The 103,657-nt window shown below is 50.2% G+C and overlaps 9 protein-coding genes across 37 annotated transcripts; 6 read left to right on the top strand and 3 right to left on the bottom strand.

The window, feature by feature from the left end:
• Nucleotides 1-682: 682 nt before the first annotated feature.
• Nucleotides 683-4,577, top strand: POLE3 (DNA polymerase epsilon 3, accessory subunit). 4 transcript variants are annotated; one of them, XM_054849172.1, is made up of 6 exons: nucleotides 683-742; nucleotides 975-1,050; nucleotides 1,759-1,844; nucleotides 2,568-2,686; nucleotides 3,175-3,350; nucleotides 3,428-4,577. In XM_054849172.1, exons 2-5 carry the CDS (start codon nucleotides 985-987, stop codon nucleotides 3,333-3,335), a joined length of 432 nt encoding a protein of 143 aa, XP_054705147.1. In that variant the 5' UTR covers nucleotides 683-742; nucleotides 975-984; the 3' UTR covers nucleotides 3,336-3,350; nucleotides 3,428-4,577. The 4 variants fall into 4 exon arrangements, with proteins under 4 accessions (XP_054705147.1, XP_054705146.1, XP_054705148.1 ...); XM_054849171.1 differs by having other exon boundaries at nucleotides 3,431-4,577; XM_054849173.1 differs by having other exon boundaries at nucleotides 3,824-4,577.
• A 1,855-nt stretch (nucleotides 4,578-6,432) lies between these two features.
• ALAD (aminolevulinate dehydratase) lies at nucleotides 6,433-15,206 on the top strand. 7 transcript variants are annotated; one of them, XM_054849005.1, is made up of 13 exons: nucleotides 6,433-6,502; nucleotides 6,793-6,867; nucleotides 9,720-9,867; nucleotides 10,033-10,083; nucleotides 10,833-10,929; nucleotides 11,463-11,598; nucleotides 12,070-12,153; nucleotides 12,373-12,461; nucleotides 12,779-12,834; nucleotides 13,547-13,634; nucleotides 14,069-14,155; nucleotides 14,389-14,518; nucleotides 14,615-14,833. In XM_054849005.1, the coding sequence occupies exons 3-13, from the start codon at nucleotides 9,755-9,757 to the stop codon at nucleotides 14,698-14,700; spliced, it is 1,017 nt and encodes a 338-aa protein (XP_054704980.1). In that variant the 5' UTR covers nucleotides 6,433-6,502; nucleotides 6,793-6,867; nucleotides 9,720-9,754; the 3' UTR covers nucleotides 14,701-14,833. The 7 variants fall into 7 exon arrangements, with proteins under 7 accessions (XP_054704980.1, XP_054704976.1, XP_054704981.1 ...); XM_054849001.1 differs by lacking the exon at nucleotides 12,779-12,834 and having other exon boundaries at nucleotides 14,615-15,206; XM_054849006.1 differs by lacking the exon at nucleotides 14,389-14,518 and having other exon boundaries at nucleotides 14,615-14,803.
• A 108-nt stretch (nucleotides 15,207-15,314) lies between these two features.
• Nucleotides 15,315-16,202, top strand: HDHD3 (haloacid dehalogenase like hydrolase domain containing 3). Its single transcript, XM_054849008.1, has one exon. The coding sequence runs from the start codon at nucleotides 15,315-15,317 to the stop codon at nucleotides 16,029-16,031; it is 717 nt and encodes a 238-aa protein (XP_054704983.1). The 3' UTR covers nucleotides 16,032-16,202.
• Nucleotides 16,203-16,796: 594 nt separating this feature from the next.
• Nucleotides 16,797-25,933, bottom strand: BSPRY (B-box and SPRY domain containing). The gene is made up of 6 exons (XM_054848131.1): nucleotides 25,784-25,933; nucleotides 25,156-25,254; nucleotides 24,330-24,560; nucleotides 22,770-22,795; nucleotides 21,555-21,679; nucleotides 16,797-17,475 (listed from the first exon to the last, which is right to left on the bottom strand). The coding sequence occupies exons 1-6, from the start codon at nucleotides 25,832-25,834 to the stop codon at nucleotides 16,949-16,951; spliced, it is 1,059 nt and encodes a 352-aa protein (XP_054704106.1). The 5' UTR covers nucleotides 25,835-25,933; the 3' UTR covers nucleotides 16,797-16,948.
• Nucleotides 25,855-35,637, top strand: WDR31 (WD repeat domain 31). Of its 7 annotated transcripts, none has more exons than XM_054848137.1 (11): nucleotides 25,855-25,956; nucleotides 26,813-28,460; nucleotides 29,225-29,354; nucleotides 29,769-29,843; nucleotides 30,854-30,998; nucleotides 31,082-31,182; nucleotides 31,771-31,838; nucleotides 32,341-32,482; nucleotides 33,149-33,311; nucleotides 34,749-34,861; nucleotides 34,931-35,637. In XM_054848137.1, the coding sequence occupies exons 2-11, from the start codon at nucleotides 28,414-28,416 to the stop codon at nucleotides 34,952-34,954; spliced, it is 1,008 nt and encodes a 335-aa protein (XP_054704112.1). In that variant the 5' UTR covers nucleotides 25,855-25,956; nucleotides 26,813-28,413; the 3' UTR covers nucleotides 34,955-35,637. The 7 variants fall into 7 exon arrangements, with proteins under 7 accessions (XP_054704112.1, XP_054704108.1, XP_054704109.1 ...); XM_054848133.1 differs by having other exon boundaries at nucleotides 26,813-27,167; nucleotides 28,333-28,460; nucleotides 34,749-35,637; XM_054848134.1 differs by having other exon boundaries at nucleotides 26,813-26,912; nucleotides 28,333-28,460; nucleotides 34,749-35,637.
• A 314-nt stretch (nucleotides 35,638-35,951) lies between these two features.
• On the bottom strand, nucleotides 35,952-45,278 carry PRPF4 (pre-mRNA processing factor 4). The gene is made up of 14 exons (XM_054848132.1): nucleotides 45,088-45,278; nucleotides 44,175-44,352; nucleotides 43,758-43,944; nucleotides 43,441-43,528; nucleotides 42,575-42,654; nucleotides 42,213-42,306; nucleotides 41,296-41,390; nucleotides 40,929-40,987; nucleotides 40,178-40,301; nucleotides 38,930-39,019; nucleotides 37,630-37,752; nucleotides 37,430-37,537; nucleotides 37,223-37,341; nucleotides 35,952-37,058 (listed from the first exon to the last, which is right to left on the bottom strand). The coding sequence occupies exons 1-14, from the start codon at nucleotides 45,157-45,159 to the stop codon at nucleotides 36,865-36,867; spliced, it is 1,611 nt and encodes a 536-aa protein (XP_054704107.1). The 5' UTR covers nucleotides 45,160-45,278; the 3' UTR covers nucleotides 35,952-36,864.
• A 45-nt stretch (nucleotides 45,279-45,323) lies between these two features.
• Nucleotides 45,324-46,039, top strand: CDC26 (cell division cycle 26). Its single transcript, XM_054848153.1, has 2 exons — nucleotides 45,324-45,519; nucleotides 45,607-46,039. The coding sequence occupies exons 1-2, from the start codon at nucleotides 45,439-45,441 to the stop codon at nucleotides 45,781-45,783; spliced, it is 258 nt and encodes an 85-aa protein (XP_054704128.1). The 5' UTR covers nucleotides 45,324-45,438; the 3' UTR covers nucleotides 45,784-46,039.
• Nucleotides 46,040-47,671: 1,632 nt separating this feature from the next.
• On the bottom strand, nucleotides 47,672-74,778 carry SLC31A1 (solute carrier family 31 member 1). 12 transcript variants are annotated; one of them, XM_054848149.1, is made up of 7 exons: nucleotides 74,713-74,743; nucleotides 59,216-59,277; nucleotides 55,257-55,423; nucleotides 54,592-54,750; nucleotides 52,215-52,287; nucleotides 51,646-51,814; nucleotides 47,672-50,976 (listed from the first exon to the last, which is right to left on the bottom strand). In XM_054848149.1, the coding sequence occupies exons 4-7, from the start codon at nucleotides 54,703-54,705 to the stop codon at nucleotides 50,775-50,777; spliced, it is 558 nt and encodes a 185-aa protein (XP_054704124.1). In that variant the 5' UTR covers nucleotides 54,706-54,750; nucleotides 55,257-55,423; nucleotides 59,216-59,277; nucleotides 74,713-74,743; the 3' UTR covers nucleotides 47,672-50,774. The 12 variants fall into 12 exon arrangements, with proteins under 12 accessions (XP_054704124.1, XP_054704121.1, XP_054704125.1 ...); XM_054848146.1 differs by lacking the exon at nucleotides 74,713-74,743 and adding an exon at nucleotides 64,878-65,039; XM_054848150.1 differs by lacking the exon at nucleotides 74,713-74,743 and adding an exon at nucleotides 59,501-60,831.
• A 111-nt stretch (nucleotides 74,779-74,889) lies between these two features.
• On the top strand, nucleotides 74,890-102,287 carry FKBP15 (FKBP prolyl isomerase family member 15). 3 transcript variants are annotated; one of them, XM_054848690.1, is made up of 29 exons: nucleotides 74,890-75,015; nucleotides 76,426-76,535; nucleotides 76,837-76,927; nucleotides 77,562-77,631; nucleotides 78,916-78,990; nucleotides 80,114-80,212; nucleotides 80,663-80,812; nucleotides 81,801-81,869; nucleotides 83,208-83,351; nucleotides 83,834-83,979; nucleotides 84,732-84,780; nucleotides 85,450-85,569; nucleotides 85,809-85,908; nucleotides 86,661-86,764; nucleotides 88,279-88,372; nucleotides 89,198-89,307; nucleotides 89,686-89,796; nucleotides 90,470-90,564; nucleotides 91,258-91,360; nucleotides 94,804-94,975; nucleotides 95,461-95,597; nucleotides 95,933-96,088; nucleotides 96,718-96,870; nucleotides 97,254-97,346; nucleotides 97,802-97,912; nucleotides 98,399-98,506; nucleotides 98,719-99,473; nucleotides 99,931-100,021; nucleotides 100,453-102,287. In XM_054848690.1, the coding sequence occupies exons 1-29, from the start codon at nucleotides 74,957-74,959 to the stop codon at nucleotides 100,525-100,527; spliced, it is 3,750 nt and encodes a 1,249-aa protein (XP_054704665.1). In that variant the 5' UTR covers nucleotides 74,890-74,956; the 3' UTR covers nucleotides 100,528-102,287. The 3 variants fall into 3 exon arrangements, with proteins under 3 accessions (XP_054704665.1, XP_054704666.1, XP_054704667.1); XM_054848691.1 differs by having other exon boundaries at nucleotides 74,922-75,015; nucleotides 76,840-76,927; XM_054848692.1 differs by lacking the exon at nucleotides 85,450-85,569 and having other exon boundaries at nucleotides 74,922-75,015.
• Nucleotides 102,288-103,657: the final 1,370 nt, after the last annotated feature.

Below are 103,657 nucleotides of genomic sequence, written 5' to 3' on the forward strand. Positions count from 1 at the left end.
CCAGAGAAGCTGTGGCTGCCCCTGGCTCCCTGGCAGTGTTCAAGGCCAGGTTGGATGGGGCTTTGGGCAACCTGGGCTGGTGGAGGGTGTCCCTGCCCATGGCAGGGGTGGGACTGGGTGGGCTGTGAGGTCCCTTCCAACCCAAACCAGGCTGGGATTCTGTGGTTCTATACTCTACCCCCTCCTGGCACTCTGAGCTTACGTACTTTCATCACCTTGTCAGGTTATCAACAGCGATACAGTCTTGTGAAATTACAGAAGTCTGGCCCAGGCACGGGGCTGGGGCCTGCGGGGCAGCGATGCCCTAGCTGAAGGCACGCACACAGGCTGTGTGCCCTCACCCTCTCAGCACTGTGGGGAGAGGCCAGAGAGCATTAGAGGGGCACAGCCCGTGCCCCCATGGGCACCCACCATCAGCTGGCTCCCCCCAGGCTCTCGCCCTCTGCCCTTGCTCCCGCCCCCAGCCCCTACACCCCCAAGGCCCCCCCTAACTGCCGGTATTCCACCGCCTACCCCTGCCTCCCGCCCCAGGCTCCCACTGCCCGTCCGTGCCCCCCGCCAGCAGCCCCAGGCCCGCCGCCCCTCGCTCCCCGCTCTCCGTGGCGGCCCGGCCGCCCCCGCCGCCTTCCCGTTACCAGGCAACGGCGGGGACGGGCGGGAGGGGCCGCGCTGCACGCCGGGACGGGGCAGAGGTCAGAGGGCAGCGGCGGAGCGCGCGCTTCGTACGGCCGCTCCGGGCGAGGTAGGGCCGGGCCGGGTCCCTCAGCACCCCCGGGCCCCCTCAGCACCCACCCCGGGGCCCTCAGTCCCCCCTCGGGCCCCCTCAGCACCCATCCCCGGGCCCCTCAGCACCCCCGGGCCCCCTCAGCACCCACCCCGGCCCCCTCAGTCGTGGGTGTCCCCCCCCGGGTCCCTCAGCATCCCCGGGCCCCTCAGCACCCCCCGCTCCCGGTGACGCCCCGTTTGCCTTGCAGGAGGCCCAGGATGGCGGAGAGACCGGAGGACCTGAACCTGCCCAACGCCGTCATCACCCGCATCATCAAGGAGGCGGTGGGTGCCGGTCCCGGGAGCGCGGCCACCGGGGCGGGGGGGCTGCGGACGAGCGAGCTCTCCCCGGACAGCGCCCGCTGGGGTCTCGTTGTTCGCGGTTTTGCTGCCCAAGAAGGGCCCGGGAGGATCCTCCCCAGGGGGCGCGGTGCCGGCTGCCCCCGTGCCGGAGGGGTGCTCTCGGGGCGGGCCCCGGCTGCACACCCCCCGGTGATGTTCCATGTAACCATCAGAAGGAAAGTTCAAAGGCAGGGGCCTCTCGCAGCGGGACTAACTGAACCCGCTCCCCCACAAAATCAGAGCGGAAGCAGATCCTTGTCTGTGCGACAGTCTGGAGTAATTCCTGTATTAATTTAATGGTATGCGTGGTCTCGAGCTGCGAGACATTGATGAGTGTGTCTGGCTCTGGCGGGGCGGTTGGTCTGTGTCAGGAACGTGACAGTCATCGGCCGGATTGCCCCCAAGACGGTGGCCAGACCCACGCGGGTCCAGCCGTTACGTGGCCTCCGTGTAGCTTCCCATGTCTCGGAGAGCACAGTCCAGTTGTGGTTGGCTTTCAGCTGGCATCAACGTTTCTGTGATAGCATCCAAGATCCACGACTGGTTTCCAGTTGTGCTGAGCCCTCTGAATACCTTCATGGAACTAATGTGAATTATGCAAGTTTAAGTTATTTATAGCAGCTGCTGATAAAAGTTGAATTTGTTTTTCAGCTTCCCGATGGAGTAAATATTTCCAAAGAAGCTCGGAGCGCCATATCTCGAGCAGCAAGCGTATTTGTGCTTTATGCAACATCATGGTAAGAATTTGCTGCATCAGATAACCAGTGCAGATGATTTATAATTCCCCTCTCTGCTGGCTGTCCTGGCGTATTTGTTGCGGTATTGTCTGTGTATATAAACAAACCAATCTTTAGCCTAGCCCAGTACCAGACTGCAGCGGTTGGGTTTCACACCCGTGGGGAGGGCAGCTTGGCCCTGCACACAGGGGTGCCCCCACCCCAGCAGGGGCGTTTGGACTCCCAAACTGCCGTTACCCTTAGATTATGGCTGCGTGGCCGTTCCTGGCACCGGCGAGAGCCCTTCGCTCGCTCTCCAAGTCACATAGCTGTGTCAGGGCAAGCGTGAGCCGACCTAGTCAGCCTTGGGCCAGTCGCAGAGGACACAGCAACATCTTTGGGGTGGCTGGGAATGTGCTGTGCAGGCTGTCGCTCCTCTGGTGTCACGTGCTCTTTGTGGAATTGTCACCCCACAGCCAAAGTTCAGGCTTTCTCCTTGCCCCTGGTTGTAGAAAAGATCCAGGCAAGCAGAAAGCCAATGCTGTGGGAAAGCAGTGCAACTAGATGAAAGCACAAACAGCCAATGTAAACAAGACAGTATCTTAAACTACTACTAGTAAGTGATCAAAATGCCCCCAAATGTTTACGAGATGGCTTTTTATTTTTGAAGTTGCTTGTGAGTTTAATAAGACAAAATTGACGATAGTACCAATTAACTCTGTTTTCCTTCTTGTATTTGACTAGTGCAAATAACTTTGCCATGAAGGGGAAGAGGAAAACGCTGAACGCTGGTGACGTTCTCTCTGCCATGGAGGAAATGGAGTTTCAGCGATTTGTAGCCCCTTTGAAAGAATCCCTGGAAGGTATCGTCCTCAGTTTGTGTCCAGGGAGTCTAAGCAGCACCGAGTCCTGTTTTCCTCGAACCCTGGACAAGCAACATTTACTTGCCTGTCTTGTTTCTCTTCTCTTTGCCCAGCATCCTACACCGTGGTTTGCCTGGGGAGTAAATAATGTGCACCTTAACAGGACTGGGATAACATTATTTCACAACCAATGAGGATTGAGAAAGTCTCATCTGCTCTCACTCCCCTATTAGGTTTATCTAAGGAAAGTCCTAGGTGCTGCCTGTAAATGTGAACTCCTGCGTCCTTTTCAGCATTTTTCTGCTGAAACTTAACCTGATTTCCTATGGAGCTGGTCAGCACAGCTCAAATAATAGGGTGAGTTGCTGCTGTGAGTTCGCTGCTCCCCTTGTAAGCCTGGAGAGCAAGTGGACGTTGGACATCAGCTACTGTACTGCTTGTGCTGTGGAAACGCTGGCCTGCGATTATTCAGTGTTCTCTCTTTTTAGTTTACAGGCGTGAACAGAAAGGGAAGAAAGAAGCAAGGAAAGATAAAGACAAGAAGGCAGACTCAGAGGAGCAAGATAAGAGCCGAGAGGAAGAGAATGATGACGATGACGAAAGGATGGAGGAAGAAGAGCAAAATGATGAGGAAGAGGTGGACAACTGAGCTTGCTGATGAGACGTGCGTAGGGGTTGGGATTTGTTCGGAGGGATATAAATGCTGTAAATCAACCTTGCTGTGTCCCCTCTTGTTTCCAGTAGAGCTTTGTACCGTTCCTCCGGGGCCCGTCCCTTTTTGGCTTTACCTTGTACATAAAGGACTTCTGCTCAAGCTTTTCTCGTGGAAGGCCTGCTCCTCCCCGGGTTCCTGGGACCGGGCGTGTTGTGTTGGGTTGGCTCTGGAATGGAGGGGGAAAAAAGACGTCGGATGCTCAGTACAGAAGCTGGCTGGGAGAACTTGGGAGACTGTTGGATAAGCTCGTTAAACCAACTCAGGGGCTGAGTCAAATAGGTCATTAACCCTTTGGGGTTTAGAATTTACATGATGTCAGGATGCTTGGAAGCTGAACATATGAGCTTTTTATCCAAGTGAACTTGGGGTTTTTCTTCCTTCATTTTCTTGCATTCTGGCTGTGCCTTCTCTCCCTGCTGCAGCTGTGACGGCGATACTGTGTCTCTGAACCGTACCACTCATGCAGCAATGCAGTGCAACCGTCCAAGGAGCGGTGGTCCGCTCAGCTGACTTTCTCCCCCAAACCAACCTAAATTAAAAAAACTCCACAGCACTTACGATTTCAACTAAATACCAAAAGTGCTTAAAGCCCTGGAAGAGGAATTTTCTTAAAAATCTGAAGCAAAATTAATGGCTAGAAGGTGTCTCGGGGTGATAAAAGGCGGCTGGATCAACTGGTACGTTTGTTGGACATCAGCTGTGGGCACCACTGGATCCGATGGTATCACCTCCTCTGCAGACAGGTTGATGGTTGCAGCAAGTTTAAATGTGGTAGAAGAGAGTGGTGGATTTTGGTGGGGTTTTTATTCCAATTAGAATGGACTAATTACATCAGAGGTCCCTCGTTGGCCTTCAACAGTCGTTCCAGAGGTGCGGGCTGCCTCCCAGCGTGATGGGCTCCAGGGCAGCGAGGACAGGACATTCCTACCCTGGAGAGCCAGCCTCACGCCTGCGGTTTTTAAAATAGCCTTCAAGAAAGATGGGCTGAAACAAGCTGTTTGTGTCCTTAGTACTCATATAGGTTTGTTCTTTCATACTTTAATTCTTAGGTTTGATGCCTTTCCTTTCTCTTCTCTGAGAAAGTTACCTATTGGAATAAGGGGTTTTTTGGGGAAAAAATGCTTTATTATGTGACTTATCTTTTTGAAGACTAATAAACCTAATATTTGAACTTAACTAAGGTCTGGTGAAGGAAACTTGAGGGAAGTTTTAGGTACGCTCAAGTAAAACCCACTAATTCTGCTTATGTGCAGTTTTAAAATAGCATTTGTGAGGAACAGGATGTCCTTTTCACCAAAAAACTGATGCAGAGCTACTCTGCTTTATGCTTTTATGGCACAATGGCTTTTCACACACAGAAGCCCAGCTCCCAAAAAGAACTAAATCAACAAAGATTTTCTGCTGTCAAAGTTTCTACTGGCACAGTCAGTGACAGATGAAATGTTATCTCCAATAACAAAAAAGGCCTTCCTTCTAACTTTCCCTCCTTTTTTTTTTTCTCCTTTTTGTCCTCTTTTAGTACACATCTGGGGTGCATATTCTGGAAGGGAACAATACCCAAATAAAAGCTAATATTTTTTTTTTACAGAAATGGAGTCTCTTGTTTCTGTTGGTAATAAACCGAGCAGGTTGCAGTTGCATAAACCCACATCTGAGCCTGCAGTGAGGCAGAAGCAAACTGGCTGTGAAATCGCTTACGGAGAAGGAGGAGATTCCCAGTTATCGGAGAGGCGAGGGGTGGGTGCTGATGTTTGTATCCCTGGCGGGAGGAGCCTTCGGTTCGGCCCCAGTGAGAGGCACTAGGCTGGGGGGACAGAGGAGAGATGGGGGGGCTGGGGTGATGCGCCACAGTGGGCCAAGGAGACCCCAAGGAGACGATGTTCCCGTGCGGGAGCTGCAGAACACCGTGTGATAAACCTGCCCCCTGCACCCCCTGTGCTCTCAGATGGAGGTTGCACATCCTGCCTGTGCGCCACCGGGCCTGCAGTGTGGCTCCAGCCTCCCCTGGCCTGGCAGGGCCCCCCAGCACCCCAAAACCTGGCTCTGTACCCCTACAGCACCCCCAGCCCTGCTCCTGTTCTAGGTATCTGCAGCACCTCAAAGTCCTGTTGCAGGCCCCCCAGCACCCCAAAACCTGACTCCAGCCCCCCTGCAGCACCCCAAAACCCAGCTGCATGGCCCCCCAGCACCCCAAAGCCCTGTTCTATGCCCCTCAGCACCCCAAAACCTGGCTCCAGATACCCCTGCAGCACCCCAAAAACCAGCTGCATGTCCCCACAGCACACTCAGCCATGCTCCTGCCCCCTTCCAGCACCCCAAAGCCCAGCTCCAGGCCCCTGCAGCACCCCAAAACCTGGCTCTGTGCCCCTACAGCACCCTGGGCCCTGTTCCTGTCCCCTATAGCACCCTAGTGACCTGCTCTAAGCACCTGTAGTGCCCCAAAGCCCTGCTCCGGGCTCCCCTAGCACCCCAAAACCCAGCTGCATAGCCTCACAGCACACTCAGCCGTGCTCCAGGGCCCCCCAGCACCCCAAAACCTAGCTCCAAGCTTCCCCCAGCACCCCAAAGGCCTGGTCTGGGCTCCCCCAGCACCCCAAAACCTGGCTCCAAGTCCCTCTGCAGCACTTGAAACTCAGCTGCACGGCCCCACAGCACACTCAGCTGTGCTCCAGACCCCCCAGCACCCCAAAACCCTGTTCCATGCCCCATTCAGCTGTGCTCCAGACCCCCTAGCACCCCAAAACCCTGTTCCATGCCCCATTCAGCTGTGCTCCAGACCCCCTAGCACCCCAAAACCTGGCTCCAGGTGCCCCCCGCAGCACCCCAAAACCCATCTGCATGGCCGCACATCACCCTAACGCCCTATTCCATCCCCCCCCCCCAGCACCCCAAAACCTTACTCCACGCCCCTCCACCCCCTAAACCCCCACCCCCCCCTCCACGCCGCGCCGCCTCCAGCCCTTTCCCGCGCTCCGCCGCGCGAGACTTCCCGCCATCTTTCCCCGGTGGGTGTGACTATGTAAATAAGGGGGCGGGGTTATGCAAATCGAGAGCTCAGAGGACGGTCACACGGCCGGAGCGGGACGCGGCGGTGGCGGTAGGTGAGTGCGGGGGGTCGGGGTCGGGGACCGGGGGGGGGACCGGAGCCGGTCCCCGACCCCGACCTCTTGTAGGGCTGCTTAGAGGCCGGAGATCGGGACGATTCCGGTTATTGCTCGGTAACCCGTAGATGCCAGGGGGCTGGCCCTCCCCTGCTCATCCTGCGGTGTAATTACAGACCCTCCCTGAGCATCCCCCGTTTCCAGATCCTACCTGGAAAAGGAAATCTTCGATAACGTCTTGACCTTTGTTAGTGACTGTTAATTAACCCGCAGTTCCGTTTTCTCACCAGGGAGCTCCACTTTCCTAGTCTGTCCCTGCTCCCACCTGGGATTTCGGGAGCTTGCGTGTGTCTCCAGGACTTCAGGTAAATAGTTGTGCACCGAAGGATGAAGCTGCATCCATTTCTGTATCCCGAAATGCTGAAAAGCAACTTCCTCATCTCTCGGTAGCTCGGCGGTGCTATCAGGAGCTGGAGCAGACCTTTGCAGCTCACCCTTGGCGTGTGTTGGGTCTGGCTTCAGCCCGTCCGCGAAGTTTGTTTCGTTTGTGCAAACGGGAGGGCAGCGTGTGCATGGTTTTCTCGTTTTGCAGTTGCTTCTCTTGCCTCGAATACAGCAAGGCACCCGGGTCACTGTGCCGGGCCCGGGCTGGGCAGAAGTGCGGGTTCGGGTGCTGCGGCTTTGGGCTGGCCCTCGAGCAGTCCCAGCGTGGAGGAGCAAAGGTGAAATGTGCTCTCTGCTGTGGGGCTGTTCGTAAACCCCTCCTTGCTGAGACTCGGGTGTGCATTAAGCAAATTGCTTTAGAAATCCAGATTTGGGCCTTTAACGTCAGAGGAAGAGGCGCTTGTGCTCTGCTGGGAGCCCTAAGGGGATCTCGGGGGGGGGAACAGCCCCATTTGAGGGTGTAACGTACGTGGTGCATCGTCCCCTTATTGCGGCACCTTGCTCTGCACCGCCGCCATCCCTCCCCGGCTGTCGGACAGTTGCGGGGCAGTTGCGGGGCGTGTGGCAGCTCTGTGGTTGTAACACCCCGGTGCCCACGTCCGACCGGGTGCCCGGTGTGGGAAGGGGAGCCTGCGGCCTGCGCCCGGCAGCTTCTCCCTCATCTGGGGCTTCTCAGGAGGGCCTGGTGGCAGGAGGGTGCTCCACCGGGGCCCACCCGCCGCGGCTGCTATCTCCGCTCTGCAATTCTGCGGGTGCCCATCTCCTCCTCCCCTGGAGAGGGCAGTTCCTGGAGCCGTGGTGTCTATCTGTCCCATACAGAGTCAGGTGCTTCTGGTCCCACCCGCCCCCCTCCCCTTCCTCCCGTGGGATTAACTGTTTAAAGCATTTTTTGGATTTTTTGTTCACCGAGCCCTTTGTTCTCGATCACTCCCTGCCTGCAGCCCTGCCTGAGCAGCCAAGTGGCTGCACTGGGGCTGCCAACTCCAGTTCACCCGAGGGCCGTCCCATTCCCTGTGAGTAAGGACAGCAGCGGCAGCTTTCCAGGGCTAAAAATTCCTCGCCAAATGATGCCGTGACGCTGCCAGCGTGCCCGTCAGCTGGTCTGCATCCCCCGCAAGCACAGTCTGATTTTTTTATACCGTGTTTTTGTACGCCTGTAGGTAACTGAGAGTTGCCTTTTCCCCCGTCCCCAAGCAGAGGTGATTGCCCAGGGTACGAGAGGCTCGGTTCAAGCCCTGCACTGAACGCGATGTCGCTGTATTACAAGCGCCCTGTGCACTGGGGTGGCCTGATGCAGACTGAGAATTTGGCTCAGCACTAGAATATCTGAAGGATCTTGAGTGTAAAATAGGTGAATGCTTCAAATTAAAGGTTTTCCAGCAGAATGGAGCCGTCCCCAGCCCAGCTCCCTTGCTGACTGCCGCTGCGAGTGCTGCTGTAAAACTTTCTCCCCCGGCCTGTGTCCTGGGATGCCAAGGGAGCCCTGTGCTCTCTGGAGAGAGCGGGGTGCAGGCCCCCAGGGGGGTGTCAGGATGGGTTCCCTGGGGAATCCCATCCTCCTGTTCGCTCTGTCTCCCGTGGGAATCCCTGCCCTGCCTGGGGTCCCAGCGGAGGAATCCTGCTGACTTTCAGCAGCCTGACTCCAGCTCTCCCCCCACTCGCCTCCCTTGGGTTGCAGCCCTTAAAACAAAATCTGTGGTAGGGCCTTTGCTGTTTGTTCCCCGGGGCACCCCTGGCTCCTCCGTGCTGGGCATTTGTGGGATGTGGCCCTGCGTGTGCAGCCGGCAGAAGTCCTGGAAGCCGCTCCGTACAGTCTGCTGCTCGGGTTGCGGTTCCCAGGGCCGTAACAGCTGCTCCCTCTGTGCGGCAGCCAAACGCCTCGTCCCAGGGCAGCCGCCTCCCCCCGGCCCCTTCCCTCACGCTCTCACCAACCACGTGTTGGTGACAATTTAACGCTAGTGGAAATTTAAATCTTAGTGGTCTAATCGCAGAATTACCACTAAATCTAACTGTTACAGAAGAAGAAAATATTGCTACAGAAAAAGTTTCAACAATAACATAGCTAACACTTGATTTATGTATATTGAGTAATTGCTCTTTGTTACCCCTGAAGTCTGTTTTGCCCAACTCCCAAGTTTTCTTTACCACCAGAGTTCTGTGACCGCAGGGTTCAGAGCCCTGGTCCCTTCAGGGTGCTCCTGCACCTCTCCCCCTTCCTGTGCCCGTGCTCTTCTGTAACTGCACCTTCACGCTGTGGCCACAAATACCTTGTGCTACACAGAGCAGCTTTCGACTACTCGAAATTGTATCACACAGTTATACGGCATTAAGCAAAAGTAAAACAAATTAAGCAATGACCATCTTGTCACGAGAAAACTGCTGGTACAGTTACGCACACTGGAAGGAGCAGATGGAGCCTGAGGAGGGTGGTAGTCTTGAACCATGTGAACGTGGTTCTGCTGCGGGAGGACACCGGTGGCTGCAAGTTGCTGGTTTCACACACAGAATTGGGAGGTTTTGCAGAGAGGCGTCAGCATCATCTCTGTTTACGGGAAGTGTGTCCTGCAACACCCACCCGGCACAGGGCAGCGCCCAGGGGTGCTGGGATGAAGCTGGCTGGGCAGCAGCTCCTGCTCCCTGTGTGTGCCCGGAGCAGGACAGGGACGGTCCTGCAGTGGCTGCCTGGATCTCAGTCCCCCTCGCACGCACCGCTAGCCATGGCTTACTGGGACACCGCCACTAACCAGCCTGCCGGTTTCTTCTGGTGTTTCAGAGTCTCCTTCCACAGCCCCCTGGTGAAGGCCCAAGATGCAGGCAGGCTCCCTTCTTCACAGCGGCTACTTCCACCCGGTGCTACGCTCCTGGCAGTGTACAGCAACCACCTTCGATGCCTCCAACCTCATCTACCCCATTTTTGTGACGTGAGTGAGCCCTGGCTCTCTGGCTTAGGGACGGACCGTGCTCAGGTTGACTGGCGCAGGTGTTCCATGAGCTACTCCCCAAAATATTCCCTGTGGACAAGCCTGGGAGGGAGGCTTCCTTCTCACACTGAGTCCTCACATCTCTGTCCCATCCACCTCCTGCAGTGACAGCCCTGATGCGGTGGAGCCGATCCCCAGCCTCCCTGGACAAGCCAGGTAAGAACGCAGCCCCTCCGAGCTGCGTGCCAGTCACTGCCGTGCCCGAGCAGCATTGACATATGGCTGAGATGAGCGTGGGTCAGGGTGACACTTCCAACCTCTGTGGTCCCTGCCGTGGGGATCCCCCAGCATCAGGCAGGATGGGAGCATTCTTCCACCATGGAAGTGGAGGGAATCATACTGGGGATGTTGGGAAAGTACCAGTACTGGCAGGAAAAGTGCCACGGTCTCACGATGCCCCACAGTATTCGCATGTTGTGTGGGCTGGGCACGCAGGGAATTTGGAAGTGAATGGGCTTTCCAGCAGCAGCTAGAAAACCTGTGCAAGGACACGGGCTCTGGTCCTGCATTAGATCTTGCTGGACTGGCAGCTCCCATCTTCATCTGCTGCTACATTAGCAGGGCTGTGGTGAGAGAGGCCCGGGGGGGGTGGTCCTGTGGGCACGTGGGATGGATCTGCAACAGGGACACCAAGATAAGGGATCCAAGGGCAGGGCATGCTCATCCTGTCAGAGCAGAGAGTGTCCGTGCCCAGCAGATAACGCTCCTGTAGCCCCAGATAAGGTCCTGGATTGTTCTTCCCAGTGTTAAGGCAACACCTCCCCTGGACCTCCAGCTGCTGCTTGGTGTGGGTGCTCGTGGGTGCTGGATTGCTCACAGACCAGCATCCAACTCACAGACCAGCATCCAAGTCCCACGGGGCAGGGCTGGGTGCCTGGCAGCCCCCTTCACTTTGCTCTTCTCAGGTATGGAGTCAGCAAGCTGGAGGGGATGCTGCGTCCCCTCGTCGAGGACGGTCTGAAGTGTGTGCTCATCTTTGGGGTGCCCAGCAAGGTCCACAAGGTCAGCGTGTGTGGTGGTGGCAGGGGGCTTGGGGTAGCCACAGGGGTGTGGGGGAGAGAGCAGTGTGGGGCCGGGGGGTCTCCTGATCCCACAGGAGCAGTTCAGGGTCTCTGGGCATGCCAGCACCCCACTCGGCCAAGCAGGGCGGGGATGGGAGACTGCAGCGACACCCAAAATGCTCCTCGTGACTCTGGCTGTCCTCTGTCCCTTTGAACAAGTGGTGGGTCACTGCAGGCAGAGGAGAACAGTCAGCCCTGCGCTGCAGGAAGCAGGGCGGATGGCCTGGGTAGGGCATCTCCCGTACGGCTCCCCCTGACCCAGCCTTGCGCTGGGAGCTGTTGTGGGCAGCCCCAAGATCTGCACTTACTGCTCAGAGACACTACTCTGTCACTCTCTTCCATCGCTGGTGGTCACACCGCCCCACGTTACAGGGTCTCGCAGTTCAGAAAATGCTCCTTGGGCAGAACTGCTGCCGGGGAGGATTTGGTGGGACACCCTCAGCGCTGCGTGCTGAGGCATTTCTCTTCCCACAGGATGAGAGAGGCTCCGCCGCTGATGCCGAGGACACACCTGCCATCCAGGCTATCAAGAAGATCCGCTCCACCTTCCCAGAGCTGCTCATTGCCTGCGATGTCTGCTTGTGCCCCTACACCTCCCACGGGCATTGTGGTGAGAGCCTGGGGTCCCGGGCTGCTCTTTGGGCATTTTCCTGGCACTGGGATTCTCCAGGGGTTTCCCATTTTCTGCTGAGGAGCTCAGGATGCTGGTGGGGCCTGGCCAGCTCCTGCCCCAAGACCTGGCTCCCCAGCACTGGGGCAGCTGAGCCTGAGAGACCTGTCCGGGGCTTTGACAGCAGGGTGGGAGGCACAGGTGGTTAAGGCACCCGCTCCCTGGCCTTCTGAGTCCATCTGAGCACCCATCTGTGTCCCCATCTGTCTTCCCTTCCCTGGAGCACCCACGTGTCATGTCCAGTGCCTGGAGTGCTGCGTTATCGGTCTCCTGGTCCCCTCCTTACCCAGCTCCCTTAACACGTTCCCTGCTGTTGCTCAGAGCATCTCCGTAGCTTGTCCCAAGAGCCACACTTCCAACCTAGGGATCGAGGCGGCCGGCCCCTCACCTAACTCCAGGTCTGTCTCCTAGGCATCCTGCGTGAAGATGGCACCATCCAGAACGAGACCAGCTGCCTGCGGCTGGCAGAAGTGGCGCTGGCCTATGCCAGAGCAGGTGAGGAGTCTCCTGGCAGCGGTACCCGAGTTTGGCAAACAGTCTGGCTCCAACCAGGAGTGCGTTCGCTGCGAGCCGGGGGAGGCTCCCCCTGCCCTCCTGGCACCAGCCCCAGCAGAGCCGTGTGCACCCGTGGCCCCTCTGCCCTGGGGCCACCTCCTCCTGCAGGCACCGTCACAGCCTCGGGCACTGCTCGTCATCTCTGCTCTTTCCCTGCAGGCTGCCACATCGTTGCCCCCTCAGATATGATGGATGGGCGCATCGCGGCCGTGAAGAAGGCGCTGATCTCCAATGACTTGGGCAACAAGGTGAGGTCGGGATCTGCGTGTGCCAAAGGCAGGAGTGACATCCGCAGGGAGGCTGCAGCACAACGGGACTGGGCAAGCGGTGGGAGAAGCAAACCCCCACATCACCCAGGATGTGCTGCAGGCATTTCCGCGCCCCGGTGCACACAGGAAGGGAACGTCCTTGGCTGGACACGGGGACAGCAAGGTGCCAGGCCGCTGGCAGGGGAAGCAGGATGTGGGGCAGAGTATAAAACAGCCGTGGGAGGGAATCACTACTGCCCCGGTGCTGGGATGCAGCACCGAGCCTCCGGCCCTCATGGCTCTGCCCTCCTCTGCAGGTCTCAGTGATGAGCTACAGCGCCAAGTTTGCTTCGTGCTTCTATGGTCCCTTCAGGTGGGTCTGTCCCTCAGCCGGCAGCAGCCCTGGCCGGCGCCAGGCTCCCCGGGAGGTGCGTTCCCAGATAGTTACTTGGGAACAGGGCTCGGCCAGAGCCTGGGCTGCAGCTGGGGCCATGCTGGTCACTTCGGAGTGCTGTCCTCCTACTTCCTGGTGCAAAAGGGAGACTAATGTACATTTCCCATGAGAGGCTGGCTGGTGGGAAGATCACCCAGGTGATCTTCTGTCCCACCCCTTTGCCTGCTTGTCCTGGGTGCTGGTGGCAAGGCAGGCAGGGAGGGAGCTGCCTGCAGCTGCCAGGAGCAGCGAGGAGGGGAGTCGCAGGAGCTGGGGTTGCCCCAAAGGGTGGCTTCAGGGACAAGCCTCAGCTCAGTCAGCTGTTAGACCTCATCCCACGAACGGCCTGATGCCAACAGGGCATCCCTGAGGAACCTGCCTTGGAAAAGAGCAAAAGGGAAATGTCTGACATGGTTTTACCCCAGACTATGGGCAGGGGGAGAGCAGCGGGTGTTCAAGCAGCTCCCAGGCCACGGCCTGTCAGACCTCCTAGAGTGCTCCTGGGGCGCTGAGGCTTGGGACAATCTCCTTTTTCCTGCCCCCGATGGCCCAGGTCTTAGCCTGTCCTGACGTTTCTGAAGCTTTGCAGGGCAAGAGGCACAGGTAGCTGTGCTGGTCCTCACACCCTGCCCTCTGCCTTGCCTGTCACCAGGGATGCTGCGCTATCCAAACCTGCCTTCGGAGACAGGAAATGCTACCAGCTGCCCCTGGGTGCCAGGGGCCTGGCGATGCGTGCCGTGGTGAGTGAGCTGGGGTTGGGCTGCCCGGGGCAGCACCAAGGGTCGTGGGTTTGGGCGGAGCAAGCCCAGGGGCGTTGGAGGCAGAAGGCAGGAGGAGGCACACCAGCCAAAATGGCCGAGGGTCTTCCCTCTCAAGTGAGAGAAACACGATGCCCGTCAGCCTGCCAGAGAGCTGGTCCCCAGCGTGCGCCGGAGTTGGCGACCCCGTACCCCACTGTGGCTTGGGGCGTTGGGTCTGGGGACACGCAGCCATGGCTTTCCCCAGGCACTGCCTGTCTGGCGAGGGGAGCGTTGGCTCTTCCCCGTCACAGCCCCTCTGTGGGTTCCAGTGGCTGTTAGGGACTCAAAACTTCTGGGGAAAACCAACTGTGGACTCGGTGGAAAATGTTCTTTTACCTCGAGCTGCCCCATCGTGCGCGTGTTCCCCCCCGCAGGACCGGGACGTGCAGGAGGGAGCGGACATGCTGATGGTAAAGCCGGGGATGCCCTACCTGGACATCGTCAGGGATGTCAAGGCTCGAGTAAGTTCCTTGTGCAGGGCAGCGAGGGCACTGGGTGTCCCTGGAGGAGGAGGGGGAGGGGAGGTGTGTATTTGGGATAGGCGATTTGGACACCCAAACCGGAGGGGATGCAACCGCTGGTTTTACACGTCGGGGTGGGCACTGGGGCACCTCCGGGTCCCTCCATGCTCGCCCTGGGAGCACTGGGGTGCCTGGGCAGGGGCGCCCCCCCCGGCTGACCTCCCTCCCCTCAGCACCCCATGTACCCGCTGGCCGTGTACCACGTCTCGGGGGAGTTCGCCATGCTGTGGCACGGGGCCCAGGCCGGGGCCTTCAGCCTGGAGGCTGCCGTCAGGGAAACGGTAACGGCCTTCAGGCGCGCAGGTGAGGCGGGCGGCCCCGGGGCCTGCAACCCCCTCCCCCCCCGACCCCGTGGCCGTGCCCTCCCCGGGGCGGCTCCAGCGCCTGTTCTCTCGGCAGGGGCCGACGCCATCATCACGTATTTCGCGCCGCAGCTCCTGCGCTGGCTGAGGGAGGAGACGGCGGCGGCGGCGGGACGGAACTGAGCGCGGGGGCGGGACTTCCGGGGGCTGGGGCGGGGCTTCCGGGGCGGGCGGTGCCGCGGCGCAGGTGGGTGCGGGCTGGTTGTCGCCCGTGGGCCCCGGGAGCGCGCGCGTCCCCCGCCGCCCCGCCCCCCCCCCCCCCCCCCCCCCCCGTTCCGGGAGCCCCGGGACACCCCGCACCTCCAGCCCCTGCGTGCCCCGGGTGCGCCCCGGACACCCCCCGGACACCCCGGGTACCGCCCCGCGTGCCCCCCCCCCCCCCGCACACCCCGGGTGCGCCCGGACCCCCAGCCCCGGACACTGCGGGTACAGCCCCGGGTGCACACACCCCCTGGTCTGCACCAGCAGCCCCGGCCTGGGAGACTTTGCACCCTGGGGCTCGGAGCAGGGCCGTCCCTCCCCCGCCCTATCTCGATGCACACCCCAGAGGGGGCCTGAACCCCCCCACGGGGGCCACTGACACCAGTGGGTGTGACGCGGGCCAGGGGCCGGTGCCCTCACCCCTCTGATACACCCGGTGCGAGCCACACTCAGCACCCACATGCTTCCAGCTGAGCACCTGGCACTCAGCCCCCGCTTGTTCCAGGTTTCCCTTAGTCCTGAGCTTTACTAAAGCCATGCTTAGGCTCCGCTTACTAACGTGGGACGTGAAGGACACGCTGCTGCGGCTGCGGCAGCCGGTGGGGGAGAGCTACGCGGCCGAGGCCCGGGCTCACGGGGTCCGGGTGCAGCCGGAGGCTCTCGGTCAGTCTTTCCGGGAGGCGTACGGAGCCCAGAGCCGGCGCTTCCCCAACTACGGCCAGGGCCGGGGGCTGAGCTCCCGGCAGTGGTGGCTCCACGTCGTGGAACAGACCTTCAGGCTCTCGGGCGTGCATGAAGACAGAGTCCTAACGCTGATGGCGGAAAACCTCTACCGTGACTTCTGCAACGCCTGTAACTGGGAGGTGCTGCCGGGAGCCGTAGAGACCCTGAGCCGGTGCCGCCAGCGCGGCTTCCGCATGGGGGTGGTCTCCAACTTCGATAACCGGCTGGAAAACATCCTCTGCCAGTGCAACCTGCGGCACCACTTTGAATTCGTCCTCACCTCCGAGGATGCAGGCTTCGCCAAGCCAGACAGGAGGATCTTTGAGAAAGCCCTGTGCCTCAGCGGGGTCCCCCCGGAGCAGGCGGCTCACGTCGGGGACGACTACACCCGGGATTACAGGGCGGCCCGTGCCGTGGGAATGCACAGCTTCCTGCTCCGGGCAGTGGGGCAGGACAAGGAGCCAGAGGTGCCCCCCAAGCACGTCCTGCCCACGCTCAACCACCTCCTGGCTCTTATTGAGAGGGGGTAGCTGCGTTTCAGAGGAGGACCCGCACCACTGCAGAGTGGTGAACTGGTCCTGGCATGGGATTTCTTGCTGCCCGTTGGGCAGGGACAAGAAGCGAGCACTTCTGAGTGCAGGGAGCAGCGCTGCCCGCAGAGCAGGGGGGGTGTTCATGCAATAAAACGTATCTGAGGCTCAGCGTTGCTGCTGCTTTCATCACTCTAAAACTGCTACGGAAGAGGGTCAGCAGTGGTGTCCCCCCCAGCAGAGTTGGGGACGGGGTGAAGCTGCGCTCCAGAAGGCTCGTTCTGGGGGGAGGGACAGCCAGCATTCCCCTCTTCCCAACGGCGGTGATGGGAGGCAGTCACATCCCTCTGCTGGGGGCAAAACAGTCTGGATTGGGGGAATTTAACTTAAGCTACTGTCAATTAACATCAACTTTGCAGTATTGATTTTAGTAGTGAGAAATAAAGAAGAGAAATTTTAAACAGTTAAAGAAACACCTTTCCTGCTCTTCTCCCTGGCTCCACTTCAGGCCAACACCTCTCCTTCCTCCCTAACACCACCTCCCCGTGTTTCTGCCACGTTACGCTCCCTTTGGCGAGGCGGGGAGCAGCCCAGACAAGGTTTCTTTCTGCTGCCCTTTGCTTCTTACTCCTCTGCTCTGGCATGGGCTCCTCCACGGGCCACAGCCCCTCAGGGGTGCCCTGGCGTGGGTCCCCTGTGGGTGACAGCCTCCCGCAGTGTCCCTGCTCCTCCCAAAAGTGCCATAAAACACATGAAAAACAGAAGTAGTTTGAAGGCAGGTCTTGTCTGAATGCCACTGTACACGAGCCAGTAGCCCTGTCTGGGCTCCCTTCCCCCAAGAAGGTACTGTATAGTGTATATACAGTCACCGTATATACAGTTGTATATTCACCCCTGCAGTGAGCGCAATGCTTCGCTCACCGGACAAGCGAGATGTTCTGGTGTGCCACAGCGAAGACGGGATAGAGGGGCTCCGCGAAGGTCTCCCTGTGGGAGAAGAGGATGGCACAGGAATCGGGGTCGTAAAAGAGCACCTCCCCTCCCGCAAAGTCAACCAGCACCCCGATCTCGGCCGGAGATCTGATCAGCTCCACCACCTGTGGGTGCCCGGCATGCAGGAACTTGAACTCCTTGTCGTAGCGCGAGAAGACCCAGGAAGCGGTGTTGAAGCCCAGGCGGGCTTCGTTGCCAGACCCCTTCCGTGGCAGGGAGCTGTAGCAAACCCCCAGCTTGTAGGCGCAGCTCTTCTCCACACTGATCTTCCACGCGCAGACTCCCGAGCGGAAAGCTGCAGTAGCCAAAGCATTGGGCCAGTGGTCAAACCGCTCGGGGCAGTCCGAGTCCACCTTTGCTTTCTTGGGGCTGAAGGTCAGGGTTTTCTTGTCTTCTGACAGGCTGAGGTGGGGGCTGATGGTTTTCTCATCTATGTGAATCTCCTGTGAGCCTGCAAGAGAAGCCACATGGTGAGCAGCAACTCGGTGGCCCTTGCCTGAAGTCACAGCCATCAGAAACACAATCTGTTCCCTGGGGTGACACGGCGTTGGGGGCTCCAGCTGGGGCTGGGTGCCAGCACAGCAGCTCCCCACTGCTTCCCCTCTCAAGCCAGGGCCAGAACAATGCAGAGACTCATCAAAGCCACCAGTCAAGTTCACCAGACACCTGCAGAGCCAGAGAAGATGCTGCTCATATTGCTTTGACCCTGGCCCGAATCCCCCCAAAACAGAACTCAGCAGGTTCGGTTCATCCCGCTTTTGGGAGAGACCCAAATCTGAGCCCCGTCCCTTCCCACCCCCACTGCGGGTGAGCAGGACCCAACTTCTCCTCCCCCAGCCGCAAGAATGCAGGGCTGTTTGCAGAAAACCTGCACAGCCGGTAATACCGGACTGAGAAGGAACGGCGAGGGCTGGGCAGGGGAAATCCCTTTCCCCCTGTACAGCCCAAGTGAAGCATCGACCCACCCTGAGCCCCTTCGGAGCAGCCGCGGGAGGTGGCACCAGGCATGAGATGAGCACGGCCACGACTGCCTGGGGTTTCGCTGTGAATTAAGGGGCCGTCCGGCTGCCCTTGTGCCACAGCACAAACCCAGCAAGCCGCAGCCCGGGGTGAGAGCCGCTGGGGTTCTGCTCCACTTCAGACCCACGGGCTGACAGCACCCAGCACCACTCACCCTGCCCTGGCTGCACCCCCCCAGGCCCCCCCCCGAGGGTCTGCAGACCGGTGCGAGCGCTGAATAACTGCGCAAGTGTTTCCCTCGCTCCTTAAATTCGCCAAGCAAAGAGACAAGGCTGATGCCCAGCTGACTCAGCTGCTCCCGGGGAGACGGAGTTTCTACCTGCGGGTGCCCCCCCTTGCCCTGCCTTCCCCCACCCTCACTTCATTCATTTTAGGGCTTAAACCCCCACGGAAGCAGGTGAATCATTTGCTCCCCCAGCCCTGCCGCCAACAAGAGCTGCACCGTATTGTGCCCGCTCCGGCCATTTCCTAACCACCCTCAGCACGCGGCAGGATGAGGCCCTTATAGAATCAAACCATTACGCCGCACCCTGAATGGAGCCGGCTCGTCCCAGAGCCTGACCTGCTCCGGCACCTACACGGACCCAGGTCAGCATCCCCCTGACCGGTGAGCGGCACCGAACAGCAGCAGCGCTGGCCGAGGGCTTTCCTAGGGCTGCACCTGCCCTGCTGCTCCCTGGCAGGAGATGAACTGAGGCTGAGTTAGCAGTTTGCACAACGTGGAAGTGCCACGCACACTTGCACGTTAGATGGAAGCTATTGCAGGCAGCAGCGAGCAGAGAGAGGAGCTGAGGAGAGCATCCCATTCCAGCTGAAGCAGAGAACCTCATTCATTTGATGATTTATTTCCCTGAGCTTTGCAGCACGCCTGCCCACCACGCTGTGCTCTCCGTAGGTCTCTGCAGCTGTATTTGCCCACGCTGCCTATTCGTAGGTTGACCTTCCAGGAAGCCAAACGCTGCTATGAATTCATAGAAAACGGAGCAGTACGAGACTTCACCTTCCCCTGACAGAAGAAGGGCACTAAACCTCATGTTGTGCAACACACCTCTCAGCTGGGTGCGGGGTTGCATTCTGGTGTTCCTGAACAGGGATCATCTGCAAGAGGAAATACCACCCCGCTGATGCCCACGTAGCGTTGTGGTGGAATTACGATGACAGGAGCGTCTGAGGGAGGGGAAATGCTCGCAGAGTAGCAGTAGAGTAATTCAGATCAGCAAATTTTCCCACACAGAGAAGTGTTTTGTCATAATTAAACCTGCCCTCCAGACATTCCCATATATTCTGATGAACAATTCCACCAGGAATTCATCTCACCCCAAAATCTATTTTCTCTGTGTACAGTACCCCTTGGAGTGGCCTTGACCTTAGAGAGACGAGGGATGCTGAGTCAGTAAGTTAACATGGTTAACATCTCTGTCAAGTACCTATGTGTTAGCTGCAGCACAGTTTACTACTTTTAAAAATCCAAGTTCCCGTGTCCAAACTCCCACATCTCAAATTAAAATCCTCGTAGCTTGATTTAGGCAGCAAGGTGGAACTCAGACCCAGCCTGGTCTCCAGGGTAGAAGCTCACCACGGAGCAGCCCAACGTCTCAGCCAGCTGGGATGGCTCCAGTCTGTGCCACCCCTGCAGAGGGTCCTCCATCGGGCCGCCAGCCAGCACCGCCACTTACCTGCGCCCCGGCAGGACTAACACGGGTGGCCATGAACCAAGATCCCTCCCAGAACGGTGCCAGGAGGTTTACATCATCTCTTGGTTTAAGGAAGAAGCTGCCAACCCCAAACGTACGCGATACACAAGCCTGGATGCCAAGTGAAGACATCAAAGGAACCGTGTTTATTTTTGAGAGCGAAATGGAGGTTCTTTTCCCTGCTGGTTTCCAAGTTTTTGAGAGGCTACGGGGCAAACCATCAAGGCTAGGAATTCCTGTTTTCATGCAAATAAACAAGACTGCTACCTGTTCAACTGCCTTTGGGAGGAGGGCCCACCAACTGAAACATAACATTACTGTGTCTTAACGAAAGCTAGGACCACTGCAGTTAATATCGAATCTCTAAGGCTAGGTCCTGGGCACACTATGGACTAGTGAGATAAGCAAGGATGTGGCAGGCATCCTCAGCACGCAATAATGACATGTTAAATGTGACCACAAAAACCCAAACCAGAGCGTGATGCTAGCACCAACAGACCCACGACTAGGATCGAATGCTTTAGAGTCGCTACATTTGACAAGGATGCTATTGGGAAAGGAATCCATAAAAAAACCATGTCACAACAAAAGAGAATTAGGGGAAGGTTTCCTGCACAACATGACAGCTCTGAGCATCTGCTGAGAGCCTGCTCAACTTTGCCAGAGTACAACTGCAGGAGTGTGCACGGCTGCCAGCACTCAAGGACTCAGAACAGAGGAAAATTAATCACAAAGAGCAACACCAGAGTCTGCAGTGGAAGAAACAAATGATGGTGGTGTCCGGCACGCACAGATTCTCTAGCTAATACTGGAAAACATGAGAGCAATAAAAGCCAGAAGCGCGTTCCTTGGGGAGGGACCTGGAAACGGGGAAAAACTGTGAACCCCTCATCAGCATCGTGAGAGAGAAGCAAAACCCAAAGGTTAATGCAAAAGCTTTGGGAAGGTGACCCCAGGGACTGCTCACGAGGCGGCACATGAGACAAATGTTTTCCAGTTGTGAAGGATGTTGCCACCTTTGAGGAACAAAAGATACATTTGAAACGCTCTAAGGGTGGCCTGGAAGCCAGAGTAAAAGCAAAGATTTCACAACCAGCAATTCACGCGGATCACTGCCGGAAGAACATCTCTCCCTGCTCACCAGAGCTGACTCCAACCTCGTAAAACCGTACCCAGAGCACGCCGCTGGCCTGACAGACGCCTCTGATGCAACCTCAGCTGCACAGCGAGAGCTGTGCCAGATCACAAACGTCTCGAACAAACCACCAGCTCGTGCACAGCCACAATCTCAGCTCAGGATCAGAAAGCTACGGCATTTACTCACTTCTCATTCCAGCACGTCAGAGCCTCCCTCAGACACCACGCGGGCCAGTTCACCCTCTTTTAAAATCACCAGCAGGCCTGTGCTAAACACGGCGCTGAGGAATTTCTGCGACAGAGACTCCTACGGCAGCACCAGCTTCGCTGCTGTCACCCAGCGACTCAGGAAACAGCAAAAGAAACCAAGTGAGGTTAATCAACAGAGCTGATAAAAGATACAGTCTTTTCAACCCCCTGTTCTGCTCTTAGCCACAGCCAGCCCCTTCGAGCCACTGTCCCCCCTCCCAAACCTCCTACAGCTGCTGCTCCCCCCTGCCAGGGGGGGCTCCAAGCAACTAGCAGGGGCTGGGACAGCAGAGGAGGGCAGGATGCCCCATGTCCTGGGCAAGATGAGCATCAGGATGTTTTGACACAGCGTCAGGGTGGTTTTTTGGGTGCAATGTGAATGAGCGTGCAGGAATCCCCAGAGAGCGTGAGACCTGAGCAAGATACTGACCTGCAATGCAGCAGAGAACAGCGGAGGCCCACAGTCGATGCAGCAGTGGACTCTGGACGCAGGTCTGATTAAAGTTTAACTTCAGGGACTCCTGTGGCTCTAAGATTCCCTCCGCCACCTCTGTCCTAGCAAAGAAACACAAGAGTTATTTCGAAATACAATGATTTATTGAGCAGTGCCAGGAGGTGTTTAAGATCACTAGTAAGTACAGCAGAAATACAAGCTGGAGCAGTTGCAAGAGGAGTATTTACTGTAGAGAAACTGCACCCGGGGGGTTTCTGGGCAAACTCTCCTCCCAAGTGATACTGTCGGTTGGCTTTGATTACAGCCCCTTCTGAAAGGACCTCGGTGTTTCCAAATACAATCCCAGCAGCCTGAGTCAACAGCCTCCTCACTCAGCAGACACAGATTAAACACGTCTGAGAGCGGCCGTCAAGGTACAAGAGGAGCACAACGAACAGGCTGCGGTGAGAGATTCAGATTTCCCTCTTTATCAGCTTTCAGAGCAAAGGGGGATACAACAGGGGAGCAAGCCAGGATGCCGGGTTTCATACAGCATAGGAAGGATATCGAGGATTTGCTGGGTTCCTGCGGCCTGCAGTGCACAAATGAACTCGTGGTTGTAAGTAAAGGCTCTGGCACTGGCTGTGGGTGACGTGCTGTGGCCGATTTCTTACTCTCTACAGGCAGGCTCCAGGAAAACATACTCCTGAAAGCCCTCCAGGCAGCAGAGCCCACCCAGTGCTAGCCAGCACCTTGCAGCAGCCACGGAAATGAATACCTGCAGAAATGCAGCCACGGAGCTGCCTTCTCAAGGAAGGGCGGCCCAGCGTTACTGATGACTGTCAGAAATGCTGACACTTGAACTTGGTTCTCCCCTCCCTGCAACCTCTCTGTCAGGGAGGGAGGCAGCGCGAGTGTGGAGCTGGAGAAGGTCTCCCCAAAGCGTGTGGCAATGCCTCTGGGGAGACACCGCCCCTGGAGCACTTCTAGGTGCCAAGACTTCTCCATCCTGAGCTGCAGCGCAGTACGTGAAGCAGAGAGAAGAGGCCATGCTGGCATCTCTGTGCTCAACAAAAGCAGCGCAAGGGAGGAAAGAGGGAGTGTCTCTTGCTGCCTGAGCAATGGCATGCTGCTCACAGCAGGAACCACCGAGGGTGTGGGCAAGCTTGGAGCAGGGGTCAGGGAAAGGACCAGGAGCAGCCAGGTACTAACCTCTCGAAGATCTCTTGTTCTGCGCGCTGGGGACAAGGAGAGAAAGAGTCATCACAGCTGAAATCCCCACAGATAAAATCCCATACACAGGCTGGGGCACAGCAATCCCAGGCCCTAGGGAGCACCATTCTCCTTCCTGACCCAGAGAAACCACTCCTCACCCCATCGCTGGCCCTGGGGAACAGGGTGAGTGTCCGACATCCATTTTCTTCAGCTGCAGCACTTTCCACTCCCTGACTCAGAAAATGAGTGGAAATGGCTGAGGGCGATACATCTTCTACACCTAGCTAGGGGCAATGCCTACTGCGCCAGTGGGACTGGGTGGCTGGGTGACAAGTCGCTCGAGAAGGGCACGGGAACAGCCGGACAGAGCCTGCCACCGCTCTGCTGCACGTGCAGGCGGTGTGAGAGCTGGAGACCGCAAGCACAGCTGGATCATCTGGCATGAGGGAAATGCAGGAGAGCTAAGGCAGGTGGAAAGTCTCAGACCCACAAAGAACCAGCTCTGTCTCCATACCCTCTGGTAGGCACCAGCCTGTCTGCATCTGGGAGCTCTGATCGCTGCAACCTGCCTTGCCCAGAGCGTGAAAACCCCAGCCCTGAGGTCCCCTTCCTCCCCCACCCCATTAGGGCACCTGCAAGAACATCCTGTGCTTGCAGCAAACAACCCCCAAGGCTTTCAGTAAGGGGTGAAGCTGCTGCATGGGTCAGAGCGCCTAAGCCACGAGTCAGATAACCTCGTGATCAGTCCCACTTGTTTCTGTACCTGCTGGCATGTTCTCAAGGTACAGCCCAGTTAGCAAAGTGGTAGGAAAATATTTGATCCCTGCTCAAATATGAGCTGCGGGGTGCTCTACATGCCTTTCACTTTCCTGTGACATGACACATATCGATTCCCGATAGAGACAAATACCAACACCAGCGATCCAAGGCAGAGAACGTACAATCCTTACTCCCCCTCCACTATGTGGCAAAAGGAGACATTGAGGGTCATGCTGTTTTCTGCCACAGGCATTGATGGATCTCGCTTTCCAACCTCTACTCTCCACAGAGAGGCCACAGCCCAGGCAGCTAAGAAGATGCCGGGGCAGGACAGACGCTGTGTTTCCCACCACCTTGGGAGCTGCAGGTGCTCCCCAGGGTCACGGTTTGATTAAAACCAGACAGAACACTAGAAAACTGGTGGCTCAATTGCCTGCTGTAAGAGCAGCTCTCAACCCACAGCTGTCCTGGCGGTCAAGCCTAAGGGCACCTGAGAGCAGGCAGTTTCAAGGAAAGAGCTCGGGGACCTGAGCCTGGTGGTTCTGAACCTCACTGCAAGCAAAAGCAGCATCAGGCAGAGCAGATGCTCTAGGAACCACCGAGAAACCACAGGGGCTGGTCGGGAAGGAGGTTCCTTGAGCTAGACCTGCAAACATAGGTCCTGTCCAACTCTGCCTCCTTGCTGTCAGTGCAGCAAGCTGCTGAACACTGTATTAAAGTCCCATAATATCAATGATAAAACGTCTAGGTCACTTCTGGGCTGACTGACCTGTCCCTCGAACAAGGAGCAGCACTCACCACCAGGCTCTGGTCATCCAGGTTGGTGATCACGTCCACCAGGTAGGTTCGGAGGGCAGCCAGCTTCTGCAAAGCCTCAGTCCAGTGCGCCCGCTGGGTCAGGATGCTCTGGTGCGCCCGCTCCTCCTCTGCGTGCACCTTCTCCAGCAAACGCTGCTCCTCATTTTCACATGCGTTCCCCACGAAGATCAGCCTCTGTATTACCAGCTCCCGTGCTGCGTTGGCTGCGTTCTGCCAGAGCGAGGAGAAACATCAGCCTGGGTTCAACCCCAACAGGAGCACCAACCGCTTCTGCTGGCTTTCTGTGGGCTCAGCGGTTATGACGACTCCATTAATTGAGCCCAAACCTCAGTAATCATCACGATGCAAGCGGAGGTAAATGGGACAGCCAGTCCCAAACCTGCCTCCTGGCCTAACCGTGGTACCTGTGACAACCTGCGAGGGACCAGAGCCCCATCCCTCAGCAGATCTCCCGGGATTCGCCATTAGTGAGAAACAGAGCCACCATCAGAACTGTCTTTTGTCCTTGGTGACAGTGCGGCACAAACAAAATATATCAGGAATCGTTAAGACTGGTCCTAGCAGGATGTTTAATGGCTGTATACTAACACCAAGAAATTTATTGCTCACGTACGTTTTATAGGCAGACAAAGCAGGAATGGCAGGTGCCCCGGCACTCTGCTTGCACAAGCGGCGGGGCAGGAGGGGGGCAACCCCTGCCCACCGATGAGCCCCCCGAGAGCTCCACATCTCCGCCAGGAACAGCGAGCAGGGGAGCACGCGGGGCCAGCTCCCCGCTGCGCTGGTAGAAGGGGCAGGCACTTACCAGGACGCCCTGGTCCTTGGCGGGCAGCACGCCGTCCAGGTGCCGGGCGATGGCAGCGCTCTGCAGCTGGAGCCGCTCGCACCGGTCCACGATCTTGTTCTGGAAGGCAGAGCGGCAGGCAGCATGCAGGCCTCCACAGCGACGGCGGCCCCGAGCCCCTGCCAGCCCCACGCCTCCGGGGGTCCTCGTGTAGCGCCCCACAGAGAGAGAGCCCCCTTCCCCACGGGGGACCCCTCACACGGCCCTACACCCCACTGGGGACCCCACGCAGCCCCACAACCCCTATCCCCACGGGGGACCCCTCGCGTGGTTCCACACCCCACCAGGGGCCCCGCAGAGAACCCACCTCCCCACGGGGACCCACTCACACAGCCCCACACCCCGCCAGGGACCCCCCACGGCCCCACAGCCCGCCCGGGAACCCCCCGCGCCACACCGGAACTCCCCAGACCCACGCACCGTCCCTTTCCCCCCCGCGCCGCAGGCAGCCCCACACGCCCCGGGCCCTGCTCGGCCCCCGGCGGGCACCGGGGAAGGGCCCGGGCCCGGGCCCGGGCCCGGGCCCGAGGCAGAGCCGCCCCCCGGGGAAGGGCAGGGGCCCGATGCCCCGGTGCCCGCCGTGGCTCACCCTCAGAGCCGCCGCTCGCTCCGCCGCCCCCCCGCCCCGGCGCTGGGCCATGCTGCGCCCCGGCACCTGCCGCGGGGGCGGCGGCGGCCCCGCCCGGGCCCTGCACAACGCTCCGCCCCGGCGCTGCTGAGGAGCCGGGCGGCGGGACGGGACGGGACGGGGCCCGGCCCCCGGTGAGTGCGCGGCGGGGGCGGCCCGGCACGGTGGGTTCCCGGGGCTGGGCGGGCTGCCCCGTACCCTTCCCGTGGGGCTGGCCCAGCTACAGGGACCCGTTCTGTCCCCGTACCCTTCCCAGGGGCTGCCCCGGCTGTAGCGACCTGGACTGCGCCCATAGTGCACCCGCCAGGCTGCCCCACACCCTATCGTGGGGCTCCCCCCGTCCGCAGGGACCCACGGACCACCCACGGGGCCACCCCCCGTTACAGGGACCCACATCATTGCCGTGGGGTCATCCCCACTATAGAGACCCACATCATTGCCATGGGGTCACCCCCCGCTATAGGGACCCGTATCATTGCCGTGGGGTCACCCCCCGCTATAGGGACTCGGGGCTGCCCCTGTGTCCTCCAAAAGCTGGTTAGACACCCCTCTTCTAAGGGATGTTTAACACCCCATGAAAACGGGGAGAAAGCTCTGCTGTGATTTCTGTGCCCACTGCTGTGGACATTGTAGTTTCCTTGGTACAGATTTCACTGCAAAGCCTGAACAGGCTTAGGTGGCAGCGTGGGTTATTTTTTAAAACCCAATTTAGTAAGAAAATGTTTTTCATTTCTGTTAAGCCATGCATTTGGGGGGAAGGGAGGATAGGAGATATTCCAGCGTGAAATTCAGTCTTCTGGAGGGGCGGCTTTGTATGGATCGGTTGCTGCAGGATCCCTGTGTTGTCTGAGAGCTTTGTGATGACCAGGCTCATGATAAACATGTAGGCAACCTGCCAGATAGTAAAACCTCAGATGAACATCCTGCCCGAGCAACTACTGTTCTCAGTCAGGATTCAGAAAGATCTACTTTTTTTTTTTTTTTTTGCAGAGGGCAAGAGGCAGGAGAAGGCAGTTAGACACGAGACAGACCTCCAGCCGTCGCCGGCAGCTCTCTGCCTTCTTCCAGCTCGGTTTGAGCTGGTGTGCGGGTAGGGACGATTGCACATGTGCATTAACCACAACTGCGGAAACTAACTGCTGGTTGGGAAACATAGTAATCATCGTAATTAAAAAATCAGAATTTACATCTTAGCTTTTTCCTAGAGTCTTGTGTTCCAGGAGAAACAACTTCCAGAGTTCTCCCGTTGTCAAAGAAAAATCATGTTTGTTCCTCATGTACTGAAATGGTTTGGACACTCAGTCTGATTGGAAGAAAATTGCTGAATTATCACTGCCCCTCAACTGTGAGATTTATCATTCTTCACATCTTATGAACATGCAAACTCATGGGTAGAACAAGCGGAGATTAACTGGGTATTACTAATTGCTAATCACAGAGGCTGTCAGGGTAAAATTAGAAGGGGAATGTTTTGTAGAACCCCAACCCCTCTTGCTTAGTGCTTCCAGTATTTGGTTTTCAAGTTTTTGTGGGCAGAGCCTTGAAGCAGGTTTTTTCCTTTGCTGGAACAAGCAGGTGGGGTTTTTTTTGTGATTTTTATTAGCAAAACACTACTGACCAAGAAGACAGGAATGCTAACACACACCAAGTGCAGGCTAAATCCAATTAGTGCATCTTGAGCTGAGAAGACGCCAGTTACTGTACGTGGCAATTCACTGTCATTGAAACTGGTTTCTGCTCGGTCTGTGACCCATGAGGACAAGAGGGAGAGATGCTGCCTCGGCCCGAGCCCTGCTCCGCCAAAGGCTCCTGCACCCAGACGGATGTTGCTGTGGGGTCTGTTTGTCATGGTGCCGCTCGTGGGGGATGCCCCGGGATGGGGCAGGCTGGGCTCAGCCTGGACAGCCAGAAGTTTTTTGCTGAAGGCATTGGGGTTATCAAGGTGGTCTGGTCTAGCCTGGACCTGGGGTTGGAGTTTAGACAGAAGCTGCTGTTCCCAAAGTGTTCCTCAGCCTGTGGAAAGACCAGTTCCAGCTTTATGTTAAGCCAGGCTGGTTCAGTTAAGTTCGGGCTGCCTGTGACTGCAGTTATCTTGGTCCAACGATACAGTCCCACCAGCTGGCTGTATGAACTTCAGTCTGGAGGTGTTTTTTGCATTCACCAGTCTAGAGATCGGGATCTCTGGGAAACCAAGAGCAGATCAGGATCTCTGGGAAATCAAGTCAAGAGTAGATACTGGATTAAGAGGAGGTGTGAGGCACTAGAAGAATTACAGGCAGCAGCTCCATCTCTATCGTGGCCACACCAAGCCTGGGTATTTTTAAGGCTCAGCTGTAAGGTCCCAGTAACTTCACCTCTGAAGCTGGCTCTGCTCTAAACTGGAGAGCTCCAGATGTCCCTTCCTCTGAGGTTCTCTCTCTGACTCTAAATGAAGTTAAGATGTAGGTAACGTGTTATCAGCACCTCATCCTCTCTGGATTCCCAGTAATGCTGCGTCTCCTCACCCGCAGGTCCCATCCCAGCAGTGCTGGGTGCTGATGTGATGCTCAGCGCTGCTGGCGGTGGTGGGAGCCGTGCTCTTCGGCAGCACTATGGGGAAACTGCAGAGTAAAATCAGCTTCCGCCACTCCAGATACAGGTAAAGCAATGCCAGATCATCATGTCTTCAGTTAATAAACCAGTAAGGAGAGTGAAGAGAGAATAGCAAGCACGTGGTTTTAGTTTCATTATTGAATGTATGAATCAGATTTTCATTTTCAACCGTCATTTCTAAAGTCTGCTCAGCTTCTTTGGAGGACTGAAATCCAAAATGTAGCCAGGCACATAAATGTGGCCGGTGGCCGTGCTCCATGGTGGCTCAGGCAGAGCTCTGAAGGCTGACAGCTCCAGGGCTGGCTGTTTGGCCCAAATACCCAAACTGCTTCATTGTCTCTTCAGCGACTCTCATCGGCTTTGATCGGCAAGATGAAATAATTCGGTGTCTGGCAGCAGGGTGGGCAATGTCTGCTGGGGATCAGCTGAGAGCACGGGGCGGCAGCAGGGGGGACTTGATGTGCTTGGCAAGGCCAGGAGAGCACAGGAGAGCAGCAGGGCCCGAAAGGGGTTAGTGGAGGCTGGTAAGACCAGAATTTCTTTTCTTCTTTGCACCAGCATGGAGTGAATAAACATCTAAATATTTAGCAGCTCTAGAGGTGGAACAGGCCAACTTCGTCTCGCCTAGTCCCGGACATGTGTTTGTGCATTCGTAGCTTCTCCTCGGCTTTCTGAAGGCAGATGTCGTCACTCCGCGGCCCAGCCCACGGTGCCACCCCCAGACCTGGGGCTCACTGGGGAACGGCACCCCGACTTTGCCCTAAAGTGCCCTGCAGCTCCCGCCGCTGTCTGTCTGTCTGTCTGCTGCAGGGCCGACGGCTCCGTGGAAGAGACGGGACCTGTTCGTGCCGTTCAGCAGCACGGCCCTGCGCACGCCGACGCCGTCACTTGTGTGGCTGCTCTCCAACCAGACCTGTGTGTGTCAGGAGGAAGGGATCAGGTGAGGTACCCTGGCCATGGGGCACAAAGCACAGTTTAGGAAAATAAGGTTTAAATGTGAGCTTTAAATGTTTCCGTGAATGGTAGCAACTTTGTCAGTTCCTGAATGTAGAAAGAAAAGATGAGCTTAGAGTGAGGGCACATTTAACTAAATTTTATAACCTCTCCGGAGCTCAGACCATATCAAATGCTCTCACCCGGGCTTGGAATCACTGGACTGGCTCTTCTCTTGTGTTACCTAGCAGCGGACGGGCTCTAAAGACAGTTGTATGTGCTGTAGGAGCTCAAAACCAGAACCTGTTCCCTCTCCAAGCTTGGGCTGTGCAGGGCCATAACGTAACCGAGAACGCGCATCACCCTCCTGCGCCTGCTGTCCTGCTGCCGCCGCTGATTGCCTCTCCCTGCTCCTCGGCAGATCGTGGCTGTTTGCAGCTGGAGATCCGGGGCTGCGCTGCGGCGGTTCATCGGCCACGAGCGGGAGGTCACCAAGGTGAGCGACAGCTGATCGAGTGCGGTGGGGTGTCCTGCACTGTTACCTGTCAGAAACTGGGGAACCAGGAATGATGGAGCGACGGTTTGTCATCCACAGAGGGCTCACTTTGCTCCGTCAGGGGTATCGGAATGCGTTGGGTTTTCCCAGGGTCCCAGCTGATACTTCGCTGTGCAGGGAAGCAGCACGGAGTGGCTGCACCCAGGCTAAACAGGGCTCTGGGGGGCTCGGACCTGTGCTTATCCTTCCCTCCCAGAGACGGTGTAGGAAAAACTCAGGATGAATCACTAGGTCAGGTTTTTGATTCAGAGATGCCGTTCACTTTTCTTCAGGTCTAATTCCACTAGACTCGTCATTATTCTACAAATCAGCCGTGCCTGGGAATGGCAGGGCTTTTAATTTTTCTTCTGTCATCCTGATTACAAAGCCAAACACGCTACTCAGAGAGCAAATGTGCAGGGGTGTGTACGTGTGTGCAGGGGGTGGCCAGCGCGCCTGGGCACAGCCCCAGCGGGTCCCCTGTGCGGTGGGTATGGGAGGGATGAAGGGGGCTTCATTCATCCCAACGCTCAAAGCAACCGTGCCCTGGGCTCATTTGGGTTTTTAAGGAAGTTTTCCGCATAAAATGGTTTCTGAGAACAAGATCTGAGAACACGCATCCACCATCCAGCTCCCTGGTTCTGAGAGGACGTGGGTCCCGCTAGCGGGTGGCACAGCCTACCTGCCCGACATTCCCTGCCACGACACGCACGGCCACAGTACGGGCTGCAGCCAGGGTTTGCCTGTGGCCGGGGTCAGGCAGGGCAGAAGCAAGCAGGAGTTGCAGCGTGAGCGTCGGGCAATCCGGCATGTGCACGTCCAGCATGGACAAAAGAGAGTTTGAAGGTCAGGCTCTCGCAGTCACGTTTCTGCACGTCTTGGGCTTGGACACGAAAGCAGGAGCGTTGTGCTGTCCCTGCGCAGGGCTGGGTGGGGAGGCTAACTGGCTTCTCTCGTCTTGTCCTTGGCAGGTCACCTCTGCCCTTGACTCAAACAGAGTCTTCAGCGCATCCCGGGACAGGACGGTGATGATGTGGGAGCTCCACGGGACTTCAGGGCCAAGGCAGCACTTCCCAGGACACGACCTGGTTGTTACGGGACTGGCTGTGAGCCCGGGTGAGGGACAGCACGCTCCCATTCCCCACGGGTTTCTTGACAACATTTCTTGACGCTTTTTTTATGTTAACCTGTGGTTGCAGATGCCTCCCAGTTGTGCACAGGTTCACGAGACAACACCGTGTGCAAGTGGGACACAGAGACCGGAGAGTGTCTGGGCAGAGCCGCTATCTCCAGGAATCTGGTAGGAGCTGCTGGTTCCTTGCATCCCCTCACGGCACCTCGCTGCCTACTCGGTTATTTCGCACACGAAGCCGTGTAGAGTGAATTTGCTCTGAGCTTGGTGCTACAAGAAGCCCTTGGGGCACTGCACAGGTTGCCTGCGCACCTGGGGAGACCAAAGCTTGAGGCTGGTTACTCCAGGTAACAACAAATCCAGGAGCACAGAGATACCAAGAGACATACGGCAGTTTATTAATGCTCTAGCTCAGAGCCGTTAGGAAGCACATTGTGCAGCGGGGGCTGCATCCCCTCTACACCAGCCCAGCAGTGGCGCTGGCATGGGTACCATCCGCTGGTGCCCCTATGGCTCTGTGTCCTGGTGAGCTGCTGGCACCTCCCTGCCTGCAGACCCCCGGGATCCACGCTGGGATTGAACCTGGTACAGGAGCAGCATTGGTGGGAAGTGGAAAAAAACGCCATCCAACATTTCCTGCTCACAACCCAGCACGAGGAGGGAGAGGACGGGAGCTCGGTGGCTGTGTATCTCCAGGCGGACACCAGCCCGGGTGCACACAGAGGTGGGCTTCTGCTCATCCTTTCCTCTCCACAGGTCACACATCTGTGCTGGGTTCCTGGGGAGCCTTATGTCATCCAGACCTCAGAGGATAAAACGATCAGGTAAATTCTACATGTGGCCACAGAGAAGGGAGTCACAGCCCGGGGCACACGGGGATTATGGAAGATGCCAGGGGACAAGGGGCTGTTTCTTTGGTTTGTCACAACCGCCTGGCCTCCCGTGCCCTGCTGGGGTGGCTAGAAGCCACCTTCCAGCTCACCTGGGTCTTGGAGCGTGGTCTCTTGCCCAGGGAGGACAGTATGGGGACACCCGTGGCTGTAAGCAGCGCTGGGTGGCGTCTGGGGGTAAAAAAGAGAATTAATAAATAAGAAATCTCAGCACAGCTGCTCTGGCTGGAGATGGATCCAGAACAGGTAAATGCAAGGATGCAGTGAGAGCCATGGGAGGTCGGCCTGCTGGGAGGAAGGAGGAGCCCTGCCCCGTGAAGGATGGCAGCAAGGGCAAAGCGCGAGGGCGCAGCGAGGTGCGCGGGAAGGCACGGAGGGAAGCCCATCACGGCAACAATGCCTCGGAGTCCCCCTTCCCCACTCCTGTCCCTTCCAGGATCTGGGACAGCCGGGAGCTGCGGGTGGCACACGCGTTTCCAGCCAAGCGGCACATCCAGACGTGCTGCGACGTGAGCCAGGACGGGCGGTACTGCCTCAGCAGCAGCAGCGGCTCCGCCGGGGAGGGCGGCGAGGCCACCGTGAGTTCACTGGGCGGCAAACCCTGCTTTTCCTGGGTTTTTTCTCCAATGTCCACAGCATACAGCGGAGGGCAGCAGATCAGTGCTCCAAGGATCTGCTTGCTCCCGCTACTTTGGCCTTACGCTGGTGTCAACCAGCTGTCTTCCTGCCTGTCCCTTTTTAAGACCTCTGCTCAGAGAACAGCTGAGCAGATACTCTTCCTGATAAAGCGTATCTCACTGGGATTTTGTTCCAGTAATGGCATCAACGAGCACGAGGTTCTTGCAGAAAGCCTGTAAGGGACCCCTTGCTCGAGGGGTTTCCAAACCAGGGATTGATTCAGTCCTTGCAGGTTCTCAGCCCTGTGTGTGAGCAGCAAGAGGACAAGACCGTCCCATCCCAGGGAGAGCAGGGCCGAGGACAGGAGCAGGCTGGAGACGTGGTTATCTGCCCGCACAGTCTTACCCCGTCAGCTCTAACGGGCGTGGGCATATGCTCAAAGTCACTGATGGTGAAAATCCTTCTGGGTTTGAAGTTCTCCAGGACTGTGAGCATGAGACAAAGGGGGCATTGTACTGCAAGGATTGGCGAGGAGCTCTTTATCCAAACCCATCTTCCTTTCTTTGTAAAACAGCTCCGTGCTGGCAAGTGATGCTGAGCTCTAAACGCTGCCTGTTGCCTTGCAGCTGTGGGACCTGCGGCAGACGAGGAACCAGGTGCGCGAGTACAAAGGGCATTTCCAGACCACGACCTCATGCGTTTTCCTTCCTCGGGGCCCGGCTCTCACCCCCAGCATTGCCACGTCCTCGTACGACAGCACAGTGAAGGTCTGGGACCGAGACACTGGAGGTAGGGGAGGGTCCTGCCCTGGGATAACAAAACTGCTTTCTTCCTTTCTGTCTCCCAATGGTAATGGGCACAATGAAGCCTGAAATCTCTGGGTTTTACTCCAATCCAGCTGCAGGGCAAGATGGAGATTTGCCCCAAAGCAAACCCAGGGGCTTTGGCTTGCCCTCAAGCTAAGGAGGGTGCTGGGGCGCGTAATGTTGGAGGTGATGGGTGTCCTGCCTAAACTAAAAAGCAGTAATGATGAGATGGCTTTTAAAGGGACGTCCAGGTTCAGCAGTGAAAGGACAAACGATAAAAATCAAAGAGAACAGAGGATACGAGTGGCAAGTTGTAAGGAATAGAAGTGCTGGAGGACAGAGGGCTGGTCAGCAGCTGCCCTCGCTTTGATCGCCTCTCAAGGGGAATCGGGCATTTCGGGGTTAATCTTGCTTGCTGGAGGCCGAGCCCCCACCTGAGCTGGACTCCCTGCCAAGCCCTGCCACAGCAGCACACCTGTTAGTAATGCCTTACACAAAGGCAGAGAACTCCTGGGAAGCCGTTCAGGTTCACAGACGGGCACCAAATGCAGTAAAGTCATCAGCATTAGACACCCCGTGGCTAAGCACTGCTCCAAATGCACTTATTTAACATAGGATGAAAATAGAAACCTGATAGCCTCCCACAGAAAAGCTCTCACCTTCTGTTTCACTTACCTCTGCTCTCACCCTGGTGCCTGTGCATGCCGAGACGGCCGCGGGGTTAGCAGCAGCTTTGTTTTGATCCTATTGCCTTCACAACTGGGTGACCTCCACAGCCGTCAGCCTTAATTCAGGCGCTCTTGGAAGGGTGTAAGTCACCACGAGAGGCAGTTGCCTGTACGTCCGTGCCAGATGCAGCTCTGCGAGCAGCTCAGAGCGGGGCTGGTGTCTCTGCACAAATCCTGCCTCCAGATATTGTCAGTAATGGACACACACAGAAGAGCTGATGTGGTGCTGGATAATGTAAATCTGATTTCTCTTTCCCTTTTGGAGGCTTATCAATGATAACTGCATGTTGAGTGTAGCACAGCCCTTAGGAAACAATTTTCTGGGCTGTAAGCAATTTGGGAGAAAAAGGCACGTTGGGAATGCCTCCAGGCGAGCCCTGCAGCTCTGCCCAGCACGATCTGTCTGTCCATCCATCTCTGCTTCCTCTCCAGGGAAGGGGCAGAGCCCAACCTCAGCCTGGATCCCCATGAGCTGGCCACTGCCTGGCTGGGCAACACACAGATCCCCATGGGGCTCAAAGGGGTGGAGGGTTTCTCTTCTGGAGGGCACGTCCCAATGCCTTTGGCTGCAGGATCTGGACACCCTTCTTAGACGAGCAGACGGGTGCACCTGGGCAGAGCCGGGAGGTTGGTGCAGTCACATCTCATGTCAGCAAACCATGTCCTGAGTGACTTGTGTGTCCTCTCCCCAGCCTGCCTGGCCACCTTGTGCCTTGAGGGATCGGGACCTCTGTCCTCGCTGGCTGTCTGTGACAGCTCCATGGTGCTCTGTGCCAGCTCTAACTCGGGAATCCACGTACTCCGGGTGAGCGACCGCGCAGACCCAGCGCTGGAGGAGGTGGCAGTGTTTTGACCATAGTAACCTTTCCAGCAGAGACTGCCCGATGTGACTCCCTGAGAGCTTCCCCTGACTGCGAGCACCAGGAGACTCTGCGCCTGTAGAGCAGCGACGTGTCTGACCACTGGGGCAGGGGGATTTACTGGTTTCAGTTTGTGGGTGGCAGGAAGGCACTAGAGCTGTCTAGAAGAAAAGCCAAATCCTGGATGCGTTCAGGCCAAGTTCTCGCTACTGAAAGAGCCTCGTGCATTTTATTTACAAAACCTCTACACAAACATGATGGGGGCTAAGGGAAGAGGAGATGAGCTGCAAGAGGCCAGGGGCAGCACTGAAGGACACCAGGGCACGGGACAGGGAACGCTCACCCTCCTGCCCTCGCTCCACTTGAGCGGAGCTGAACACGGCGTGACAGAAACCCTGCGCTGGGATTTATACCCCAGAACAATGTGAGTGTAAACAGAACGTTTGTTCGTGTCCAAGATTTCATCCTACGCCAGCTAAGAATGTGGGACCCTCCTGGGCCAAGATTCTCCCGTGAATGGCAACCTGATGAGAAGCACCCTGGATGGGGGGGCTCATCCATTATGGCCGGGGACACCCTGGCTGTGCGGCTGACAGACCCCCACAAAGGCTCACGCAGTCCCTTTAACGGACACTGCGTGAGACACCCAAGAAGCAGCTGAGCACGCGTAGCTGGGTGTCGGGGCTTGTACACAAGACCACAATTAAAGATGTTTCTGTGTTAGTTGCTGGCCTCTCGTCCCATGGTATTTTCCCTGGGAGTAAATAAGAGCTAGCATACAACACGTGGCAGCCGCCACCACACTGCTGGAAAGGAGAAAGACCCAACACTCTGCTAGAAGAAAAGTAACTTGTGAGTGCATTTGGTTTGGTTTTTTTCTTAAAACACGATCCCCAACTGCACTGCAAGTGTTGAGAGCAGAACGGTGTTCACTCCCAAGGAGCGTGGGCAGCTGCTCTCCAGGTGACAAAGGGGAGGTGAACTGGTCTTCTCTTTTCTCCTGAAGGTTTTTACGATAGCAGACAGAAATCAAACTGTGTGTTGTGAAGTACCTGTAATTTCTCCATTCCTTAGTCAGATCCAGAGGCTAGGGTACACATTCAAAACATATTTTGATTTTTCCAGAACACAACATTTGCAAAACTTCAATGCAAAACATAAACAAGAAGTAAGAAAGCTCCCCACAGCATAAGTTAGAACAAACAATCCTACACTGAAATAGCCTTCTTCGTATCATGTCAGGTGAGACACAGCAAAAACTTCAACAGGAGGTCCCTACCTGCATTTGAAACACCCAGTTCATGAGACAGCTCAAGGAGCTACGCCATGAGATGGTCTGAGGTCATACAGGGGAAAGAAAAACCTCCCTGGCCTTTAACATCTACTGTGAGCGAATACAAAGGCGCACAGGCCTCTGTTCAGTGACTACCTTTGCAGAGGCAGGAGAACCAGGGCACCGTGTTCCTCTAATGCTGACAGCTAGTTTTCTTTCTCTGAATACAAATCAAGTTTGAATCCAGACTCCTACCAAAGGCTCCTGGAAAATGGAAGGTAAGAAGGGCGTTAGGAGAGGCTGTACAACACACCATACCTGGGGGTTGTGCCACTACCCACAAATGTTTAGAACAGACTGGAGAAAACCTGCGAGCCTAACTTGGGAGGGGGGGTGAAGCAGATGGATCTCCAAATTACAGCAGAAAAGCAGTATCTGCAGTATAAAAACAGTCCTAGAAAGTGGAAAACACATCACCCAAGATCTGACTCCAGCCAAGCCCTGGCAAACACAGGTGCTTCAACAACACCTCAACCCAAGACAGGCCAGTGACTACAGCTGCCGTAATGCACCTTGCAATAGCCGAATCCGTTTTTGTTTCTTTAATATAAAAAAGCAAGTCTTAGTTGAAAGCCATTGACGTCTCCATTCCAGTTCATCAGCAGCACCTCTGAGCTACTCTGCTGTCCACAACTTGAAGGTTCTGTCATAGGAGCAAGTCGCTATCAGCTGCCCGTCGAGGGAGATATCCAGTCCCATCACCTTTCCCTCGTGGCCAGCCAGCGTTTTCAGAGGGGACCAGCCAGGGTGAGTCCAGATCTTTGCCGTGTTGTCGTAAGCGCCTGTGAGCAGGAAGTTCCCGTGATTGGCTGCAGCAGAGGATGAGAAAAAGGGAAAAGTGAGAATTGCAAATAAAACCATGACAAATCTCTGCGAACCAGTACAGGCCTTCTCGACATGAAGATGTGTTTTTGAGTGGCCACCTCAGCTCAGGAGAGGCGGGGATAAGGAACACTGGACAGGAGGTACTTACGTTCAAATTTCACCCCGGTCACCAGGTTCTGATGGGCAGGAATAGTGTAGATGCACTTCCTTTGGCGGAGGTCCCACACCTTGCAAGTATTGTCACCACTGCCAGTTGCGACGTGGTATCTACCAAAGGGTGGAGGAAGAACACGCTGTTGGGAGCTGGGGTTTGTACTCAGAGCTCCCACGTAAACCATGCAAGTTCTTTTCTTACCCATTTGGGGAGAAGTTAACCCCGTAGATCTCCTTCAGGTGGCCTTCTAGAAACATGATACAGCGTCCTGTGCGCAAGTCCCACACCCGGCCGAAAGCATCCAGTCCACTAGGATTAGAGAATGCCCACGTTACCCATCAGACTTCAGCAACTGCCAGAGTCTGCTCAGCCTCACCAGCAGAAATCACCCACAAACTCACCCAGTCCCAGCGAGAGACCCATCCGTATGAAAGGCAATGTCATAGACCCCTTTGCTGTGCCCCTCCTGATGGAGAATCTCTTCCTGAGCTTCCAAGTCCCACAAGCGCCATGAGTGATCGTAGCTGTAAAAACAAAGCCTTTGTTTAACGACACGTATCTCCGAGGAGAGTAACAGGATATTTCACTAACTCTGTAGGCATTTTATTTGCAGCTGGAGACCAACCGGGCCTCACATGAGGTGCAGAGAAAGAAATCATGGAATCCCAGACTGGTTTGGGTTGGAAGGGACCTCCCAGCCCACCCAGTCCCACCCCTGCCATGGGCAGGGACACCCTCCACTAGCGCAGGTTGCCCAAAGCCCCATCCAACCTGGCCTTGAACACTGCCAGGGAGCCAGGGGCAGCCACAGCTTCTCTGGGCACCCTGTGCCAGGGCCTCAGCACCCTCACAGGGAAGGATTTCTGCCTCACATCCCATCTCCATCTCCCCTCCTGCAGCTTCAGGTCATTCCCCTTGGCCTGTCACTCCCTGCCCTTGTCACCAGTCCCTCTCCAGCTTTCCTGGAGCCCCTTTAGGGACTGGAAGGGGCTCTAAGGTCTCCCTGCAGCCTTCTCTTCTCCAGGCTGAACAGCCCCAACTCTCTCAGCCTGTCTCCATAGCAGAGGTGCTCCAGCCCTCTGACCGTCTCCGCGGCCTCCTCTGGACTCACTCCAACAGCTCCATGTCCTTCTTGTCCTGGGGACCCCCGAGCTGGATGCAGTACTGCAGGGGGGGTCTCACCAGAGCAGAGCAGAATCCCCTCCCTCGACCTGCTGGTCACGCTGCTGGGGATGCAGCCCAGGACACGGTTGGCTTTCTGGGCTGTGAGCACACATTGCCTGCTCATGCTGAGCTTTTCATCCCCCAACACCCCCAGGTCCTTCTCCTCAGGGCTGCTCTCAATCCATTCTCTGCCCAGCCTGTAGTTGTGCTTGGGATTGCACCGACCCACATGCAGGACCTTGCACTTGGCCTTGCTGAACTTCATGCAGTTCGCATGGGCCCACCTCTCCAGCCTGTCCGGGTCCCTCTGCATGGCATCCCTTCCCTCCAGCATGTCAAGCCACCACACAGCTTGGTGGTGTTGTCATTGGAATCCCAGTGACTTGCTGTTATTTACATTGCAACAGCCCAGCCGTTGTTGAGAACGGCCAACCCTTGCCCTGCTGGGCTCCTCTGTGGACAAGCAGCGGCGCCCACCGGGTTACTGGCCAGACAGCTAATGGTAATGTCTTAAAGCAAATAACCAAATCTCCGTACCAGGTAGTGCCCAGGAACCTCCCAGACGGGTGCCACATCACACGTGCCACTCTCATGCTGTGCCCTTCAATGTCTGCCACCGGTTCATCACTGAAAAACAGAAACAAAAAATCATGGCTCTAGCCAGGCCTCTGCAAACATTACGACCACAGCAAGAGAGCTGCTAATTAAACACAAGCCAGACAGGAAAATCAGAGTTTCAAGTGATGACTCTGAATTCTGCCTTTTGTTCACATGGCCAAAGCTCTAAGTGAAACCCTTTATCCACATTCCTGTTGGTTATAAAGTTCTCCTGGGATAATTATTTCCTGAAAATTAACAAGCCCCTTGTTAATAGCACTTTGAAAGTAGTAACAGCAGAAACAAACCGCGGACTCCTTGGGCAGCAGGGTGTTTTACTGCAGCTACACAGAACGCATCCTGAACTACAGCAAATCCAGCTATTCTGAAGAACCGCAGGGCAGGCAGGATGGAGTGAATATTTATTCTCCTAGAATTACAGGCAGCAGGTCAGTAGTCTTCAGCAGAGGACCTAAGCAGCATTTAGAGTTTCTTTTCAACAGACCAACTAAAGAGACTCATAAACAACCTGTTCCTTCACACAGGCACACTTCTGCAATTAAAAATGGTGCTTTTCAGCTAAGGATAAGCAAGTGAGGATCTCAGAGCTGCCTGCCTCTTCCTCAGGTGCACTGCAGGGCTCCACTTTTCAAACCCAGCAGATGCCAGGGCTCGGTATCTACACCAGTCTCTTCTTCACAGGTTTGAGATAGATACTGCACATCCAAAACTACGCTGTGCAATGACAGAGCCACTTGTTTTCATTACAGGATGAAGCTACAGTGCATGGTCATGCGTTTGGTCAGTCCCTCTCTGAGTACTGGTGCTCCCCAATAACTCAAAAGTTCATTTGTTTGTATACAAGAAAGGAAATTTTCTCCTAAATGAAAGGTAAGAGCAAAACAATGTCCAAATCCTCCATCCATCACCCAAAGCAGTTCACCAATGCCCAGCAGCAGTTCTGACTTGATTCTTTTCAGACAATTTCCCCTCACCTTGATTCCCTAATCAGGGTGATCTCTTTTCCTGCTGAAGAAGGTGGCACATACTGAGGCCAGGAATTGCACTGGTATAACTACAAGAAAAGGTTATATTTGCAGGAGGATGGTAAATGTCCAAGGTTTAATAACACAAAATAAACCCCCAAACAACAATGCAGCAGCTGCGCATGTCTGGCACCATTCTGACCTTTCAAGGCTCCAGAGCTTGACAGAACCATCAGCGGCACAGGAGGCCAGGTTGACGTCCTTCTTGTCTAGGGAGACGGTAGCTTTGGGATGGAAGACTATTGCTCCTACATTGGTGTTATGTCCTTAAGAGAAATGAAAAATCAAAATCTTGGCCAGTTCTTCAGAAAAGCAGCATTTCTTTGTCACTAATTAGTCAGGTAGCAGCGAACACTTTCACTGTGTCCTCCCACACTGGAGTGGAAGTTGCGTTATAATTACTGACACATCTGTCCTGCAGACAGCAAAACTGCAACTCCAGCAGCAGTCACTTAAAAGTCTCACACGCTGAGGTTTGTAACCCTCAAAATGCAGTGAAAATTCAACATAGGAATCAAGAGATTTGTCCTCACATGTGTATTTAGTCAAAGTTGTGACCACCATTCAAAGAACCTCACCGCTGTTAAGTGGCCTGGCTAAAAATGCTGGTATTTGGCTCAAAATACCTCAAACCAGGTTTTGAAACAAAACAAGAATATCACTCAAACAGGAACAACAAGCTTGGGTCTTGGCTCTAAGAGAAAGGCCAGGACTTTGTCTTGATTATGAGACACGTGCCCACGCTCTGCAAGCCTGACTGATGCTCTCATTAGAATAAAACCTGCCCAAAGAACAACTACCTTTTGAATCACAAAGTAATTCAGGCATGGGAACTCAACCCAGAGAGGAACAAAAGGACTAAGCCAAGAGTCTCAGTGAAAGTCGCTCTCTACCTCGTAAGGTGTGAACAAGGTTGCAGTCAGGCACGGACCAGAGCTTGCACAATCCACTCCTGTTGAAGACAAGAAACAGACGTCAGTGTAGACAGAAACGTCAAAGAGATCAAACAGCTGCAAAACCACCCTGGGGGCATTCTGCAACGGCTAAAATACCAATATGCTTTGGGCAACCAACCATAGGGACTAATGCACTCAGATTCAAATCTCTGCTGAGCTCTCAAACGGGGTGAAGAGAGTTCAGAGTAGGAAGAAAAAGGATTTCAGAACTCTCACAATTCACCGGCCTCCAATCACATCCCTCTCCTTCACTCCTCCTGTGCTCTCCTAGCCCCTAAAGCAAGTGCTGTAAAAGAAAACGTACCAACAGGCTGTAGCGAGGAGTTTGGAATTGGGGCTGAAGTGGCAGTAGGACAGTGGGCGATCGTCTCCAATCTGACTGCAGAAGTTATTCAAGGACTGTAACCAAATAAAAAGAAAACAATAAATGAGTAAAGTACCAACGACCTAGGGAAAGCCCTGGCCAAAGACTGAGGTGAAGGAGGCAAATGCACGCAGGAGAGCCACCGAGCCAGCTGGACCATAACCTAGCATGGCCCCGGGGCACAGCTTAGCTCTAACGTTACACCCATAGCGCTGGCCACCAATAATCCCGCAGGCCTGCTTTGCAGCTACGGGTTTGACAGAGAACTTGCTATAGTTTTGGCCTCTCTACAGCTCATCCAATAAATACAACCAGACTAGGGTAGGCAGTGTGGTGCACTTAGGGGAGAAGCAAATCCTCCAGCAGCTAATACCTCTGGGTGTAAACAGGATTAGAGCAGCAGCACACTGTGTGCTTGAGCCTTTCTGTTCAGTTAAGCTGGGAATCTGACTCAACGTGCTTGAAAAGGGTGTCTCGGAGTCATCTAAAACACATTTTGCACTACTGTGTTGGTTATTATTTCCCTTGGTTTTATGCCCTAGTGACCATTGTGCAGAAAGAGGAAAGTGAGCGGTCCCTTCCCAGCCAGCTAAACCTGCGACAAAGCCAGGAATAAATTCCTTTAGCTTCACAGACAAGCGGCAAGGCAACGCAGGGACATCTCTTCATCCCTCTGAATCACTGAAGAAAGAGTTAGAACATGCTTAGGCATAGCACAGGGGAAGAGAAAAAAAGCGGCGCTTTCTAACAGATGACAGCGCAGAAAACCAAACTCCGGGCAGCTGATCTCTTTCTGATCTCTCTGGAGGATCAAGAAAAAGTTGTGAGAACAGCAGCTGAGCAGATGCCAAACCTACTCGCAGGGATTTGTGTAGCTCCTGTCTCTGCGATGTCCTGGTTGCCTCTGGAATCTCTTTGAGCAGCCGGGCTTCTTCGAGCCGCTTCACTGCCCTGTGAAGAGGAAAAGTGGAGTAACAAGCCGCTACATTTTCCCTGCCCTGCTGCTGGAAACAGGCCTCTCCCCCTTCTTCCCCCAAACTGGGCTAACACTGCAGTCAGTGACTGAGAACTCAAGCTCTGAGCTCAGTGGACTTGCCTACCAAGGACAATGTTCCTCATTCCTTTCATCTCAAATTCCCGGCATGGCCCACAGTGGGATTAGCAGCTAGATTTTACAAAAGCTTGCATCTCCCTCCTTACTTGTGCTGGTTTATCTCACCTGGGGAGCGAGTAGTTAGCAAGCCACAGCCTTGCTGTTTTCAGACTGCGTGGTCCTTCATGGTACCAGGTTTGCTGATACTGTTAAGAACAAAACCAAAGAAAAAACTCTTCTGTGACACTGCTCTTCTAGTCAGTTACCTTTGACGACCCCCTCTTAGTACGTAAGTGCCGCCACAGCATCTGCTCTTAAACCTTGCTGTGTTAAGGCCTCTTTTTAATGGCATTTTGCATAACTATCAGCCCTAGGAAAAGGGATTAAGAGACCCAAGTCAAACTCTCTGCCCTACAGATCAGATCCTGAGGTGCAGCCATTTCACTCAAAAATATTCCCATTGAACAGTAACTCATTTTACTTAATGATGTGCAGCTGATCGTTACACTCCCTCCTTCCTGACACATCACCTACTCCAATGGAAGCCCAGAGCTGCAGAAATTATCCTTGTTTCTGACAATAAGCTCCCAAAATAATAAGGAAAAAATCAACTCAGGAGACAGGAGAAGCAGAAAGAAAGATCAAAGGCAGAAACAGATGCAGTAGCAGAAACACAGCTTCTTTTTCTCGAGTATGAAGACAAACAACAATGAAGGACTCGCTATACTAAGTAACAGTCCAAACGTCCAATCTCCTGTTTTATAAGCTGTGCGCAGCATGGAATTTGACCTGCAAGTATAAGCCAGGCTTAACACTCCTGATTTAGATAAAACACTGCCACAGTTTTGCTAAAATGGGCAACACAGAAGCAGCACGAAGGGACAACATGAGAACACATGGACTGACCAAACCCAAGAGTCCTGGGACCGTCAAAATAAGATATCTCAAAGATACAGATCCCCCTCAGCACTGAGAACAAGAGAGACCGTTACCTCATCTTTGGATTTTTTAGACCTGTCATCATCTTTCCTGGTCTTTTTTAATGCATCTGTGCCAACCACCGAAAGGATATTTCTCAATCTGGAAAAAAAACACATTAAGTCGTATTCACTCAGTGAATTCTCAGCTAACCTGACAAATCATCACTGTCTGCCATTCTTTCTTCCTCGGCACTCTTGCTGCATTGCAATGAAGCGTTACTGACTGGCAACACTCACTGTACCCCAACTAGAGGGAAAACATCAGGAATTTGATAAACTGGCTAAAGCTGAGCATTCTCTGTTTGCAACACTGGGGACAGACACAGCACCTCTCCCTCCTTTCTGCAGGACCTTCTCCAAAGAGCGTGATGGGCTCCCCGAGAGCTCGCAAACAGGCTTTCACTTCAGAGTCATCAGTGGACACGTTGATCTGCCGGGCTCTCTTCCTGCGCTCAAACTCAGCCAGCACCTCCGCCTGCCGCTCACTCATGTGGTCTTCGAGATCAAAGACTTCACCTGAACAAAAACCAAAACCATCAGATTGAAACCAGGTTGGACGAGAGATCCTTCTCCAACAGGAAGATCCAAACAAGGAGCCAACAGTCCAGGTAACGGTCTCACCTTTTGGATTTTAAATTACGCTCAAAAGCTGATCAGAAACTTTTGAAAGTGTCACATTCCAGAGCAGGAGGATTAAAAAAAAAAAAAAACCAACAAAACAAAAAAAGGTCATTAAGCATTCTTACCGCTGCTTATGTTGATGTTGCCAGCCTCAATCGCAGCCTTCATCCCTTCTTTTCCCAGCAGCCCCGATTCTCCTTTTGCCAGACGCTCTCTCTCTTTCTCTTCCAAACTGCCATAAAAGATGGGGGCTCTCTTGGCCGGAGGAGCATCGCTCTCCTCTGCAGGCTTGCTCTTCGTGGCCTGGAAGGTAAAGGCAGAATTTTAAGAGTGTTTTGGCTGAAAAGGAGTCAACAAACAGCTTGCTTGTGCAAGAAAGCACTGCTCTGCAAGAGAGTTAGTACGTATATCATGAAGAGGCTCTGAAATTGTGTGAGGTGTTAATCTGGGACAGTAAGGTCATGCCCCAAGTGCAAAGATCAAAGGTAAAATGTGATGTTAAATAATTTGCTTAAATTATACTATGCTGTTTTCTTTATTATCTGCTTAGACCTCATTTTTTAAGGCTCTGGGGTTTTGATTTTTCAAAAAAACCACTTTAGAACATGAAGCTTTTCCTAATGTCGCTGAAGAAGCCCCAGAGAGGCAGGAGCGCTACACCGTCAGCCCTCGGTGCCCCCGCTGGAAAGCAGAGGGAGATGGAAAGGCAACGGCTCCTTCCTCCCGGGAGAGGCGCGTTACAACAGACTTTCCAAGGACAACTACGGGATTCTGTAAAAACGCGTGAAAACACGTAAGCGCTGCAGTCGCGGCCCTTTGAGTGGCCCCGGTGCCACCGACGGCACAGGGATGCCTCCCCCCACCGGGGGCGCCTCCCCCCACCGGGGGCTCTCCGCCGCCACAAACCCCACACGCCCCAAAGCAAACGCGAGCCCACGGCTCGGCCTGGGGCCTCTCCCCACCCCTCCGGGCCCGCGGATCGGTACCACCCCGTGCGCGTAACGGGCCCAGAGCCGCCCCCCACCCCCAGACACCCACCTCCGCAGGCGCGGGGGCCCGCACGGGGGGCCGGGCACCGCCGCGCGCCGCTGGTGCCCGCACGGAGGCCATGGTGGGGGCGCACCGGGGGGGTGCACCAGGAGACGAGACGGACCAGACCGGACCGGACGAAACAAGCCACAGCGCGCCGCGCACAGGCTCCGGCGCCTCACAACCACTTCCGGGGGACGCGGGGCACGCCGGGAGACGTGGCCAGGGAAGCGGGGCACGCCGGGAGGCGCAGTGCCCGCTAGCGGCAGGACGCGCGGGGCACGCCGGGAGGCGCGGTCTGAGCGCGCTCGGCCCTCGCCGCTGGCGGCTGAGGCTGAGGGAGAGCGGCGGCGGGTCGCGATGCTGCGGCGGAAGCCGACGCGGCTAGAGCTGAAGCTGGACGACATCGAGGAGTTCGAAAGCATCCGGAAGGACCTGGAGGTGCGAGCGGGGCCGGCCGCGGCGGCCCCCGGCGGGTCTGTCTGCCCCCGCCCGGGAGCGCCCTGACGCGGCCCCTTTGCCCCGCAGAGCCGCAAGAAGCAGCGGGAGGACGCGGAGGCGGCGGCGGCCGGCGAGGAGGCGGCGGCCATCGCGCTGGGCACCGACCACAAGAGCCGGGAGCAGATCATCAACGACCGCATCGGCTACAAGCCGCAGCCTAAGGCCGGCGGCCGCGCCGCCCACTTCGGCACCTTCGAGTTCTAGCGGCGGGGGCGGCCCCGGCTCACCGGGACACGGCGCCTCGGGAGGGGCCCCGGGGCTGGGGGCCGGGCCTCGTATCCCGTCCGTCCCCCCCCCCCCATGTTTGGTGTTTGGGTTGTTGGGTTTGTTTTGTTTTTTTTTTTTTAAGTTTGTCCTGTTAACACGCCCATGAACGCCCCTTGGCCAAGTGTTTTGTTTTAAATAAAAATGTTTGGGTTTTTTTTAAAAAAAGAAAATAAATCACATGAGCGGCTTTAAATGGCTGTGCAGACCATACAGGCAGGGATGGAAACACCAAGGCCACCGGTGTTTCCTTCGCCTGTGTGTGCCCCGATACAGCGAGGGGGTAAAACACCACTTCTGCGGAAGGACCTTCTGCCTTAATAATGTTAAGAATGGAGCCAGTGGAACATGTCCGTTTAAACCTTTAGCCCTACGAGTTGGTGACCCCGCTAAGAACATACTGGAGAGCATCTCGCTAACGTTCTACAAGCCTGTGTGAATAAAGGCAGCGGGTGTTGCAGCTTAGGTGCAGGCGGCAGCACTCGCAGACGCTGCTCTGCCCTTTCCTGAAGGGCCAGGAGGGAAGCCCCCGCGTCTGCGTGAGTCCCAGACGTTCACAGGGATGGCTGCACAGCTACTGCTCAGTCAGCGCTGCAGCTGGGACGTGGGTCAGGCCCTTAGCAGGGAACATCTGCCACCCTGGATGCGGAACAATATCCCGTAGTTTCTGATTGAGCAGTTCTTCCTCATGCTTACCCGTTCTGCTTCTGTTCAGCCCCGGGGAGCACATCACCTCAGCCATGCTAGTTTGTCACCCTGCGATGGAGTTTCAGGTGGCTGCCAGCAATGTTTGTTGCTTGGATTGTTGCTGTTTAATTATTGCTGGTGTCACATAAAAAGCAGAGAAGTAGATTGATTTCTGACAGAGTAACCAGCATGTACCCGGATGCACAACAGCGACTCGCACCCCCGTCAGCTGGCTGGGCACGTCAGGAAAGGTGAGGGAATGCAGAGCCCCAAAGAGGAGGAGTTCAGCATGCAGGCGGGTGAGCCGAAGGAACCGAGTTACAAAAACTGAAGCAGCTTGTTGGTGTTTTAAGAAACTCCGCTCCCTGCAGACTGGGGCAGGGGGCAGAGCAGGGCACCAGCAGCCCTGGGGCCTGCGCCAGGACACCCGCAGGGATCTTGGAGGTGGAACGGGGGCTTCCCCTGCTCCCGGCTGGGACTGTTCTCTACCAGCAGAGCCATCACTTACAGTTCTTCAGTGTCTCCAGCAATGCTCCAAACCAGACTTGTTAAATTCAGGCTTCATAGGCTGTAGGTGCATCAAATTTCAGGTGAGGCTGGGGAAATGTATGGAACTTTTTTCAAACTGGAGAGGGCCACAACCTGGCCTGGAGCAGAGCTGCTTTCCAGCCACATAAAACTGTCAGGGATTGCTCTACTAGTCAGGCATTCCCAGCACGCCCCCAGTCCAACAGGGAAACATCTCGGCAGGTTCCAGACATCCTTGGGTTGCACAGGGGAAGAAAAACCGAAACAAATGGCCCCTTGTGCATCGGTGACTTCCCACGTTCCCCCTCCAGCAGCTCCGGGGCTGGCTGCCGGTGGCTGGGCCGAGCCGAGGCCGCTGCTGCTCACTCCCGTCCCCAACCACCTGAAGATGGATGCTCGGCCCCAGCGCCTTGCTCGCACCGTCGGAAGAGGCACAGAAGGGTCGTGGCTCCAGGGCCAGACTGGAGCTGCCAGGCTGTGGGGCCTCTTGCTAATAAAAGCAGGTGCTTACCCTCCGAGTCACTTTCTGAATGTTGCAGTAACAGCCGCCAGCCTCCGCATTAGCTGCAGTCTCCGTGTTGAGGATTGTTTCCAAAACACACGTCCACTGCAGTAAAATGCAATCTATTTTATTGGTTAATTATATACAGGAGATTCTTGATATTCACAGTAACATTAGACAAGTTACCTCCACAAAGAGCAAGAGTAAAACCAAAAATGACAGTCCACTGTAAACAAAACTAGAAATCCTGCTGGATTTGGTGGGACTGGCTCCAGAAACACTGAAAAGGCACTCAAAGAAAACCAACAAAAGCCAGATGATGAACACAGCCCGGATACTTCATGCACTTCTTCCAAGATGATAATCCAAAGGCACAGCGTGTGGAGACCAAACATCAGGGTACAGAGACAGATGCAGGACATCACATTCCAAGCATGCTACACGTGTGGTGACATACGAATTTAATTTACTCAAGTCTCGTAGTCAGTAAGTCCTCACCTCCCTCCAAAACTACTTCATGCGAGTTTAGTGTTACCAGGACAGCTTTAACTACAGCCAGCAGAAAGGCTGGGACTGCACCAAAGCAGTCACAAGTCATGAGTAGGGAGGCCAGGCTTTGCTCAGCCTCTGCAAAGCAAATGGCAACCTGGGCCAAGAACACAGCAGCTGGTGGCAAGTGGTGGACCAGGGGGAGGCTGGGACACAGGGAGGTAGGTGGCTTCTCTGGATTGTCAATGTGGTACCAAAAGCAAGCATGGGCAGAGCTGGCAGGGAGACACGAGCGACATCCCTTTCAGTTCTGTATCAGTGAGCTCTGCAGCAGAGAGGACACCACCCTCCATCTCCTCACCTTAACCACCTTCCCTTGCGCACCTCTCCCCAGAGCCCAGCCTGGGCTCCTGTTTCTAACTCGGGTGCTGCCTGATGCTGAAGCCATCATTCTTCCAGGCTGCTGGGAGGTAGCTGGGGTGCTTGCTGGACACTTGGGGAATTTCTGCCCAGGTTCCTGCTCCCCAAGCGACCACAATTCCCTCTCTGCACACTGGAGAAAGTGGTGTGCCCTCCTGTGAGAGCGTGGGCAGGAGATAACTCCTTCAAGACAGAAGTAGTCCTCCTCAGGGGAGAAACAATTTCAAGGGCACAGATGCTACACGTAGAACGAGGCAGAAAAGCTAACGAGAACCAAATTTATATTGTAAAAACCACAGCTATTGCCTAATCTTCAAGTCGTCCATCTCTGATCACTTGAATCAGAGAATTCAAGTCTGGTCACTTGATTACAAGGAAAGGTGGCTAAAAGGTGACAGCAAGAGGATCAGGCCAAGCAGAGGTTCTATTTTAGAGAGAGACACCGCAAGAGGTATATGAAGTGACTAGTGTCATCACACAAAGCCACTCATGACTACACCCTATGATCAGACGTCCCTGTAACGGCAACAACTCCATCTCGTTCAAGGGAAACAGATCAGAGCAGTGTTGGCAACGTTGGCTCTGAACTCCTTCAGAGATTGAGCCCCTGCAGCATAAAGCTTTCAAAACATACACGACCATCTCCAGCACTTCACTGCTTCAATTTTCTCTGACAAACACTATGATTTCCTCACACAGGGATGGGAAGGGTCTGTTTTCCGCTCTCACAGAGGCATGATTGCTTAGAGGGCACGCAAGATTTGACCGTTGTGACAGATGCAGAGAGGGCATCAGTATGTCCTGCAGTCTGTTCCAGACACAACTCCCTTCGCAGACCAGACTGAGGAAGAGCTTTTCTCATCAGGAGGTGGCTAGAATTTTTCCATGAAAATAACTTTGCCTCTCTCACTCAGATGCAAATTTGCTACAGAAAGCAGCTCTTTAGGAACCTAAGCCTGCTTTTAACTCATCTCCTTTTATTCTGTCTTTGCACTGCCCAAAGAAAACATGATGTCCATCAGGCATGCCGCAAGCTGGTTTTGCCTGTGCCTCTGCCTGTCTTGCCCGTGAAATGTGTAGAGCTCACTGCACTGAACGGGAAGTTCTTTACTATGCTACACCACTTGTCCCCGACTGGCACGGATAATTCTTGCACCTCCAAGCTAACACAGTCACAGCATGATTGTTAGGACAAAGAGGAGTGTTTTGGGTCAGGAATACTTTTTAATCAGCCCACGCTGCTCCAAATTTCACCTGAGAAGAGTGTGAAGGCTGCTGTAGTCCTATCTTTTATTTCTTCTCTTCCCCAAATCTCTCCTTTACAGGAACATGGTTGTTTTATTTCCTTCATCTCAAATCAAGGAGCACCCTCTTCAGACATTTTAACTTTTAGTGTCATTAAATCATTATTTAGCTCTTGCTTCATTTACAGAACTAGTTTTAGTAAACCAAAAGTCTAGCTCTAGATCCATCCAGGTGCAATTCAGCATGAAGTAAATACGGGTTCAATGGTTGATTTTAAATTTTTTGCCCTGTGAATACGCAATTGTTGTCCTGCATCTATGCTGTTTATTTCCATGATTGGGAAGTGAAAGCAGCCAAACCCAACTGTTCTCACTTGAAGCTGAGTAAAGCTGCTGGGTACATCAGATGATTAACACCACTCACCCTACTCTGACGGGTCCTGAAGCACCTGGGTCACATACTTCTGTCAAAGTACTCCCTTGGCAGGACACAGCTGAGCGTGTCCCATGTGCAGCACCAAGTCTTCCTCAGAGGCTGAGTCCTTCTGCAACAGAAGGCATCATTGGCCCCAAAAGCCACAATGCCAGGGAGATCTCCTCCCCTGCATTATGTAGGTATTGAAAAAAAAAAAGTAGAATTAAAATAGCCATTTGCATACGTAGGCTCCATTGGCAACTTCGATCTTTACCTACTGTTCATAAAACCCTCACAGAAGAGCATTTACAATTTAAAAATAAAATACTTTTTTTTTAAAGAATAATTTCTACATTTCTGTCAGCCAACTAATTTCAATCACGGCATAATCTAAGAATAAAGCAAATCCTAGCCAAGAGCGGCTACCACAGGACCCTCAACAATCAATCCTGCTGCCAGCCTGCAGCAAGGAGGAGCAGCGTACCCCAGCTCCTCACATCCCTACACCCCAGCTAGGAACTTGTGGTGAACTCCGGTTGATTTTCTTTCTATTGTTTCTCTTTCAGCTTAGGAATGATCCAGTCCTCATGATGGCTGCACTTCAAGAGAGCAGTGGGGTGGAGAGGCTTCTGGGCTGCACCCACTGTTAATGGCAGTGCTCCGTGATATCCACGACGACTGCCTTTTTCCAGCTGAAGAAGAAATAGCCTGTCCCTGCCCCTGCTGCCACAGCTATGCAGAGGTATCCGTTGTACGTCATGAAGATCAGCATGAGGAAGTAACTGACCACGACTTGAATGATGTGCAGTACAGTCTGCAGGAGGTGAGGGAAGCTCAGCATCTGCTGTCTGGGAAGACAAAACCCAAAGAACAGTCAGTGTCCGTGAGACACAGACAGGAAAATGCACATCCCCAAAGAGAAAACAGAGCTCTTAGGCTGACAGGCTGCCACGGTGGGCATGAAATGGCAGAGAAGATAACAAAGCAGGCTGGACATAGGCTTCTGCATGCATCTGTCACTTTTAACAGTGGTTTTCCCCACATAGCTGACTGATACCAAAGAAAGCATGGCACTTGCTGGGAGGACAAAACTTTTAGCTGAGGAAGAGACTTCTACGAGCTTATTTTACCCCCACATTCAATAAGCAGGATGGCTTCTTTTCTGAGTAGAGGCTTTGACCATCTACCAAAAGAAGGATCCTAAATATTTTATGTCAGGGTTGCTGGCTGTAACACCCAAATTCTGTTCCTGGGAACTCCCCAAATGTGTTTGTTACTGCTTTGGAAATAAAACAAGCTTATCTGACTCCTTGCTTATCTTTCCTCCTTTTGTCCCCCATCCTAAAGGGTGGCCAAGTGACTCAAATGCAGTGTCCTCCAGTGTCAAGCAGTATCCCAGTCTGGAGTCAATATACTTTGCAGAGAGTAATACTGGCTGCATAAAATTTTTTCTGTCCCAGTTTTCACCTTTGTCAGCTGCTGAAAAAACTTATCTTAGAATGAAGTGAAATTCTTACCCAACAGTTTTGTGTGTCTCCATCAAGATAGTGCCGTTGGGACCTGGCACTGGCATGGAGTTGTAGCGAATGCTGACTTGGGATTTACGGAGCAGACACTCTCGGGCAATTTTAAGGCCTTCATAAAACATGGCCAGGAAGAAGACAGCCACAAAAGCACCAGCCATTTCTGACAAAAGAGGAAACATTATCGTATCTGTGCAACAAAAGGCGTTTGCTTCAAAATACGTCAGAAGATGCACCGTATGATTCAACAACCACGGCCACACTGCACAGGCTATGACTGGGCACTGCGTGCACGCACGTACAGATGGTAAATGTGACTTTAATCCATACGCTAATTGGAATTTTGCCCATGAAGTGAAACCAGCAATCACTTTTGCTAGTAAGACCAGTCAAATTCTCAAACTAGACAAACATCTTCCTTTTTCTTTCACCCCACAGATGCCATTTAAACCAGACTCAACGCAGCGTGCCTGCATATTTTTGGGATAAATAGCAAGGTAATTCCTCAAATATTCATCAGTTGCAAAGTTTTTGTTTGGACTGGACAAGATGGTTTTACTAACCTCCAGGAGTATTGATTGTAAGTCCAGAAAACAGCAATGGCACATTCTCATAGCTGAATTGGAAGGTCATTGCCTGCCCAAACCAGAAAGAACATCAAGATAAGCTGGAATGGCTCATGCAGAGACAGAGCTCAAAACAAGATTTAGCAAAGATTTTTGTATTATGACAAGAACTCAGATCACTTCAGTTAGTGACCAGATAGACTCGAAGAAACTTGTCAGTAAATCTAGTGTAACACACACAAGTGAGACATGGCTAACGAACGATGCTCCAGGTTCCAATCCTAGTGGGTGGCTCTTTTAGGCAGTGCCCCGGGGCAGAAGGCGCTGTCCTTCACAGTACCTGCTACAGAAAAGTCCCTTCTCCTTACTTTTGGAGCTCCTTTTCTCCTCAGCATCAGAAGTAGTCAGGGATTGGGGATGTCTCGGTGGAGCTCATCCTTGCCTCCCCATGACTACTCATGGGCACATTCTTCTCCCCACCTTGACCTGATACGAGCTCACACAGATAACGGCTTGAATAGCTGAATCGTCTGGTTGCACCCTGCACCGTGCCAGCAGACTATTATCTCCCTACAGAACCTCCTAATATCCTATGGGAAATAGAGGCCCAAATACAGGTACAATAAGGAGTATTATATATAAAGCAGGATCACAGCTTCCCCTGGGTGAAAATAAGGGCTCCTGAACCTGAATGCTGTGGGAAGGGGAGACATCGATGATCCCCTGGCCAGCTGGAGTTCATATAATCTTCCTATCCAGATAAATACATTGCAGTTTAGCATGTCATGACCATAGCTGCATAGAGTGTTTTCACAAGTAAAGTATTCACTAAGCTAGAGGAATTTCTCTTTGAACTCCCCTCATTGCTTAATTAAGGTTATTTGCTGAAAATCAGAATTATGATTAATTTCAGCATCCATAAGAATGAGCAGACATTCATTACCCCCAGAGCAGAAATCACTATAAAGCCACTTTCAGAGAGTACATCCATTTCTGTAATGAATTTAATATCTTTACCTTTAAAGCAAAACTCCCGCAACCCAGAGTGTTACAGCCTAGTTCCATAAACCACAGCTGAAACAGAGCCTGTTACTTGGTGCAAGTGAGGAATAGGAATATACACACATTAAAATGTGTTCAGTCTACTATCTAAGATGCTGTACCTCCTTCCCTGACAGTTTTATGTGCAATGTTAATTCAAAATCTTGTGCAATTAATCACAGTTTTCAGTTGCAGGGTAAGGCAGTGTCCTGTAACTATCCACTGAAGATAAGAGCACCTGACACTTGTAAAGAAATGGCATTTATATGGAATAGAACAGATCGAAGAATGCCAGTACTTCACTGTTAGATTATATGAAGAGCTTCACAAGGACATCGGTGACAAAGCTGGACTGCAGGTTCCACGAGCACTACTGGGCTTTGTACTTGGCCACATTCGCAAAGGGGAAGGCTGTTCTAGTCCTTTCTCCTGCTATGGTACTGTTTGCAATGTAAGTGAAGCAGTGATTCTTGATGCCTTCTTCGGGGCACATGGCTGGCAGGCAAATTTTAACTGAAGGCTTGCAAAATATACTCCTGAGTATATTCTCATTTCAAATGGAAAGGCACGCTCTCTCCCTTCCTTTCAAAGTTTAACCATAACGAGTCACATTTAAAAAATCTGAAACTCACTCCAAAAGTATTTAGAAAAGGGAGAAAAAGCTGAAAAAGTCCCTAGAACTGGGTACACACAATGACACAAATCCTACAGTCATCTCCATGGAAACTCTGGCCAGGATCTCTGCAAAGGTGCAGTGATGCCAGCGTGCACAAGTCTGAACTCGTTTAAATCAGAGTTAGCTGAGCAGCAGGATTCAGGACCAACACAGCCTTAATGCCAACGTCAAAGAGCCCTGGTAACACTTTGCCCCCCAAACCGAGCGCGTACTTAAAGTCCAGGAGGAAAAGCACACAGAGGCTGGTCGCCTGCAGGTCAGCGCAATCCATCATAATAATGCGCAGTCCTCTCAATGCTGGGTAAGGCTTTTGCCAACACTAACAGTTCTGGAGAACTCCATCCATTTCTTGCAGGAAAATGCCTACTTTGCATTTCTGCCTTTCGCTGGCTAGAGAGCAGACACCAGGCTGGCTGCTAGAAAGGTTTTTGCAAGACAAGACCATTTTGCCAAAGGATCTCCAGCACTAAAATACATTTCGTGATGCACATGGCCTCACATTACTCCTTCACCCAGAGGAGCCACAATGGGGTCTGTGTTTTAACTGGACTGATTCATGCCTTCCAAGTTTAATTTCCTATTCTCTGTAAGATGACAAGTTACTCTGAACCACAGACAAGGAAAAATTCTCTGGTTAATTATGACTTTTCCACTTACCATCATCATCATTCCAGATCCATGATCATGTTCTGGGGCTGCTGTTGAGTGGTCATGTTCAGGAGGATGCGTGGTTGGCAACGTGGAGCTGTTCATGTGGTGATCGTGAGACATCTTTACAACAGAGGTATTCAAAAAGGCACGTAGAAAAGTGGGACCCTGAAAAACAAAGAAAAAAAAATAAGCACTTTTCTAAACAGAAGATGGTTTCTCTACTGCTACTGCAAGAGAAAATACTCTAAGCCACTGAGAACTACTGCCTCTGGATAAACCTCTGGAGCACCCTCATGGTCCTGCATTCTGCCTACAGAGAACGCACAGCAAAGCGACCAGGACAATTTAAGGGAGGTGTGTCCCTCTGAGCTTTACATCATCGTATTGCTGCACCATCCCAAACATTCTTGTCAGAAAAGCAGCCTAATGTGATTGAGGTGGCACATGGGGACAACTGCTCAGCATAAAGGAACATTTCTTATCTCTGACAGGAGAAAAGGCAAGTCTCTTCTCAATTGCAGTCATGCAAGAGGCAAAAATATCTCAAGCCCCATTTTAAATTGCATATACTAAAGGATCAGATTACAATATTTCTCTTAATTGACAGTTATGCGTTTTATTGGGAACATGTTTAACAAAGAAATTATGTTAGGTGGTACAAGACCTATTACCAGGCAAAGGTCTCCAATAGCCACAGGCAATCCAATTTCATTTCTATGAGCTTTACATTGTCACATCTTCCCCTCTAATCACATTATACACCATGAGAGAAACACTCAAGAGGCTGCTGGTCCAAATCTCTAATCTGGTTACTGCAAATCAGGTATGTCTGGACACACTACGTTAAAAATAAAAATACACCTCGTGGTTAGATGTGGACACTGCTCCTGCACTCTGCACCCCAGCACAACTTGGGATAGAACCTGGGACAGTTTGGTGTGAAATGAAAAGTCACCAGTTGAAACAGCAACAGGAGAGAAAATAACCTGGGAATACCAGTCAGTCCTGAAACAAGAGCATCCGTCAGCGTGACGGAGCCAGGCAAAGGAACCCTAGCACAGTCCAGGTGAGACACCACTGAAGATGAGTAAATACCGACACTGCTGTGTGGAATACCAAGTACCCTCCCAGTCTAGTCCAGCACTCAAGTAAAACAAAAACCACACACTTTATCAAAATTTAAAAAAAATAAAAATGAGAGCAGATATACTTCCTTCCAGATAAATCATCAGGAGTGATCACAACTGTGAAAAAAGAGCTTCTTAAGCTAAAATACAGTATGGTGTTTGAAGAGATAGGTATGAATGTATTTAGACTGGATAAGGGAAATGAAACTCTAGAAACTTCTAAACTGAAAGCAGCACTAGCAAACAAAACCCCAAATGGCAACCAGCTGATGATGGAGCTGGTTCAGTTTGTGACAGTGACCTTACGACACAGCCATGCAGGAATCACCAGTGGCCCAGGACACAACTGCTGGTGTCATCAGTGACGGGGCACTTTGACGAGGCTTTGGAGTTAAATTAAAAAGAGTAATGAGAGAAGTTAAAAATTTGGGGATGATAAGAAGGAAACTAAGTCAGTGGTACTGGGGAAGAACTCAAGAGAAGGAATTAACACTCCTTGCAAACGCTGACGTTAGTTAATGCACCCAAGTCAGCTGGTATAAGCTACACCAGCAACACACAGCAAAGGCATTTTCTGCATCTTTGTGCACATGAAGTTTGCAGCCAATCTCTTATTGCAGTAGACAATTTCACAGTAACTCCCCTGGAAAGTTAACCTGTAATATAACCTAATGGCACTGGCTAAAATCAGAATGTATTTCCTGTCCATATTTCTGCTAGTATTTTTAGCTCACTCCGCCCCTGATTTGTGCTTAAATATTAAGACCAGGAAAACAGCTCGGAAAAATGTTCACGGTGAAGAAAAAAAGAGAGAAACTAATGCAAGAAGCAGCTCACCTGACAAAGAAAAGCATTACCAATGGACACCTGCAGAACAAACGGTGTGATTTTCTTATAGCATAGCTTTTAAGATTATACTGTTTCAGAGATTAAATGTTCAAGCGCTAGAACTGAAGCCCCAAAATAAAAACACTTGGGAAAGGAATCCTCTGCCAAGACACACAAACTTCAAATCGTCTTTTGCAGCAGGGAAGGAGGAGCGGCCAAAGTGCTTTACACCATGAGATCAAAGACAAGCGTGCTGCAAGAGGAAAGCAGCAGCATAAGAACCTCCCCTCTCCCCTGGCCAAAATCTCATCTCCTCCCTCTTCTTCTCTCAGTTGACTGAGAGTTGGTACGTTGCTTTTCTTTGGATGCAGCATTCTCGCTAGTGACTGCTGTCCAATTCAATTATTCATTTGAGGATTGTGTGCTTCCGCCCAACTCTGGAGATTCCAATATGCTCCACAGAAGCTCTGGCTGTTAACCAGGTTAAAAACTCCCTTCGTGGTTGGGTTGTGTCCAACTTCTCACTAATTTACCATCACTGCTCTTCAGAAAGGGAGAAATAGGGGTTGTGTTTTCTACATACGTACAGTGCATTAACAAACAACAAGGTCAAGTACTCACAAGTGGCTGCATGTGGATGGGCAGGGTCTTGGTATGGGTTGCAAAGAGCATGCTTACTGCTCACCAGTGTAGCTCCTTCCCACCCGGCGCCAAATCCAACCCCCTGCTGCAGTTACCCAACACTGAAAGACACTTTATGAGATGCTGAAAAGGATGGTATATTAAGTAGCATAAGAGGAAATAACCTAGACTGAGCCACTTCAGCTGTCTTTTGTGTTACTCAAGGTTACCAACACGTGGAAGAATCTCTGTTTAAAAATAAATCACTTCCAGTGGAACAGCCCAGTACAATCAGTCTCTGAGTTACAACTTCAGAGGTCTCTACCTGTGCCCTGGGGTAAACAACAATATCTAGGGCAGCAGCAGCAACAGGTTAATGGCTGTGTAATACTTCGAGTTCCAAATCTCTGGTTTGCTTGCACAGAGTCTTAAGAGACAAGCTGACTGCCATGGAGCTGTGTGTATCACAAGAAGAAGGGTGCTGTTTTTAACAAGTCTGACTCCATACCTGGAGGAAAAAATTCACACGCCTAAGTTTCTATTATCACAAATTCTTTAGGTAGGTTTAGTCTTGTACAAACCCAGCACTTCAGCAGCAGGTATTTTTGTCTGAATGGCTGACTTGATCTCTCGACTGCTGCCTGCTCCACATGTTTGCACAGAGAGAGAGAGGCATGGGAGTGGATTCCTGAGCACACAATGGAGAGGGGAGCTGGAACAGACCTCGGCTTCAGCAGGCTCAGGTATTGCAAAGCATTTGCACACCTGAAGGGCACAGACCTCACGGCGCACCTGCCTCGATGCTGCACTGTTACCAGGGATGCCCACACAGAAGGATTTTTTTGTACTCTGCAGCAGCCTACCACATAAGAAAACAAACAGGGTGGGACAGGAGAGAGGAATGAGGAAATTCTCTCCAGGGCTTGTTCTTTCCCTCCTGGTGCCATCATCCCAGGTCAGTGGAGCCTCAGCCTCTGTTTCAGGACCCCTCAAATTCTTAAGGAAAACAGCAAGACTCAGAGCTACACACAGGACTTCTCTTACTTTAAGCCATCATCCTGGAGCAGGACTGACCTCAGCACACAGGCAGGCTCTGTTTGGACAGAGGATTCTATCCCTCCATTGCAATGCCACCTTGGCAGCCAGCAAGCCAAGCTGGGTCAGGGAGAGGTGCAGCCAGGAGCAGGATCTGGCAATAACAAACTGTTAGCTCAAGTTCAGCATCAGGACTTACTTTCACCCTCCAACAACATTTAACCAGTGCTGCCTCATCTCACGCATACAAGGAAGCCACGTTCACAACTCCAGGGCACAGAGAAGGGGAGGAAAGACAGGTACCTTATGCCAGCACACAACAGAAACAATGAGTAAACAAGCTGGACCTCATGAGATGCCAAACACAAAGCAGTCTTCTCAAGCAGCTCTCCGCCACAGGACAACTGCTGTTACATGTAACTCCGCAGCAGTTTGTTTCCCAATCTATCGCTTCCACCCTAGAAACAGTTAATCCAGAATCCTGCCACTCCACAGTAAATCACAGAGTTTCTCCTGTGGCAAACAGCCTCCCAGACACCCAAGGGAGATACACCTTTTAATGCAGAAACACAGGACATGCACAAACAGGACAGATTATGCCAAGCTCCCAGAAAGTACAAGTCAGCTCAGTTTGAAACACAGTGTGTGAACAGAGCTTCCTCAGAGCCACATTCAAAAGGAATGAAGCCACTTTCCAAATCAGAAATTAACAACGGAGCCCTAAATCAATGCCCATTAAAGCAGCAAACTCCTCCCTTCAAAACAGTGCCTCATCTTTCCCATGCCAGTTTTAAAAAAGCAAGAAATAAAACTAATTCCACTGGCTCTGCCCAAAAGGACCGGAGCCTTAAAAAACATCTCTTCAGTCTCCTTTACGCTAGTTACTTGTTTAACAGAGACGGTGCTGGCTGCAGCGGCTCGGCGCACAGTGGCAGCAAGCAGGCCAGCCGTGCCGCGGGGCTGGCTCCTGCACAGAAGGCTCCAGAGTTCTGTCTGAACACAGCTGGAGTGGTTCTTACCTGGGGTCTCTCCACCAACACTTTTGGTAGCAAGAACAGGGTCAGCGGGTCCCTCTTTTCTCCTGAACAAGAAGTGAAAAAGATCTGGTAAGTTTTACCAAGAATTAAAATGAAAGCTCCTGAGAGAAATCCAAGGGGAAAAGACTGAAAACAGCAAGTTGGAAAGGCAAAGATCTCTTACTTGCATATCACGTACGCCTCAGTCCTGCATGGACACAAAGGAATGCTACATATAAAACACAAGAAATGGAAAAGGCAACCAAAAGTTATCAGTGCTCTACTTACAGCTCCAGCTGGCCGACTATTTGAGCTCCACTGGCTCTGAGCTTGTGGTCTCAAGCCCAATCCTTTTTTCTTTTTTTAAAGTTCTGCAAATGGAGGTGGGAGGGGAAGCAGGGAGTCTGCAGACACTACAGCACTGTTCACTGGCTCTAACTGTGGTCTCCACTGAATGGTCTGAGACTTAAGCACTGCTTCTAGTTTATTCAATTTCCTGGCAAACTGGGCAACTTTAACTGCTTCCTTTCCAAACGGGTGGATTTGCTGTGACTCTTCCAGGATCCCAGGCTTAACTCCAGAGCTGCTTAAAGGCACAGCTGAGCGACAGACCAATTCTACCTGTTCATAACACAGGAGCATCCAGCAATGGCAGCCAGAGCCCAACTGCATCACGCTATATAGGCACACTTAAAAGATATGGAGAACAAACAGATCGTGCTTCAGTAACGTAATATGTTGTGTTTTAATAGACACATGCTGTGGTTCTCTAAGGCCAAAACTTCCCTTGGAGCTCTCCCGAGCAGCTTCAGCAGCCCAGGCTAGGACTCAGACACGCAAAGAGGGACTGTGGCGTGCCCAGTGCCCGGTACAGTTGACCCACACACCTCTTAATTGCACACTTCTGTTTTTCTCTTGTGCAACTCCTGAAGAAGGAACTCTTAGTGCTATATTAAGAATTTAAGGCATGTTTGCAAGGTCACAGCAGAACTGTGTGGCTTGTCCTGGTACTGAGTCACCACCTTAGAGTCCCAACCAAAAGCCTTTACCAGAAGTTCAAGGTTTCCTAAAAGCTCCACACACTAGAAGGGGTTCGCATAAAGACGCAGAAAGAGAAGGGAACAGCTCAGGAGAGGAGCTCCAATGCATTTTGAGGGTTGGGTTGTCAGACTGCATTAGTTTGTGTTTCCTGGGTTTTGTCCGTGACCAGGGAAGCTTGCAAATCGATTCAGGCCAGATCAGTGGAGCCAAGCAGAAAAACACACTGTGCGACAGAGGGCATATTCTCTCTGGGCACCTGTAAGCAGAAGGGATACAGCTGAGCTATTTATACAGATGGGTTTCAGAAGCTTTTGAAGGAAGAAGTCAGGTACTCTGGAGGATGTCCAGCTTGAGATGCCAGAGGGTGGAGTGCAGGGAGTGGAGAACGATGGGCAAAGAAAGAGCTGAGCAGGGCCACAGACAACATCTTGTGTTCGGCTTTGAAAGGGGATGATGTCTGGGCAGACTGTGACGTGCAGAGATGGAAGCAGCCAGCAGGGACGTCAGAAGGGAGACACAGCCAAGCTGGTAGCATGTAGAGACCAGCTCTTCCGCAGCTATCATACACAATACAAGCAGAATAATGGGCTTTTAAAAATAACCTACAGGCCTGTTAAGTTTTTCATGGGGGGAGAAAGCCACGCAGAACTGATCCTCTGTCATCACCTCCATCGGGGATCTCATTACAGCACAGCCGTGGATGCTGAACGTGATGGTAGAGAACATGACATATCAAAAATGCTCAGTTGTTCACAAGCCATGCCCACGACTGATGGAATTTGCCCAGGCTGAGATACACCCTGTCTTAGGGCAACCCTGACAAACCCTACAGGCAGGATATGGGGAGAGAGTGGAGCAAAGCCTCATGCCACCCACACCGGGAGGTTTGGGGGTGAAGGATTAAGCCAGAGTTGAGCTCGGGTTCTCTGCAGCACAGCCAGATCACACGGTTGGGGCCAATAATCACGCTTTGTGAGTACATGCCCCTTCCTCGGTGCCTGGGGGAACTCACGGGGGCTCTGCAGGTCTTTGCAAAGATCACATTGGAGCCCTGCCAAGTAGAATAATTTTGCTGGTTTCTCACATTTATCTGAGCTGCAGTCCTCTACCCTTGAGGGCTCCTGGCTGCCACCGTTTACTTATTTTATTCTTACCAAATCCTTGTGTTTCTTTCCCACATTCCACGCTTGTACCAACACACGTTTGTCCCTCTCATTACAGGGCTGCTCTGTCCCTAAGAAAAAGGCTGTACCCTCCACATGTGACTACCGTGTAGCACTCACAGACATCACCAAAAAAAAAAAAAAAAAAGTTCAGATATCAGACTATGGATGTCAGTTGAGATGCTGGCTCACACAGGCTTCCTGGAGTTGTATAACACTATTTGGCAACTCGGCACCGTTATATACATTAATCAACTTTTAATTAAAATGAAGATTCAAAGAAGTTGATAAAGTATCAGCATTGGTTCAACCCTTGAGGTCCTGTCCTTTTCTTTTGAACCAAAGCAACCCTCAGCTATACAACTAAGGCAAAGCTGGTCGCGTTCACTGAACACAATCCCCATCACTAGAGGAGGGGTCAGAGCTCTTCCTCTCAGCATGGCTACCATCACATCCCTTTGATGGAGTTTATTTTCATAGCAAACTCATCTGGTTACCTTCTGTTACAGACCCTGCTTGATCTGCTTCCCTAGAACGGGAAGGTCATTCCTAATCTTCCAGCTTCTGTAGACTCCTCAGGAAATCTCTAAATCTTTGAACAAGGAAAAAAAAAACAACTAAGGACACACTGTTCTTTACAGGACAATGCACTGAACTTCATGAAGCGGAGCATCATGCCAGCCCATGTCATTACTAACAGGCCCAAGGAAGTGAAAGGCAGCAGAAAACAATCCTGCGAGTAGAAAACCTAAGACTGTAAGACTGATAACATTGGAGGAACGGCTGAGAAATGCTGGCGAGATGTGTACAGATGGAGAAAATAACAATGAGTTAGGCAGGCTGAGCAACAGACAGACTCCTCTGGGTAAGCTTTTTGCTCAGCCATACCAAAACTACAGGAGATGGAAAAGCAATAAATGAAGGATACTCCTGAGAAGCATGGCAAAAGTGAGGAGTCCTTGCCAATGTTTTCCTGGCTGTAACCTCATTTCTGCTAGGGAAGTCTGACACACCCAAGTTCAAGCACCTGGAACGCACACAAAGCTCTGCACTGACATCCAAGAGTGATCTCTCCTGTCTCACAAACGGTCCCAAACTCCATCAAGCTACGAAAACTCCGCTTGTGCTGGCACCTCTCAGTCCTTGCCTCAGTAGGGCAGGTAAGATTACTTCCACAATGACCACATCGACTTTTAGCAAGGGGTGACAGAACCAATACCATCGTTCCTCCATTTGGCTCTTTTTCTCACAAATTCTAGGTCAGCAATGCGGGGGGGGGGGGGGGCGGCTAAATCAGCACGGGAATCGGTAGAAACTCCCCTCATCTTCGAGAGAATTCTGCACGCGTTCCCACACAGATGAGTGAACATTAAGTTTTCCTTTGAAAGAAGAACGGCAATCTCAGAGAGCAATCCATGCCTCCAACTGTTGGGCCAAATCTTGGGGTCATCACCTACACACGCTCTCCAGACTGACTCCCTCCTGGCTGGACACGAGATGATAACACCATCTCCTCAGCACAGCAGCAACAAGCTGCTTCTTACTGTTCCCTATACAGTGCTAAAAATGAAAACATTTTTGAAGGTGCACAACAGGCTTTTGGGCTCAGAATACAGCAGTGGGTACATCTGAGTAGATCATTTTAATGCCATTGCAAATATAACACAGTCCTTGCCCTGACCAATGCAAAACGGTAGGAAGGCCACGATACTAGGAATGACACTGGAAGTGGATCTGGCAGCTCCTGGGAACACCACAGGGTACGTACAGGCTTGCAAAATGCAGCCTAGTGCTCGTCTGTTTTGCAGACACTGCTGAGCACACATCTGTCAGAGAAGTGTGGCCCAAGGGAGATACTTTTGGGTGATGGACAGATGCTGAAGGCTGTCATGAGGCTGAGGACAGTTGGTGTGCATGGCTCTTACCCACACAAAGGACAGCCAGGCAGAACACTGCAAACAAGTTCTGGAGAAACAGATGTCAGAAATGATGTGAACTGAAGTACTCTACTACACCAGCAATAACCTGCTACCATCCTGATAAAGCACAAGTACTTTCAACCTGAGTGAGCCCAAATGAACCTGAAGTCCCCAGTGGGACACTTTCAAAGGATCTGAGCATATTCCGCCCTTGGCCATCTTTGACAACCCAGCGGGAGGGACTATTATAAGCTGAGCAAATCAAAAGTGCAGTTCAGGGAACAAAGCACAGCTCACTCGGCCCAGAGCCGCACATCCACTGACCAGAAGCAGAAGACCAGGAACAGACATGTCAACCACAAGTTGGGTTTTTTTACTGCTAACAAACGCCAGTGAACATTAGAGTCAGTATTCAGAAAGGTGAGATGATACATCAGCAGACAGTGAACTCAGACGGTGACAAAGGTGGTACCAATTAAAAGGCGATTACGATCTCTTCAGTAGTTCAAACTTTGCCTGTTCATCTCTGAGTGTCACAAAACGTTCCCCTTTTTCCCGTTAACTGCTCCAGCTCCCATAGCACCCACCTCCAGCCAGCTCTTCTCACTGGGCACAGAAAACAAGGACATGCAAGTGTCGTACGGGATACCAAAGCCAGAGCAGATCACTTCTGCAGCAGGCCTGTGACTTGTGCGCTCGGAAGGAGCGACTTGCCATGCTCAAGTCCATCACGAGCACAATTTCTTCTGTTCTGTTCTGTACATGTGTAGTATTTCCCCCTTCCCTGCTTTCATTTCTCTGTTTCTTCCACCACTAGCCTGTGCACTGCACTGTTTATTGTTCTCCTTTCTGTCTAGCCGGATGAGGCAGTTGTCCCCCTTTTCTGACACCCAAGAGCACAGAAGTTTCTGGAGAGCAGCAGAATCGAGGCACCTCAGCACATGCAAGACCTGAGGAGCAAATGCCAGTCCCACAGCCCCCAAAGCAGAGACGATGCCACACGAACGCTGACTCAAGCACTCACCTGGAGAGAAAAGCATGGCATTACAGATGCCAAAACTGACAGAGGATCCTACATTACAATTTCTTCATAAAACATCCAGGCTAAAGGGCTCCCACAAAAGCATGTCAGACACCCAAATTCCTTATAGCCAATGCCAGCGTGAATTCAGAGCTAGTACTAACAAGTTTCCATCAAAGGCAATTCCCAGGAGGCATCAACAGAACAACTTCTTCAGCACTCCCTGTACACATCAAAGACTTCTGAACCAATTATCCCGGGACTGCAGTCTGGCAGGCCACTTTATCATGGCTTCATCTCTCTTCCCCAGATTATCAAGGGGATGTAACAGTAACACAGTAATGCATACCCATGTCACAAAATACCCAGTATTCAGCATCCAGGGAGGAGAAACCTGAAGGCTTCCTCTTCCCTCCAGGGACCATGCTGTGTTTAAGCAGATATAAGGCAGAATGGCTTAAATCCCAGCGCCTTAACAGGCCGTGCTGGGATGCCAGAACAGCTCGGCGCAGCTTGCTTACCCTGCACGATTTTCGGCCAGAGATCACCCAAGGACCCTCTTGCTAAAAACAGCTTGGCGATCACTTGTCAGCTGAAGAAAGCTGCCTAACCCTCCTTCTCACTGATGGAGAGAACCGGGACAGCAGCGGGGAAGAGACAAAAAAAAGTGCCACGTGACTGGTATTTTCCAAGATTACGTAACTTCTTGAATAAGTAGATACTTCCTTATCCTCGGTGGCGATTTCTGCAGAGATGTTACACAACCAAGCACAGGAATGGTGACCAGGGAGATGCAATCCATACAGCCAGAGAGCAGGAAACATCCTGCCGCCTCACTGTATGCTGAGGAACAAGCGGAACAGAGTCCTGAGCCTTGCGATACTCTTCAGAAACTTTTTAATCTAAAAAAATTAGTATTTGGAACTGTATCTTGCAAGATACGTATCCTGCAAGATTAGACAACTACTGTTTCCTTAGAAAACCCAGCCCTAGCAACAAATTTCTCTTCCTATTTTATATACCCTAATCGAGAACAACTTCTAGCATGTATTCTTCTACCTACAACAGATTTTTATTTTTTTTAAATGAAGGAAAAACTTAAAAAAACCAAACAACCTTTTGTGTACAAGATTCTTCATCGTGCTCACTAATTCAGCATCCAGATTCCTGCAGGTTCACACCACCCGCACCATTGGTATGTATGAAAAGGAGCCAGCCTGTCTCATACAAGAAGGGTGTCTCTGTCCAGAGGGTAAGGAGTTGTGTTACTGTTTGTGACCATGCAGTGGCCACGTGCCGAAGCATTCAATCTGCAAGGAATGCCAGATATATCAGGATGCAAGACAAGGTACAACTTAAAAGTTAATATCTGTTAAACCATTGTTACATGGTTTGCTGAAGTGGGAAGGACAGACACCAGGCTAAACAGTATAAAGAGCTCCAACCAGATTTATTTGAGATGGTGCCTTCTAGCCTTAAGCCCTGTAAAATTGTAAAATAATCTCAGGAGACACAAAATAAAACTAGGAGGCAGCAAGTGCATTCCCAAGCAAGCAAAAGTTTCCTCAGCTGCAAAAATGCAATGTGACTCAATGTGCCCTAAAAGTGCATTACCTGGCCTTTCATACAGGTGCAAGATTACAGATGCTATCTAGCAACATCATAAATACCTGTGTCTCATGTAGATAAAACTAATGCTGAGGGTAATAAAATGGATGGCATTGGTTTCTTACAGGCCTCATAAAAGGGAGCCTAAAGTCCATCAACACAGATGGTTCAGAAGACTCACAGAAGATTCCCAGATCTTACCCTAATTGCCCTTGTTCCGAAAGCCACCACAGGAGGACTTGCAGTTAAGATTTTCAGTCATAGAACCACTGAGGTTTAGGAGATCTCCTGAGATCATCTAGTCCAACCTCTCTGCTCAAGCAGGCTCAGCTAGAGCAGGCCACCTAGTCAGCACCCTATGACCCACCGAGCATTGCGACCACACGTGAGGTTTGATAACCTGTACACGTCAAGAACTTCTCAGTTCTTGCAGAGATGGTGAGGAGCTGCTGCGTGCTCTGGAGGGCAAGGCCATCATTTATGGACCCAGATCCAGATCCTGCAGTCAAACTAAAAAGCTCCTGTTCTTGAACATGTCATCCTGCAAATCCTTTGGCAGAGGAATCTTCCCCACAGTGAGCTCAGGCAACGCCCAAGGCACCGCAGCGCAGGGGTAACAAAGGCAGTTTTAAGTTAATGGATCAGCAAACAACCTAGCCATTGACACAAACCTGCACATGCGGAGAACAAGCTCGTTTTTCCCCTCCATTGGTTTTTCAACATCATAACCAGCCTTAGCCCAGAAAAGGCTAAGTACATTTGTATAAGTTGTGCATTGGCTTTCAGGTATGGTTTGAGAATCTGGACAAGAAGAAAACCACCCTCCAGAACTCCTTGTTAATTAAATTTTAGGAATCCATTCCACACATATGACACGAGACATACTGGTTTAAGCAATTCATACATGTTTTTCCATCTCCAGTACTGCCACACACTCATCGCAGGGAACCATCTTCATTGTGCATTAGCTTCCACCACATGTGAAAGCTTCCTTGAATAACAACCCCAGGAGCACATTCCACTCCTTTCTTTTCATATTTAAGTAGTGGTTTGTCTACAGTTACTCCTTAGATGAGTGTCCACATGCAGACGCAGCATTTTAAGGTGGCCACTCAACCATTCACCTTCCCTGGAGCTGTCACGTTCCAGTCCGTGCCAGACATTGCTGCAATAGCCATGTCTTGTTGATGTCAGCTCCTACAGGAATACGCTGGGACTTCCAACTCCTACCCTGGTGTGTCAGGGTCACCTTTTAAACGTAGGCTTTTCACAAAAGACCCAATCGTTCGTGGCACTGACTTTTAGAAAAATACTTACACTTTCCTTTCTTGCAGGAAGGAAGTGCATGTGTGTTCATTTCACTTTGCATCACCACATATGACTCTCCCTCAAAACAAAAGCTTGTTCTACCACAGCCAAGAATCAAACTCTTTTGTGCTTCAATTGTTCAAAACACCTGTTGTTTTGAGAAGCCTGAAGCCATTTCTGAGCAAAATGCAAGGTAGAACATAGGTCATCATCAGCAAAATCCATTCCAATGTGTTCTTAATTAAGCCCAGGAAGCTGATCTCTGTTTCGGCAGATGGGTAAGACCAAAATATACATCACCATAGGCACTTTCCTACTCTTGCTCCATGATCTCGGATAACAGCAAGAGGATGGAACGTGTGACATATAAGTAGCTTCCAGGTAGTAATGCAAAGACTTGTAACAGTTTGGAGAACAAATTCATAGCCCTAGTCCATGGAACAGAGCACCTCTACATTTTCATTTGAAAATGCAAAAATACAACCCCACCTTCACTCTTTGTCAGCTCAGCAAGGTAGAAGATCTCCTGCGATATCAAGAAGAGGGAAAGGGCAACTGAATCTAGCCATTCTCTGGGAAGGAACTTGCCTTGGCCTCGTGACACTCTTCTGACAGGACTATCTCTCGGGCATGGAAAGCTAGAACAAATAGCGATCAACAATTTTTCATTTTAGTTATGAGTGACAATAAACCACTCTGAGAAAAAGCTTCAAACACTGCCTTTTTCATCTAGCTTTCAAACCTTTGGCCTGCCACAGAGCTGTTAATCCAAAGCAGAAATGATTCAGAACTAGAAAAAGCTGAGTACTTACTATTCCAGAGACAGGTTTTCCATTTACTGCCTCCAGGAGAGCAGCCTTCTCCAAACAGGCTGCAAGTCTGAGATGGATCAAAGTTTCTAAACTTCCAGGTAATGCTGACAAGCAGAACACATATCATTATCTATATCAAAGGCTAATCATTAACTACTGCTTGGATTTAGCTATGATCACTTTTACTCCGCTTTAAACCTATTTATTGCCCAGCTTATTTCAAACCAGACCTATTACTTGCAATATGGTCAGCAGGAAATATTTATATTCAGCTTCTCCTAGCTATGCAAAACAGGGGTAAGGGCTGAAGCAGCAGGGATTTCTGCTCCATTCTACCCTGGGTGAAACCATCCCTCACAAAATATTGACAATCACTATTGTTACAGCCAAAGATTTCATATGACCCAAGACAAATATTTACTGCTCAGACTATGCAGCTCACTGACCACAAAAGCCGATCATGTTAGGACCAGACCAAGGACTGGGATGCTCATATAAAGATCCACGTAACAGCAAAAGCAACTCCCGAGTCTTCCTCACAAGATCTTTGCAAAAATGCAAAGAGATTTTAGAACTCCCTGACCTTCTCACACAAACTAAATGTGTTGCAGAGATGACTTTCAAAGACATTATGCAAATCACATTTCAAATACTTCAAATCAAGTGTTTTGCTTGCTTTTGAGTATTGTAACAAAGCAAGCTTCATTTCCTTTAGTATCTACCCCACAGTGAAGAAATGCAACGTTTTCAAAGCTGTAGGCCAGTTTTTAGGAGCTTGGGGGAGCGGTAAAAAATAACTAGGCAGATATATAATAAACTGTGCAAAAATTCTTCAACAATGTGTACAAGACAAATCCTGTCAGGGTAGCTGGCTCTTTGACCTCTCTGACCGGAAAGCTGGCACCCGCAATTACTACAGAAGCAAAAATGTGACAAAGGAGAAAAAGTATAGCAAGAAGTATAGCTGTACTGTGCTCTGCAATACAAGTGCCCTTCTTGTAGGGGCAGTGGTTTCAAGCAAGATCAAAAGCAAGAGTTGCACAAAAAGGGATCAACTAGCAAGCAGTGCACATGGTCCTGCTATTGTGATGTACTGGAGGGTTTTACTTAAGGAATTCAGCAAATTAAGGAAAGTCGTGCTACTGCCAAAAGGTTTTTTTAAACTACTATGTCTTACCAAAGCAGCAAAACAGTCAGAATAAAGCATATTAGGCTTTACCATCCATATAGCAGGACATCTTATAGCCAAGGACACTCCTCTGTGTTTATGCCCTGTATGAAGAGAGCAGCACAAAAGAGGCTTTACGAGTACAACTAAACCTGTAGCGGGAACATGAGGGCAGCTGTAAAACTCTCAACTATCTTTTAAATTGTTTAGGCTTTGATTTGACAGTACCTGGTAACATTTTCCTCTCACCTGACGCCACCTTAAACATTAAGGTTCAGTATGTCCTTGTGAGATAATATCTTATCCAAGTTAATGAAGGGTACCAAAGTCAAAGGTAACGTGATTTGTATAAAACTCTCCTGGCAGAGAACCTAGAAATCGTGACTCAGTTTCTTGTCGAATCCATTAGACCTGGAGCTCAGGCAAAGAAGGGGACCATAAAAGAGGCAACTGAGAAAGCCAGACCAGTGCTGTGGGTTGCATTTCACTTCCACAGTATTCCAGGGCTGGGTGTGTTCCTCAGGAGCCTGCACTTCTACTTCCCTGATCACTTTGATGTACAAGGGTTGACTTACCATATCGGAAATGCGCGCAGTATCTTGCTGCAATCCCATGGAGTGCTACACTGACAGCAGCCGGTCACTTCCCGAGGGCTGGAGGAGAATGAACTGGGATCACCTGCCTGCTGGGAGCACTGGCTTTGAGTCTGCTCCACGTTTGTTAGTGTTTTTCTTTCCCAAGTAAAGGATGCAAGCTTGAAAACGCAGTCCAGCTGTGACAACACATTGTCAGGTCTCTTTAGTACAATGCCTTTCAGAGCAGGAAAAGTTAACTGAGGCAGTAACTGATTAATCGGACCCTTGGCTCCCAGTGCAGCCCCTGTCCAGACACAGTACAGAGGAACCCAGCCAGGAGCTGCAGGGAGCTGCTGAGCTGTGCAGCGCACTGAGGCAGGCACTCAGCCCGCGCCGGGACAGTACAGAGCTGCTCCAACTTTCCCATACACAGTACGTTCACCATTTGAAAGAAATCAGACAAGGAGCAGGTGGGGACACAGGGACGAGCATCTCCACCAGGAGGTGGAAGCCATATACCTTTCAAATTGCTGCTTTTCCAAGCTCACAAAGGAGCAGGCTAGCCAGTTGGCTAACAGGCAATAGCTTGTAAGTTCAGAAGTGCACCGCATCTTGGAGGTGGCCTGAAAGGGCTTTTTAATCCTACAGATCCAAGTCCAATTAAATTATCTGTAATGTGAGAAAGAGCCTGGAAGTGTATTTACCATACACACTCCTTCCCCGCAAGAAGAAATACATTATGTGTCTAAAAAAAGAAAAGAAAAAAAAAAGCCAACTGTCAAGCTTTCTCTTATCCTGGTTAGCCAAAAGATCAGCTAAACAGACAAAGCTCATATTCTAAGCCCACGTACCTTCATCAGAGGAATGAGATTTGAATCCTTGATAACTAATGAGTACATGTGGGAAAAGAAGGCTTTGTTAAAGTGAAGTAGCACTCACAAAGTCTCAGGAGAGAACTGGGTGCACTCACTGTTAGTTCACGTACTCTTTTCCTAGTTTTCTCCCAGCTTCTCAGACTTGGTATCAGGACATGCTGAGCATCCGGTGAGAACATAAGATGCTCGATCACTTACATTTTGGCCCGTGATCTAGAGCTACCATGGTCTGCTACATTAATTTAGATAAACATTAGAGTGAACAGATTATACGCATGTACAACTATTTAAACAGATTATAAATGACATTCACATCTGTAGTACAACAACAACTGTGGGATTTTCTAATATTACATAGGTGCAGAGTGAAAGAGCAAAAAGAAAATTTTAAAATATTTTTCCCACAAGCAATTGTTCTAGCCAGCAATCACAGGTGCTCAAGTGCCACTAGAAATTGAAAGGACCCTTGCAGATATGAACTGGTGAGACAGAGGGAAGAACTGACATGTTATGAAGCCTACGTTGGGAAGATGACATCAAAGACTGTGGAAACAGAGAAGGAAGGACAAAAAAAGAGGTATTTCATCACAGCCTCCTGCTTCTAGGTTGGCTTCTAAACCGGAAAAGTCTATTTCCAAGACCAATAAATGAAAGTGCTTAGAAAGTTAATTTGTAGTGAAGAAAAATAGGAGTTTAATTTGTTTACAATAACTAGTCCCATTATTCTCTGCATTAGCAGATTCCAGCTTTCAGCTGAAAAAAAGGTTAATGAAAAAATCATTGGTCTCAAGTCCCCTGTGACTTGATTGGGAACATTTCCAGAAAATTAGATTAAAACAAAAGGCAATGCAGTAGATTATCTAAGATTGGATTTCCCAGATAAAAGCAACATAAACCAGATTGAGTCTTTTTCATCCTTCCCTAAGAAAAAATTGCCAAGACTCCCAGTGATTTCCTGGCAGGCTTTCGGAGAAGTTCACACTGGCAGTCTGCTTCAGCTCAACTTCACAAAATTCTGATGCAGATTACTGCTAACTTTCACAGTGACTTTCAGCCAAAGGTGGAGAAGGCAGCCCTGCAGAGGCATGACATTTTCCTGTTGGGGAGAGGGGTCTTTATAGCAAATACAGAAATCAAAAAGGGAAGGAGAAAATACTGCATTTTAGTTCAAAGAACAAAAAGTTCTGTCTTCTTTCTGACCTAATGTCTGATTGGAAAACAAGACAGCTGAAAGGAAGCTCCTTAGGGCCCCGACTCAAAACTCATGTGTGAATACGGTAGATCTTCTCATCTATTTCTACTAGAAGACTGTTAAAGATCAGTATTCTCAACGCCTTCCCTTCTTAAGCATTAAGCTTTTGTTCGGGGATACAGTGTCTCACTAACCCAAAACGTGAAGTTACACTGTAAAGGGGTACAAAACCCCAAACCTCTCTCTAAAAAGGAGGAAAACAAAACAAACAAAAAAGCATAAACCTTCTTGTCTTTGCACCACTGCAAGTCAAAGTAAGTGGCAGGGACTGTACCTTTACAACAAAAAAGCAAACATGCAAAAGTGACTCAGAAAGCTTATTTACTTCCTCCTCTCTACTGGCAGAAATTATTCTAATTCTCAGCCTAGTTAAAAAGCTGCTCTAGATTAGAAATCTGATATGAAATTAAAATAATTCTCTGTAACTTCTAACAAGAAGCAAAATCTCGGTAGAAAACAGCCATGCAAAATTTCTCGGTTCTCAATACAAAGCTGTGTGGGAGCCTGCAACTCCTGATAGTTTTAGACTTTTAAACATCTTTTTTTTTTTTTTTTTTGGTGGGAGGGAGGGAGTGGAAGAAGAAAAATCCTGCTTACTGCAAAACTGTCTGTGTTCATAGCAAAAAGCATCACTTTAATTTTGCATCGTGAAGCAGGGCAGTCACAGCTTCACCAACGCATCCACACTGTTATGAAGCCAACGTGCATTTAAATAGCAATATTTACACATCATTTCCAGTTCCCCCTTTTTTAATGAAGGATGGCAAAAAAGTAATGCAAAACCTAAAGCTTGATGAAAGCCTCAGGAAGTATTACATCATAAATTATATGAATTGGGACCATTAAATTGAACGCTAACCTACCCTACAAGATCGCATATTGTTACTCATGAAAAATACTGCAAAAGCTTTATTTACCTGAGGCTCAAGCAGAGGCAAGTTAAGATCAAACGGATTAAAAGTAAATTTAATAAATACTTGTGAAGAGAGTTCAATCCACCTTTGCACAGAATACCATACTATTAAGCATTCGGAATCTTGGAATTTGAGCACAAACAGGAAAAATTGGTCTAAGTCTGAACTCAAGTGGAGCCACAAGCCCCCTGCAAACTCAAATCCAGAACCGGGCTATGAACAAAGCTTAAATAAATTGTAAGCAAAAAAGAGAGAAGTGGTTGAGACAGGAGTTAGATGTGATGCTTGTGGCAGCGCTGCAGTACATACTCCTACCAGCTACCTACCCACTTCACTGACATTAAGGCTTGCCAGCGCTGAACCCTAGTGTGGGAAAGCACATCAGGTTAGAAAAAGTTGGGTACAGTCCTAAAGCCTAAAAAAACCCTAAGTTCAAGCGCAACACAGGACTTAGCCACATAGGTCTTCACTGTTTAAAAAAATGTACCTTGAGTGCTAATTTGATAGAAATATGGCAGGAGGCAGAGCAACAAACTATCTCTTCATCTAAGGAACACAGGAACCACAGCTCCTATATGAAGTTCATGTCCACCTGCCCTATCAGGACAGAACAATCTGCTCCCATTAGGAATTTACATCAAATTATTGTATAACTATTGTGTGTGCACGTACATTGGTGGGGTTTTTTTAACAGAAACAAGGCTTTTGACCCTTTGCAGGTTTCATTCTAAAATAATCACACATTTTGCAGCAAAAAAGCTACTTAATACTCCCCCTCATCTTTTCCATTTAGAAGTGAAATCACTGAAATCATGCTGCACTCTCATTGCAATAAAACCCCCAAATTACCGCAAACGCTGCACTACAACAGACCTGGCAACCTCAAGCTCGGTCTCAAACATCCTAAAAGTAACTATTGTTACAAATTTCTGATCAGTGCCAGAAAATATCCAAAGGCAGGAAATTATTCCTTATTGCCATTTTGCTCTCCCTTGCATTCCATTTTGCCGCATTTCAACATCATCCGGTTCTGAAGTGCTGAATTTAAGGCCAAGGCGGTTTGTCTCACAAAGCACCTAGAGATACCAGCTTTGCAAGAGGGGGGGAAAAAAAAAACCAGCAAAAGAGGCATGCTTCTCAAGCTACAAGGCAAAGGTGGAAAACTGCTTAACAAGGGTCAGCTCAGGTGTTTTTAAAACGAAGAAACTATGCTGATGCTAAGAAGAAAGTGTATTGCACAGAAGTTGTCGCCCCTCGGTAATTTAGAAGGAACTAAATCTGGAACATAACAGCGCCCGTGTGTCCCTAACCTTCCCATACCGAGAGCGTACCCCAGATTTCCCGGCGCCCTGCCAAACCGCACCAGCGGATCGATAAAACCCTTTGGCAAAGCCAAACCATCCCCTGCAGACAGGCCGGTCACCGAGCCCCCCCTCAGCTTTTGGGGCAGAATGGCGGGATGCACCCACAGCAAGGCCTCAGGGCACCCAGCTGTCACCTTGCCAGGTCCTACAGTTCTACCGGGAGCTTCTCCTCGCTCCCCGGTGAACCCAGCTCCTCAGGCCTTCCCCCCCACCTCCGCCCCCGAAGACCCCCGCTGAGGCCGCGGCCTTCTATTCGCCTAGGCCGTGGGGAGGCCTGGGGTTGCCTGACCTTCCTCAGGCACCTCCCGCGGTGACCCCGCTGCTGACAAGACCGCGACCCCACCGCTGCCTGAAGGGTTCGGGGCCGCCGATCCCCGGGCGCCCTTGTCCAAGGGCGCCCGGGGATCGGCGGCCCCGAACCCCTCAGGCGGCGGCGGCGACGGGGGCGCGAGACCATCCTGCCCCCAGCACGTCACTCACCACGCGACCGCCACCAGAACGCTCCTCCGCTCCGTCAAACCCCGCGCTGTAAGCCCCGCCCCATCCGCTAAACCACGCCCCTCCGACGTGTCCGCTAAGCCCCGCCCTTCTTTCCCCCCCCCGCTTCCCCAACGCGGTTTCCTTTCCCCGTCCCGTTGTAGTCGGAAAGTGTTTCGCTGTCGCGAAACGTGTTTACGACATCGCCGTGAACGGGGAGAGGGGGGTTGGCGGCGGGTCCGTCACCATGTTCGGGGCGGCGGCGGCTGAGGAGGACGACGCGGATTTCTTGTCCCCCGCCAGCGGGTAAGCGCTCACCCCTTCCCACCCATCGCCCTGAGGGAACGACGGCCCGGACAAGCTGCGGGGTAGCGGCCCCGGTGAAGCCCCTTCACGGGAGGGTCAGGCCCCTGCGCAACCCGGGAATGGGCCTCGCTCCTACCCGGACCGGTGAGCGGGCCTGCGGAGCTTTCCCCGATGCCGGCCGGGCCGCTCCACGGGGTCTTCTCCGGACGGCGAAAACCACCCGGCCCCGTGACTGGATTTAGCGCCCGGTCTGTGTTCCCCCCCCCCCCGCCCGCTTTCCGTTCCGCTTCGGTGGGGGCGGAGGGGGAGCCCGGTGCCCCCGGGAAGGGGCTGGTTGCCGGAGCGGGCCCCTCGGTGTGCCCGGCGGGGCGGGGGGCCGAGGGGGCTCCGCCTGCCTGGAGACCCGGGCAGGGCTGTATTCGTGAGCCCCCCACGGAGGAGCCGGAGCGGCTGCTCGGGGCTGGTGGCGGAGGGGCCGGCGGGAGCAGCGGGAGGTTGGCCCTGACATGAGGGGGTGAGCCTGCAAATGCCGGGCTGGGGGGCTGGAAGCTGATGTGGCTGCTCGGGCCGCGTTCAGCACTCTTCAGCTGTCGCTGTCATCGCTTAACGTGTAACCCGGCCCGTAACTCGCTGCCCCTTGAAGGTTCCTCGGCAGTTGTTGTTTCAGCTGTACCTGCTCCTCGCCCCCTTCAAGGAGCTTCTGTTCAACAAGTCTTCTAAACTAATCCTCTCTTTTGTTAGTAAACAGTTATTTTTTTGTAAGTATCTCATGGAAAATGCTGCAGGTCCACTGACAGGGGTGTTGTCCTCTGTGGATTCTGCTTGGTAGTGTGAATTATTCACTTGTCTTGTGATACCAGGAGCAGGTGAGCTTAAATAGGCTTAAAGCAGTAAAACTGCAAATGACGTACCTTGTAGGAATAACCTACTTGCCAGCAGCATTATGCTTTCTGCCCTTTGATGGGAGAACGCCTGCCATTTTAAAATTTAGTGGGAGAATGAGTTTCCTGGACGTTTCAAGAAGACAAATTGTAGTGCTGAATGGTGGCTTCTCTCTTGTCGCATAGTTTTTTCAGTATTGTAACGATCAACTATTTCATATGAGGGCAGGCCTAGTCGTTGCTTTAAAGTAACTTCTTTTTTGGTGTAGTTTCCATCCTTATTTTAACTTGCAGTAGCTTTTGAGGAAATGAAACACAGCTGTACCACTTACCCCAGCCTCTGGGGGTAAAAGTTCTGCTTATTCAAATTTAAATGGCCAATTAGGATAGAGCTGCTTAACATGCATTCCTTGGTTTATTTCTAAAGTGATAGTAAACATTTTATATTTGATAAAAGTTATAATTAATGTTGTTCGTTATCTATAAAGCCAGTGTTAAATAAGGTAAAATAGCTTATTTCTCTTTCCAGTGCCAGATTGGCCTCTCTCTTTGGTCTGGATCAAACAGTCTCAAGCCATGGAAATGAATTTTTCCAGTACACTGCACCAAAGCAGCCTAAGAAGGGTCAAACGGCAGCTGGTAGGTAACTGGGCCTGAGCGTGGAGAACGAACTCTGCAGCATGTGTCTTGCTGGGAGAATGAGGGCTTTCATGAAGAACAGCAGTGCAAATAACGCGCTTCGCTTCCTTGAATGATATTATTCTCTAGTACCCTCCCTACGCCTAGTTAGTCTAGTGGCTTTGGAACATCACTCTTTATTTTTAATCTTCTTCTGGAGTTATTTCTCCTTGGGGGAAGGAACACGTCATGGCATTGTCACTGGCCAGCGCATGTGGCAGCTCTGTATCGCTGACAAGTATTCCTGCTTTTTGTTCTTCAGCAGGTCAGGCTGCCCAGAAGGCTCCTGTGGCCCCAGCAGCTTCAGGAGCACCATCGGTGTTTGTGGCCACTGCAGTTCATGCGTACCGATAGTAAGTGCAGCAGGGGTTTCCTGCGAGACCTTTTGGAGTCTGTCTCTGGGACCTTAAAACCTAATTGTAAAGGGAAGATAGTTTTTGGATGAGTGGGAAGAGACCATTGCTTATAGATGTGTGTCTGTGGGGAACAAACGCTACAAGTCGATGCAAGTTTCTGCTCAAAAGAAGTTTCAGTTGTGCTGCAGTTCAGGGTTACACAGTTGTCAAATAAACAGCAAGTTCCCGTTAAGGGAGCTGCATCCTGGGATGCTGACCTGACATTTGTGCTTTTTCTGGGCAGCTTCCTCAGATGCTTACGTCTCATATGTTCCCTCACAGAGCACTGGGGCATGAGCATGGAGTGACAGCAGTGAAATTCTCTGTCTGTTTGACACTGCCATCATGTAAAAACTCAATTGCCCTGGATCTGCGAAAAGAGCAGTTTTCAACTCAAACTCCATAATGTATGCTCCTATACCTCCCTGGGGGCAAGCAAGAAAGTTGTAATGGCTTTAAGCAAAGAAAGGCTGCCTAACACTTCAGGCATGAGGAAAGAGACCTGAACTCTAGAGAAGAAAAACTCAGTGATTGTAGAGAGAAATCTGAGGCAGGGACAATTCTACAGCTGAATATCTCGCTTGTTTTCCAGTACAAACGGGCAGTACCTGAAGCAAGGCAAGTATGGAGCAGCTGTAGTGGGGAACCATGCTACTAAAGAGGTGAGAAACACTTCACTAATTCAACATTTTCATGGTGAGAGTGCGCTGATATGAGGTAGTGTTTCTCTGAGCTCACCAGAATGTCTTTGCTTTTGATGTTGGAGGTCTTAGTTCCGCTCTTGCTTACGCTTTCCTGGGTTTTCTTGTGGCTCAGCCATTTACCTTGGTGACATCTTCCTTTTCTGCAGTCCGTGAGTTCCTAAGTTCTCTTACAACTTATGCCTGAAATACTTTGCAGTGTTTCAGGAACTGCACCTTTTCCAATGTTTCTGGAAGTGATTTTGATATTTATTCGGAACGTCTTTGACAACTGGATCACAAATCTGTGCATGTGGAAATCAATATAAAGCAAAATTTTGTCCAGTAGTACAGGGATGCTTTGCTTAAGTTTTATTACTTTGGTATCAAAAATATCTCTCCTTGCCAAGTACTTCTCTAAGAACACAGCCCTGAGGTGCCCAGTAAATCGGTGTGTTTCAAAGATACTTTGAATACTCTGACCTGTCCTTGATGTTGGTGTTTCGTAACTCCTAATTCATGTTGTCTCACTAAGTTGCTTTTGCTTTGGCAAGAACAAAAATAAAATAGCAGTTTGGTAAACTAGTTCCTGAGTCACTGATGTGAGAAACGTTCAGGTGCGGCATTCATGGGGGAGCTGGGAAGGACAGGGCTAGCGGAAGGAAGCTAACGCAACCCTTCTCAGGATGCCTTTGTAATATTGCAGCCCGCACAGCTGGGAACAGCGGATTTCTCCCAGTTCCCCACCTAGTTGTGCTGAGTGGAGAAGCTATTCCTACAGATGCATAAAAGAAAGCACTTTTCCTTATTAGATCATCTCTAGTAGAGCCAAATATGTCCATATAATGCTATATCTGCATTATATAGTACTTGGAAAGCTTCCTCCAATTTATTAATCTTTTACATTGTTTTATGCCTGTATACCATATACTATGAGTTTTATGTATTGAAGGGTTAGTGCGCCATCTTTTTACACAGTAACTGAAAAATGTGGAATTAGTGAGAGCATCTTGCTTATTGCGAAATAATTAGTTGGAATTGCTTGACTGCTGTAGCTAAATAAGGCTTGCATATTTTCAAGAGTTTTTAATAGGTTACAAAATTGTGTTAAGTATTTTTGCCGTGAAAAACGCTGCTGCAAGGTGTATTTGGCAAATAAATGCTGTAGCCTTAGGTTCAGAATTTGACAAAGCACATTAGAATTGAAGACGTTTTGAGTTTCTGCTGTTTGTTTTTCTTCCCTGCCCAATTCTTTGTGGAATACAGTACAGGATCCTCCTTTACGTCAGTCAGCAGCAACAGATTGCAACTGCAAGGATCCACCCAGGCTTCATACTCACGGTAAGACTGTGGATGAGAAAGCTTCCGGTGATCTGTATTGTTCACAGCAAGCAGGAATTGACTCTGAAATGCTTTCTTAAGTCTTAGACTGTAGCTTTTGAGGTCAGACATCTGACTGACCCAGCAAGAGGTGTCACCGTGACTGGGAACACTGTTCTGCTCTGCCTCCTAACTTGCATTGCACAAGAGACTGTTACATCTGCCTTGTGCAGAGCACTTCAGCAGTAGGTTTCATAATGCAAGTTTGTGCTCTGTAGGAGGTATGTCATTAGGTATATTATTACTTCTCGATCACAGGGGATGATTTGAGTTTTGCAGTCCTACAATGGGTAGAAACAGAGCAAAATTTTTCTTGCTAATAATTTGTAGTTAAGTGACTGAGAGAATACAACTGAGCAGGCAGAAGGAAATGATAGCAAGGAAATGTTTTCTCTCGGAAATTTGACACTCAGCATTTTCCTGCTGGTAAGAACAATTTGGAGCATTGTAAGTCCTAAAATAGGATCTCTCAGGAAATTCTGTTTTCTGCCAGTTTTACACAAAATTGGCTTGTGGATTTGCTGCTTGTAGCTTCTCATCAGGTGACATAAAATTTCTTGATTTGGTAGACAGAATTTCAGTCCACATTTCTGACCAGGGTGCTAGTTTGCTCTTTAGTTTTATAAGCATATTTTGAAAGATGAATGGGTTATGTGCTCAGCAGCGGTGACACGGATTTTTAGAAGTGTGGAAAGAGTGGTGACTCCAATCGATTCTGGAAGTCTAAATATAATCAATACTTACGAAAAGGAGATGACTTACACTTGAAAATCTCAGTATATCTTACAGAACCTAGCTTCAAAGAAGCTTGTGAAAGCTTTCATCATCTTGTGAAAGCTGCAGCATCTATGAAGAACTTAATATTTGCTTAAGTATTTGAGTTACAATAATTCTTCCACAATAAGAAGCACATAAATAAGAGATAACTTGTGCATTCTGAACTTGGATAGTAATACAGCAGGATTCTCCCTCTGCTTAATTTCAGTAGCTCTTTAAGCTGCTTTTGGATGTGGATTTTTTTTTTTTAATTTTAGTTGAATGCATCTTTTCATGTATAACATAGGACTGATTTCCTTTCCCACAGGTTCAGCTCAACAATTACAGTACGTTCTATGATGATCAGAGACAAAACTGGTCCATCATGTTTGAGTCAGAAAAGGCAGCGATGGATTTCAGTAAGCAGGTAACTACTCCCTCTGTGTGAGGTATGACTTGCTGGCCTGTTCAAAACAACAGGCAAATCAAGGTGTAGCTCTGAGAGCCTCTTACTGCTGGAAGGTTCTAAGTCAGAGTTGTACTTTCTCGTTGAAGTTTAGCTTTGAGATCTGCAATGAGCTGAGTTTTGTTCAGTAGATCCAGGCCTCTGAGGCAAGCAGCCTGTTACTTCTGATGGGATTTCTAATCGAGCTTCTCAAGTGCTGTAAGAGCAATGGTTCTGCAGAGCAGAGGGTGTTTACTTATATAGCTCAGCAAAATTCAGCACAGGGAAACGTGGAATGCCTCTTAGTGCATCTGTAACCTGGGCTTGATCAGTACAGTAAGAAATGCATCAGATCTGTAATGAGCCACAGTGGAACTATGTGGAACACTCTGTTTTAACAGCCGGAGGCATTGACGGGCTTTCCTTCTGCAGGTATGCATTGCCAAATGCAACAGCTCCCCAGTGCTCGATTCGGTCCTCTGCCAGGATCTGCTTCTTGGAGAAGGGCAGGGAGTAGAAGGAGGAGACTCTCTGGAGATTGCTTATACGGGTTGGCTGTTCCAGAACAACGGGCTTGGACAGGTAAAGACATTTCTGCTGCCTCCTCATGCTGAGTGAGTGCGATAGTGCCTGGAAGGAACCTGCTGCATCTGATGTAGTGTTGGTGTTAAAGGTATTTTTTCAGTCACTTATGGCACCGTGAGGTCATATGTGTTACCTGTAGAATAATTAGGGGTTCCGTCACTGTTCAGGAGGAGGTGATTGAGATGCTTTTAACTTTCATAGGCACTCTCACATATTAATATTAATGAAAACAATGAGAAAGATCAATGAAGGTAGCAATGCTCCTTTGGAAACGGCTTGAGGAAGTGATAAGAAGGGCCTTGTCTGACACAAAGCACATCTCCAGATGTTAACAGAATGAGAGTGCTTTTACATTCTCTACAGCTGTGTCCAAACCAGCTTGCTAATAAGCAAAATAAATGCGTTGATGTTTCAAAGTATTACCTTTAAAACACTTCTGCTGCTTTTACTCTTAGAGACGTTCATGACAAAGGGCTTTGTGTTTGCATCCATTTGCAGTTGAATCATTTTGCTATAGAAAAAGACCTTCTGTTTTTCATCTTCAAGGATTTTTTTGTTTTTCTTGGTCTACCTGGCATGCTTCTCTCTATGTACCAATGGTACGTAGCAGAGCTTACTTCTAATCTCCTGCAAGAGTTGTTCAGCTGCGTACATCTTAGTTTAATGTACAAAACTCCTAGACAGTTGTTTGCTGCTTGGTATAAAACTGTTGTGTAGTGTTGTACTTGGCCCAATGCTGTTTTGACCATCAAGCTCAGCAGTTTTAAAATCTGAGTCTCCAACTATCATTCACTTCAAGAAATTGTACTGTGCATGGGTGAGAAGCTCTAGCTATGCTCTGTCTTATGCGTCAGGATTAACTTTGGAAGTAGCAGAATAAGACATAGCACACGAGATTTCAGGGTTTATGGAATGTGTAAAGTAGCATTCAGAATCTTGAGACAGTTGGGAAATCCGTGTATTTTGTGTTTTTGTTCAACTCTAGGTGTTTGACTCAAATATTAACAAAGACAAGCTGTTGCGGCTGAGGCTGGGATCTGGAAAGGTCATCAAGGTAGAAATTCTGGCACTTTCATTATAATAATTGAAGTCTCAGAGCTTTGAATCACTGAAGATCTTTAGAATTCATATATGCTATTTCTGTTACGTTTCATTTGATAGAAAACACTCTAACAGTGACTCACTCAAACTTCTTAATTTGCGCAGTATAGCCAAGTCTCCTTCTCAGTGGTAGTGTTAGAAAGAAGTTGTCCTGCTTGGTAAAAAAGGAAGCTTCCTGTTTTCCAGAGCTGGAGGGTTTTTTTTGTGGGGGGTGCTTTTTTTTTTTCCTGGAAGTCACTTAATCCATTACCTTGTTCTCAGGGAACCCTGTCTCTAAAGGAAGATTTCCATTTGAGAAGAACTTCAGCTTCCTCCCTGCTCATTGTGCCTCAGAAGCAGAACACCTGGGAGAAGGGCATGGGAGGGTGAAGACAACTGACAAGTTTTAGGATGGTCTAGTAAAAGATACTCCCTGGAGTGGTTTTACCCTCTAAGTCAAATCCTGAGGGTTTTGACTCTAATAATTTTTCAGTCCAGATGGTGTTATTCCATAAAATATCATTCCTCCCTGATGTTATTCCATAAAATCAGGTTGTGAATCAGAGATACTTTTGTTCAGATCACTTCCATTACCTGTTTAATTCATATATGACCTGTTACAAGTTGTCCTTTACTGAAGATGCACTATTTTTCTTTATTTTTTTTAGAATTTTTAAATTTTTGTTTTGCCTGGGTGTCGTAGCCATCTGTTAAATACCAGCATCCATTTGACAGTTTGCATTGCTCTGATTTTGAAATCTCCTTCGCTACAACAGTTTTCTGTGGGTGCTTTGTAAATCTAACCGTAGCAATTCGGAAGTGATCTCTCAGTGACGTGGAGTCCTCTCAGCATTCTGGGAAAGATCAGAAGTTGTCACTGTCTGCCCTGCAAGCCACCTGCAACTGCAGAACTTGTGCGCACAGCATGCAGTTCTTTTCTCCAGGATATCAGTGTGATATGCGATAGCTGCTTAAGTTATGATATCTAAAACTTGAACCAGGTATCTGTAGCCACACAGAGACCTGGAAGCCTCCAGCCTTCGTGCTAGAGATGGCTGTAGCTGTTTGGAGCTGCATCTTTATTCTTAAGTTAATGTTGCAATTTATAATTGGCCATTATGGCTTCTTGTAAGACAAAGGTTTAGTGCTGCAGACTGCAAATTAATAGGATTTTACAAGAATCTCTCTATATGTGTTCTGGAGTCTTCTATAACGGGTGCCTGAAGCAGTCTTAATCAGTGTAATTAAAAGAAACTGTAATGTCACTGATCCAACTGTTTGCTTTCTCTTCTGTTGTGTCTGGAAACCAAAGGGCTGGGAAGAAGGAATGATGGGGATGAAGAAAGGAGGACGAAGATATCTCATCATTCCTCCGGCATGGGCCTACGGGGCTCAGGGAGTGGCTGGCCGTGTCCCTCCAGACTCTACTCTAGTTTTTGAGGTGGAAGTTAGGCGGGTGAGTGTCTCCTGCCAAGCGTTTATTTTACATCTGCTTTGTGGCTGTTGGGTGGCAGTGTCTGTCTGCAAGGTGAAAACCTGCTGTTGGCGTGAGAACTACAGCTCAGAAACTGTTATAAACCAAATACCTCAGGAAGATGTGTAGCTTTAATTAAAAAAAAAACCAACAAAAAACACAAAACCAACAACAAAACCCTAAACCCAAAAAATCCCTCTGGGCTCTTTACTAAGACTTATCTGTTCTAACTGTCTTGGGATCTTTTCATTGTCTTATTTGTGAGTCACTTGGGAAAACAAAATACTCATGGTGAGCAATGACAGGATCTAAAGACTCAGCTTCTCCAGTTCTGAATCAGTTGTATGCTTTTGCTTCAAGTGCAAGGGTTTGACAAAGGAGTAGTCATCAAAAGTAAACAAGTTGCTGAAAACTTTTTTGGGAACCCAGAAAAACATCATGGTTTTTGTTACGTGCTTTTTAAGGTGAAGTTGGTAAAGGAATGCTCTGGTTCAGATGGACAGAGTGTTAGTTCAAGGGATTCTCCTGCACCTTCTCCGGTACCCAATTCAGATGGCTTCTCTGCGGACACTGGTTTATTGCCTCCATCTACCATACCTCCAAAGCCTGGGTAAGCACAGTTAAAACAACCTGCTGTGTTAAAAGCTGACTGTGCTCTTAAACACCTGGCACAACGCTGCATTAACACATTGTATGGCAAATGCAGCTCCTCTGTGTGCCAGCTGAGTGCCGTCAGTGTGGCTGAGGAATGCTTGCTAGCAAGACTTGCAGGAAAGTTTCTGCTTGAATGCTGACTTTCAGATTTAAAGAGATTGAAGTGGGCGCAGATGAAAGAAGTCATTCCTCTACAGCAGTACTGAGATCTAGTGTGATTAAGCTGTGTGGGTACTGCTACCACAGCGTTCTCATCTCGGGTGGCAGTATAGTCATGAGTTGGTCTTGGGTAATGGCTGACTTCTTTAATTGCAAATTTTACGTGGTCATTTGTTTCTTAAATTAACTAAGTGGGTCAGTCATCCTTTTTGAGGAGTTGAAGTTTAGGTGCTCTTTTTGTTGCCATAAGAAGTTTGTTATTGGACTTGGTTAAAATTGTACCAGAATGTGGTCGTTACAACAATCAACAAAGTCATCTTTCTGTAATTAGCTGTTCCACAGCCATGGAACTTGCCCATAAGGATGTTCTGAATGCTACAGATAATGCTGCAAAGAATCTTCCAAAAGTAAAAGAAATGCTTATGATATAAGAAAATGGTTTTCCTAGGGGGAGGTGTATTTGATAATATTTAGAAATGCAGAATATTGGGTCCTGAATTTCATCTTTGTTGATCTCCAATATCAATGTACACCTGTTTGGCTTTTCAGGGACCCAGCCGTTCGGGCCAAGTCAAACTCCATCAGTGAACAGCTAGCAGTAAGTGCTGTTTTTTCCTAACTAAGTTGAAGCCTCAAGTAGGGAAGCTGGGTTGGTTTCACCTCTGCATTCAGTGTTGCTGAAAATAAAGTGAGCGTTATGCAAGCAAGATGCTCTCAAACGTTCACCTTACAAACAGCAGATTAGGGCCTTGGTTTTGAAGGGATTAGCAGAACATGAGGAACCTCAGTCCTGGTTCCTACTCTTAAATGCAAAGTTACCTTAACCAGGTGGATACACACAAGGCTAGTCGTCATCTTGGATAAATGGACAAATTTAAAATGGATACTAGAGTAACTGGGACATTCAGTATAAGGTTATATAGTTACATGAGAAGAAGACTTTTCATGTGTGCCTCAGGATAGAAAAAGCTGCTAAGCAGCTTCCTTAGTTGACAGGTTTTCTCATTGCTGTGTTTTGTGCAGGGATGGATTTGTCTATGTAATGACAGCAATGTCATCCCAGAAGGAGAGTATGAAGCCATATGAAGAATCCACAGTGTTATCTTGTGTGCTTGAAAATCAGTTTTTCACACAGTCATTAAAAAATTGAAAGAACCAGAATTAAGTCAGTGATTTAGAAGAGTCTAATCCTGATAGATGTCTCTGTAATGTCTGAAAAGCCTGGGCTGAGAGACAAGGGAAGAGTAACTGCAAACATTTCTTTTAGAATCCAGATGTAGCAAAGGCAAAGCTAATTTCTCGGATGGCTAAAATGGGACAGCCCATGCTGCCTTTCCTTGCCGGGACAGCAGGTAGTCAACTTGACTCCAGTGACTCGGAAATAGAGGTACATCACCCATCACATAAGTGTGACTTTTTTTGATGCTTTTTCTACAATGTGAATTCCTTAAAGTGGAGCCCATAGCAATAGCTCTCCCTTTGCACAGGGAAAGCATACTCTACTTCTGTGGTAAAAGGGTTTAAGGATTCCACTGTTCCTATCCAGTTCAATTGGGTTAATCGGATGACCGATTAACTGTTCGCTCATTTTTTAGCATTCCTTGTAATATGCAGAAATGTTTTTAGGATCCAAACACACTGAGAGGGACAGCGCAACCAGTGGCTTCATCTTCCGTGAGACCATCCCAGCCAGCTCATGCAGTGCTGCCCACAGTGTCCACACAAGGTAATACACTGGTGAGCCTGGGACTGGTACAGAGAAATTTCACTTCTTCGCAGGCTTTGCCTGTAAGGGCTGTATGAATAGAGGATTCCTTTCAGGAACTGAAATAGGAACTCATAGATAGCTTCTAATAACGTTTGTTGATCTGAAGCTCCATAGGTAAACTAATTCCTAAAGTCTTTGGAGTATGTCTGCGTTGTGACCTTGTGCGCGTATTACTGCTTGAGGAGAAGCAGCCACGGTGCGTGAGCTGCTCTGTCACTGCGTGTGCTGGGGTGGCACTGAGGTTTCTAGGACATGTGATTTGTAAACGGAACTGTTACAAATCCTTTCCCAGTGAACAGATTTTTTTGTTTGTTTGAAAATGATGGAAATAATAGCAAAGGGCATCAGAGGGCTGGCAGGTCTGGAGTGGCCTTGAGCTATCTTCCAATGAGGGAATAGTAATGTCAGCTGCTGGTCAGCTGAGCAGTCTTTAGAGTCTGAGTAACATCATGTGTCACTAAACTTCAGAACCACCTTTGTTTGAATGAAAAGAGGTTGTCTAAATGTAGCAGGAAGCAAAATTTCTGTGAAAGATGACTCTCTTCTTGAGCTTTTATCACTTGTTTGAGTGGATTTAATTTTCACAAGGCTGCAGACAGGCTTGTGTTAAATTTTGGCTATTTAGTGACTTTTTTGGCCATTTTACACTGGGTGAGTTAAATTATTTCTAGCTACTTTATGGCATGCTGATTTTCTTTCTTCCCTTTCAGTACCTCAAGCATCTGGTTCTGCACCCTCAGTATCTTCTGCTGCTTTAATACCTGCAACGATCCAGCCCCATTCAGCTCTTCCTGGAGGAGCACAGGGTTTTCAGGTACCAAAATGAAACCAAGGAGAATTGATTCTGTCCTTTCTAATAAGTCTTACTGTCTTCTCCATTGCTGGGAGCAAGGATTCTATAGCCATAGGTAAGGGTGAGAATCCCAGGCTGCTTCTTGTGACTCTTCTTTGGTATCCTCTGGTTTCCATCACATGCCTCGTAGAATTTAATCAAAAAGGACTAATTTTCTGCCTGCTGATGGCTTCTTAAAGTTGAGCTAAGAGTTAACCAGACTATTTTATCCACTACAAAAGCAGATACTAAACAAAAAACTTCCAAGTACTTGTACAGCAGGTGAAAACAAAAGTGTTGAAATTTTTCTTGGTTTTGGTCTGTTTTTCTGTGAGAGCTCATTTGCACGCTTAACGTGTTTATGGGTCGTGGTTTTTCATCCAGTGAAAGAATAATCCTTTTAAAAGGCTTGTGGTGCCACTGCTATAAATTGATGCAATCTGCTCGCTAACAAGGAAACTTTGTGGGCTTAACACACAATGCATTTGCCACATCAGGTAGTGAAGACTTAGTACAAAGCCATTGTGCAAACAATTCTATGAAGCCTAAACCCTGTGCTTTCTGTAGTTATTTTCATTTAACCTATTTTCTGGAGGATTTGGGAATCAAACAGTGGCCTATGCTGTATAGAAGCACTGTTTAAAGGGTTCAGGCAGAGGAAGAAAATATTTGATAATTAATACAAATGCTATTTGGGGGTGGGGGGAGCACTAAACCCCAGCAGACCCCCCAAAAAGCCCAACCCTGGTGCATTGCTTTGGCTTTGCATTTTCCTTGTATTGAAAATGACGGAAGTTGTGGCAAATAACAAGATAAAGACAGGCTTTTCTGTTTGATGAAATAGAAACTAGTTATTAAAGTGAAGTTTTAATCTGACAGTGATTTGGATGTATTGTTTTCAAAGTTGACCCTGGTGTACTGAATTCTTGAAGAAACTTGGCCCAAGTTGTATTGTAATTTTCTTTTTTTTTCTTGCCTGAGAGAGTAAATTTATGAGTGAGGTACTCCTAGCATTTAATGCATTCTTCAGTCTGTTTAGCTGCTTCTGAGCACTGAGCAGTAAAGTTGCAGTCAAGTTGTGCTGCGCTGTTTGGACCTTTCCTAGGAATAGCCTTGTGTTCAAATTAGCATAATTGCCGATTACTGCACGTCCAATAAGCTGCAGCAAGCCATTCACATGCTAATCTTTGCGTCTCAAAACATAGGGTAGCATGCTCTTGCTTAAACTTTAATGCAGAAGGTAACTTAGTAAGCTGTGGTAACTTGAACACATATCTAAGCCTCAAAAGAGCAGCTTTGGTTTTCTGCCTTTACTATGACTGTTGTGTAATTTGACTTCTCCCTAATTCTGTGGTTTTTGGTGTTTTGTTTTGTTTGGGCTTTTTTTCTTTTCAAATATCATCATTGTTCTTGGGCTTCAAAAACATGAAAACCACTTAAGTGTGAGGGAGGAGGATATCAAAACATATTCTAATCTATTGAACTTGTTCCTCAAGGCATACCCAGGAATGGCATTTGCTTACACCCAGACTGCTGCATCTGCTTCTCAGCTCCAGCCTGTAGGCCAGATGTATCCCACACCTTACCAAGGTACGTTCAAAAAAGTACGTGCTTTTCAGAAGGCCGCAATACCTGCGCTAAGCTGTTTATAATGACTATTTAGGTAATGATGGTAGCATACACATACATCCTGTTGGTAAGGCTGTGCTGTTTCACAGATTCTTATTTTTTGATACCAAATAGGGGCAAACATTTCCCAATAAATGTGCATCTTTTCCTTACCTTAAGGAGCTTCATGCAGTGTGAAAGGGTGGGAAATTTCTAGGTGTATTTCCAAGGCTGTGTATTATTAAAGGTATTTTATAGCTGGTACTTCCAGTTATAAATATAATTGTAACAGTAAACAGCTATCTTGCCAGCCAGGGAAAGAATTTAAGTGTATGTATAGGGGCCTTTACTAAGTGGGAGAACATAGCCCGAAAGAAGGCACAACCTGAGAAGGACTAAAGGCGTTTAAAGAACCATTTAGGTAATCCCTGTCAGTGAAGATTTGAGCATAGCTGAACCTTTCTTGGAGCATGTTTTTTCAGTTCAAAGTTTCAGAAGCCAGCCTTCACTCCTGTTGTCCAACCTCTTTGTGTACTGTTCTGTTGTGTCTGGGGCTTCCCTCTTGTTGACCTAAGTGCTGTCACGTGGCTCAAGAATTTCCTGTAGTTGTACACCTGCCTATTCACATTACTTGGAAAATACCTACATTATTAGTTTTCCAGATGCCATGTCCAAAAAATAAAATATTTCTGGGAAGAGCTCAGCTGTCCTATCTGGCAGGCTTCAAACTGCTAATCATTGCTTTTGATGTGTCTGTATGCAGGTGTTTTCCCCTTGTAACTGTAGATCTCTCTCTTTCCATTCAAGCACCCGGGGACGTTACTTCCTTTTTGATGACAGAAGCTCGGCAGCATAACACTGAAATCCGAATGGCCGTTAGCAAAGTAGTAGATAAAATGGATCATCTGGCTGCCAAGGTAATGTGTGGCATGGACAGGCTTGTTAACAATGTTACTGCTGTTTGCTCTCCAAATGTAGTCTGAGGAGTTGGCTCTATTTAAATGCCTACATTAAGTTTGTAAGCGATGTACTAAGTTAGTGAAAATTTTGATATTATTAGACCTTGAAGTAGTAGCAGTTCAGCTCCTATGGAAAAGCTAAGCCTAGGCTTGGGGGAATGTGCTGTCTCTTATGGTCTTAAATATCATATGGTGCATCGTATTTGGAGAGATTCAGGAGGTGTCACAGTAGTGTATACCCTACAGCTGATCAGATAGAACAGTGAAATGGATCCTTGCAGATGGCTGACTCTTACCTACACCCATAAATTCATTTCATCTGGCTTATCCCTGCAGGTGGAGGAGTTGAAGAAACAAACCACTGGCAACAGCTCACTACTGCCGGGTATCTCCTCTGTTACTATGGAAGCCTCAATGATCATGAGCAATATCCAGCGCATAATCCAGGTGAGCATGGCCAGCTTTATTTGACTACTTCCAGAAGGAACTGGAGCCCACTGTGTTACTCCTAATGAGGATAGCAGTACTGGCTTGGCCCAAATGTCCATTCACCCATCTGTTCTATTTTTGTGTGGCCAAAACCACCTGCCTAGGTAAGAGCATGAGATACACAATGATTTCCACCCCTCTTCCCCCCCAAAAAAAAAAGCTCTTCTCAACAGTTTGTGGTTTGGGTACTTTCCGAGCCAGAGTTGATATGTTGGTATTTGATAGGCCTTGGCAAAAGGTTCATGTGAGGGAAATTCAGCCTCTTCTTAAACCGTTACGGACTTAACCCACAGCATCCTGCAGAACAGAGTTTCACAGCTGAAGTACCATGTTGCAAGAACCACCTACTTCTTTTTTTCACTACTTAATCTTATGCTTTGTAGTTTTTTTTAGGTAGCAGCCTTACAATTTGGGGTTTTGTGGGTGAAAAAGTCAACCAGACACAGTATTCTCTGGAATGTGGTTTGGCAACCACAGGCCTATGACAGGATTCCTGCTAAATGCAGCATGGCACCTTCCTGTGGGGTTGAGGCAGAAGGTGACAAGTCTCACATCTGTACAAAACAAAGGTTTAGGTACTGCTGCAAAAAAGTCTGAGTAAGATGAATATTCATGCTGGGCTATGCTTTAGGAGAATGAAAGGCTGAAGCAGGAGATATTTGAGAAGAGCAGTCGGATTGAGGAGCAGAATGAGAAGATCAGCGAGTTGATTGAGCGGAATCAGAGGTAAGGAGTGGGAGGGTACAGCCTCCCCTGCATCTGCAAAGACTTTCTAGCTTACACTTGGTTAGACATAAATAGGAAGGGTGGTGTTTAGGATAGATACGTGTTCTGGTATTTTTTTTTATTATGTTTAAGGCAGTAAAAGTGTGGGGTTTCACACACACACACACACACACACCCCCCCGTAGGACATATCTCCAAAACTGTGGTTTACAGTAAGCGTGAATGTGTAAAAGGGGGGAAAAAAAACCTTCGTGTTATCTTCTTTGAGCACGCTTGCTCTGCTTCTCAGAGTTACTTCACTTTTGCTAGCTTTTTAGGGAGTTAGAAGGAATTGCAGGTGGTGTAGTGGTGTCCCTAGTTCCTCTGTTGGGTGTGTGTTTTATTCCATTTAAGAAGGGGAATTACTCATTTAAGGAAATGGCAAAGATCGATGGATATCAGGTTACCAAAACTCTTGATTGTGTGATAGGAACATTAGACTTGTTGCAAAGAGGTAAAGCACTTATCCAAACTGATATCATCTCCGCTGTGCCAGGCACACCCACTCCACCCTTTTGAGATCAGGGCACCATGCAAAATTGTCGGACTTGTGAAGAAAACTGCTTTGACATATCAACTTTTCTATCTGAGCCTTTTGCTCCAAGATATGTATTTACATAAATAAATGCTTATGCAGTCTTCTCCTGTTCACAGATGTGTCGAGCAAAGTAACTTGCTGATGGAGCAGAGGAACCATTCACTGCAAACAACAAATGAAAACACACAGGCAAGAGTGTTGCATGCAGAACAGGAGAAGGTAATGGTGACAATGAGCAGTCATAGACCTCTGACTGCAGCCTGGAAAGGGGCTGCTTGTTGCAGAAGCCTTGTTAGTCAAAGGCTTAAGTCAGATCTCTTACTGCAGTTCTGAACTTGTGTTTTGAAAGCTGTTTTGAGGGGAAAAAAATAGAATATTTTCATGGCTTTCATGACAAAAGCAGCACAGAGGATATAAATGTAGACCTTTGCTATCATAGCTTGCATATTCTTACCTTACAGAAAAGTGTCTGATTTATTGTTAACTTTGTAGGTATATGGCCAACATGTTGAGGAATTGTTTGTATCACAGGGCTTTGTCGGGTTTCAGAAAAGTTTTATTCCTTTTATTAAACTGACATAGAGTGAATGTAGCTATAAAAAAATTATTTCCTACTAGATTTTCTTCGTTGTGCTTTTTTTTTTTTTTTAAATACTAATCAAAAGCTGGTACCAATAATGTGCTCTTGTGAAAGGGGCTATTGGGAAATAGCTTTCAAACCAGTTAAATACACCTATGCATGGCTGCATATCCTGTAACGTCCACTCATGACAGCCCAGGTAGGCTAGCTTTGAGGTCTGTAATTGCATGGTGTCTTCTGTGCCTTCTCAAGCACTGGCTTCTTAAATTACACCAAGTTCAGACTTGCACCATGCTCCTCTGCTGAGTTGTGTACCTCTCTGGCTCAAATGTGAGATGATAAATGCTTGCTCTGCATGAGAACTGTAACTCGGTGCACCTAAAAATTACAGAAACTGCAGCTTTCCCAAGTATGCTAAAGAATAGTGCAATGTGTGGCTGGTAGTTGTATGCTGGTATGAGCAGACAGTGAAGGAGAGCTGTATTTTTCCACTGAGAGCCCAGGTTGCATACCCATAACATGTAGGGAGTGTGAGAGATTCTAACCAGGAATAAGTCAGGCTGAAATACTAAATAAAATTCCTTTCTGTCAGTGAGCACGACATCCAGCTTGCATGATAGGTAACCTGGGGAAGAAGCATCTTTTGGAAGTATAAGATAGGATCTTCAGGAATCTTTTGGGCCTCATCTTCAACAGGACTCCACTTGATTCAGCAGTCACTGCCTAGGTGATAACACTATTACATGAATAGATTTCAGACTAAGACCAGAAAAGCCGTGACTTACACTGGAGATGATTTCCCCTAGTTTTGTGAGAGTATTGACTGTAAATATGAAGGCTGGTATTCCTTCCTCTTCCTTTTATCTAACCTAGCTTGTTCTGTGACTGCAATTGCTGAGATCACCATGAACAGACAGAATCAGGGAACAGAATTTGAAGCTATTTTATCTATCCTTTACTTAAAAATAGGGACTCACCATTTATTTTGTGATATAGGCCAGGCATCTGTACCCAGGATGATGGAGAGGAGTTATTAGTAGCTTGCTGCTTTAGGGCTGTAGATCTTCGACCCTGGCAGAGCACCTGGCAGCTTTAGATGAAGGCTTCTCTTCCATGATGATAAGTGATACTCCACACTCTTCAGTGCAGCGAAACGGTAGTCACATATAGGACCGCTCCCACCTCTGTGGTGTGTAACGTACTGTAAGGATACCTTCAGCTTCTTTCTTTTTAAGCCAGGCTTCACTACCTTTTTCTGTCTAAGTTTTTACAGTTCTTGGAATAATTTGAAGGCTTCTCTGGCATGCCTTAGGCTCCTGTAATGAAGCATTTTGCTTTTCTGATGATGATTAATGCCTCTGCCTTTCAAGTTGTGTTCTTAACTCTTCCTGTTTCCTGTCACTGCTTTCTCTTCCCAGCACATGCTGCCAGTGGATCGGGGCTGGGACCAGGTGAGGCAGTGTGTCTGCTGACTGTGTAGGTGATAGATAATTGTGCCCTAGCTAGTGCCAGCCCAGCTGCCTCTTGAACGCGCTAGGGCCTGATTGGCATTAAAAGAATTGCCTCAGATCTTGAGTTAGCACAGATCTTCAACTTGGAAAAGGGCTTTATAACTGGCAATGTAGCCATTGGCCCCCTCTTCCTTGGAGAGCTTTCAGAGAAGTTTGTCACGTTGCTGCTCGTTTCACCTCCCCCATGGGAGAAATAGGCCGTGATCGTATAATTGTCAGAGCAGACACAGATTGTGTAAGATCCTTGGTAGCTGGAGGCTGGAGCTGAGCTAGCATAGACATGAAGCATTCACTGCAGAAAAGTAAGTCTAGTAAGAGTTCCTGGCATAGAGTTTCCTTTTTGCTTTTCTTTATGTACCATTAGCGAAAAAGGCAAGTGTTAACATAACCTTTTAGATATGCCATGGGATTTTGTTTTGGTTTTATCATGCTGGGAGTCAGTATCTTGAACTGCAGTGAGACATTTATGGAACATAAGAGGAGGGCAGATCTGATTTTACCCAGTCTCTACTGAAATGCTGCCACCTCTTTAAAGTGAATGGCGTAGTATCCCAGCCCTCAAGGTCAGCACATATTCATGCTCACCAGAGTTAGAACAATTTTGCTCATAACTCTTCTCTGCCAGAAGGTGGTGGTCCTAGTCCGAAGAGAAAGGCTTTAGTTCTCTTATGGGGATAAAGCAGAGAGAAACTCCAGTTCTCCTGAACTTACCAGTTACAAGAACCTGAAAGGCTGTTGGGAATCTGGATGTAGACATAGCTATAGAAGCTGTTTAGGTAATTCCCTGCAGCAAGTGAGGTTTTTTGATGGACGTAGTTCTATCTTTGCAGAGCATCCTCTGAATTTTGTGTGTCATGCAACGAGATTGAGAATGTGACTTTGTGTCTTTGTCTTGATGCCTTGAGCCTCTCCTAATATGTTGTTTACGAGTTGTCTAACAAGCTGTATTAGTACCTGGTTTTACCTGAGTCACTGATGTTGAGCAATACTAAATCTAAACAGGTCAACAAATTACTGTGAGAACTACACTCCAAAGTGACAGCCTTGCCCGTGCAGACACCTCAAGGTGACTGTGTGCTCTGGAGAGAAGGTGCTCTTTTGGCTGGAACAAGCCTATGTTTTGTGTGGCTTTTCAGTGATTTGTAAGCTTATTGAAGATAATTAGATGTCAGAGCCTAGACTTTTACTTGAATAGATGTTCTCATAGCCTCAAAACTCTGAGCAGAGCCACCAGGCACTGGTACTAGTCTTAAAAATATGTTTAAGATTTTCAGGAAAACTCACAGAGTTGAATTAATGTGGTGATGAGGTTATTGGTGGCCTTGTGCAACTTTCTAGTAAGTCTGGACAGGTTCCAGCCAAACGACTCACAGCAACATGGTAAAAAAGTTATCATTACCTCGTTGATTTGGAGATGTCTGTGAGGTGCTGGATCCCAGCACTTTCCCGATAAAGTCTCCAGTACTTTGTCAGTTCTTGCTGTGAGAACAGTTCTGGTGCTTCCTCACACTCACACATCCCCTTTTTTTTTTTTTTTTCCTCCCTTTTCCCCACTCCATTTTGCGATACAGGCCAAAGTGGCTGAGGAGTTGGCAGCTGCCACAGCACAGGTTTCCCAACTGCAGCTGGAGCTGACTGCCCACCAGAAGAAAGAAATGGACCTGCGGAAACAGCTGTCTGCCACTTTGCAGGAGGCAGAGCGACATGAGACGCAGCTCAACAAACTGCAAGCACAGTTAGCAGGTAAGACTTCTTATGCCTGTTCTGTGAGAGCTCCTTTATGTCATTCTTTTTTCTCTTTTGTAAGTCACAGGATTTTTCTTTCTTCCGGGGTATCTATTCCTGCTTTCCCTAGGATCAGTCACAAGGGTATTGAAGAAGGCTATTGATGCACTGAAATGTCTGAAGGGTATCTGCATCCTTGTTACCACTAAAAGGAAAGTGGGCTGAATCTATGAACAAAATCATCTGGTCAGGGATGCGTTTGTAGCAGCAATCTCTTGGCAGAGGAACCAGAGGTGTTCCAGTGGTTGAAAAGTTAAGATAAAAGCTGAGGTATTAGTGTTGCTGTTTTGCAGAAGTTCTTGATAAATTCTTGTTCCTACTGCAGCTGCAAACAATGGTGGTGATTTCATTGTGCAGGAGACACTGTTCCTTCCCATCAGCCCCCAAATGTGCAAATCTGAAACATGTAGTGCTGAAAACCACAGTAAAGTATATTTTTGCAGAGCTCCAAGAAGCTTCTGAGGACACTCAGACCAGATTCAAAGCTGAGAAGCAGAGCCGCAAACAGCTGGACATGAAGATTACAGCACTGGAAGAAGAGCTAACGGACCTCAGAGTGGAAAAGGAGACTCTTGAAAGGGTATGTCTGGTGTTAGCACTGCAGAGAGGTGCAGGGTTTCAGCTGTGTGCTGAAATTTAACGAACAGTCTTGCTTGTAAATACGCAAGTTAGGTGAATCTCAACTCATCGGCAGGCAAGGATCCCTGTGCTGGTGGAGCCTTTGTGCTTATGTGAATTTTATTTTTTTTAAAATATCTTAACCAGTAATATGCTAACCTTTCTACCTAAAAAAATAAATCTCCTCTTCATTTTTAGAGTGATAAGATTCTCTACTCAAGGAAGCTCTTTGTGCACGAGGAAGAGAAGCTACTTCGGTGCAGTCTGGCCTATTCTAAGTCCTGTTCTGTATTGCAGAATCTTGCAGAGAGGAAGAAGAAATCCCTCTCAGAGAGAGCTCAAGCAGAGGAAGAGATGGAAGAAATACGCAGATCGTATCAGCAGGAACTGGACAAGCTTCGGCAGTTGCTGAAAAAGGCACGGACTTCGACTGACCAGGCAGCAGCAGAGCAGGTGAGCAGTCATGGGAGCTTCTCCAACAAGTGTCTGGAAGGAACCTACAGGTAGGAAATAGTCATGAAAATGTCATCTGCTTGATTGTAAGGGTTAACTTTAACACAGGGTTCACTTCTTTATTGTCTTTGCTGGTGTGTGTTGGCCCTGCTTCTGACTTTGGGATTTACTCTGAGATGTCTCTAAGGAAGTGCGTGATTTGAGTAGGCAGGAAGGCTGCCAGGTCCCAGCCATTCTCTGACTCGAATCACAGGCCGCTGCTGTGGCCGCAGAGTTTTGCGCAGCACTGATGCAGGCTGGCACACAGCATCGGCTGTAGACTGTGCTAAAGAGAGTGTCAAAGTGAGTTTGTAGAGTAGAGAGAAGAATGCAGGACTGCTGATGAGTGAAAGACTGCTTAGAAATATGCAAAGAGATCTGAAGTCTGAGCCAGACCTTCAGGCCAGCCTGAGGGATCGTGGCCGGAATTGAACTCAGAGGCGTGGGCAGGAGCTGGTGCCAGCTGCAGGGCTGCATGTGGGTATTCCAGCCTGGGGCAGGAGATAATGTCCAGCCCCGAGCTTTCAGCCGCTTGTTGTGCAAATGCAGATTGTGTGTGTTCCTAATGGTCTCTCTTACGTGATGGGCAGCTATCGCTCATCCAGGCAGAGCTGGAATCCCAGTGGGAAGCCAAATGTGAACGTACGCTGGCCTCGGCCAAGGAGCAGCATGTTAGACAGTACCAGGAGGTGTGTGAGCAGAGAGATTCCCTGCAGCAGCAGGTGTCCCAGCTGGAAGAGAAGGTAAAGGGCTGTTCTTTATTGTTGAAATGTAATGCCAAATAACCAGAAGCTGTAACCAACTGTCCTCTCCCACCTAATTGTGGCTGGATTTTTGGGGGGTTGTTTTTTTTTTTAATTTATTGACTGTTACAGAATTTGGTCTTGTCTGCGGGATGTGTCTGTACTTGCATCTGTTACGTTGGGATGGTGGGCTCGTGAATTTACTACTGCAGGTCGGAATGAGGGAGAGCCAAGACGACGTTGGTTTTGGACTAAAGCAACAGCTACAATCTCTTCTGCTTATCTGCCTTGTTCTGAGTGACTGTATTTGAGCAGAAAGTGTTTTGAAGTGGGTAACACTGAAATAGGCTGCAAACTGATGGGCTCTGGTTCTTGTCTTTCAGCTTGCGGCTCTCAAGCACTTGAAAAAAGCAGAGGAGCACAAATTATCTGAGTTTCAGCAACGTTTGGAGCAACTAGAGCCTATCAAAGAGAAGGTAAAGGGAATAACACAGCAGCTGGATATGAACTGGGGTGCAGTAATCACTAGCCTCAGACTACCTATGTCCAGAAAAACAAGAACGTGAGCACCAGAATATGAGAGGGAAGGAATAACTGCACTGCTTCCAGCAAAACAGAGCAGGTCCAATGAGACCCAGCCCTCGTTTCACTGGGATCTCGGTAATGCCATGCTCGTTCTTGGTGTTACGTGAACTTGCAGAGTTAACGATGTGGTTGTGGATCTCCAAGGATTACCTTGGCTGGATATCTTTATTTCGGTGCTGTTACTTTCAGCCACGTCTTTTGTAACTCCCTATCAAAGCTCAGCTTAAAACTGCACTGGGCGATTTATCCCTCGCTAAACAACAGTTTACAGAGAACCCATCCACTGCGAGGTTCACTGCGGTGCTGTCTGTGGAGTGGTTCTGACTTTGGGTTTCCCTTTTGGCAGTATTCAGCCTTGCAGTCTGATACCATGGTGCTGAAGGCTCGCTATGAAGAACGCATACGAGACCTGGAGAAGGACCAGGGCAGATCTTCACCTGCAGACTTCACAGAAGAAGTGAGTTTGACTATCCAATATTTCTCCTTACTCAGCAAATCTAGTCTGTTTACCTTGAATTATTTGTATTTGAGTGGAGATAAGAAGGAAAAACATTCTTTTCTCCATAGCAGCACTGTGTTTCTAGTAGCAGGCTCTATAGAGGAAGAAAGGATGTCATCTTCCTGCTAATTTTTAGGTCAAAACTTAAAATTTGAGGTTTAGATTTTGAAATTAAAAGAATAATAAGAAATAAGCGTGTCTGCCTTGGGTTTGTGCCACCTGCCTCAGTTTTGGAGGGATGGGTTTGGTGCATATGTAATGGTTCTGAATTAAGATGGCATGATGTATTCTGCTTTGTTATGGGAATTCCTGATCTGAGAAGTGGATTCTTTGAAAACCACATGTGTATGTTTGGATTTATTGTTCCTTCACCTGGAGAAGTATCTGATCTTAAGTCCAGTGCTAATGAATTGTATCTTTGTTTCCTGTCCTGCTCTTTTCCAGGTAAAGAAGATAATGAATGGTGTATTTCAATCTCTTCGGGGCGAATTTGAGCTGGAAGAGACGTACAGTGGCAGGACAGTTCTGGGTGTTGTCATGAACACTATTAAGGTACAACAGCAATACAAAGTGATTGATGTGAGAGGATGAGTCTTAGGCTAAAAACACAAACTTGCATTGTGAGTCTGAATAACTGTGAAGCAGAAATTTGTCGTGGGTGGCAAAGCAGCACGGTAGTAGAAGAAAGATGCAGGGATCTGTGATGGTTTTGAATTTTTTTTTTTTAAGTTATAACCTACCTTTTCTCTACTCAATTTTTTTAGACTGTAACACTGCAGCTACTCAACAGGCAGCAGGAGAGAGCAGAGCATGACAATGAAAAGGAGGAATCTGGAACAGGAGCAGCAAGACGGGAGGGATCACTTGGAGCAGAGGGAGACCATGAAGAACCTGTGCAGCATAGCCCAGCACAGGGTGCTGCGTGCCCAGCTGGTCCTGGGGAAGCAACCACGGGCTCCACAGTGTCTGACCAGGATGGCGAGTCTGTTCCTCTGTCTGCCAGGCCCAGAACTCCTGAGGAGGAGCAGGTGACACAGAACAGTGTGGTGTTGGAAGATGAGAAGGTCCAGGAGGAGAATCTGTCTTCTGGAGCTGAATCCTGCCTGGATAAAGGGCCTGTGCTTGCAGGACAGCCTGTTTCTGAGGTGGATGAGGACTTTGTCCCAGCTGAGCAAAGGCAGGAGAGCAGTCCCATTGGGAAAGCCAAGACTAAATGCAGTCCCTCCAGAGTGTCTTTGCAAGCAGAAGTTGCAGAACCTTCTGTTCTAGAAGCCCAGCGAGATGTGGCTGTGCTTCCAGAACAGCCAGCTGCGGAGCCGAAGGCAGAGGAGCCTGGAGGAGGTTTAGAGCCCCCTCCCTTAAATGGGGAGGGAGGGAGCTGCACAGACCCATCAGACGGACCTAGCTCCGAGAGGGACCCTGCTTCAGTGTCCAACAGAGCAGAGCTGGGCTCAGCTAGCATCAGAGAAACCCCAGGACAGCAGGAAGTGGGCTCCAGCCCCGGGCAAAAAGATTCCAGGTGAGGTGTGACTGCCAGGGCAGCCGCAGCCCCGCACTCCTGCTGATCAGCTCTGTCTGGTACAGCGGCTCAGCCAGAGCTGGCTCCGTGGTGGTACTGCTGCAGGGCAGCGCGCGTGGGAGGGCTGAAGCACCACTGCGGTGCTAGTGCTGGCTGGCACTGGGAGACCAGGCTGTCAGGGGCACGCTCGGCTCGTGTCACGAGCCCCACGGGCTCATGTCGGGGTGGAGGCAGTGGTGCCGTTATCCCAGCTGAGCAGAGGGGAGCGTGCCACTTCTCTGGGATCTGGTATCGGTGACTGCCAGGTCTCATTACTGAAACGTTCTGCACTGGTGAATAGTTCGTGCCTTATAAGTTTGCCTCAGCAACAAAGCTTTTCCATCGTTCTTTAACAGAACTTGTAAAACCAAGGTCCCATCCTCTGCAAGCAAACTGTTAACTCTTTATCTTCTTCTAGCCTCTTTGAGGATGACAACTTCTTTGAAACACCATCTCATAAACCACTGAAGCCTCGAGTTCCCTCTGAAGAGGAGGATGAAGAGGAAGTGGTATGTGTCTGTACCTTTCCATTCCTAACCAGGTTCAGGTGTTAACTGTGAAATCCTTCCTGTGGCAGTGGGGGCTGCCTGGCTCCTGCTAGCTGAGCTCAGAGCTTCCCACACATTCTCTGTAGAAATCAAGAGTCTCTGGGCTGGTTTGTTGAGCTTGGAGGGGTTGCCTGGGCTGAGATAGTGATGGTGAGCTCCTGCTGGCATGAAGTTAGTGAGGCTTGCAGGGTTAATTGAAGGGGTTTAGTGTCTTGTCCCTCTCCTATCCCTTTTAGCCTGTAAGTGTCTCCTGGAAAAAAAACTGCAGTGATGAGGCTTCTTGATATCATCTCCTGAAAGCTGACAGAGATTTCAGAGCTAGAAGCGTGTAGCAGTTACTAAATACAGGGAAGCTTGAAGACTGACAAGTTTCCCTCTGATTTGACTTCCAGAGCATGAAGGGGCGTCCCCCTCCCGCTCCGCTCTTCGGTGATGACGACGATGATGATCTGGATTGGCTGGGATGAAGAGCTGGCTGGTGAGCCTGAGCCCTCTCCTCTGGGCATGGCCTCTTCTGTGCACTGAGCACTTAATGACCTCGTACGTGGGACGGTTGTGAACAACCAGGGACTTGCAGGCGCCTGCACGGCCGGCTGACGGGGCCTGAGAGCGGGCAGCTCTGCACTTGTGAGCACTCAGACCTGTCGCTCTGACCTGACAAACACATGCAGCGGTTGGGGTGAGCTGAAGGAACCAGCTGGTCCTACTGCGCGTTTGTATTGCTGTCCTACTCCTGTGAACTGTTGATTTGTTAATCGGAAACTTTATGCAAATATGAACTTTGTGAAGTGCTTCAGAAGAACAAGTCTGGCAGGACCCTGCAGTAGGTAACTACTCTTTTAAAAAAAAACCAACCCAGACTAAAATCTCTCCTCCTGCCCCAGTGAAGATCTCCTTGGAATATTCCTTGTCCCAAGGGTGGCTCTACACCGTCTCATCACCACGTATTTGCAATGAGTAGTGAGAGAGTTGGCCAAGAGACCCCAGGCTGGTGATTCCTGTGAGCCCCCGGCCCTGCGCGGGCGGCTTGGGGAAGGCCCGGGGGCTGTGCCCAGGCGGTTCAGGCCGGCAGGGGCTGAGCTGCGGCCCCCGTGGTGCTCACTGACCCCCCACCCACGGGGCTGCAGCACCGGGGTACCCGCAGCCAGGGCTCTGCTAGACCAGTGCTCCAAGCACAGCTGGAGCATCAAGTAACCACTGTTGTATGAAGCCAGCTCCCCAGCTCTGCGTTACCGAGAGCCCTGAGGCTCACAGAGACCTGACAAAACTGATCCACTGTGCAGCCCCTTCCTCTCCTCGCTGTTTGCGTCCAGAGGTGAGATCTTTTTTTTTGCTGGGTTGTGTTTCACCAGCAGTGAAAGCAGTGATACAGATGTGTAACGTGCTCCTGGGGGAGAGAGAGTCACTGCAGACAGCCAAGCCCCTCGCCTGTGCCTTTTTCTCTGCTGCTCAAGGTGTGACCATCATAGCACGAGTTAAAAATCAGTAATGGTCAGTCATAAGCTATAACCCAACCTTGCCTAGGGTCTGCTGGGGGTTTGGGGTGTAACTTTTCAGTCTAAGGGGACCAGGAGGGGAAAGCAGCGAGGACGGACAGACAGGCAGCTGGGCAAACACCTTGGGCTTCTCATGGCACTCTCACTTCCACACTCATTGGCACTAACACAGCTTAAAACTAGGAGCAGGTCTTTGTGTCTTTAAAACAAATAAAACCCCCCTTCACTTAATAAAATGGAAGTGCTTAAAGTAGTTTATTACAGTTTAGTTTCTACAACTGCCTCTGATCTGTGCCCTCCTAAATGCCATTTCTTGGGAGGAAGGACAAAAAAAAGCACTGGAGCGTAGTGTGGCTAATTGCCAAATGCAGCTGAAATTGTGGACGAGGCCAGTGCCTGTGCTGCAGCTGCCCTGCAGTTGTGCAGACACCTGGCCTGCAGGCTGAGCTTAGCTGGGGTTTCCTGGGGAGCCGCTCCAGAGGTCAAAGCACTGAATAGTTACTCAGTGCTGAATGTGACGGTGTGTGAAACCCGGATTTTCTGGGACTCCCCTTCCGCGTGCTGGTCTGAGGGCGGGTACCCTGACCTGGCCTCTGCCCCCGTCTGGAGCAGTGTCCTCGTGGAGGTCGTTACTAATACTAACAAATTCCACTACTTCTTTCCTGTCACAGATAGATGACCCGAGGGATTTGCATTTCACTTCTTGAAAAATAAAGTGCAATTAAACCTGTCGATTTTGCTTGCGTGGGCTTTACTTCAGTCTGGCTCGATCTATTACTGTGCACTTGAAAACTGACTTGGCTCTGACTTAAATCAGGAATAATTTGATCTAGAAGCTCTTCTGGGAGCGTTCTTGCTTTTCCACCCCGCTCCTGGGAGAGGAGAGAAGGTCCCTTGGTGCTGTGACCGTGGCTGTCACACGGCAGGGGGCTGGGGTGAGCAGCTGAAGTACAAAAGCTAATGGGGACGTACGTGGGGGTCACCTGCCTGCTGCTCCTCTGGGCTTCAGGGCAGAGCGGCCTCGGGCAGCCTGTGAGGCTTCGCAGCAGCCCCGTCTCTCCGATGCTGGCCCTGGATGCTGAGCAGCTCTGCTGTGCCTAGGGGTGCGGATGGGGGGCAGGAGCGGAGGTTTGGTACTTGTCCCTGTAAAAGCGTGTGCGGCAGGTCCCGCAGCCCGTTCCCACACTGGCATCTCCCTCTGCCTGTGGCTGTAGCTCCCAGGTTTTTCATGGCTCAGATTCAGGGTCTAAAATAAGCCGGGTTTGTCCCTGTGTATGCCTGCCTCGGGCACAGGAAGGGTGAACAGGAGAAAGCTCTGGGCTCCCTGGGGGGCAGCGGGCTCTGGGGCTCCGAGCGAGGGACTCGGGGCAGGAACTGTCATGGGGGGCTGCGCAGGGGCTGTTCCTGCTGCTGGGTGCTGGTGTGTGGCCGCAGAGGCCGCGGAGGGAGGGACCTTGCTGTGTCTGAGAGGCCGTTGCTGGGGGAGAAGGGGCTCAACACCCACTTCCCTCAGGGTGGGGGGAAGATAGGGACCCCTCCTCCACGCCCGGGCCCTGGTTGTCACCCCCATCCCCTGTGCTGAGAGCAGAGGTGGCGAGTTGTCCTTGATGCACAACTCTCCCTGCCTCAAGCACACAGAAAAACAACCAGAGACGGCGCTGGGCCAAGGTCTGTCTTTAATGTCTGGTGTCTCTGCGGGGCTGCGCGCTTCCCCAGCTGCTGCGTCCCTGCGTGTGCTCTGCCGGGCTCTCTGCTCCAGGGGAAACAACTTTTCTGAATCAAACAGTTTCACCCACGGAAAAGCAACGTGGGACCCTTCCCATCCCCTTTCGCCCCGTCCTCGCTGCCTGATACGAAGGACTGAAGCGCAGCCGGGGGAATTTTCCAGCCTCCGGGATTGCGACACTGGGAAGCGCATGGCCTCACGCTGCGACTCCCGCCAGGGGGGGTCCGGAGGTGCTGGGAAGATGATGAACACAAGGCAAGCGCAGCCAGACCCCGGGGGGTGAGGGGAAGCTCTGCAATAAGTTAATTTTTAAAGAGTCTGATGCCCCGGGGCTCGGGTGCAGGGCAGCCGAGTGTCCTGCAGCCCCCGCTCGCC

Source organism: Grus americana, chromosome 20, assembly GCF_028858705.1.
Source record: "Grus americana isolate bGruAme1 chromosome 20, bGruAme1.mat, whole genome shotgun sequence".
In the NCBI taxonomy this organism is placed as follows: domain Eukaryota; kingdom Metazoa; phylum Chordata; class Aves; order Gruiformes; family Gruidae; genus Grus; species Grus americana.

Bases quoted from the DNA above. Each gene is read 5' to 3' on its own strand.
- POLE3 (XM_054849170.1), top strand. From the start codon at position 985: ATGGCGGAGAGACCGGAGGACCTGAACCTGCCCAACGCCGTCATCACC. The intron at 1,051-1,758 runs GTGGGTGCCGGT...TTTGTTTTTCAG, and splicing joins CCCGCATCATCAAGGAGGCG to CTTCCCGATGGAGTAAATAT. The intron at 1,845-2,567 runs GTAAGAATTTGC...GTATTTGACTAG, and splicing joins GTGCTTTATGCAACATCATG to TGCAAATAACTTTGCCATGA.
- ALAD (XM_054849001.1), top strand. From the start codon at position 9,755: ATGCAGGCAGGCTCCCTTCTTCACAGCGGCTACTTCCACCCGGTGCTA. The intron at 11,599-12,069 runs GTGAGAGCCTGG...TCTGTCTCCTAG, and splicing joins CACCTCCCACGGGCATTGTG to GCATCCTGCGTGAAGATGGC. The intron at 14,156-14,388 runs GTAAGTTCCTTG...CCCTCCCCTCAG, and splicing joins TCAGGGATGTCAAGGCTCGA to CACCCCATGTACCCGCTGGC.
- HDHD3 (XM_054849008.1), top strand. From the start codon at position 15,315: ATGCTTAGGCTCCGCTTACTAACGTGGGACGTGAAGGACACGCTGCTG.
- BSPRY (XM_054848131.1), bottom strand. From the start codon at position 25,834: ATGGCCCAGCGCCGGGGCGGGGGGGCGGCGGAGCGAGCGGCGGCTCTG. The intron at 22,796-24,329 runs GTGAGTGCTGCT...CCTTGTCCCCAG, and splicing joins TGGATGACCAGAGCCTGGTG to CGCGCAGAACAAGAGATCTT. The intron at 21,680-22,769 runs GTTAGTACCTGG...TTTCTTTGCTAG, and splicing joins GAACAAGAGATCTTCGAGAG to GACAGAGGTGGCGGAGGGAA.
- WDR31 (XM_054848133.1), top strand. From the start codon at position 28,414: ATGGGGAAACTGCAGAGTAAAATCAGCTTCCGCCACTCCAGATACAG. The intron at 29,844-30,853 runs GTGAGCGACAGC...TGTCCTTGGCAG, and splicing joins ACGAGCGGGAGGTCACCAAG to GTCACCTCTGCCCTTGACTC. The intron at 31,839-32,340 runs GTAAATTCTACA...TGTCCCTTCCAG, and splicing joins TCAGAGGATAAAACGATCAG to GATCTGGGACAGCCGGGAGC.
- PRPF4 (XM_054848132.1), bottom strand. From the start codon at position 45,159: ATGGCCTCCGTGCGGGCACCAGCGGCGCGCGGCGGTGCCCGGCCCCCC. The intron at 39,020-40,177 runs GTCAGAATGGTG...TCTGTTTTTCAG, and splicing joins AAGCTCTGGAGCCTTGAAAG to TGATGAACCGGTGGCAGACA. The intron at 37,342-37,429 runs GTAAGAAAAGAA...ACCCTTTGGTAG, and splicing joins GTTAACTTCTCCCCAAATGG to ATACCACGTCGCAACTGGCA.
- CDC26 (XM_054848153.1), top strand. From the start codon at position 45,439: ATGCTGCGGCGGAAGCCGACGCGGCTAGAGCTGAAGCTGGACGACATC. The intron at 45,520-45,606 runs GTGCGAGCGGGG...TTTGCCCCGCAG, and splicing joins GCATCCGGAAGGACCTGGAG to AGCCGCAAGAAGCAGCGGGA.
- SLC31A1 (XM_054848142.1), bottom strand. From the start codon at position 57,212: ATGCTCTTTGCAACCCATACCAAGACCCTGCCCATCCACATGCAGCCA. The intron at 52,288-54,591 runs GTAAGTGGAAAA...TGGTTTGGGCAG, and splicing joins GATCTGGAATGATGATGATG to GCAATGACCTTCCAATTCAG. The intron at 51,815-52,214 runs GTTAGTAAAACC...CTCTTTTGTCAG, and splicing joins TACAATCAATACTCCTGGAG to AAATGGCTGGTGCTTTTGTG.
- FKBP15 (XM_054848690.1), top strand. From the start codon at position 74,957: ATGTTCGGGGCGGCGGCGGCTGAGGAGGACGACGCGGATTTCTTGTCC. The intron at 86,765-88,278 runs GTACCAAAATGA...TTGTTCCTCAAG, and splicing joins GAGGAGCACAGGGTTTTCAG to GCATACCCAGGAATGGCATT. The intron at 97,347-97,801 runs GTAAAGGGAATA...CCCTTTTGGCAG, and splicing joins TAGAGCCTATCAAAGAGAAG to TATTCAGCCTTGCAGTCTGA.